At 40.8% G+C, this 144179-nt stretch overlaps 1 protein-coding gene and 1 long non-coding RNA gene across 4 annotated transcripts in view; both read left to right on the top strand.

Moving 5' to 3' along the window:
* The first annotated feature begins 7540 nt into the window (after positions 1-7540).
* On the top strand, positions 7541-108829 carry anapc1 (anaphase promoting complex subunit 1). Its single transcript, XM_034184626.1, is given in 54 exon segments — positions 7541-7707; positions 11207-11446; positions 14131-14295; positions 16725-16765; positions 16881-16963; positions 16966-16979; positions 20169-20251; positions 20470-20543; positions 20626-20771; positions 22293-22432; positions 32077-32199; positions 33820-34038; positions 34962-35057; positions 35346-35436; positions 37063-37128; positions 37242-37391; positions 45498-45641; positions 47582-47642; positions 48881-48936; positions 50541-50672; positions 50742-50816; positions 51453-51569; positions 52020-52189; positions 55928-56019; positions 56492-56640; positions 57323-57401; positions 58005-58041; positions 60549-60622; positions 61026-61204; positions 62071-62157; positions 62241-62380; positions 62728-62846; positions 65572-65702; positions 67256-67396; positions 69485-69637; positions 69741-69822; positions 70069-70160; positions 71078-71212; positions 73500-73582; positions 74023-74101; positions 74218-74292; positions 76181-76233; positions 76379-76526; positions 77934-78127; positions 85204-85290; positions 85577-85694; positions 87155-87232; positions 88304-88371; positions 88634-88772; positions 97917-97997; positions 103085-103180; positions 105139-105328; positions 107166-107297; positions 108270-108829. Coding segments are annotated over 53 exon segments (5916 nt in total). The 5' UTR covers positions 7541-7707; positions 11207-11230; the 3' UTR covers positions 108413-108829.
* Positions 108830-125815: 16986 nt separating this feature from the next.
* LOC117523094 overlaps positions 125816-144179 on the top strand; it is a 171006-nt gene continuing 152642 nt past the window's right edge. For all 3 annotated transcript variants that reach the window (XR_004564416.1, XR_004564417.1, XR_004564415.1), the window contains exon 1: positions 125816-126035. This is a non-coding gene — a long non-coding RNA (uncharacterized LOC117523094). The remainder of the gene's footprint in view (positions 126036-144179) is intronic.

Below are 144179 nucleotides of genomic sequence, written 5' to 3' on the forward strand. Positions count from 1 at the left end.
AACATGATAATGCATGGGGAGTGACAAGGCTGTTTAGGAAGACACTTACACTGTAGTACTTGTAGACATAGCGTAGCGTAGCATGTGTCTGTATTTGTGTCTGCGTGTAGCAGTGTGGTGAATAGAAAACAATGCATTCAAGTACTGCTCGGATAGACCATTGTATTTGTGAAGTTACTGTGACTGGTGCTTTTTTGTTTGGTGGGAAGTGAACAGTGCGAAAATTAAGTAAAAAACAAGTGGCCTCGAATGATCTCAGCTTATTCTTTATGGCTGGACAACTCAGAGGCCAAGGCCAAGACTGAGTCATTACACAGTGAGGCAGAGGCCAAGACTGAGTCGTACACAGTGAGACAGAGGTCAAGACTGAGTTATTACACAGTGAGACAGAGGCCAAGACTGAGTCGTACACAGTGAGACAGAGGTCAAAACTGAGTCATTACACAGTGAGACAGAGGCCAAGACTGAGTCATTACACAGTGAGGCAGAGGTCAAGACTGAGTCATTACACAGTGAGACAGAGGTCAAGACTGAGTCATTACACAGTGAGACAGAGGTCAAGACTGAGTCATTACACAGTGAGGCAGAGGTCAAGACTGAGTCATTATACAGTGAGACAGAGGCCAAGACTGAGTCGTACACAGTGAGACAGAGGTCAAGACTGACTTATTACACAGTGAGACAGAGGCCAAGACTGAGTCGTACACAGTGAGACAGAGGTCAAGACTGAGTCATTACACAGTGAGACAGAGGCCAAGACCGAGTCATTACACAGTGAGGCCGAGGCCAAGACTGAGTCGTACACAGTGAGACAGAGGTCAAGACTGAGTCATTACACAGTGAGACAGAGGCCAAGACTGAGTCGTACACAGTGAGACAGAGGTCAAGACTGAGTTATTACACAGTGAGACAGAGGCCAAGACTGAGTCGTACACAGTGAGACAGAGGTCAAGACTGAGTTATTACACAGTGAGACAGAGGCCAAGACTGAGTCGTACACAGTGAGACAGAGGTCAAGACTGAGTCATTACACAGTGAGACAGAGGCCAAGACCGAGTCATTACACAGTGAGGCCGAGGCCAAGACTGAGTCGTACACAGTGAGACAGAGGTCAAGACTGAGTCATTACACAGTGAGACAGAGGCCAAGACTGAGTCATACACAGTGAGACAGAGGTCAAGACTGAGTTATTACACAGTGCGACAGAGGCCAAGACCGAGTCATTACACAGTGAGGCCGAGGCCAAGACTGAGTCGTACACAGTGAGACAGAGGTCAAGACTGAGTCATTACACAGTGAGACAGAGGCCAAGACTGAGTCGTACACAGTGAGACAGAGGTCAAGACTGAGTTATTACACAGTGAGACAGAGGCCAAGACTGAGTCGTACACAGTGAGACAGAGGTCAAGACTGAGTTATTACACAGTGAGACAGAGGCCAAGACTGAGTCGTACACAGTGAGACAGAGGTCAAGACTGAGTCATTACACAGTGAGACAGAGGCCAAGACCGAGTCATTACACAGTGAGGCCGAGGCCAAGACTGAGTCGTACACAGTGAGACAGAGGTCAAGACTGAGTCATTACACAGTGAGACAGAGGCCAAGACTGAGTCGTACACAGTGAGACAGAGGTCAAGACTGAGTTATTACACAGTGAGACAGAGGCCAAGACTGAGTCGTACACAGTGAGACAGAGGTCAAGACTGAGTTATTACACAGTGAGACAGAGGCCAAGACTGAGTCGTACACAGTGAGACAGAGGTCAAGACTGAGTCATTACACAGTGAGACAGAGGCCAAGACCGAGTCATTACACAGTGAGGCCGAGGCCAAGACTGAGTCGTACACAGTGAGACAGAGGCCAAGACTGAGTCATACACAGTGAGACAGAGGTCAAGACTGAGTTATTACACAGTGAGACAGAGGCCAAGACTGAGTCGTACACAGTGAGACAGAGGTCAAGACCGAGTCATTACACAGTGAGGCAGAGGCCAAGACTGAGTCATTACACAGTGAGGCAGAGGCCAAGACTGAGTCATTACACAGTGAGACAGAGGCCAAGACTGAGTCATTACACAGTGAGGCCGAGGCCAAGACTGAGTCATTACACAGTGAGGCAGAGGCCAAGACTGAGTCATACACAGTGAGACAGAGGCCAAGACTGAGTCATACACAGTGAGACAGAGGCCAAGACTGAGTCATTACACAGTGAGGATGAGGCCAAGATTGAGTCATTACATAGTGAGACAGAGGCCAAGACTGAGTCATACACAGTGAGGCCAAGGCCAAGACTGAGTCATTACACAGTGAGGCCGAGGTCAAGATTGAGTCATTACACAGTGAGACAGAGGCCAAGACTGAGTCGTACACAGTGAGACAGAGGTCAAGACTGAGTTATTACACAGTGAGACAGAGGCCAAGACTGAGTCGTACACAGTGAGACAGAGGCCAAGACTGAGTCATTACACAGTGTGGTCAAGGCCAAGACTGAGTCATTACATAGTGAGGTCGAGGCCAAGACTGAGTCATTATACAGTGAGGCTTTGGCCAAGACTGAGTCATTACACAGCAAGGCAGAGGCCAAGACTGAGTCATTACACAGTGAGCCCGAGGCCAAGATTGAGTCATTACACAGTGAGGCCGCGGCCAAGACTGAGTCATTACACAGTGAGGTCAAGGCCAAGACTGAGTCATTACATAGTGAGGTCGAGGCCAAGACTGAGTCATTACACAGTGAGGCTGTGGCCAAGACTGAGTCATTACACAGTGAGGCTGTGGCCAAGACTGAGTCATTACACAGTGAGGCCGCGGCCAAGACTGAGTCATTACACAGTGAGGTCAAGGCCAAGACTGAGTCATTACATAGTGAGGTCGAGGCCAAGACTGAGTCATTACACAGTGAGGCTGTGGCCAAGACTAAGTCATTACACAGTGAGGCTGAGGCCAAGGCACCAAAAACAGGCCTTGAGACCACTAACACTGGTTTAGGAAGAAAGTAGATATTTTTTTAAGAAATGACAGTGTCCAAGTCTGAGTGTCTCCTTTATAGTCTGTTATGACTGATTTTTTATTTACATATTCTGAAGTTATGTCATTATGTTTGTGTAAGGATCACTGAAACCAGTGATTTTTGTTTCTTAAAAACTTTGTGCAGTCACGACAGTGTTTGGCATTTTGGTCACTGTTGTGGATGTTTCTTAATTGTTATTAAGATCAAGTTGGGATTTACGACCTTCTTCAGAGGAACACTGGGAAGCCAGTCGGACATCAGAAGAAACCTTTGCCTGACCCAGCCATCAGAACCTGGTGATGATGGTGTAGGTCTGGTATTGTCATGACGCCACTGGACAACCAGAACATCTCGAAAGCCGGCATAACTCAATTACTCTTGCGAGCAGGTTATCCAATGTAATGCACAAGTTATAACACCTGCAGATGATTTTCATTTGGTCCGTGTCAGTATTTAGCTGTATGGTTTGTTTGTTTTTTTCCACATACATGTCCTCGTGTCTTGGCTGATTCAAGCCTTTGCAATATTTTTTCATCCTCATCTCCTGTCTAAACACACACGGTCATTGGAGCGCGGTCCCTCAGGGCTCCTGTAATGGAGGCCGTGGTTTGGGTGTGCAGCCTCCTGTACAGATCAATTAGACCACCAGAGCTCTTCATTGCATCCTGAATTAACTAAATGCATAAATACGTTTGTCCTGGATTCAGCCCCGTGGCAGACATTACGCACAGCAATGCCATCTTCAGGCTTCAATTAGTGCAACATACCCGCGTACACACACACATCACATTTTCATCGTTAGCTTTCATTAACCAGCAAAATCCTACCCACAGTGCACTTGGGTCTGGCTTTCAGGAGGACCAATCAGATTACACTGCTTTCACTGTTTAGGAAGATGACGTAATCTGACATAATGAGTTATAGCCTCACATATTTAACAGTTACCCTTCTATCTATCTATCTATCTATCTATCTATCTATCTATCTATCTATCTATCTATCTATCTATCTATCTATCTATCTATCTATCTATCTATCTATCTATCTATCTATCTATCTATCTATCTATCTATCTATCTATCTATCTATCTATCTATCTATCTATCTATCTATCTATCTATCTATCTATCTATCTATCTATCTATCTATCTATCTATCTATCTATCTATCTATCTATCCATCCATCCATCCATCCTCCCACATGCACTACCTTGGGACAGAAACTGTTATTGTCTAGGTGCGCTAACTCTCTCAGATTGTTATTGCGCGGCATCCATCACATGAATCAGCTTCCGTATCATCCAGAGTCTCGACTGTCAGACAGGTGTTTGTTTTTCACCACCACGTTTTGCCTAAATACATTTTTAAAAAGTGAATCTAGAAGAGCATGGTGGCTCACTGGCCTCATGTCTAGGTTGGAGTGGTCCTGATGCTTCGCCCCCGCTCATCCTGCTTCAAAAGGGGTACCTGATTTATTTTGGTTTCGCAGGGGTGGGGGGTGGGGGATAAGTGTGGTGAGGAAAGGAACTGACCTCACTCTCACATTATACTATTTCAGTCCAAGAAAAACTGTGTTCATTCAACATCGGGTAGAGCAGGTAGCTCAGTGGGCTCCCAATATATAGGCCTGGGTTTGATTCCCAGTTATGCGACTTGTCTGTGTCTTTGGATAGGATGCTTCATCCACATTGTCCCAGTTCACGCATCTGTAAATGGGTGCTGGCTGTGGCTGGTGAAGTAACCTGTGATGGACTGGTGTCCTATCCAGGGGAAGTTGTAGACCAGGACCTATATATAGAACTTACACAACAAAATGTACTTCAAGATTCAAGATTCTTTTATTTGTCACCAAGGGGAAATTTGTCTTGTATTAAAGAAGCCCAGTTGAATCAACCAGACACACCTTCTGACTTTGTAGTATCTTCATTCTTTTATAGACTTTCACTGATTTTTGTCACCATGCATTTTGGTAGACGAAGTGATGTAGCTGCATACTATTCACCCCTTCACACAGCAGCACACAGCACAATGCTAGTGCCAGTTGTAGTTTCCACCCAACACATGCCCAATCATGCCCACTGCCCATGTTATTTAAACTGCAAGTAGAATTGTACCCATCTGGGTGCCCAACCCATGGGCATTTTGTACTTTAAACATGAGATGTGGTCAAGCACAGTGATGGTGCGTTGATATTATGTGGATGTGGAAAGTTAGTGTACCATAGATCATCAAAAACCTGGTCTAAAGTCCAGCACATTGTATTTGTGGTACATGCAAAACAAAAATAGTGCCAAACAGTACAATGAGCAGTTCATTGGCCTGTAATCATAGAGGAACCACTTTTGGTGCTTCATTAGCATCCAAAGCTGCAATATGGACCATTTGTTTATTGTGTGTAAGAAAAAAGGAAGCTGTTACCATCCTCTATAAAATGTCACAAACTGTCCTGATATCATCATGTCTCTAGTTTTTGTTTTATATAATATTAGAATAGCTGTTATACATGAATTAATTAGAGAGTAAACTGTATGCAATCCATAAATGAATAGCACAAACACAATGTAAATAAATTTCATGAAAAATAAACACAAAATACCGTTCAATTGTTACCTAAGTCTGAGTCTAGGAACAGTCTTCTACAATATTTGTTAATTACCAACCACCTCCACGCGTAAATATCATCTTATTTATTCTTAATTACAGTGGAAATGACTCTGTTCAACATTTATTAATGACCTCCACATTTCACCATGCTGCAAAGTCTGAATATCATCTAAACATCACTGATAAAAAAAAAAAATCTGTTATTTTTGTAATCTGACCACTTATGAGGCCATCATCACATTATTTATTTTTGCTTTACAATATTCCTTGATATTACTTGGAGTGACTGCACAGCACAGCACTCACAGGCCAGCTATGAAGTCTAAGGTTCTGCTTATTCTCAGGAGGTCCCAAAGAGGAACCAGATCAACCAAATCAAATGTTTTTTGAAAATTTTGAGGGAAAAATGAATTTCATACATTTGGGAATAACGCTGTAACATAAAATGTGTAGCGCAGTGAATACTTTCTGGAAGCACTGTATCTCTGGATTAGCATAAAGCATATGAGAGTCTATGAATAATTCAGGGAAGGGACACCAGTCTGACACAGGTTACTTCCCCTGCCGAGGATGGTACCCATTTACAGCTGTGGGGACTGAGACAATGTAGATTAAGCCTCTTGTCGACACAAACAGGTAGCATGAATTGGATTCAAACCCTCAGCAACCTGCTCTGTTATAACCAGCTGTTTCTGTGCCTGTAGTTGCAATCACATCAGCTGTTATTCATTGAATCTTGCTATGGTTAAAAATTCTCACTGAAGGAGATGTCTCCAAGCTCCATTGACAGCAGGGGAACATGATTCTCCCTACGGAAAAAAAAAGGATGCTCCACCTGTTTAGACCTGTGGGCCATTGTGGAGTGAAAACCTCTCAGTCCTGCACCAGTTAACACCTTCAGGAGAGAAGAACCCTGGTGCTTGGATATGCACTGCCCTGACCTACCAGAAAATTGGCAAGACGGCTGCTACCAAAACCACAACCCCACATCTGTCCGTCATGATTAATAAGGTGGGCAAGGCGGACTGTGTTAACTTTTGAACAAAAACACAAGTGGAAACCATCTTGGAACAATTGTCTGCACTACAAAGGAATTGATGTTGGAGACCAGTGAATATTCAAAATTGGATTTGGATGGTTAAAGAGAGGCCATATTGGAATTCTGTGTCTCTCTGCCTAACCCAAACATGGCAGCCTTACCAGCTACCGAAGGTCAAAATGCCCTGCTGTTTTCCTCCAGTAGGACTTCAATGGCCTTAGTGAAGCATTTGGCTCCCTCCTCATTTGCCCTCCCCTACAGCCACTCCAGACTCTATGCACACACTGACAGAGACTGATATGAACTTTATATATATATATATTACATTGGAATACCAATAAAATAAGTACAAATTGTATAGACAACAATAAAATGTTAATACATTAAAATAAATAGCAACTGTATACCTATAGATATGCAATCGACAACAAATTTAGCACCAAGATTTGGACAAGTAAACGATGGACTAGAAGATAAGATAGTATTTTGGACTAAAAATCACATTAAATACAAATAAATAGCCATAATAATATGCAGATGTTCATAGGATAAAATCTACAATTTTTTTTTACCACCCATTTAGTGATACAATAAAAAGGGGGTGGTGGCCAAGTGGTTAGTGAGCTTGGCTCCTGTTTCAAATCCACCCCTGCCCATTTCTCCCTATAATGTAGATTTGTGTCAGGAAGGGCATCCAGTGTAAAACTTGTGCCAAATAATCATGCAGATCCACCTTGGATCTGATGTGGCGACCCCGAGCGGATAAACAAGGGAGCAGCCAAAGGGACTTAACGCAACAAGGGATTTTACGCTTTGTGATGGGAGCTGTGATCGAACCACGCCCCTCTCTTTCTCCTCGCTGCTGATTGGTTGAGTTACTGAGGAAGCGGGTGTCGGGAGTCGGCCATCAAACATGTCCGCGTTCGTTTGAAAAGCTGCTGTCGTGACCACGTTTTGGTTCTTTTGCATGTCGGCGCTGGTGGTGACGAGTTGCTCAAGCAGGACTTATACAAACGAAAGACACGGACAAGAGTCAGATCATTCCTTATTATCAGGTTAGCTGTTAAACATGTCACTTTGCGGGCGCACAGCTAGCTGACGCTAGCATTAGCTAATCTGCTAAGCGAGCCGGTTAAAGCTGCAAGTTTTAACTTTTTATTAGTTTAGTAATGTTAACCTGACATGGTTTATAGAACCTATGGTGCATATACCTGTTGTCATTAGCAAAGTTTTTATTTATTAGTACTTTTTGTTTTTAAGTTGAGCACTTCTAGCTAGCTGTTAGCTTGTACTGTCAGTGTTGAGGGGTTGCAAGTTTGTTTTGTTTATTCGGCCAGTAATTAATTATGCTAACAAAACATGTAAATATTGACAACATTAAAATACAAAACCCTATTTCCAGTGTGGTCCTTTAGTAAAACATAAAAGAACCTCAAACATAGAGTAAATATGTATGTAGTTTATATATAATTTATGTATATATAAATATATGCAGAAATCACAGTTTTTTAAAAAACAAAAATTACATAAGTGTTTGATTCTTGATGTATAAGATTGTGATTCTGTAGCTGTTTGTTTGTGTGTGTGTGTATATATGTATATATATATATATATATATATATATATATATATATATATATATATATACACGTATATATATATAAAGCGGAAGAAGATGGATGGATGGATGTTTGGCTGCAAACCGGGTGATGTGTTACCTGATTTAGGTTATCTTGCGCATTACCGTCAGTCTTCTGTAAGGAACCTGGGTGTCAAATTTGATGAGTTTTTAAAATTTGACAAGCAAATTGACTGTGTAGTGAAAGCCAGCTTTTTAAACCTTTTCTTTCACAGACAGACCTTGAAAAGGCTTTGCATGCTTTTATTAGCTCCTGGATTGACTACTGTAATGCATTGTATGTGCGTGTCAACCAGAGCATTCTTCAGCGTCTGCAGAGGGTTCAAAACGCTGCAGCTCACCTTCTGACAAACACTCGCAAACATAGTCATATCACTCTGGTTTTGTCCACTCTCCACTGGCTTCCAGTCCGTTTTAAGATTGATTTTAAACTCTTAATATTTGTTTTTAAAGCTATACATGGTCTTGCACCTTCTTATCTTTGTGAACTGTTAACTACATACACACCCACCAGATCTTTGCAGTAAGCTGGTCAGCATCAGCTGGAGGTCCCTAGGACCAAAAGCAGGCAGTGGGGTGACCGCTCTTTTGTTGTGGCTGGGTCTAGACTTTGGAATTCTTTGCCCATTGAGTTGCGCTCGATCAGTAACTTGTCTCTGTTCAGAGTTAAGCTAAAAACGTATTTGTTCAGAATTGCTTTTAGCACATAGAGTCTTATTATGATGGTTGTGTTGTTTTAATGTTGTTGTTTTTATGTATTCATGTAAAGCACTTTGGTTCAGTGGTTACTGTTGTAAAGTGCTATACAAATAAAGTTTGATTTGATATATATTATAATAGAATCAGAATAGACTTTATTCGCCAAGTATCCACAGAATACAAGGATTTTGGCTATATATATATATATATATATATATATATATATATATATATATTAATTTAACCTGTATCTCAATATATACATATGCAGATACATCTGTGGAGCGCTTTGTGAACTGGCACTTCAGTATAGGTTTTACAAAAAAGGACATACTTCATCTTTTAGCCCATCTGCACCACATTATCATTAGTGTCAGAATTTTGAAAGAATATACAAGAAAATATGTCTATTCTGAAGGAGGAACTACATGGGCTTGGAGGAAATCGCCTCTTTCGTGGAGGAGGAGATGGCTGGTACTGGCAGTCTGCAGGGCTATCTCTGGATGCATCAGTGTAATATTACAAGTTTGTTCGCGTAATATTACAAGTATATTCTCGTACTGGACTTTATACTCAAAGTGTAAAAAAACAAACAAAAAACCTCAATGTTGTGCTAAAACGCTGTAATACTTTTGTGACCAAAAAAACTCTCACAAGGTAGCCGTTTTAATTACTACACCTGTGTGGATCAACAGATCACATGACTTCATAATCACATGAAAGAAAAAACAAACTGAAAAATATCACAAGATTTACGAACATAAAATTATTCCATTTATAACGATTTAAGAGCACATGATATGTTTTTTTCCATACATTTTAACGTTTGCAACATGGTACATGTGTGTATAATATATATACCCCAATATTCATATGGATAGTCTGGTATTACATCTTGTTAACTGCTGTAAGTATTGGCATATATATTTGATTGCTGTTTAATGTTATTATTTTGATTAAGATATAATGTAAAATATACATTAAATTGGGTTTTCAGTGTTAAATTTAAATGGCCACAAAAGCTGGATCAGATCTGGATCAAACTTTCAGTCAATAAAGGATGCCATCTTACATAACTGATCTTTTGAATATTCATTCAGTGTTAAAGATATGGATTTTTCCAATTTTACAAGATTTTTCCTGATTTTTGTCCTTCAATCTATGACATTGCCTATCAGGATATGAATCTATATTTTATTTAATCTTTATTTAACCAGGTTAGTCCCATTGAGATCAAGTTCTGTTTTGCAAGGGAGACCTGGACAATTATAAAGTTTTCAATTCACCAAACCTGCATGTCTTTAAATGTGTGAGGAAACCGGAGCACCCAGAGGAAACCCAGACAAACAAACGGGCTGAAACATAAAAATTAATAATATACATACATGTAGTATATCTTAATCAGCACCAATATGATCACTGAATATATGTTCTTTTAACTAGATTTTTGAATGTTTAGAGTAGATCTTCTAATTGACCATGGGAGACAAGTCCATTGAGAATGAAGATAGACCATAACTTGTCACAAGGTACAAGTTGCATAATACTAGTTGCATAATTGGAACTGCTACAAAAGAAACTACATTTTATGTATTCATTATTTATACTATACATAATTGTAGACTAGTAGTAGATTGATGTGATTAAAACAAATTTAATTGGACAAAATACTTCATCTGCATAGTCCCACCTGCAGGATCGCGCTGATGAGCATTGGAACGAAACTTTTAGCCGACTTGGCGTCACTGTCCTTTATTATACTGCAGCAATAAAACTGAATGTGGTGCAGCAGGGTTTAATTGTGCGCGTCAGAGAAGAACGCTGTTACGCTCTATTAATTACGAAATCACGAATATCCCACACCAACATACACTGTTAAGAAACCTGTTCAGATGTGTTAAGTCACATTAAGAATGTCAGGATTGTGCCAAGAATGATGCAAATATGACATTTGTAGCGTGTCCTGCCTATGTGTAAACACAGCATAACCCTCTCCTAACCCTAACTCTAACCCTAACTGTGATAATCCAAGGATCTGTATAGACCACGACATTTGTTGTTATGCTGCCACAAAGATAATTAATTAATTCATTTTTAATTTGCCAGTGACCTCATTAACATTAAACACTGGAATAGTTTTGTAGGAGAAAAACATTTTCTTTCTGTGCTGTAATTTGTTTTTTATTTTTGGGCTTCATCAAACTTTTAAATTTCAGAAATAATGCTGATATCTGGAACTCATGTCGGAAGTCGTGTATGAAGAGACAGCCACGATGATTGCCGCAGGGGAATTGCAGTCGTTTGTCCCGTTTGGTCGTGAACACTGCAGAAATCATCCAAACGCTTTCAATCTGCAGCTCAGAGAGCTCCAACCTGCCTCCGAACTCTGGTCTTCAGATGGAACCGCTGGCCTGGTGGGCTCCCTGCAGGAAGTCAGTCTGCAGGAGAGAGACCGGGTGAGAGAGCATCTGTTTTTCTTATATACTCTTAATATGACAGCTGAACTAAACATTATTTTGTTCTTTTTCATCATTAAAATATAACAACACTAATATCTACAGAGTAATTTAATTAGACCCAAAAATTGAGTCTTTGAAACCAAACTGATTAATGTTGTATTTGACTGTTTGATGTTTTATTACTTTGAAATGTGCTTGTCATGTGGTCTTGAAGTTTTGTTGGTTTTAAACTAACACGAGTTGGCATAGAGCAGCAGTTTCATTACTTTTTAAGTCACCCACCGCGTGTACATTCTGGCTTTAGTGCACCTCTTGCCTCCTTTGACCCCCTCCCACCCTATAACAATAACCAGTGCTGTGCAAGTTCACACTTCACAAGAACGAGCTTAAAACTCTTAATGAATTCACATTCATCGTTCACTATTTCAATTTTTAACTAATGTACCGTCAGTTTATTTAAAATGTGGTCAGACCAGAAGAGGCGGTCTTGATACACATCAAACTGAACCATGGTCCGGCACGTTTGAAAACACTTTTTAGGTAGTTCAGCATTTCGGAGGCAGGTTATCATCACCCATCAAACAATAGAAGGAGAAAAGAAAGGGCAATAATTTAATTTAATGAATCTGATTTCAAACTGGGTGACTCTCTGTGCCGCTGTCTGGCTTTAGTCTTTGTCAACGTTAAAATAATGTCCCTTTTGTGTGTTACTGCAGCAGTTGAAAATAATTCCTTTTTGAGCAAAAGAGCTGTGAAATTGCTCCCCACTCGCTAGAAAAAAGTAAAGAAAATATCAGATATATGATTGTTGTGTCAGCCATAAAAACAAACACCACAAAAAGTAAAAAAATAAATGTTGAGCTCATTGACTGGACTCGACCTAAAAGTATGGAGGCTCATAGCAGACAAATGCAAATAGTGATTTATCCAAAATCTGTTCATTATTTTCAACTTTCAACTTTCTTTGTGTATGCTCACAGGAAACTATACATCAAGCTGACAAAAAGCCAACGTCAGACGAATGTATGTGTACAAGTTAATCAGTGTCAAGTATGGGGACATGTAGTCTACAAAAGTTTAGTCGAACTGCAACATTGCAACATGAAACCAAACTCATCAGATCAAATGTATATAAACATAAACCTTGTTCCAAACTTTCATGGGTGAAAGCACTATAAGATTTTTTTATTTTACATATAGGGCAGCGCAGTTTGAACCCTGCATGATATTGCAGGATTTGATCACTTATGGGGACAGCCACTCACTGCACTATACACAGCATAACTTCACACTGGAAAATGGTGTTCTGTTTTGTTTTTTGCTGCAATCACCGAAGCAGTCGCGAAAAGGGCAGTTTGTTTTTTTTTTTTTTTTTGTTAAGTGTAGAAGGGAAGACGAGGTAAATGTGAGAGGTCGTGTCGCTAAGTGTTAGCCTACACAGCTAACCAGAGTAGCTGGAGTCTCTCGCCTGCACATCCGTCTCGACACGTTTGAGCTTCCGGGTCATAAACAAACCGCAACACGTGTCCACTTTCCACTGCAGCGTCACTTTTTCTTTACATTTTCACTTTGCTTGTGTGTGATTTGCCCAAATATCTGTCCCCGGAAGTAGAGAAATTGCATCATATGTGTCGTATTTTACCCCTTTAGGGCCCGCCCTCAAATGAGACTGCGCTGCCCAATTTTCCACCGTTACAACTTTTCTCTTGTGCCCTCTAGCAACAGTCCAGGCACGCCCAGGTCTGCACGCACCACAGCTTGGGCATAGAGTACCTGGGCATAGAGTATAGCCATTCTGCACTGTGTGCACCTGATCCTGTCAGATCTCAAAAGTGATGTAGAGTAGGTCTTGATTAAAAGTTGGGTGGCAGAAAGGTGTCGCTGACTGAATGGTCCCCATAAAAATGATGACACGGTTCACAGATTAAAACACCTCGTTTCTGCTTCAAACTGCACACCAGTCATCATCTATCTCAATGGCAGATATCTGAAGCTTTTGTAGACAATCATTTCCACATAAATTCAGCATTATTTCATCATAAAGGTGACAGAAACAATCAGAGCGCCGCTGCTAGCTGATGTGTTCACTGCGGGTCGGACATTTTAAAGCGTCACGGAATTTCGCCTAGTTTCTGCTTAAAACAGCCTCGTTTCTGCTTAAAACTGACTTTAGAATGATTTAAGAGGTTTTACCTTTATCATCTGATGGTTAATAATCCCATTAATCCATTTGATTGCTTTGGTTGAAGAGACTCCATCTCAGACGTGCTGCTGTGGTCTGAAATGATGCATACGCGGATGCAAAAGGCGGACCGATTTTTAGTGGCGCACCGTTCAGTCTGCTACACCGGTTCAGAAGACCAGGGGCTGCTTGTGTTTCTCTCTGTGTAGGCTAGGAGTTGCCTCAGAAAGGGCATCCAGGGTAAAGGTTGTACCAATTTCCAGTGTGACTCTCTAATAGATGCACTGTGGTGACCCTGAACAGCCGGGGTAGCGGAGGACAAACAACATGAGTTGACATCGTAACTTGAAAATTTCACCATGTTTGTAAATGTGTGTGCATTTTTATTAAATACCCTTTGACTCTTGGTAACAGGAACATGAATAATTCATGTTCTTGATTCAGACCTCTTTGTTTTCATGCAGTACATGTTTTATTTATGTATGTAATGTTTTAGCAGGAATGCTGGCAGCTTCGAAAGGGCTGTGTCGGAGTCAGGGAGGAGGATGTGGAGTTTGAAGAGGAGCTCTACACAGCAGGAAACGTGGTTGTCTGGAGCCATGGCAGTCGATTCCAGGCCTCCAGTGTATATAAGGCCTTCACTGTCGATAGCCTGGTGCAACAGGTCGGTCACTAAACCTTGATTTCTACAGATTGTGATTTCAGAAACAGAATACTATTTCAAAACCTTTGTTTTTTGCTGTTTTACTGCAGTTCTTACAGGCAGGAGCTTTTATTGCAGTTATTATGAATGAAATCATGTAACTCATGGTTTGAAATGCAGATGCAGAGCCTGTATTGAGCTTTGATCTACAGTACAGTTCGCTGCTATGAGTCGGTCACATGTCGATAATCGGGTGTGGACATATGATGGAGGTAGTGGATGTGGGACAAATGGGAATAAATGAAAACCATTCCATAATTAATTAAAAAGGTATGAAATAATTTACTGGAAGTGCAGCTATGAGTTGTTTTCTGTGTACACTAGACACAAAACAGCATGATGGATCTATGTACTTCCATGTTTAATATATTGCTCATTTCCCATGATAGTCTAAATATTTTGGCCTGTATCATGCTGCACTATATTGTGAAACTGACCAGTTGGTCTTGTCGATGTGTTTGCTGTTTCTGTTGTATTAAAGTAGACCTGCATTGAAATAAATGTGGTCAGATCTCAGAAAGAAATAGCTGATATGTTTTATAAGACCCTTATGAATGCAGTAAAGTAAATCTGCAAGCCCAGATTTGTAATTCAGCTGAAAAATCTTTGTTTAAAAATGACAAATTTGCAGCTAAAATTTGGCCCTCAGCGAAAACTGTTTGTACATCCGGGTCATTGCAGTGACGTTCGGCAGAAGACGGAGCGCTCGCGCCGTCAGTCCGATCCCGTATTGAAATTAATTTTATCTGTTAGTAATGTTACTGTTATACACATCCTGGTTTCAGCATCCAAAAGTAAGCTGCAATGAATGTGAGATACAGCTGTGCATGCTCAGATCAGCGGCAACATTGACAACGGGCGATGTTCTTCACCGACGCCTCGCTTTCTGCCTCCGCTGCGCTTACCAAGTCGTGCTCGGTAACCGCCGAAGCGGGCCACTCACATCGCCCGTGTCTGTTGTGCAGCCGGCACCACGTCCCTGTCTACTGAATGTAGGTGCAGCCAACTTGGCAAAAGTCCAGAGAATACGCTCGCTGTTTTGATGCGAGCGGCCAGTAACACCTGTTGATGCAAGGACAGACTTTCCGCAGCACCGCACGTCTCAGTAATCGGAGCCGCAGAGCTCCGTGGCCGCTGAGAGAGGTTTATATCTTTTTAATGACTTGAATTCTTTGCGGGTCTCGCCTCCGTACCCCGCAACGGTAACACCGGAGGTGAAAGACAGTAGATTTTCATTGCGACGCCACTCAATCAAACAGGCGTATGAAAAAGTCCCCCAAAATAATTTTCAAGCACAAATAAAACAAATGTGTACTCACCAAACATGCTGCAAGACAATATGAAGTTTTAAAAAAGTACATCCTTCCGTATAAGACAAGAAAAGGTGCAGATGCAAACTGACGTAAATCCACAAATTACAGTTGGCACGCGCAATGCATGCTGGGATAGGGTCTTCTCCCTGACGTCTCGGCAGCGTCCTGGATGTGATGACAGTTTTGCGGAGGGCTAAATTTAGCTGTAAATTTGTCATTTTTAAATGAAGATTTCTCCGTTGAATGACAGATCTGGGCTTGCAGATTTACTTTACTACATTCAGAAGGATCTTATGTGTAAATGTAAGTCATTTCTTGGTCCAAAGATCTGACTGCATTTATTTCAGTGCAGGTCTACTTTAAAGAAAAAGGCTGCCATTATGCTAGCTGAGTATTCTGATATATGACAGTTTGATTCTTTTTTTAATGTACTATATACATTTTCTTTTCTGATGTTTCAACAAAATAAATAATTGTTGTGCAGATTTCAAATGCAATCATTTGAGTGGCAATATTTTGTATGCATATTGTTGTTTTTATTATTGTATATAATAATTACATTGTTGTACACAACAACTATTCTTGTAGGCATTGTTTGGACTCTGCCAGGGCTGTCTCTTGTCACCAATCCTGTTTGTGATGTTCAGGGACAGGATTTCTAGGCACAGTCAGGTACTGGAGGGTATCCAGTTTGGTGACCTCAGAATAACATCTCTGCTGTCTGCAGATGATGTGGTTTTGTAGGCTTCATCAGGTGGTCACTGCCGGTGTTCATTGGGCAGGTTTGAGGCTGAGTGGGAGGTGACTGGGATGTGGGTCAGCACCTCCAAAGCTGAAACCACTGTCCTCTATAGGAGAAGGGTGAATTGTTCCCTCTGGTTCAGGAGAGTGTGTTATCCCAAGTGGAGGAGTTGAAATAAATTTAGCAGATGGGTTGAGTTGGTTCAGTGAACTTGGAAAATGGCAGATATTGAAGATGCAGGAACTGCGTGTGTGTGCTGTTTTGACAAAGACCTTGTGTATGAACATGAAATGTGGTACCAAAGGTCACTAAATCTGCTTTTCTTCAATCTACAGGCCTTATGGTGTAACTTTGCAGTTCCTCAGGAGAAGAAAAAAAGGTGCAGTTTTGTTAAAATCAACCTTTTTTTGACCAGCAATTCTTGTTTCAACTTGTCTCTTGGTTTAGTTGAAGTTTATACCGGATATAAAATATCTGCAATACTGTTTTTCAGACGAGGAAGTGGAACAGACTGTGTGCATTGTCCAGAGTAGCTGTGTCAACGTTCACACTGTGACTGGGAAGGATTTCATCTCCCACTGCCTTTCCAGGTGAGGCACAGAGGCATTGGAGGGAGTTGAGACAGAACAATACTTAATTGATAGAGTTGATGACAGCAGTCATTGAAATGACACAGTCAAGATGTAATGGCTCACTAGAATGCTGCCAAAGAAGCCTGTAGCTCCTTCAGGGTTGTCATCATTGACTATCGTCTTCCTTCACTCCCCTCGTTCTTGCACAGTTACTCAGATTTTTTTTTAAACTGCCTACTCCAGACATATTTGTGTTCAATAGTTAACATTTTCAAATGCAATTTAACTGTTTTTTATTGCTGTTTGACATTACTAGTGAATAAAAATGACCTAAAGTGACTTTGGGGTGACTTATGTTGTGATTTGGCACTGTATAAATAAATTGAATTGAATTAAGTTCCCTAAAAAGCCTTCAGTCGGTTCAGAATGCTGCAGCTAGAGTACTGACGGGGACTAGCAGGAGAGAGCATATCTCACCCGTGTTGGCCTCTCTTCATTGGCTTCCTGTTAATTCTAGAATAGAATTTAAAATTCTTCTTCTTACTTATAAGGTTTTGAATAATCAGTCCCATCTTATCTTAGGGACCTCGCAGTACCATATTACCCCATTAGAGCGCTTCGTTCTCAGACTGCGGGCTTACTTGTAGTTCCTAGGGTTTGTAAGAGTAGAATGGGAGGCAGAGCCTTCAGCTTTCAGGCTCCTCTCCTGTGGAACCAGCTCCCAGTTCAGAGCAGGGAGACAGATACCCTCTCTACTTTTAAGATTAGGCTTAAAACTTTCCTTTTCGCTAAGGCTTATAGTTAGGGCTGGATCGGGTGACCCTGGACCATCCCTTGGTTATGCTGCTTTAGACGTAGATTGTGGGGGGGGGGTTCCCATGATGCACTGTTTCTTTCTCTTTTTGCTCCGTATGCATCACTCTGCATTTATCATTAGTGATCGATCTCTGCCCCCCTTCACGGCATGTCTTTTTCCTGTTTTTTTCCCTCAGCCCCAACCAGTCTCAGCAGAAGACTGCCCCTCCCTGAGCCTGTTCTGCTGGAGGTTTCTTCCTGTTAAAGGGGCGTTTTCCTCCCACTGTTGCCAAGTGCTTGCTCATAGGGGGTCGTTTTGACCGTTGGGGTTTTTCATAATTATTGTATGGCCTTGCCTTACAATATGGAGCGCCTTGGGGCAACTGTTTTGGTTGTGATTGGCGCTATATAAGAAAAAAGTTGATTGATTGATTGAATTACCTTTGTCAACATCATAAAAAGTAGTTAAAAAAGAATGCAAAACAAGCTTGATTTTTATAACTTCAAATTGTTTTTCAAAAAATGAGGATGTCTGTTTTATCTTGTGGGAGGGGAGTAATGATAACTTTGTCATAGCGCATTCAGGATAAACATCACTCAGAAGAATTCTGGAAAAGTCTTTTTTTTAATGAAATACATTCTAAACCTTCCATTTGTATGTTTTGAAAGCAGAGCAATATTTACCCAAATGGCTCTGTGGCATTGTAGTGCTCTAATCAGGGGTGTTGGTCATAGTTTCTGATGTACAGATGTAGCTCCAGCATAGCAGGCTTGTGGATAAGTGGTACAGTAGTGTTCAGAATAATAGTAGTGCTATTTGACCAAAAAGATTAATCCAGGTTTTGATTATATTTATTATTGTTACATGGGAAACAAGGTACCAGTAGATTCAGTAGATTCACACAAATCCAACAAGACCAATCATTCATGATATGTACACTCTTAAGGCTATGAAATTGGGCTATTAGTAAAAAAAAAAAGTAGAAAAGGGGGTGTTCACAATAATAGTAGCATCTGCTGTTGACGCTACAAACTCAACTATTATGTTCAAACTGCTTTTATAGCAATCCTGTGAATCACTAAACTAGTATTTAGTTGTATAACCACAGTTTTTCATGATTTCTTCACATCTGCGAGGCATTAATTTTGTTGGTTTGGAACCAAGATTTTGCTCGTTTACTAGTGTGCTTGGGGTCATTGTCTTGTTGAAACACCCATTTCAAGGGCATGTCATCTTCAGCATAAGGAAACATGACCGCTTCAAGTATTTTGACATATCCAAACTGATCCATGATACCTGGTATGCGATATATAGGCCCAACACCATAGTAGGAGAAACATGCCCATATCATGATGCTTGCACCACCATGCTTCACTGTCTTCACTGTGAACTGTGGCTTGAATTCAGAGTTTGGGGGTCGTCTCACAAACTGTCTGTGGCCCTTGGACCTAAAAAGAACAAATTTACTCTCAGTCCACAAAATATTCCTCCATTTCTCTTTAGGCCAGTTGATGTGTTTTTTTGGCAAATTGTAACCTCTTCTGCACATCTTTTATTTAACAGAGGGACTTTGCGGGGGATTCTTGCAAATAAATTAGCTTCACACAAGCGTCTTCTAACTGTCACAGCACTTACAGGTAACTCCTGACTGTCTTTGATCATCCTGGAGCTGATCAATGGGTGAGCCTTTGCCATTCTGGTTATTCTTCTAGCCATTTTGATTGTTGTTTTCCATTTTCTTCTACGCGTCTGTTTTTTTTTTGTCCATTTTAAAACATTGGAGATCATTGTAGATGAACAGCCTATAATCTTTTACACCTGCATATAAGTTTTCCCCTCTCCAATCAACTTTTTAATCAAACTATGCTGTTCTTCTGAACAATGTCTTGAACGTCCCATTTTCCTCAGGCTTTCAAAGAGAAAAGCATGTTCAACAGGTGCTAGGCTTCATCCTTAAATAGAGGACACCTGATTCAAACCTGTTTGTTCCACAAAATTGACGAACTCTCTGACTGAATGCCACACTACTATTATTGTGAACACCCCCTTTTCTACTTTTTTTACTAATAGCCCAATTTCATAGCCTTAGAGTGTGCATATCATGAATGCTTGGTCTTGTTGGATTTGTGAGAATCTACTGAATCTACTGGTACCTTGTTTCCCATGTAACAATAAGAAATATACTCAAAACCTGGATTAATCTTTTTAGTCACATAGCACTACTACTATTCTGAACATTACTGTATGTCATCTCGATGGTGGTTTGTCAATTTTTAGTGATGTGACCTTTTGTTTCTTTACTTTCTTCAGTCGTTGATAAACTTATAATGAACATGTTTAATACCATTTCACTATGTTGGTACATCTTAAAAATATAATTCTGTTATTTCCTTCTTTTTTTTATCCCACAGGTGTCAAATCTCTGGGAAACGAAGTTTGGACTGTTGTTGGAACGAAAACACACAGTCACTGATGCGCAACTTGGCCTCCCAGGGTACATTTTCATAACAAACACTTGCATGCGCATTCATGACCATGTTGTTAGCAAAAATAAACAGTATGACCTTTCATATATATACACACATACACACACACATATATATATATATATATATATATATATATATATATATATATATATATATATATATCTCAGTTGTTTCCATTGAACAAAATATTGATATATTGATACACTGAGCTGATTCTCTACAGGGAGTCTCTGCCCACAGTGTTCAGCATGATGCACCCCCTTGATGAGATCGCACCAGTAGTGTGTAAACCTCCAGGTACAATGCTCACTCATGGTCTCTGCTGTTGTCTCTGTGTAATGGATATTAACATATTGTGTCTTGTGTCTGTGTTTTCCAGGCATCTTTGAAGGCTCTCGTGTGCAGTATGTGTCGGACCCCTCTGTAAAGATGATCTTCAGCTGTTGTCAGCCTTCTATTGTTGTGTCTTATGACACTGTACATGGAATACATTCTGTCTGGACGCTGCGTAAAGTCACACAAGATGTGAGCTTTAACACAAAAAAGACAGAAGTATACTCTGTTTCCATCAATGCCGTCAGACTGTCAGTGTGCTATTCAAGCAGTGATCAGCTTGGGTCGTGTAACGAGATCCACTCCCCCTCCCCTCCCCATTTTGATTGAAAGCTGGACAGGTTTGAATTCAGCTTTCAACTTTATTTGACTTTATTTTCTAAATGTGTTTAAGTAACTCATGACTATTTATTGACCTGCTGTGTGCATCTCGCCAGCTTTCTCTACTTCACCTCTGGGTTTTCATTGTTTCCCATAGAAATGTTTTTCAGGCTGAGTGGCACTCCTCGGAGGGGGTGGCGTCACCTCGAATTGCGTGGTGTATTGTGTGGAAAAAAGTGGGCTTAGAAACACAAAAGCTAAAGTTAAGTGATGTGGTCATTATTTTATATATATATATATGAAGGTTTACCATAGTCCTGCAAAGCCTGATCCTTGATTTAAAGATAAAACACAGAACAAAACCATCCATCCATCCATCCAAACGACAAATGTTTCAAATATATTCACCAAACATTGGGTATATCCCATAGAAAAATCATGAGTATTTAAAAAAATACCCAAAGACTAGGACCACAGAGCTTCATTGTCTCTAACCTCTCTGCTGCCAACTGCAGGGTTGCAAACAGTATATTTGGTTAAATGCAAAATTGAATGTGCATATTTATTGCCAGAATCCCTGCATTCCTCACTTAGTTCACATGGAGCATGTGAACTTGCTATTTACTTGACTGTTTGACTCCAGACCCTCATATGAAGCGTTTGACAAGTATCCAGGTTAGAAGTGGCCCACAGGCTGCAGATTAGCAGTCCTGATTCAGGTGCTGCACAGCATCCACCTTAAACTGCTCTCGGACAGAACCTTCACACAGACCATCAGAGTTTTGTACCTTTTTTAAAAAAAAATTCACTTTGCCTTTGCCAGTGCAGATGTTTGGTGTAAAACAGGAGATATTGAGGAATTTTAATGGCAAAACTGCTAACTTGAATTGATGCTGGACAGCAGTTTTTAATGGGAGTTTTCAACATTGCACTGCTGTCAGGTGACCTCTGGTAAGATTAAAACATAAGTAAATTATTAACATCACTTCCAAAAGAAGTTGCTCTGCGGAAGATAGTCCGTGTTAAGGAAAGCCACAATCAAACCGCTTCAGATACAGCAAAAGGATCAACATCCAAATTAATTAATATTTGGCATTAAAAAAAAAACTTTTTTGGCTTTGCGGGTGTTCTCTTTGGCCTGGTAGCCCACCACGCCAAGAACATGGTAGGGAAACACTGTCTTTTCTTTGGAGTTTGTTACAAAGTTTACAACTTCTCCAAAATTTCTCTCAGCATCTTCTATCTTGTCCAGAAACAATTGGCACATGAACCAATTTTTATGTGGCCAAGCATGGTGGTTTTTGTAGTAGAAACATTTTGTCAGTTGGCTGCAGCACAGACTCCCATCTGTCCACTCATCTCTACCCTCTTTTGTTGTCTGTTGCTCCTCAGGAGCGTTCTACAGTGCTACATTACCCCACTGAACCAGCCAGCATGCAGTTCGGTCTGATGCCTTCAGGGTTGCTGACTTCTCACCTCCGTAATGTTTCCCGATTGGACTCTCCTGGTGGTGCTCCTGGAATGGGAACAAGGTAATGAGTGATAAAGTCCAGACATCACTTCAGAAGTGGAGCTCCTCATGGTGTTTATGGTTCTTGTGGCCCAGGTGGTGTCAGGTTTTTGAAACTGTTTTGCGATTTATTGAACAGTACAACCAAACTATTTCCTTGTTTAAATAAAAAAAAGTACAATTGTAAAAGGTAACAAAACCTTCTGGGTTCTTTTCTTTTGAGATAGGTAAAGAGGTTTGTGGTGTTTCCATCTGATGTGGTTTCTACTTGTGGACCATGTTCTGCTGCTTATAAAACAGGGAATGTGGCATTCCTCATATATATATATATGAGGTCTGTCCAAAAAGTAACGGACCTTTTTATTTTTTTCAAAAACTATATGGATTTGAATCACGTGTGATTGCATCAGCCAAGCTTGAACCTTCGTGCGCATGTGTGAGTTTTTTCACGCCTGTCGGTTGCGTCATTCTCCTGTGGGCAGGCTTTGAGTGAGCACTGGTCCACCCCCCTTGTCGGATTTCTTTTGTCTGGGAAATGGCTGAGAGACTGCTGCTTTGCTCCATGAAATTTTTTTCAGAAACTGTTAGAGACAGCCAGTTGGAAACCATTCGAAAGATTCAGATGGATATCGGTGAAGATTCTGTCGGCGTCACGCGGATTAAGGACTGTTAAAACCTTTTTAAAGACGGCCCACAACGGCGGAGGGCACACGGCGCACCGAGCGGCCATCGACAGGCTGGAACGACCAGATCATTTCTAAACTGAACGCTGTGTTGATCCGGGACATCGTGTGACTACCACAGAAATGGCAAGAGAGCTGGACATAGCACTTGCGGCACATTCCACTGTTACAGGAGATTTTGTAATGAAAGACGTGTGGAGGATTTCGCGCGTCGGCACGGAGCCGCTCATGGCGCACAACAAAAAAACACCTCCCTGTTGGAAGTCTCACAGAACATGTTGTGGCATGTCCAGCTTTTACACAATTTCTTGGATACTCATTCGACTGAAAGCCATCGAAAGCCGTCTGAATCTTCTGAATGGTTTCCAACATGGAGGTGTTTTTCGCGCATGCGCACGAAGGTTCAAGCTTGGCTGATGCAATCACACGTGATTCAAACCCATATAGTTTTTGAAAAAAATAAAAAGGTCCGTTACTTTTTGGACAGACCTCGTGTGTGTATGTGTGTATACATATATATATCAAATCAATTTTATTTATATAGCTCCAAATCACCACAAACAGTTGCCCCAAGGCGCTTTATATTGTAAGGCAAAAGCCATACAAAAATAAAACCCCAACGGTCAAAACGACCCCCTATGAGCAAGCATTTGGCGACAGTGGGAAGGAAAAACTCCCTTTTAACAGGAAGAAACCTCCAGCAGAACCAGGCTCAGGGAGGGGCAGTCTTCTGCTGGGACTGGTTGGGGCTGAGGGGAGAGAATCAGGAAAAAGACATGCTGTGGAAGAGAGCAGAGATCAATCACTAATGATTAAATGCAGAGTGGTGCATACAGAGCAAAAAGAGGTAAATAAAAAGAAACACTCAGTGCATCATGGGAACCCCCCAGCAGTCTAAGTCTATAGCAGCATAACTACGGGATGGTTCAGGGTCACTTGATCCAGCCCTAACTATAAGCTTTAGCAAAAAGGAAAGTTTTAAGCCTAATCTTAAAAGTAGAGAGGGTGTCTGTCTCCCTGATTTGAATTGGGAGCTGGTTCCACAGGAGAGGAGCCTGAAAGCTGAAGGCTCTGCCTCCCATTCTACTCTTACAAACCCTAGGAACTACAAGTAAGCCTGCAGTCTGAGAGCGAAGGGCTCTATTGGGGTGATATGGTACTATGAGGTCCCTAAGATAAGATGGGACCTGATTATTCAAAACCTTATAAGTAAGAAGAATTTTAAATTCTATTCTGGAATTAACAGGGAGCCAATGAAGAGAGGCCAATATGGGTAAAATATGCTCTCTCCTTATAGTCCCTGTCAGTACTCTAGCTGCAGCATTTTGAATTACAAGTTACAAACTTTTTATATCAAAAAGGTGTTGTCATCCATCAAGATACAATATCAGACTGTTATACTATTCCAACTAAAGATAGAAAAAATAAACTATCTAACATTGTTATACGATTTACAAGCAGAAAATATAAATATGAGTTATTAAGACAGGCAAAGAATTTGAAAGGAACGAGTGTCTATATAAATGAGCATCTAACAAAAAAAAATGCAGATATTGCTAGGGAAGCAAGACTACTAAGAAAACAAACATATTGTTGCTACATGGGTCTGGAATTGTAGGGTGTGGATTAGAGTGAAAGAAGGAACAAACGGTATACAAATCAAAAACATGGAGGACCTTACGAAATACAGACCTGAATAGACAATCAAATATAACATCTGTTGGTAATTGGACCAACAAAAAATCAGATCAAACATGGAAACAGAGGATAAAATATATGACATAGACACTAATATTGATGAAAGTATATTTGACTTAAAAACGATTGGTTGTGAGTATTATACAGTAGAACAGCTGAATAGTGAAAAAATTGCAGAAGATACCCTGTCACTCATACATATAAACAGTCGAAGCTTGTATTGTAAAATGTCACAAATAAAAGATTATTTAAATCAGTTTAAAAATAGATTTAGTATTGTTGCAATCACTGAATCTTGGCTTAAAGATGATCTCATGGATGAAGTTCAAATGGAGGGATATGAGCTGTATTTTGTAAACAGAAGATATAAAAAGGCGGTGGTATTGCTCTGTATACAAAAACAGATCTGATGTGTACAATTGTTGAAGAAATGACAATTATGAATGATGTCATAGAAATTGTAACAGTGGAACTTGTACATGAAACATCTAAGAATATTTTAGTTAGTTGTGTATACAGAGCACCAGATTCTTGTGTTGTGAAATTTACAGATAAAATAATTGAATTATTCCATCAAATTAAAAACAAAACGCTTTTTATGTGTGGGGACTTTAATATTAACATAGAAAGCTCCAGCTGCCAAAGATCAAGTGATTTTGTGAATACAATGTATAGTTTGGGGTTATTCCCCTTGATAACAAAACCAACCAGAATTACATCGCAAAGTGCAACGGTAATTGATAATATATTTACAAACAGAACAGATGAAATTATCAAGAATGGGATCTTCATGACCGATATTAGCGACCATTTACCAATTTTTTCAATATTTAAATATAAAAATAGGTACAACAAAAAAACTGATATAAACTTTAAAAGAGATAAGTCAGTAAAAGCCTTAGAGGCATTAAATATGACCTTAAAAATCAAAACTGGGAAGAAAGTTTGTCAGTGATGTTAATGTAGCATATAACTCATTTATGAAAATATTGATGAAATCATACAATAAAATTGTAAATTAATTGAAATTAGTAAGAAAAGAGTAAATAAACCATGGCTGACAAAGGGAATAAAAAATGCTTGTGCAAAGAAAAACTATTTATACAGGTGCTTTTTAAAATTGCAAACAAAGGAATCAGAACATAAATACAAAAAATATAAAAATAAACTATTAACAATAATTAGGAAACAAAAAAAAGATTATTACAGTGAAAAACTAAATAAGAGTAAAGATATATGAGGGTAACATGGGGAATTATAAAAAGTGTGATTGATAGTGATGGAACGAAAGAAACTATTCCAAATTACTTTGTTAAGGAAAATAAAGAGATATATGATATAAAGAAGTTGCAAATGGGTTAATGATTATTTTTCAAATGTAGGTCAAGTCTGGTGGGAAATAAACCAATAATAGAAGATAAATTATGTACATTGGTAAATACGGTCAATAGTATTTTCCTGGACAATGTGGAAAAAGATGAAATAAGAAATATTGTAAAAAACTGTGTAAGCAAAAGATCAACTGACCATGAAGATTTAGACATGATGACTGTAAAAAGTATAATAGAAATTGTTATTGAACCATTTACTTATATTTGTAATCTGTCTCTGTCAACTGGGGTTTTTCCAGATGAAATGAAAATTGCTAAGGTAGTCCCATTATATAAAAAATGGAGACAAACATAATTTTTCTAATTACAGGCCAGTATCATTGCTTCCACAGTTTTCTAAAATTATGGAAAAAGTTTTTGTAACAAGATTGGATAAATGTATTGAGAAACATCATATTTTAAATAATGCTCAGTATGGATTCAGAACAAAACATTCGACAGCTATGGCAATTATGGAACTAATAGAGAAAATATCAACAACAATAGATAATAAGGATTATTTTGTAAGTATTTTTATTGACCTGAAAAAGGCTTTTGATGTTATAGACCACTCAAGATTGCTCCACAAGTTACAACAATATGGAATAAGAGGTGTTGCACATCAGTGGGTAAAAAGCTACTTAGAAAATAGAAAACAGTTTGTTCAGATAAATAATACCAAATCAGAATTGTGTAACATTATTTATGGAGTACCACAAGGATCGGTACTTGGACCCAAACTGTTTATTTTGTATATCAATGATTTTGTGAATGTATCCAATGTGCTTGGCAGCATTTTATTTGCTGATGATACAACGCTGTTTTACTCTGGATCAGATATACAGGAAGTAGCACAAGTGATAAATACAGAGTTGGAAAAAGTTAAACATTGGTTTGATATAAACAGATTGTCACTAAATATTAATAAGACAAATTTCATATTGTTTAATGATAGAGCGAAAGAAAATAATGTGTCATTACAAATAGATGGAATGGATATACAAAGGGTAAAAGAAATGAAATTTTTAGGAGTCATGATTGATGAAGATCTTACATGGAAGTCACACATAAATTACATAAAAGGAAAAATAGCGAAAGCCATTGCTGTTTTGCATAAAGTAAAATATTCATTAAATAGTTATGGTTTATTAACATTGTACAATTCATTGATTGTCCCATATTTAACTTACTGTGTAGAAATCTGGGGATCAACATATACAACCTATATACAACCTTTATTTATTTTGCAGAAAAGAGCTTTAAAAGTGATTAGTAACAGTGGTTTTAGAGATTCATCTAATCCATTGTTTATTAAGTATAGGGTACTTAAATTTCATGATTTAGTTGATTTGAAAATATTACAAACGATGTACCAAGTTAATAAAAATACTTTACCAACAAACATTCAAAATATGTTTGAAAAAAGAGTAAGTAGTTATAAATTGAAAGGAATAGAAGTCTTTAAAAAACCAAGATTTAGAACCAAAGTAAAGGAAAGGAGTATTGCAGTAAATGGTGTCAAATTATGGAACAATCTTAATAAAGAAATTAAAGAATTAAGGTCGCTTAAATTATTTAAAAAACATATTAAATTAGATGTATTAAGTAAGTATGAAACTATGAAGTAAGTCAGTGGGCTGCAAGTAAGTCAAAAAAAAAAAAAAAGTAAACTGTTAATAATGTTTGGAGTGTCTTAAGTTTAAATGTAACCTGTCAGTGATGTAATCTATTAATTAATGGTCATAATTATGAAATGGGTCAGTGGTATGTGACAAGTTAAAGAAATGCAATCTGTTAAATAATGTTGACTATGATGCTGTATATTGAAAGATTGTATTGTTAAAAGGGGCAGAAATCATAAGACTTGTTCTTCTTTCTGCTCCTTTTCATTCTGGTATTGTGGTGCTTTTGTTTTTTGCTTTTCTGTTTTTCTTTTAAATGAATGAAATAAATATTAAAGAAAAAAAAAAAATAATTAACTGAAGGCTTTTCAGGGAACTTTTAGGACAACCTGATAATAATGAATTACAATAGTCCAGCCTAAAAGAAATAAATGCATGAATTAGCTTTTCAGCGTCACTCTGAGACAAGACCTTTCTAATTTTAGAGATATTGCGCTAATGCAAAAAAGCAGTCCTACATATTTGCTTAATATGCGCATTGAAGGACATATCCTGATCAAAAATGACTCCAAGATTTCTCACAGTATTACTGGAGGTCAGGGTAATGCCATCCAGAGTAAGCATCTGGTTAGACACCATGTTTCTAAGATTTGTGGGGCCAAGTACAATAACTTCAGTTTTATCTGAATTTAAAAGCAGGAAATTAGAGGTCATTCATGTCTTTATGTCTGAAAGACATTCCTGCAGTTTAACTAATTGGTGTGTGTCCTCTGGCTTCATGGATAGATAAAGCTGGGTATCATCTGCGTAACAATGGAAAATTTAAGCAATGCTTTCTAATAATACTGCCTAAGGGAAGCATGTATAAAGTGAATAAAATCGGTCCTAGCACAGAACCTTGTGGAACTCCATAATTAACCTTAGTCTGTGAAGAAGACTCCCCATTTACATGAACAAATTGTAATCTATTAGATAAATATGATTCAAACCACTGCAGCGCAGTGCCTTTAATACCTATGGCATGCTCTAATCTCCGTAATAAAATTTTATGGTCAACAGTATCAAAAGCTGCACTGAGGTCTAACAGGACGAGCACAGAGATGAGTCCACTCTCTGAGGCCATAAGAAGATCATTTGTAAGCTTCACTAATGCGGTTTCTGTACTGTGATGAATTCTGAAACCAGACTGAAACTCTTCAAATTGACCATTAGCTGTTTTACAACTACCCTTTCAAGAATTTTTGAGAGAAAAGGAAGGTTGGAGATTGGCCTATAATTAGCTAAGATAGCTGGGTCAAGTGATGGCTTTTTAAGTAATGGTTTAATTACTGCCACCTTAAAAGCCTGTGGTACATAGCCAACTAATAAAGATAGATTGATCATATTTAAGATCGAAGCATTAATGGTAGGGCTTCCTTGAGCAGCCTGGTAGGAATGAGGTCTAATAGACATGTTGATGGTTTGAAGGAAGTGACTAATGAAAATAACTCAGACAGAACAATCGGAGAGAAAGAGTCTAACCAAATACCAGCATTACTGAAAGCAGCCGAACATAAAGATATGTCTTTGGGATGGTATGTCACGGGATGGACCCGTGTTGGCCTCTCTTCATTGGCTTCCTGTTAATTCTAGAATAGAATTTAAAATTCTTCTTCTTACTTATAAGGTTTTGAATAATCAGGTCCCATCTTATCTTAGGGACCTCGTAGTACCATATTACCCCATTAGAGCGCTTCGCTCTCAGACTGCGGGCTTACTTGTAGTTCCTAGGGTTTGTAAGAGTAGAATGGGAGGCAGAGCCTTCAGCTTTCAGGCTCCTCTCCTGTGGAACCAGCTCCCAATTCAGATCAGGGAGACAGATACCCTCTCTACTTTTAAGATTAGGCTTAAAACTTTCCTTTTCGCTAAGGCTTATAGTTAGGGCTGGATCGGGTGACCCTGGACCATCCCTTGGTTATGCTGCTTTAGATGTAGATTGTGGGGGGGGTTCCCATGATGCACTGTTTCTTTCTCTTTTTGCTCCGTATGCATCACTCTGCATTTAATCATTAGTGATCGATCTCTGCCCCCCTTCACAGCATGTCTTTTTCCTGTTTTTTTCCCTCAGCCCCAACCAGTCTCAGCAGAAGACTGCCCCTCCCTGAGCCTGGTTCTGCTGGAGGTTTCTTCCTGTTAAAAGGGAGTTTTTCCTTCCCACTGTTGCCAAGTGCTTGCTCATAGGGGGTCGTTTTGACCGTTGGGGTTTTTCATAATTATTGTATGGCCTTGCCTTACAATATGGAGCGCCTTGGGGCAACTGTTTGTTGTGATTTGGCGCTATATAAGAAAAAAGTTGATTGATTGATTGATGGTTATGAATAATTTTTTCTCTAATAGTTAAAATTTTATTTGCAAAGAAAGTCATGAGGTCATTACTAGTTAAAGGAATACTCAGCTCAATAGAGCTCTGACTCTGTCAGCCTGGCTACAGTGCTGAAAAGAAACCTGGGGTTGTTCTTATTTTCTTCAATTAGTGATGAGTAGTAAGATGTCCTAGCTTTACGGAGGGCTTTTTTATAGAGCAACAGACTCTTTTTCCAGGCTAAGTGAAGATCTTCTAAATTAGTGAGATGCCATTTCCTCTCCAGCTTACGGGTTATCTGCTTTAAGCTGCGAGTTTGTGAGTTATACCACAGAGTCAGGCACTTCTGATTTAAAGCTCTCTTTTTCAGAGGAGCTACAGCATCCAAAGTTGTCTTCAATGAGGATGTAAAACTAATGACGAGATACTCTATCTCACTTACAGAGTTTAGGTAGCTACTCTGCACTGTGTTGGTATATGGCATTAGAGAACATAAAGAAGGAATCATATCCTTTTTCTTCCATCCATTTTCTTCAAATAGTGATGAATAGTAAAATGTCCTAGCTTTACGGAGGGCTTTTTTATAGAGCAACAGACTCTTTTTCCAGGCTAAAGGAAGATCTTCTAAATTAGAGAGACGCCATTTCCTCTCCAGCTTATGGGTTATCTGCTTTAAGCGCATATGTATATACATGTATATGTATATGTATATACATGTATATGTATATACATGTATATGTATATACATGTATGTATATGTATATACATGTATATGTATATACATGTATATGTATATACATGTATATGTATATACATGTATATGTATATACATGTATATGTATATACATGTATATGTATATACATGTATATGTATATACATGTATATGTATATACATGTATATGTGTGTATATACATGTATATGTGTGTATATACGTGTATATGTGTGTATATACGTGTATATGTGTGTATATGCGTGTATATGTGTGTATATGCGTGTATATGTGTGTATATGCGTGTATATGTGTGTATATACGTGTATATGTGTGTATATACGTGTATATACGTGTATATGCGTGTATATACGTGTATATGTATATACGTGTATATGTATGTGTGTATATGTGTGTGTGTATATGTGTGTATATGTGTGTGTGTATATGTGTGTGTTTATTTGAAATAGGACAGTGCATTTTAATGAACATAGTTACATGTAAATATGCCAGATTATAGCAAAATGCTAATTTCCATCCGTAGTCTGAGTAACATAGAAACAGACTAAGACCACACAACATACCAAAATAAATTAATCATGACAGAAAAACAATTAGAACAGAATACACAGACAAATATTTACAATTGAAAGTAACAATAAATGATGGATCATAAGTACCCGACAGGTGGAGGAACCAAAGAGTTTCATGATGGTTGTTGAGGTGCAAAAGTAAAAATTTGCAAAAATTTGATTTAAGCACCAGAGGAATAAATAAAAGGTTGAGCCATAGAAGTGTACGTGATAGAATGTGTACTGCCGCTTTATTCTGGTAATCTCTCCCTGAGGGCAGATAATGTGGACTATTTTAATCTTTGGCGATTTAATATTGTCAAATTTCACACCCTTACTTCCACTAAAATCTCACAAAGACCAAACCTGCTTTATATGCAGAACTAGGCTAAGCATCAATATCAGTGAATGTAAATTTTGTGGGCAGAATATAAACGGGCTAGACTGTTTTAATCTTACAAACTCTGAAACCCAGATTTGACGCAAACAATGAATCACAAACACCGTGAAATGACTGACTGTACTGTCGCACACCTGCCACTATGGTGGTTTCAAAAAATGTGCTAGATTAAAAAAAATAGAAAAAAATTCTGCTAGCTTGTGAACCATTTCCGCTGGTCATACTAAAATGTTCACTCTTAATCTGCTTCTTTGGTTTTCTCTTCCTAGTTGTAGTGGGTCTCCTCTCCACTACAGTGCTCTGCACAGTCACCAGAGCAGGATCATAACATCTTCACCAGCATTTCACTCCCGTGTTCATTCCCCAAGTATCTCCAACATGGCTGCCCTCAGGTGAGTATGAAATTTTGGGAATTTCTGAAGAGGTGATGCAAATATTAGCAGTCTACATGTCAGATTGTTTTTTTTTATTTTTTTATAAAGACCTGTGTTATGGGATGAGAATTGGCTCTGCGGAGCTACGGATTTCAGACTTTTTCTGGATTTGTGGGCCATTTCTGAGACCAGCGTAAATCTGTTGAGAAAAATTGGGGTGAGGTGGTGGAGGTGTAGCAGGGCCAGCCGTGCTTGTTAAACCTTTCCTCGTGCACAGAAACCGCATTGCTGAAACTCCAAGCTAAAAAGGCGCAATGTCATTGGTTACTTTTTCTACAACAGCGAACTTTCACCCAATCAGAATGTAATATCGAAAGTCACTGAAAGTACCCGGACATGGACATTTTTGATTTTCTGCAAGTTTTGTTCTGTTGAGCGGCATCTTTAACATGTCCAAAATTATGGATAGAGAGGATGAAGACCGTGTTATAAAGACATCAATCGTGGTGTAAAGATAGGTTTAAGTGGACATGTTTGGAGTGGGACGTAGATGTTTGTGGAACAAAGGCAAGACTCGATGAATTCGTCCCTGGTAAAGCTCTCTGCATGTCAGGGTCGGATTTCATCAACAAAACCTTGCAAGAACACTGCAAGACGAAGAAATATGTCACCAAAGTTAATGTTAAACTGACTAATTTGCCCGGGTGCAGAAGAGCGGGGAAGAGGCACAGTGAGCCCCAAAGACCACTCCACTTGTCCCGATAAGGGGGAGTGCTGAGCTCCTGACACCGGTCAGCAACCGAACATCCAGTGCTGAGGTGCATGTCAAATAATTCTATTCATGCAATTGAAATGTGTTTACAATGACTGAAATTTTTAAGTGTGGTGCAGTATTTAAGTAAAATTCAGGGCTGCAGAACCTCTGTTTGGACACGGATTTTCACCAAATTTGTTTCCGTTTATTTCATCATATAAAACCACTAACTTAGAAATGTGTGTATTTTATGGCTTTATTTTGACACGAAACACACTTCTTCTCAAAACGTCACGTGCCCGTGTGGAATAAAACAACTGAACCCTTCTGGATCTCCACTCCAAAAGTTAATGGTTTCTTCCTTGGTCCATACTCCAGCCTTTCACCACGTTTCCATAAAATTAGTGTAGTAGGTTTTGTGTAATTCTGTTGAAATTTTATATCTAATAGTTACAGAGATGTAAGTGGTGGTTGAGAAGTTTTGAACCTGACCCAGAAAATGTAGGCTGTGGTTCTCCATCTTTTGCATTCTTAGAAACCAAGCTTTCTCAAGAATGTGTAAAGGTTTTGCTCACTGGGTGCAATGTTGACAAATGTTGGTTTGTCAGAATGCAAAGGAATGAGAACCATGACCTACTTTTTCTGGGTCAGGCTCAAAACTTCTCAATTACTCCTTGTATGTATGAAGTGTTGGGGAAGGCATGAGCTCTCAGAGCACTCAGGTTTTTCAAAGAATTATATTTAAAAAGGAAAAATGACTAATTTTCAGTTTTGCTTTTCCCCCCTCACATCCAGGTTTAATTTATCTGATTTAACTCTTTTCACAGCTATTACAGAATATTTGACAGCGTTTTTACCCCCCTGTGATCTGACTTCTGTTTCAGTCGCGCCCACTCTCCAGGAATGGCAGCCCCATCCTTTTCAAGTGCTGCTCGTTTCAGCACGTCTTTCCACAGTCCCTCCTCTAGGGGGCACCATGGCTTGTTACCCTCTCCCAATGTCACAGTAAACGAGTCTGTGCTGGTGCCAGAGATGGAGCCCATCATACCTGATCTCTGCATGGAGCACCTGTGGAGTGAGACAGCCACCGCTGGCTGTCACAGGTAATTCTACCTGTACCAGGACTCTACCCTGTAAAAGCACAGACGCAGCATCACTTGAGTTCTGTTTTTTATTAGTATCAATGACAGCCAATTACTGAGACTGAATTATTGATCACTTGAGTTGACCACCCAGAATCAAGATTGTATTTATTGAGGAAAAAAGTGTGTCCCCACTACGCCACATTTTAGGGAATTGCTAGCATTGATTTTTGCCAGGACAAAATTTCAGTCAGATGAAAATTTATCGCTTTAACCCATGGTTTAATGTAATTTCAGTTCTGCTTTTCTGTAAACGACTGACTGCCTGCATCTTTCGCCTGGTAGTGAGAATAATGTTGGCTTGACCTAAAATGATTATAGCACCTGAACTGTTATGATGCACAGCTTTTCAGCATAGAATGCATAAATCACCTATTAGTATAACAGTGGAATTTAATAATACCACAACAATCCATATAACACTCAGTCATAACTAAGAGGTCGCGATGCATGCAAAACGCACAGGTAGAGAGGTGCTAGTTATTTGAAAAGCTGAGAATATAGAAGGGAACAAGTCCAAAATTAATGACCTGTGAAGAACTCCAATATGTAAATAGAGAGTATTCAGTGTTTCACATCTTGGCCAATAAATAAATAAAGTGCAAATTATTTGATTGAGAAGATTTTGTACACGTACACTACCAGTCAGACATTTGGACACACTTTCCCATTCAACTGAATGGGAAAGTGTGTCATCTCATATGACCTTGTGGCTGATGGCTCGAACTAATGGTAGAAAATTGAGTTTGATGTGCCAGGTTTTTGATAAAACCTGTGCTAAACCAGAACATCGCAAATATCCATCAACTTGAAGATTACAGAGAAATGCTACATCGTTGGTAAGTACCTGCTGATCTTTCACTTTTTTTTAAACTTGTTTACAGAGAGATAAGCAGCCAGGCGTCCAAAGTCTTCCTGACATCTGACCTCTGTGAGAACCACTACCTGTGTTTTCTAGTGGAGTCTCACCAACATCTCAGGCCAGTGCTTTCATACTTAATGAATATTCTGTACAGAGTCGAGTCACTCTAAGAGTCCATACTAGTGCTTGGATAAACTACTGTAGAAGTTAGTGTTTCATATAAAGCTGTTGCACAATCTGTCAGTAATCTATCAATTCACCTTTTGGCCTCAGTGTACAGTCCTGTTTGTATTATTTATACTTTTAAAATCACACTCATCCTGGTTTTATTATTTTTCTCTTTTGTCATTTGGGCACTATAGTCTTATTTACAAGTGTCTGTCTATCTTTGTTGATGTTTCCACAGGTGTGTGAAGTATATGGTGAGCAACAATCCCTCTCAGTTCATCTTTGCCTCTGTCACTACCATCCCTGCCAAAGATGCAGAACCTTTGCAGGTATTCTGTTGTGGGGATAAGTTAAACGCAGTAAATATTAGACTCGGAATCAACACACACATGCTCTAAGACTTTATCGAGTCAGTAAAAGTTTAAAAGATTGTTTACAGCTCCAGGCTTTCTTTGTTGTTGATTTCTCTGTCCATTTTTGTTGACCAAAGTATTACAACACCAAAGTATATGTAAAGGCCAGTTTTTACGTCTGCAACTGCTGTACGTCATTCTGTTCTTGTCCAGAGATGGTTACATGGTTGCTTGATTTCACAATTTATGTCCCCACAGGAGCAGCACTACCCGATGATAAAAGAAAATGGCCACAAAATATGTATAGCAGAAATAACCCAAAGTGTAAACAATTTGAACGTGCTGCTAGCATACCTTGTTATTCCTCAATATCAGGTCAGGTCTGGGAGCATGTGGTGTTTTCTCACTTCACCGCGTCTACAACATTACGAAACCGCCTTGGATCATGTCCAAAATTGCCCAGGTAGCCAACCAGTTGAATCCTCCTAAGACACTTAGTACCAAAGACATCCAGTTGTTGCCTTCGGCCACTAATTCGCGTTCAAGCCTCATAACCATCCAGCAAGATGAGAAGCGCCAGGACCCTTAAGACTTAGATCTTCGTTATCTTACACAAATATCAGCATGTCCAAACATTTCTGTCCAGCGACCTCATGACTCTAAGCCAGTGGTCTCCAAACTATTCCAGAAAGGGCAGAGAGGGTGCAGGTTTTCTTTGCAGCCACTGACTGCAGCAGGTGATTTCACTGATTAACATCCCTTTGAACAGGTGGATGAGTTCATCAGTGAAATCACCTGCTGAAGTCAGTGGCTGCAAAGAAAACCTTCACCCTCTCGGCCCTTTCTGGAATAGTTTGGAGACCACTGCTCTAAGCCCTTCCCAGAAGTCTTTTGATCTCAGGAACCAAGGACCCAGAGGCAAAAACATCACTGTTGAGATAAGTGAATGTCTCTACAGGTTTGACACTTTCACCACATGTATATACACTTCTGATGGCCGCGTTCAGGAAGTCATTGGAAGCCTGGATCTTAGGCTTGATGTGGGACAATCATAAACTGAGACACTGATTCCTCACTCAGCTTCTCAAATACTGCAGTGAGAGTGTCCATTGATTCTACAAAGATCACGGCTTCGTCTGCAAAGTCAAGGTCTATAATCCTTTCCTCCCTGCTGGTCTCCACAACTCCATCCGACCCAGAGTCCATGTAAGCGCTTGAACAGTAGGACCATACATCATAAAGGAAAGCAATTACCTGAGCTTCCTGTGTGCTGAAATATGTCTGTGTTTTTAATGTTTGAGATAAACATCAAGCCCCTCCATTTGCTGTTGGGTTTTTATTTGTGATTGAAGCCTCTCAGTCGAAGCAGTAAATTTGACCAATCAGCTGCTTTCGATGTGCAACAGAGATAAAATGCTGATGAGAGTTGGCAGGGATGCTCGTCAGCGCATCAGAAAGCCATCTTTCTTGATTACAGATATTTATCTCGTCAGCTAGATGCGATGCGGATGCTGCAGAAGCAAAAACCGGCCTCAGTCTGACTATAGCGATTATTACAGAAATGAGTGTCACAGGTTTCGATTTCAGTGCTTTGCTCCTTAGACTATAGATGCCATGCTGGTCCTGGAGGCATGTGGCAGTCTGGTCCTCTACACGGGAATCACCAGGGTAACGACAGTTTGTATTGATCAATCTGTTTACTGAGATGACTTCTTGTAAAATAAAGACCTGATTGTCACCTTGAGTTCTTGTGCTTTAATTAACTAATTTATTTATTTTAGGTGAGTAAGGTGTTTGTCCCTGGCCTCCTGTCTCCCACCTTCACCCTTTCCAACAACATCCCTCACTTCAGCACCCCGGTGGACAGTGTTAGCACACCAGCTAGCACACCAGCTAACGTCGGAAATAGGCATATCCAAAGACTGAACGAGGTACTCCCACACATGCTCCTCAGACTTTCCTCTAAGGGCCAAAACATCTTGCCTCACATTGTCAACGATTTTTCTGTCCATTTATTTGGATGAGCCCCAAATTAATGGCATCCTTTCAATTCATTCTCTTCTTAAAAATTCATTGTTAACATTTCAGATGACACAAAACATTCTTGGTGTAGGGATGTCCGGATTGGTTTTCACCCCAATTCAAATGAATCTTTTAATAAGCTGTCTATGTAAAAATCAGGCAGCTGCCTATGGAGCTGTCCACATGGCCCGACTCAGATTTTGATCAAATTTTCACCAGTTACACTTCAAATAGATTGATTAGGCATGGTAAAGTTTGTTTTTCCATCAGGCAAAATTTTACTTGAGTTTTGATCAGTTCAAAATTTGATGTCGAAACAGTCTGAAATCTCGTTACATTAAAATAGATAGTAAAAATGTCCAAATTTGAGGCACCACTGCCCATCTAGAAGCGCGTGGTTTGAAAAACTGGCTATGGGGCATCATCAGCTATCATCCAGATATCAAAGATTCATTGTCCGTCAGATATTCAAACTTTTCAAAATTCATATGTTGCCCTCCTAGGGTCAAATTGTGGAGGAGTAGGGAAATTGAGAAATGCTTATGAAATGAGCAATATTTGACATATCTTAGCAAATGAGTTATCATTTTGTGTTTTTGGGTTTGTGAAGTTCATTTATGGGGTTGTTTGTGTAATCCAAGGTCAGGGTCACTGAGAAATGTCAATGTGTCATTTTCCTATATTTTCATCTATGTCAAACATTTTACCACATCCTACAGTCAAGGAAGTGTCCAAATATCATCCTATCAATATTTAAAGAGATACTATCATTAGCTTTATAACAATACATGACCTAAATTAAGCAGTATGCTAGCTCCAAAACGCGTGAAATATAGATAAATAAGAATTCTCTTCAAAGACAGTTATTCCCAAAGTATCACATTAAAGACATATACAGTGGTCCCTCGTTTATCGCGGGAGTTACATTTTAAAAATAGCCCACAATAGGTGAAATCCACAAAGTAGTCAGCGTTATTTTTTACAATTATTATAGATGTTTTAAGGCTGTAAAACCCCTCACTACACACATTTTCTCACTTTTCTTTTCACTTTCTTTGTGTAAACACTCTCAAAGTTCAAACCTTAGTAGAAAAATAAGACCAGTATTATAGAATGAAACCAAAGATCAAAACGAGTGTTACGAATGTAACTACGGTTCTATGAATTCCGGATGACCGCCAGAGGGCGGTGCTTTAGCACCTGGATAACTACATGTGCGCAGTACAGAGGTCGAGAATATATACCAACAAAGTCACGCCATTGAATGTGACCTGGGTGACGTCACTGGTTGTCTTTATATACCAGATGCACCCAGCGCTCGCTTCTTTTCGGAATGAACTTGCAAGACTCTGAGTGACAAGCAACTCTGGCGGTCAACCGGAATTCATAAAACCGTAGTTACATTCGTAACTCTCGTTCTATTTCATTCCTCCTGACCGCCAGAGGGCGGTGCTTTAGCACCTGGATGACTTAATACCAACAAGGTCACGAAGAGTCACACTCATCTCGCGTCAGCAGTGGGGAGTGGAGGCAGACAACACCGCCGAAGTCACCGCAGTAGGAGCAGCCACATTCAGTCTGTAATAGCGGGCGAAGGTACAGGACGAAGCCCACGTAGCAGCAGCACAAATATCACTCAAAGGGACACCTCTCAGTGCAGCCCAGGAGGTGGACACCCCTATGGTGGAATGGGACGTAACCTTAGGAGGCTGAAGACCTCTGGACCTGTATACTTGTAAAATGGCATCCACGACCCAATGCGAGAGTCACTGCTTTGAGACAGCACTGCCTCTTTTGTGATCACCGTAACACACAAACAGGGCATCCGTTTTCCGGATCCCGGCAGTTGCACTAATGTACTGCTTCAACATTCGGACAGGACACAGGGAACCTGAAACAGATAATCCTGGATCAGAATGCAGGACATACACAGCCAAGGAAACTGGCTGGTTAACATGAAAAGTTGAAATTCTCTTGGGTAAAAAGGACAGATTAGGCCACAGCGTAACCCCAGATCCGTCAGAATTCTATCGCAAACAGTCCCCAGCGACTGATAGGGCATGGAGCTCTCCCACCCGCTTAGCCGAAGACAGTGCAAGTAGAAAGGCAGTCTTCACTGACACCCATTTAAGATCAGCACTTTCAGCTGGTTCGAAAGGGGATAAGCTTAAACCCTCCAGGACTAGAAGAAAGTCCCATGAAGGTACGCGTGCAAGCCTTGGAGGCCGCAAACGTAGAGCACCTTTCAAAAAACGACACACTAAGAGGTGTGAACCCGCTGACCGGCCATCAACGTAGACGTGCCGTGCAGAGATTGCAGCAACATAAACCTTCAAGGTAGCAACAGAAAGTCCTTTCTCCAGCAGTTCTTGTAAATATTTGAGGAGAATAGGCACAGGGCAATGCTCTGGGTCTAACTTTTGTTTCTCACACCACCGCTCACACAGCTTCTATCTGTTGTCATACAAAGCCCTGGTAGAAGCAGCACGTGAATTAAGGATAGTCTGAACAACAGCCTGGTCACAAGAACTTAACAAGGAGTCTGGCCCCTCAACGGCCACACATACAGTTGAAGGCATTCTGGGTGAGGGTGCCAAATCCCCCCCTGTAGCTGTGACAACAAATCCTTCCTCTCCGGGAGAGCCCAAGGTTCTCCCTCGAGGAGTTTGTAAATCATGGGAAACCAAATCCTCCCAGGCCAGAATGGAGCAACCAGCAGCACCCTGTGGCTGCTCTGATCTATCCTGTGCAGTGTCAACATCAGCAGCGGGAGAGGAGGGAAGGCATAAAGGAGGCAATCCGGCCACGGGTGAGCCAATGCATCCTGCCCCAGCGGGCTGTCTGGTTCCAAGAGGGAGTACCATTGTGGGCAATGTATCGAGGTACTTGAAGCGAAAAGGTCCACTTCCGCTGCACCATATTTCTGCCAGATCATTTGGACCACAATCGGGTTCAGTCTCCACTCTCCCGGTGGTGGTTTCTGTCTGGAGAGTAAATTCACTGCGCTGTTCTGTACACCAGGCAGATGAACTGCTCTGACACTCTGAAGGCGAGGCAACGCCCATAAGAGAAGCTTCCGAGTTTCTGCCAATGAGTGATTGGACCTGGTGCCCCCCTGATGGTTTATGTGATAGACTATTGACGTGTTGTCCGACCGGACAAGAACATGTCTTCCTCTCAGGGCTGGGAGGAAATGCTTGAGAGCCAGTCCCACAGCGCGAAGCTCCAGCACGTTTGTGTTGGAGTCTCTCCTGGGGACTCCAGACACCCCTCACCATCCTGTGATTCCACACGGCCCCCCAACCTTTGAGTGATGCATCTGTAACAACCACCTCTCGGCGAGAAGGAACAGAGCCTACAGGGACACCCTTGCAGATGAAGTCCACGTTCCCCCAGGGTTTGAGGTGCAGGAGGCACTGGTTGCAGAGTCTTACAAGCCTGTGCTGATGCAACTTTGAGTTGAGGCCTAGGTTGTTGATCCAAATCTGTAGGGGACGTAAAAGCAGAAGTCCCAAAGGTACCACTAGCTACATTGCAGTCAATTTGCCCATCAACCGGAGCAGCAAACCAAAAGGCAGCGTCACAGCCCGTTGAATGTGTGAGACGAGACGAATTACATCGTCCACTCTCTGTGGGGATGGCGATGCAGTCATAGTCAGGGAGTTGATGGCAGTGCCGATGAAGGTCGTTTGTTGACTGGGAACAAGAGAACTCTTTGCAAAGTTCACTGTGAGTCCTAAATGAGAGACATGGTTCAGTAGAAGAGCTGTGTCGTTGTGCGCCTGCTCCTGAGTCGGAGCGCAGAAAAGCCAATCGTCTAAGTAGGGTAGGATTCTTAATCCAAGAGCTTGCAGTGGGGCTAGTGCTGCAGCCATACATCTGGTAAATGTACGAGGGGCGAGAGAGAGGCCGAAAGGAAGCACCCTGAACTGGTATGCCTGACCTTCGAAAGCAAAGCGGAGAAACTGCCTGTGATGAGGCGCCACTGGCACATGGAAATAGGCGTCTTTTAAGTCGACACTTGTGAACCAGTCTCCTGGTGTGATAGTTTGAAGGACGTCTACTGTGCGGAGCATGTGAAACTGCAGCACTTTGATATAATGATTCAGACGTCGGAGATCGAGGATAGGACGAAAGCCGCCATCCTTCTTTGGAACAAGGAAGTAAATTGAATAGAACACCCTGAGCTGGTCTGAACTGTGAACTGGCTCTATGGCCCCCTTCTCCAGGAGTTCCAAAATCTCCCGTTGTAGGGCAGCAGACTGCACCGAGTCGGAAACAACAGTCATCCTCACCCCATTGAACTTTGAAGGATGACACCTGAACTGAATTCTGTAACCTTCGAACAAGGTTGAAATGACCCATGGGTCTTGAACTTGAGCCTCCCAGTGGCTGAGTTGATTTCGTGAAAAACGGCTGGGGGCCAAACATTGGCAGTCAGACCCGACCACCTCTGCCTCGCATCCCTGAGGACCTCTGGGCGCGATTACTGGAAGCTCTGTGAAACCGTTCAGTTCTCGGGGGTCTGCCTGTAGGCTCACGAAAGGCAGGCTGCTGGGAGAGCTGGCCCTCAACTGCAAAAGCACGTGCAGCTCTGGGAGTCGGCGGAAGCCTGGATGTAGAGTGAAAAGCTGTAGCACGTCTGACTGGCTGAGGTCTGGAAGACCGGTGTAGGTCAACAAACTGTTGCCGAGATTTACTAGCCTCAACAGCACGCTCCAAAGTTTGTTGGGCCGCAGGTCCAAATACTTGGCCTGGAAGAACCGGCAGCGAACGGAGTGTGCCTCTGCAGGATTCTGATAGGGGGGACTGCGCAAGCCACACCTGGCGTCTAGTGATGGTAAGGGTTGACATCAGTCTGCCAAGCTCTCTGGACATATAAGCAAAGGTTTGGAGTGAGGCATCACTAAGACTTTGCGTAGCATCATCAACCTCTGCCTCCCTCAAAGACTTTGAGAGAGCAAGGGCTAAATAGGACAGTGAGTTGCCTAGGCGACCGATGTGAGCAGCTGTGTCATAGCTTTTGGTGAGGAGGTCATCAGTGACCCTACACTGAGGACGTGGGCAGCGGGCATCCATACGAGTAGCATCAGCTGGAGCCACAACCAGGTTCGCAATAATGCTGTCAACGGCGGGCATACGGTTCAGACCATACTGTGCCGAATCACACACAGAGCTAAGGGCTCTGCAGTCCTGTGATAGATGGGTCAATGATTTGGGGTCCGCCCAGCATCGGTGGAGCTCCTCGATATATGGTTGTGAAACTGGAACATTGAACTCGGGCTTCTGAGTGACTTTGAAAAAGACACTTGAAGCGGTGGTTTCCGCAGGGGGATTGTCAACCCCAAGCCTGGATAAAGCCAACTGAACAGCTTGCTTGACAAAGGATAGTCCAGGTCCGGTTTGCGGCATGGACTCTGCCTCAGAGGTATGAGAGCCCACTAATGAATGGCTTGGAGAAAGACCCCTCTCATCCTCATCCTCCACACAGTTTATGTCACTTGTCATGTTCAAAGAATCAGTTGCAGCAATAGACACGACATCTTCCTCCTGCTGAGTAACTACATTGGTCTGATCAGCCTCATTAGGGACAACAGGAACTGTCACTGCTTCCCTAGGCTGTAGATTCAGAAGCAAGGACTTAATCTGAGCAAACTCAGAAGTCAACGTTTTGACCTTTTCAGCCAAAGCATGGTCATGAGTAACCTTCTTAGCAGAAGGGGCTCCTGCATGTGGGCGTTTACGGCGCTTTGGTTCCTTCCTGGGGCTGGAGGCCAAAGTCGCACTAGATATTCCACTTTCCAATGCCACAAGTCTAGCAGATCTCTGCCAGTGGCAGGCTGGCACAATTAAGGCAGGCATCGCCAGTCAGGTCTTCCCTCAGGTGTCCGATCCCAAGACACGAGGGGCAAAACATATGTCCGTCATCTGGGCTCAAGGGAGCCAAACAGGTAATACAGCCATGCAACAAAGGCCCTGTCAACATTGTGGACTGCGTGCAGATGGCTAACGCAAGCCCTGATGGTTACAAATGGAAAGACAAAGCGTGAATCACACGCAGTGTAAATAGTAACACGAGGCACGGAGCGTGAAGCACTCACAGCCGTCGACTTGACACGAGGCACGGAGCGTGAAGCGCTCCAGCCGCAGACTCGACACGAGGCACGGAGCGTGAAGCGCTCCAGCCGCAGACTCAGCACGAGGCACGGAGCGTGAAGCACTCCAGCCGCAGACTCGACACGAGGCACGGAGCGTGAAGCACTCCAGCCGCAGACTCGACACGAGGCACGGAGCGTGAAGCACTCCAGCCGCAGACTCGACACGAGGCACGGAGCGTGAAGCACTCCAGCCGCAGACTCGACACGAGGCACGGAGCGTGAAGCACTCCAGCCGCAGACTCGACACGAGGCACGGAGCGTGAAGCACTCACAGCCGCAGACTCGACACGAGGCACGGAGCGTGAAGCACTCACAGTGTAAAAGCTAATACAAGGCCTGGAGCGTGAAACACTCACAGCCACAGTAATAACACGATGCACACAGCCGAAAAACTCACAGCCCAAGTGCTAAGTCAGAGCAATGACGACAACACTAGCTGCTAGCGGAGCTGTTAAACTTAGCAAATGGCGGCAGTGCAGATGAAGTACTTCAAGGAGTGGAAAATGCTCACGGCAAGCCCAACACAGTACACTATACTGGTTCTGATACACACACTACCACGTAGTTAACGGGGTTAGTGACACAACTAAACAAATAGCCAGCTTTCATCGAAGCAACACAGCTAATGTGCACAGAGGAAAATACCCAGCAGGGCAGTGGCAAAGGCGCGCACCCGGCGTTTAGGAAGGTGTACTCGCGACAGGCGTCAAAGAATACAAAAAAGGTGAAGCTGCGTCTCGCAGCCTCTGGAGGACGTGTGCAGTGCACGTAGCTCCAACCGAAGGTGGGTTGCGAGGCTACAAGCGAGAGCGGCAATCGCAGCTAAATGCGTTCTCAACCTCTAAGAATGCGAGAATGTAGAAAAGAAGCGAGCGCTGGGTGCGTCTGGTATATAAAGACAACCAGTGACGTCACCCAGGTCACATTCAATGGCGTGACTTTGTTGGTATATATTCTCGACCTCTGTGCTGCGCACATGTAGTTATCCAGGTGCTAAAGCACCGCCCTCTGGCGGTCAGGAGGAATGAAATAGAACCTGTTTTCAGGCCCAAACATTTGTTTGAGAAATAAAAATAGAACGTTTTCCTATAAATAATTATGATGGCTTTTAGAACTAACAAATTTAATTTTAACGATCAACCTACGAGGTTGGACACATAAATTATTAATAGTGACTGACCAGTATTTCACAGATCCTCTGATCACGCCTCTTCGTCCTGGTGCCGCTCTGCGGCATGTTTTTCCACTGAGAGACACCTCAGTGCAGGTGTCTTTTTCCGAGTGAAGAACACAGTTATGGGTAGTTGTTGGCGCTCTTTTTGTCCTCTGGGCGAGAAGATTCTTATAAACAGACACACACAGAACACAATGCGCGTGCTCTCCCTTTGCTCACTGCCTCCGGTGTTACCGCTGCGGGACGGATGCGGGACTCACAAAGAGTCCAAGTCATTAAAAAGATACAAACTTCATAGGAGGAAAAAAAAAAAAAACCCATGATACAAAGTGAGAACTGCTACATCACACAGCCACACCACCTTAATTGAGATGATTAAAAAAAATATTGCATTCACTGTGCTCATGATTTGCCATATTTTCAAATTTTGGCAGTTGCACAGTTTATTATTTAATGATGAAATATTTCTATAGGTGTTTTGGGTATTTGTCATTTCCACGTATAAACAGACTTGTTGGACTCTTCAATATGGAGGTTGCTTGTTAATTCAGGTATTTTATCTCAAAAGATTTTTTGCCGTCTGTATAATACATGAAAGCAGCTGGAATGTCAGAGTGGAGGCTGTCATTTTGTGAGCTCGGTCACAGATCTATTGTTTGTTTCCTTTTATATTTCTTTAACAGAGTGTGATGCCTTCTCCACTGTCAGAGGTGAAGGGTCTCAACTTTAAACCCCAGGAAGCTTCATTTTTAGAGGATTGTTCGTTCCAACAGGTCACGCCCTGTGTCCTTGCCTTGAGGGACCCTGTGTGCAACCGGATCACTCTGGTGGGTTACATTTCATCCATCATCAATCCTTTAATCAACAGAAATGAATCAAGTCAACAATTCTGACAAACCGTGATTATTTAAGTCATTTACTAACAGGGTGTTCCACAGATTAAATTATTTGTATTAAGAATTTGCATTTGTATGCCCATTATTGTAGTCTGTCTAAAATGAAGTTTCAGCACAAAAGTCACTTATATTAAATTAGCATAACAATTTATTAATTTTAGAGAACCTGTCAGTTTCCAAGGTGGGCTAAACAAATTGGGCAGTCCCAAGGAATCAGCTTTTTTTTTTTTTTTGCTGTTATGTGTCCATGTTTATTTGCGTTTTATGGTTTAACCACTGTGAAATGATCACAGAATGTTTCCTGATTCACACTTTTGTTGAAGTTCAACACAGTCACACCCTCTTTTGTGTGGGCCATGATCGCTGCTGTCCATCTCTCACATTTTCACTCACTTTAAAATATCCTGCTGTTAGAGCAGCGGGTTGCGTGCTGGAGCTGAAAGCTCCACGTGCTGCTCTTGCAGTGACGACTAAACAGAATCCACATCTGTGGTTTTTATATACTGTTCATCCCGTTCAACCTCAGCTTTGTCGATAACCTGCACATATATCTGGAGAGATTTCGCATATCGTAAAGATATACAAGGACAGTGTCTAAATCAAATCCTGGATAGAATATCTGCTGGCTTTTTGTGGTGTAGATTGCCGCTCCACTGGCTGCCGCTTTGGAACATAGTGCCTAAGATCAAATGCTATACAACTGTAGAAAATGATCATAGCCACACTGAAATTTAATAGCAAATCACTGAACATGTCAGTTTTCTTGTCAACCTGTTCAGTCGGCTCTGAATGCTGCAGAACCTCCAGTCAGAACTGCAGTTTGTCAGTGCAACCTCCAGTCAGAACTGCAGTTTGTCAGTGCACGTTTAGTGGCCAGTTATCTTCTCTTCTACCCTGTATTTTATAATTTGAGTAGCATGTTTACAAATCCAAAAAGCCCAAAGTGTTCATCGTTTGATTCAGTATGGAAGGTGAAAATAATAACCGTGCAGGACAGAAATAGGAAGTAGTCTGCAGGTGGTTGTTCCAGGTTGTCATCTCAGTAGGTGTTTCACTGATGAGCCTGGCTTTGAGTTTATGGGAGGATTTACCAGTGCATTTTTTCCCCTACTTCAAGTGTTGAATGGAAATAGAATTTATACAGATGACTAATGTTCACTGTGTTCAGGGTTAATGCAGCAGCATGTTAACAGTTATTCACAGAAAACAAAGCAGACTTTCCCTGAAGCCATTTCCTCTCTTGATGTTTCTCATTCATCTATATTTGTGAATGGAGATCTGAAAAACCTGCATGTTTGTAAATGTGTGTTTCTGCTTCCCAGGGGAGTTCTGTCAGATTGTGTAACGGCACTCTTGTCATTAGTGGGATTCTCATACACAAAAATGTCAAAATGTAATTTTTTTTTTCTCCCACCTACTAAAGTCACCTTGTTTAAGAGTCTCCTGGATGCTGCATTGATCCTTTGATGCATCATTCTTTAGATAATTTTTTTGCTAATGCTCATTGCTGGAGTTTAACACACTAATTTTTCTGTTTGTTAGTGTGTAAATTGTTTATGTTCTGATTAAGGTTTCTCTCTGTTGGTCCAGTTGTGGTGTGAAATAAAAGTGGACTGGGAAGTAACTGAATGACAGTTTGTGTTTATGATACAACAAAGTGTAGTTTTGTGTTGCACAGAAAAGTTGCACATTTACAGCTGATACGGTAAAGTTAACACCATCACCTCCTCCAGGAAAATAGCAGATGGATATTTAACACAATAGCTACTTGTTGACACAGATAGAGCTGATGAAGCTCTATTTGTGCATAAATATGGCTGATAAATGTTGTGAATTGAATTTAATTAATCTCTTCATCTCACTTACTGTAGGAACTGAGTAATGGTACAATGCTGAGAATCGCCGTCCCAGAGATTGCTACCTCTGAACTTGGTGAGGCTCACACATTGTTTTCAACGGAGGCTATTTGACTGGTAAAATTGACAGTTGGAAATGTTTGGAAAGTCTTCGCCACAGTGCAAAAAAAGACTCAAGTAATTTGTTTCATAAGCAGACTTTCTGACAATCACAAAACGCTTGTAGACAGTCACAGACTACAGTGTAATAGTGTGAAGAGCACTAAAAATAATATAATGTTGTGTCTAAGTTGTAGCACTGTGGAGGTTTAAAAAAATAATAATGGTATTTAGAGAGTTGTAAAGTTTGAATCATTGTGTGGCTAATCAACTTCTCATTGAAATTACCACCAGTTAGCCACAGTGGCTAACACTTTTTGAACACCATGAGGCCCCTGCTGGTTATATGTTTTACTTTCCACATTTACCCATTTATCTTTGATTTGCTCTTTTATTATTTGTAATTATTGATATTCCATTCTCAAGATCAGTAATGAGAAAAAAAATATCTTGAGTCTTGCCTGCGTTTTGAGAACAGGGCTCTTTTGTGTTTTTTTTTTGTTTTTTTTTTAAAGCCTTCAGTGTCATTAAGGTGTGTGTATGGTTTTGTTTTTCACTGTGGTACAACTCATTATTTCATAATTGATTCCACAGAAGAGTCATTGTCTCTCTAATGAAATGACATTTATCCACCTCTTTCCTGACCTTTCCCACTCTGGACGGCCAAATAAGTTTGCCCGGTGAAGGTGAATGAGGATCTGATTGGACAGAGATGTTTGAAGACACAGAACATGAATTATATGGCATTGCAAATTAGAATTCATATGTTGGGGGTCATGTAGTTGGTTTGTGTGACTTCTTCTTTATGCATTTGAAGGCACTTGACTGAGATTTTTCCTAACTAACATTTGTAATCTGTATGACTTCCTTAATGGTAGTAACCAAGTCAGTGAGCAAAAAAAAGACAAAACCCTTGTTTGTCTATTTATTTATTTATTGGTTTTCAGATTAACGGATGATATTCAGAATGAGCAATCCCCCCAAGCTGTTTTATTACTTACAAATTAACATTTTCTGCTAATTATGTAATCCAATTTAAGATAAAAAATACTTTTTGTACTTATCTACCTCCTAAAATTAGTGCCTTACTAAATGTACGTCATCATTTCGGTTAAATTCATCATCTGTGTGTCCTTCACTATGTCTTAAAATTGTATTGCTTATATTTGCCATCATCTGTTTAACCCTTAGCTTCTTACTGATGCTTTCTTTCAGTGAGGAAATGTCTTCAGGTGATCCGCTTCATCCTCCCCAAGGAAACTGCTATGAAGGTTTGTAGAAGTGACTGTTAAATAGACTTGGTGAATATGGAAACTTTGTCCAAAAATCTTAACTAAGTGTTGTCTCCCATTGTCTATTTATGACTCTGATTTTAAAATTGATCAAATCTGGCTTGATTATATATATATATATATATATATATATATATATATATATATATATATTTTTTAGGTGATAGCCAAAATTCTCATGTAATGGCAGTTCTTACTATTATTTTAGAATGAAGATCCGGTTACATACAATTAAGCAGTGATTCATTATTGTCATTCCACCCAAGGAAAAACACTGAAAAAAACAAAGTTGTATACTCAGATCTTAACGGGCCTAATAATCATTAATAATAAATAGAATAAATACCTATAGATAGAATAGTAACATAAAACTAGAGACATTCATCACGAAATGCCCTGCGCGCAGTACTATTTTCCATGTAAAGTGCAGTAATATGTACATGTGTGGGGTAGGTATTTGTTTGAACCCTTATGTGTTTGATGTAAACTGGGATACACAGTGGAAAAATTGGAGACTGACATTATATTTATTTAGAGGATGTGGCCAACAGTGACCATAAAAAGTCGGTAGTCTTCGAACAAATGCAACTATTGGTAATTTTTTAAAAGTAGGTCAAGGTCACTAGCCTTCGAACCCAGGCGAAGTACTCCTCCAAGGCATGTACCCACCAAATATGAAGTTTCTGCGAGCAGTACGTGCCGAGGTACATTGCGACAAACAAATTGCAGGTGAAGTATTTGACAGTTGTGACTATTGGTGACCCTGAAAAGTAGGTCAAGGTCACCGGCCTTCGAACCCATGCGAAGTACTTCTCCAAGGCATGTACCCACCAAATATGAAGTTTCTGTGAGCAAAAGGTGCCGAGCTATGTTGCGGTGAAGGATTTGACAGTTGTGACCACTGATGACCTTTAAAAGTAGGTCAAGGTCACTGGCCTTTGAACCCATGTGAAGTACTCCTCTCAAGGCATGTACCCACCAAATATGAAGTTTGTGCAAGCAGTCGGTGCGAAGCTACGTTGCGGCGAAGGATTTGACAGTTGTGACCTTGAAAAGTAGGTCAACGTCACCGGCTTTCGAACCCATGCAAAGTACTCCTCTCAAGGCATGTACCCACCAAATACGAAGTTTTTGTGAGCAATAGATGCCGAGCTACGTTGCGGCGGACAAATTGCGGAAGGACGGACGGACGGACAACCTGGATGCTATATGCCTCGCGGCGCAAGTGCCACGCGGGGCATAATAAAGACTAAATCTGATATATAATAATAGAAGATCCAGTAAAACCTTATAAGAGCATATAGAATACATAAAAAATAAGATCTTCCAAAGCTAAAACTGTGTGTGTGTGTGTGTGTATATAATATAGTAAAACTCAACAAAACCGGCATCATATAAACCGGATATTTGCACTAACCGAACAAAGACAACAGGCCCAATGTTTTTGTATGATTTTTTTTTTCCCATGTAATAAACACCGTATATAAGAGATTTTGTATTTACGTCTTCTCACTCACGTCGGACAAAATGTCCCGTCTGACCGCAGTACATTTCCTGTTACATGAGCACTGTTTTCTGTGCAGGTTTTAGTGAAGTGGTATAATGTCTACAATGCTCCTGGTGGTCCCAGCGCCCACGCAGAGTGGAACCTGTTTGTTACCTGTTTCATGACATTGATGGGCTACAATACTGAGCGCCTAGCATGGACACGTAATGTGAGTCAGCTCTCCTTTCTATTAACAACCTACAGAGCATCATTTTAACTTGAGCGTCTTTTCCCACAGCTCCATTTTGAAGTGCCTCACTCTCCGGTGATTGCAGCCAAGAAGGCTCGTCCCTCTGATGGCGGCTCGGAAGAGGTTTGTGGAACCGTCTTGAGCCATGCTCTGTAGAACTTATACCATCACATACAGACTGCACTAAAAACTTTAATTGCCTTTAATTGCCCATGTGCAATAATCTCCGGTGTGCAGTGTACGTGCAATGCTGGTTTTCACTTAATTCCCAGTGCAATATTATAATCTACTTGCTGTTCACACTTACATTTGATATTAAACATCGCAAATTTTGGCTTTTATTTTATTTTAATAGTTTATATTTATATCTATAGTTTTTGGAAGGTTTATTTTAAAAATAACCAGGACCTGAGTACTAATTTCGTACCATTAACATGTAAATGTGAGTTGGCACGACAAATAAAGTTCCTTGATGTCCTTATAATGGCTAGATTTGATATCTGGAATTTTTTCTAATTTTATGTCATGACGTGTGATGTTATTGAGTTGAAATAAAGTTTAAACACAACAGATGGATACGCATTGCTGAAAACAACCACAAAAGTCCTCATTCATTAGAATTCATGATGTAACTTAGTTTATTCATTTAGTTGTGATTTTTACTCGTGACTTAAATATTTTGTTCTGAGAGATTTTATGCAGGTTGTTGCTTGGTCTGCTTGGTGAGATTTTTATTTTTTCCACCGACTGTCTTTGCAGGACTGGGACTACTTGTTGGGGTCTCATTACCACCGTCAAATGAGTTTTTTGCCTGCTTGCTTTTTAGTGGATTCAACTGACTCCAGCATCGCTGCAGATACTGAAGGCCTGTCCTCCGTATGTAGTTAACCTTTTACTTTTGTCCTCTCTATGTGTTCAGACTCTGTGGACCAATATGTTGGATGCAGTATGTTGATTAATAATATTCCCTTGGAGGAGCAGAACCTTTGCAGGGTGAACATGGGTGATATGAGGGGGCTTATTTCTGCATGGTGATATTTAATGTAAAACATATTGTGCATTGAAGAAAGAAAGTATATTTGTCATTCCATTCAATTCAGATAAAATGTTCAGGTTTTTTTGCTCATTAACATATTACTAGAATTTGATGAATTTTGTATTTTTGCTTCACTTTGATTAATATTGACAAGCTTTTGGTTGCATGTCTTCATCTGCCTCTGCTTCAAATTTTTCTTCTTTTCTTTTGAAACCTTTAAATTGGCCGTTGAACACAAATTTGGCCTTTTTGACTCATGAAGCTTCTTCCATCACGCTCTTTCCTTTCAGGATTCTCCTCACTTCAGTGCAGCTGTGAAGTTGGACAGTTCAGCTCCTCTCTTCCTTCACATTCCTGCTCTTTTCTACATTCTCCACCTGCTCTATCAGGAGCTGCAGCTAGATGAGCTGCAGAGAGCCAGAGCTTCATCACTCGTCTGCCTCTTGCAACAACTGGCCAGGTAACCGCCGTGCCTGTGCATTCAGCCATTGCATTTTGGTTTGTAAATTTCCATGCTGCTGAAAGAATCTAAAGCAGGACAAACTGAAGGAGTTTTTTGCATTAGTGCTATAAGGGTTCATTCTATGGTTGCAGCACAGTCAACCTCTATTTATCCAAACAAAGAAAACCTGACTAGCTTTCCAGCCACTAAACTAAACTCTCGACCTCTGAGGACAAGGGCTCTTCAGTGATTAGTGTTGAGACATAAACTTCAACAGGTTGTCAAGTGACTGCTGTGATTGGTAACAGTGATGACAACAGAATGGGTAGAGGGGGCGGCTAAGTGCTTTTCAACATAATTGGCCTGTGTTGGTTCATGTGTGGGTTGTTGTGAAGTGTGTTTGTCACATCTTTACTTCACTAACTGCTTACAACTAAACGATGAATTGGCATGTAAAACGTTTGTAGAATGAAAGTGGGATGAAGAGGTACCTGAACACCAGCGGAAGTTATCAGCATGTGGTTCTTCAGTGTAACACCAGAAGAGAAGCGTGACAATTTGCACTGATTGATTATTGCACAAACTGATTTTTAAGTGTATATCTTAATGATGGGAAATTTCTGCACACAGGAGAAAAACTAAGTGAAAGCTGAATCTTTCTTCCAAATAGTAATAAATTCCATTAATTGCAACAGCCTATTAGATACATGAACTAGAACCTCAAAAATTGGTGGCCTGATGTTATTTATTTTCCAGTTAAGTCCCCATTAAAGTGATTTCTTTGTCTTAGAAATAAAAACGATGTGTTCTTTAAGAAAAGTCTTCACTTAACATTTCATATAACTAACTTCTAGAGGGTGTTGCTATATATCATACATCAGAGTTGGAATAGTTTTTCTGTGTTAGAATGTGTGAAAGAAAGCAGTTTTTCTTGGTGTGATTCCATCAAATGAACAGATAATGGTAAATATGATAACGACATTCAAGCCAGAGGCGTTGAAAGGGAATCTGTGTATTAAAGCAATTGTTTTTGGTGCAATTCCACCAAACTGCTGTAGGGTGGCACTAAACACAAAAATGATTGTAATGATCCCTTGTGGTGTTCTTACAATAAGCACAACAAAATAACAAAAAAAAAATGATTAAATGTTTTATTGTTATGAATTGACAGTGTGCCCACTTTGCACATACTTATATTGTAGCATTCTCTTTGTTTTGCCAAATTTTGCTAGGTCAGGCATCATGGCAGATTTCAATACAGATGTCATACTAGGCCTCTGCACAAACACTTATAATATCCTCAATGTGGGTTTTTTGTTAAGTGGAGGATAATTATTTAACATTGCAAAATTAGAAATCGAGATTTGAGGTCTTCTCTTCAGCAAAAGGTTCTCTGTGAAACTCTACCATGAAATGTGACGTGCGAGGCAAAAGGCACAAACTGTTACATGCAGCGTAGTCTCTCCAGTCATAGCCACCAAGTCAAGATGGTTACCTGGTGGCGTTGTTTATTAGTCTCTAGGGGTTGGTAATTTTTGGACGTTACTTGTGTGAAGCACCTTGAGGCAGTTTTGTTGTGATTTGGCACTATATAAATTAAATAAATTTAATGAAATAGAATTGTCTCCTTCATACATGGTCTCCTGGTCTTTGAGGATGGTCTGCTATAAGCACATTTACCTTACAATGTCCTTTTCTTTCCATTTCTTAATGATTGAGTTTACTAAATTCTAGTGGATGTGTAACACTTGAAATATGTGCAAGGAATTTTCATTGCAGAGTTATTTGTCAGTGAAATAAAGTAGGAATGAGGGCACCTAGCTATAAAATAGCTTTTGGTTCCCTAATATTGGAACAGCACATGAGTATAGTTGTTCTTAAGGCTTTCACCTAATTTTCTCTAAATATTGAATGGCTTAATGACGTCCTGTGCAGAGAATGAAGAAGCAACTTCTTCTGTGCGCTGAGCTTTTCTGCCGAAATGAGCACTTGTGAACATTTAGTGCATGTGAGTGCTGCCCTATCAAAGCGTTGCCCCTCCCCATGTTTCTAAAGAGACAGCGGTACTCGCTAGTAGGCATGGGCCAGTATGAGATTTGGACGGTATGATAACGGGGCAAAAATGATGTATTATGTATAGCTTTAAAATGTGCTTTAACAACATTATGGCTATTTGCATATGAAGCTCGCGTGATTCAGGTGCACTAATTGACGCGATGTCTACCACTATGAGCACTATACCACTGATAACTTTAGAGAAAATACCAAAATAATAGTCATTCTTTTAGACATGTAGCATCTGCCCCGTGGGAAACATGACTTACTTGCTTAGGGAGAAGCGTGGCTGGAATAAGGTCCGGAACTCCGGATGTTCAATACTTGCCCAGCTTCACCAACAACGTGCTTGGAATAGATGTATTTGTCCTTCTTGACATGTCTATGGGAGAAATTTGGTCGACAACAAGCACGACTCGAGTCCACCGCTTGTAATTCTCAGTGGTTTCAAAGATGGGATAAAGTTTACTCCTTCCATGTAATCTTTTGCGGGTATCTTGAATCGCTCCGCGTCCGACACAGGCCATAGATACGGTGCTTTGTTGCCACTGTTTTTTGGCTTGAAGGGCAATTCCGCAGAAAATAAAATGAAAAAGCTGACTTCCTTTTTAGATGGATGGAAAAGTTCAGTGCAGACTTCGCCTCCTTCAGCCATGATGCAGAGCTAGCTAACGTTAGCTGCCTGTTTACAAACAGAGACAGAGATGTGCGCCAGGGGGAAGGGCGGCAGCGGCTGCCTCTGCTCTGCCTGCCAAGAATTCTCATAACCCGCTCATAGCATAAGGATGGTATAAAGGAAAATTTTAGTGGTGTTGATACTGTGGCTTTTTCATACCGCGGTATACCGTGAAACTGGTCATCGGCCCATGTCTACTCACTAGTCACTAAATGGCTGTTGAACTTTTGCAACGTGGTGGATGGCTGGGTCATTCCAGAAACATGTCCAGGGTCATTCCAGAAACACATCCAAGAACGTGGTTGGCCTAGAATACACCTGTGTCTGGCTTTAAAGTTGACAATTTAAAGTTGACAATCTGTGGTACACAAAAGTAGCAATAATGATGCACAGTGTCTGTGCCATCAACTCTGTTTTAGTCTATGACAAGATGGCTAATAAAAAACCTTATGTCCACATACGATACATATGTCTGCACATACAGACTGCACTGTGGTGTTCCTTTATATTACAATTGCTCATCTATTCACAAATTACCAAAAACTGGTAAAGAACACAGCATTACAATTGCTTGCCATTAGGGGGGAAAAAAGGAGTGCTTGGTCGTGGGATTAAAAACGATTGATTATCTGATTTTTGAAGAGAACGATAATGAGTTTCAGCTACACATTGCTCAATGTATGTTTTTAATTACCACTTAAAAACAAGGAAAATGCCACAGATGCACTTTGCAATTCAAGTTTAATTAATTTCCTGTATTTTTGTGCCCGGCTGTACAGAAATAGCAACATGTAGATGACTTCTTTCTCGTCTGTATTTTAGAACTAAAAGAAATTAAAAGAAAGTTTGACGATGCAGACTGTTTGATATTATGAAATGAAACAAGTACTTTATCTTTTTGGTGTCCATAACTGTCTAATTAATTTCTGTATTCGAGTTTATTGCAGTGTTGATGCTGTATTATAATGGAATATATGCATATCCACACAGGAATGTTGATTTATTTGATTTGATTTTATTTGCAGAGACCTTCAGTTGCAGGAATATGTTGATCTGTACTGGAGAGACTACCCGTCATTAATTAGTGGCTTCACTGAGAGCTGCCTCATAGACCAGGGTAAGAGCCATTAAATGCACTAATAAGAGCCTCGGCCAGGAAATGGTCAAAGCACGTCTCAGTGGAATATAGAGGGCAGGATTATCTGCTGACAAAAATCAGCTCTGTGTTGTTTGTCTGCCATGTTATTAAAGTTCCTGTTTTCAAGATAAGACTGCTTGTTTGATACCCCCCCCCCCAGGAAAAAAAAAATTTGTTAGAAATGATTGGTAGGATTATATGATTCATAAAATTCATGCCTAGGATTTGTCAGTACAGTCTTGAAAGAGAGAGAGTTTGAATAAAATATGAGGAACAGGGTACAGTATTTAGTTTGGCATTGAAATAAATTATTTTAAGATCATAGTTTTAATATATTTACATGGTTAGTGTTTATCTTCCTTCCCTGTGAGTGTTCCTTTACTGCTCCCTTACCTGTAATTCTTCCATCGCTTCTTCTGCCTCCTTGTTTTTTTTTTTTTCCTCTCTACAGCTCAGATTGATCAGATGCAACGTCCATCTTTCCTGAGGGAGGAGCCTCCTAATATTTTCGGCTGGCTCAGTAGCTGTTTGAGAGGCGAGGAGGTCCCGCCCTTCCCCATCCTCCCTGGAATCTGTCAGAGGACCAGGCTACTGGTTCTGGTATGACCAGGCACCTGTATTTTTTTTTAAATATTATTTTAGTAGTCGTGGTTTTTAGTAAATTGAGGACACAGGAATGAAAGTTCAAGTTTTAATTCTGCTTGGAACCCTTACCCTAAAACTGAAGCTCTGTTCCCACGTACATGATTTTAGACTAAAACACCACCCCAACTACAAAAATGTAGCAAGTCCTGGAGTCAGTCTTAGTAGTTACCATTGTGAGTGTTGGGCACTCCTGGTAAGACTTCATGCTCCAAGATGTTGGCCATGATGGTCTTAAACTATTTAAACTGTTGTGCAACGTACAAATAGTAAAAAAAACATGTGATACAAGATGTGATCAAGATTCACGACAAATTTGACATGGTGTGTTGGACATTTGTGGTGAAAATCTTTTATGTGGGAACAGGGAAGCCTGTGAGATTTTAAATTAATTGTGAATCAGAGATAGTTGCCATAAAGCAAAGGTTTGGGCAAATTATACAGGTTTTAAGACATTTGATCCTCATAAATAGCTAAAAAAACAAACTCTCTGACATAATTGAAATCAAAAGAAAATGTAAAACAAAACAAAAAAAACAGTAATTACAAAAAACAAAACAAAAAAACATTATTGTTCCACAACTTAAAGCTTCACTTTTCCATTCAGCTGCTTTAGACAGGTTCTGTTTATTTCTTTCAGAGTTATGCTCTGTACATTGTGGGGGATGAAAATGCACTTTCGTCAGATGTGTCGAAGTACCTGGTCAAGCTCTCTGCAGGTCAGTGTGTGTCTGATTATGAGATAATTGCATCCTGGGTTTGTGTATGCTTGTGACTCAACCTCTTTCACATATGAACATTATTGACAACCAGCCCTTGTTACCTTCCAGTCCCAGCTTTTTTTCCCCTCCTTTCTGGACCTGTAACAGTTTTCGTCATGGGAATGGAGATAAACAGCTGATGTACAAACCCGCTTCACTTATCTTTGTTTTTTTCTCCATTTGGTCGACAAAAACTCAATTCAGTGCTGATGTGGCCACAGCATTGGCTGTTTGTATTTGAATTATATCATTTTCCACAGACACAGACTTGACTTTGTGGACAACATAACAGTATTCACACTGACTTTTTTCTGTTATACAATGGCATTTTTTTGTAAGGGTGGGGAGGATAATATATTGTCTTCATTTCAGTGCTGAAATATTGTAGTTGCCAATTTTAACAGCCATTCAATAGTGCTAAACAGTTTCTGGAGCATAATACACAAATTGTTTTTTCATGATTTATGACAAATTTATGACATAGCAAAAATGTGAAGAGTTGGAGAACACAGTACACTCCTTGAATGTTTTGTCTTTCTATCTCAACATCTCGTTTCTTAGGCCAGAAGTCCTGTGTAAGAGAACCACAATACAGAAGGTAACAACAACAAGGGAATGAGCTTTACAAGTATTTAATTGTCACTGTAGCCTTGCTTACCTGATGTAATCACACCAATAACATAATTTTTTTACCTTGATGATAGGTCTCCACCATTTACTTTAAAAGAAATAGCAAGGACGTCTTGTTGTCAGTCTTTTGGCACATCACACTGCTATAACTGCAAAAAATAAAATAATGTGGACCTACAAAAATGAAATAATGAGGAGTCATTGGTCAAAATGTTTGCATTCTGATTGGAATCCTTCTTACAGCTAATGTACGAGGATGTTGCCAGATTCCTGCTGGATCTACTTTGGGATCCAGCGTCATATTTTATTTTTCAAAGAGTCTTTCTTATTGAAAGATTTTAAATAGAATAACAACCTCCATTTCCAGCTCTGTACCTTCAACTCACTTGAAAATTTTATGGAACTTAAGGTGTCACTAGGACCTGGTCTTTCTCAGAAATCTGCTGGATCCTGGACATCAGCTTCTGGAATACTTTCACACAAGTTCTTTTTAAAGAACCGATCATAATCTTTGTCATTATACAAATAGTATAACAAAATTGCTTGCGGTGCCATTCAGTGCAAAGGAGCCATCTGTGTACAAATGTTAAAAGGAACAAAGGTAAATAGAATCAGTATAAAATATAAATATAATTGTGTATGTGTGTGTATTTTTGTGTGTCTAAAATTTTGATTGCACAGTTATTCCCAGCTGGAGAGGATTTATTGCACTGGGTGGGATATTGCACAAATTGGAGAACGGGTCATACTCTTCAGCGTTCATTTATTACTGCAACAGCTCTGGGATATGTGCTGTTTTTCAGTCTGTCTGTCTTTGCTTTGATTGTCCTATACCGCCTCCTTGAGGGTAGTAGCTGGAACAGGTGATGTGCTGGGTGGGATGTGTCCTTCAGGATGCTTCAGGCTTTTCTATTGCAGTGGGACCTGTACAGCCCCTCTAAGTAGAGGAGAGCACAGCCGCTGATCTTCTGGGCTGTGATGCTGTGATGATGACCCTCTGGAGTACTGTCTTTTCCTGACCTGTGCAGCTGGCAAACCACACTGGGATGCAGTACGCCAGTACACTTTCAATCAAGCATCTGTAGAATTACACCAGCAGCTCCTTGGCTAGGGTGTTGTTTTTCAGAACCCTCAGGAAGTGGAGACACTGCTGTGGCTTCTTGATCAGCGCAGTGGTGTTGATTTTCCAGGGTAGGTCATCGTTCAGGTGCAGTCCCAGAAACTTGAAGTCAGAGACCCTCTCCACACATTTTCCATTGATATGCAGGGCCTGATGGTCGGATCTTTTCCTCCCGAAGTCCACTATAACTTTTCATTTTTGTGGTGTTGAGGACCAGGTTGTTATTTCTGCACCATGATGGCAGTTTTTCTGCCTCATCTTTGTATGCAGACTCATCTTCCCCTGTGATGAGCCCGACCACTGTCATGTCAGTGGGGACGCAGTCATGTGTAGAGTGTACAGTAGTGGGTTCGGTACACATCCCTGTGAGGAGCTGGAGTTATGGCTGAGTGCAGGGGAGAGGTGGGGGCCCTACTTTGACTTTCTGTGGGCGGTGGCTGAGGAACTCCTTGATCCAGAGGCAGATGGATGTGCGAGGCTGAGACTGTTTAATTTTGTAACCAGTCTCTTTGGGATGATTGTGTTAAATGCAGAGCTAAAGTCAATGAAAAGAAGCATGGCATAGCTGTCCTTCTGTTCCAGGAGGGTCAGGTTTATGTGGAGGGCTAAGGCTGTGGCATCATCGTCAATCTGTTGTCCTTGTATGCAAACTGGTGGGAGTCAGATGTGGGTGGAAGCCCTTGAATGATTTGACTTTTGAACAATTTCCCAAACACTTCATAATTACTGGATTGAGAGCCACTGGCTAGAAGTCATTTAGGTTGCTGTTGGTCGTCTTTTTGGGACATGGAAACAGGACAGGTTTCCTTCTTCTGATTTGCATACTTGAATAAGCACTATGATCAGTGTTTTTGGTTTCATATTTTTGTCTGACCATGACATTTAGATGTAGGGACCTCGTGTTAGTGGGGTAAGGGGTAAAACGTCTTACTCCTGTTTTCAATATGAATTTAAGCATATTTTATTTGGGTTTTCCATTGGTCCATTTCCTCGTAGATGCCAAACTTTGATCCTGTGAAAAAATTTAATGAGTGAATGGGCCTCATCCTGTAATTAACATTTAAACTGTTCATCAACTTTTTTTTAATTGTGTGAAAGAAATTTGTATTAGGTCATATTAACATATATGTACAGTATTGTGTCAAAATGATTTTTTTAATCATTGACAAAATATTGTGCCATTGAGGAATAAAACCTTTATAGTTCAAGTGCTTTATAATTTATATACATATTTTTAAAACCATATACCTATACTGATGTCTTTCTGCCATGTTCCAGTATGAATAGATTGTTTTCCGTTATATTTTGATGAGCCATTTTTCCATCAATCCATGATGTCTTTGTGTTCATTATAGACAGAGCAGTGTGAAGGTGGAGTTTTCAAGTAAGAGTTTGGCTGAGCAGCTGGTGGTCTGGCTCACCTCAGAAGGTAAGAAAGGCAGTTTTACCATTTTGTCTTTTGTCTGCGTCATGGTGATTCATATTTAATGCAGTCACAGCTGGTCAGAAACCAAAAGAAACCACACTGGAGTGTCCACGTTACTAAAGTTCTTGTTTGTGATCAGTGTTTTTTTTTTTTAACTCTACAGCAGGTAAACTGTATGTTACATAAAGTGAGTAAATTGCTACAGCCGTCTCTGTACTCATTAACATTTCAAAACAGCTAAACACACAGAGGAGGCTAAAACATGTAGGCTAAAAGAAACCATGTTTGCAGAGGGCACATTTGGTTTCCAAATTTAGGTTTCGCCACAAACCCTGATTTATAATGTACAATGGCACATTGTTTAACCAGAGAAGCCACTCATCCATCTGTTCACTGCTTTGCGTAGGTTTCACTCTGAAGGACTTGGAGTCGGTCCCCTTTGGTGTGGCTCTGCCCATCAGAGAAGCCATTTACCGGTGCCGAGAGCAGCCGTGTTCTGATTGGTCAGAGGAGGTCTGTCTGCTTATTGGGCGCCAGGACCTGACAAGACAAGCTCATAAGATGACCCTGGCAAAGAGCAAAAGTGTGAGTGGAATACGTTGGTATTGAAGCACCGGCAAGTACAGCAAGTCATTCCTGTCTATAAACCTGCAACACCATTGAAATGTCAATAATTTATTGGTATTCTCACCTCTACTGAGAAGTTTCAGATTAAAATGATTGTACAAACTATAGTTACCCCTCAAACTTAGAAATCAGAAACAAGGTTATGTTTTTGTTGGGTTGTTTTTCACATCACTATCTCCTAGAATTGGGAATACATTTTCTTGTTAGCAGAATAACTAATTATAATAAGCCACATTTTACAAAACTTGGTGAAAGTTTTGGGTTTGAATTGGAATATTATGAACCATATCTGCGTGTGGGAATGCCCTCGGCATTCTGTGAAAATTTCTGCCTGAAGAGGGGGTGGGCAGATGCATGAGCATGGCTGATATTATGTCCAACAGAATGCAAGCCCCTCCATATATTTCAATAAAATGTCAGATTTCACCACTAATAAAAAAGGACACAAGGCAGAACAGATGTGGCACTTGTACTGCAAACTCTCAAATTGACTTCATTGTCATGTGACTACTACCAGCACAAATTAATGACGTTGTCATAGGTATGATGAGGAAGTGACGTGAAAAATTTTGTGAAAACTAATTTTGTTTGCTTTTTATGAAGTGTTGGGGTCACAAAATTAATTTATTTTAGGGTGAGCGCTTAATCAACTTTAATAAATTAATTTAGGATAGACATTTATCCAACTTTGTTTCCAGAGCATGGCTGTGGTATTATATTTTGGGTTGCGTACAGAGCCAAGACAAAAGCTATTTGCAAGATGTGGCATGTTTAGCCTTGTGCACTGTAATGAGTGAGCTTCTAGTTTGCTTGTGTTTGTCCAGTCTGTAGGTTCGGGTCTGTCATTGGAGCCTCCCGCCACTACAGAGGCGGATGAGGAGGAAGATGGGATGTCTGATATAATTCAGGAGGTAAAACACTAAGTTCTTTGTGTCTACAGGAGTTGCTGACAGATAACAGAAAATTTAAATTTCCTTCTCCCTCTCCTGTGCAGGTCACGGGGCTGATCTGGAGTCAGGATCTGAGGGTCCAGGAGGTCAGAAGGCTCCTGCAGAGCTCCAGGCCGGTCCGAGTTAATGTTGTCCAGCTGCCTGAGGTTTCTGACCACGAATACATAGAGGAAAAAGAGAACAAGTGAGTGGACTGTGTAAGAGTGTTTACTAAGTTTTTGTGCCATAGATTGCAAATCATCAATCAGCCAATAATGTCTTGAATATTCCTTCTGCTGGACAATCCTCTGTAAAGCGTCTCGAAAACTATGCTTTCCAAGCAGTGTACTTTTAATTCTGTTTTCTCTCCACAGTCATTCTCTTCTGCGTTGCCTGTCCATGCCCTTAGCATGTCCTTAACCTGTCACAATGCCAGCTGTCAGTCACCTGTAGCTTAGACCTCTTCCACACTTGAGGTTTTGACTTTGAGCCCGTGGCTTTGTGTAGTTTTAGTTCTCTGTTCTGTGTCTATGAATGTCATGTCTTTCACAGACTGTTGCAGTTGTGTCAGAGGACGATGGCTCTCCCTGTTGGTCGAGGCTTGTTCACTCTTTTCTCCTATCAACCTGTGCCCACAGAGCCGTTACCTGTCCCCAAACTCAACCTGACAGGTAACGTGGTGATGTTGGAGCTTGCACACTATTAGCTTTACTTTACAGCTTTGGAATTTAGACCAGAGGATCCTCAGTTCAAAAACCAGCCAGACTGGTAAAATCACTAAGGGCCCTTGAGCAAGATCCTTAATCCCTGGTTGCTCCCAGTGTGTAGTGAGTGCCTTGTATGGCAGCACCCTGACATCAGTGTTTGTATGAATGGGTGGATGTGAGGCATCATTGTAAAGCACTTTGAGCTTCTGATGCAGATGGAAAAAAGCTATATAAATGCAGTCCATTTACCATTTACTGTCTCAGCTAAAGTGCATTTACATGCACACTAGGGGTGTGCATCCCTCCCTTATAAAACAATATACAGTTGTCTTGAAAATAATAGCAGTGTTTAAAAAAAAAGTAAGGCTCAAAATCCTTATACAGTAATAACTTTTATTTCCATACATGCAAATGCATTGGGAACACTGCACATTCGATTCCAAATCAAAACATGAAGAAATTTTTTTTAATCTAATTTATTACTTTACAGGAAGTGAAGAAAAAGGAATATTCAGCCGTTCAGACAAATAGCAATGTCTGCATTTTTCTTTCTGTGACCCTTATTACATCCTTATTTAGGTGGTTCTTATTTAAGGGTGAAGGCAGCAAATGTTGCACATGCTGGTTGTAGTGTATTAGTCTCTGTAAATCTGAGCAAAATGAGCCATTCCAGACATTGTTCAGAAGAACAGCCTACTTTCGAAAGCCTGACACGGACTTTTGAACTTTTAAAGGAGTTTGAAAACATGGAAGTACGAGCAAAACAACTTAACTCGGTCGATTTATGACGTTAAAACGGGCCATCAACTTGTTCATAGTACATTTATTTAGATTCAGGGGTCCATGTAGCAATACAGTTATATCTATGACTTTGTATTACATTTTTGATTGATTTTAGTTCTTTGTAACACCAATGCACATACATAATACTACTCTGACCTGGTTCTAGCAAAGTAGCATGTGTGTAACCAAATAACTGATTATTAAGGTATCTGATTTTTATTTCTGACCTCTCAGGCATTGTCTTGTTTGTGTAAAATTCTTGAACAACCACCGAGATTTCTGCTGTTTCTTGGTGTTTCCACTTCATTTGAAACTTGATGATGTTAAAAGTAAGTTTATTACATTACACTTGAAAGCTTTTAAACTTTACATTCACACTTGAGAGAGTCACACCGGAAACCACAGTTTTCCACTTAAAACCACGAATGTCACTTTCAGGCCAACACAATTTGGTCCAGATTTGAGTCTGTGGTTGACCTGCAAAGGTCAACATGCATCAAACAATTCTACGTCACCACCATCTTCCTAATGTGGATCAGACCTGTGCTTGATCCCCATTGACGGCTTCAATCAGTTACTTGATGCAGGTTATCATAAAGCGTTAAACATATTCATGACTGGCACTTCTCAGATAGCGTCAGAGCACTATCTCCCTAAACAACACTACTGTCATTGACAAGCATATTTACAGGTGGAGAACTTGAGGATAAGCAAGACTGTATTATCAGAGAGATTATTGCCATTTAGACAACAGAGATGGAAAAAGTGGATAACTACAGAGAATTAGTGATATGATGGACTCCACAGTGCAGGGAACATCACACAACTGCTCGTGTATGTTGGTAGTAGTTGCATGTAGAAGCAGTTGTTGAACTAATAAAGACTTCTAAGCAGCAGAGCATTAATATTCAGGATCGAACATGAACAGAAGTGGAGTTTGTCACAGGAAATGGCTGCATTTTAAACTGTATAGTGCTTTTTTTTGGGGGGGGGGGGGGGGGGGATTCTCCCCTTGCCAATTCAGTGCCAGCATTTTTGAGATCAGTAAGCCTGCCAGGAGTAGCAAGTCCTTTTTCTAAATACAGCAGAGGAATGGTTAGATAGTTATGATAAAATGTCTATTTTTTGGGTTGACAAGTATATAGAACATTAAAGGTGTTCTGAATAATTATTGTTATTGTGTATTGTTTTTTTTGTTTTTTTTGCCACAAGATGTTGGACTTGAACCATAATTCAGGACATAAACAGCTTCTCCCCCTGAGCTCTCCCTCTTCTGCATCGAGCAGAAGGAATGGTAGTTGGAGCCTTTGAACAGGTTTAACAGCACTCTTGGTGGGAGAAGCCAGACATATGGGGGTTCTACTCCTGACACATTTATATTCAAAGGCATTTTTAGCCTTTAATGGTCTATTATTGATGTTTTTCTGGAAAGTCGGTGTCCACCATTCCTTTTTACATGTGGAGAATAGCAATGGTTTAAGAGGTCAGGACTCAGGTGCGCTAAATGTGCTGCACACCTAGTCCAAGAATGGAAACAGAATGGAAAATAGTTGTTAGCTGCTATCTTAATGTTTAAAATACATTTCATAGCATCTTAAAGGAGTCCAGCAATATTCAATGAAGAAGGTAATAGCGTTATTTAGACATCATCAATGTTAGCCTCATTGCTTGTTATCCTCTGAATAGTTGTTAGTGGATAGGACAATGTCCTGTATTTTTTTAAATGTGTTTCTGTTTTCTGTTGCAGGCCGTGCGACATGTCCTGTATTTTTTTAAATGTGTTTCTGTTTTCTGTCGCAGGCCGTGCGACATGTCCTGTATTTTTTTTAATGTGTTTCTGTTTTCTGTCGCAGGCCGTGCGACATGTCCTGTATTTTTTTTAATGTGTTTCTGTTTTCTGTTGCAGGCCGTGCCCCTCCGAGAAACGCCATGGTAGATCTTAACAGTGGGAACATTGATGTTCCACCAAACATGACTAGCTGGCCTAGCTTTCATAACGGAGTAGCTGCTGGTCTTAAAATAGCGCCTGCTTCACAGGTAAAAGATGACAGTTCATTCTGTGTTGGCATGTTGCTGACCAATAATCCCGTTTTATGTGTAGCTACATGCTCAAAGTGTTGCCAGTGTTCTTCCAAATCCCAAAGTCTTATTGTGTGTCTTGCATGCTAGCACAACTGTCAAAGCAATGATTGTTGTTTCACATGAACTGACCTGTAGTGTCCCTTTGTTTGTTTTTGTATTATCCATGATTGCAGCAATCACTCAGTGGTCTTTAGAATTGTTCCATCACACGACTCCCTTTGTAGAAGTTCTTATCTGTTCAGATCATAGAAAGAAATGGCTAACTTCACCAGGGAAGCCTCTGGTCAGTTGGACACACATTGTTGGTGAAGCTGCAACAATGGGCTTTTTCACTTTACTTCAGAAATATTACTTGGTGTTATTCTGTTTTTAAAAATGTGCTTCAAGTAGTAATGATTGTCTGGGACATTTAGAAATGAAAAATTGTGCATGGCAAAGATTATTTTGAGATTTAATTGAGTGTAAATCATAAATTTGGACCCAGATACACTGCAAAGAAAATTACAAAGGTAAATCTATTTACAATAATATGCATGAAGAAAAAAGACAAGACAGACACGGTGATATGTCCGAATAAATGAAAGACAACCATTTACAGATTATACTGTAGCTGAAAGGGAATGGAGTATATCCCTGTCGAAGAGAACTCTGGAGACACACATCATTCTCACATCCACAGCAAGTTGAATAGTACTTCCTAGATAGAACAAAAATATTTGTAAATCAACAATCTTTAGGAAACATGTGTATGTAGTGTGTGAGTTTGTTTATTTTTTGGCAGAAATGCACCGGCAGGGTGCAGAGGATCACTTCATCATGGCCTATTCACAAAAAAAAAAGTGTGTGATTTATTTCTCTGACAGCAATAAAGTGCTAATAACAGGCTTACAGTGTGCATTGTGACAAAAACACTCACCAACATATAGAATCTGTCCAATCTGCTACCACAGTGAGCTTTTGGTCTCTGTTGTGATTGATTTTCTTTAAGTCAGCTGACTGCAGGTGGACACAGCAAAAACAAACTTCTCCCATTGTCAGTGACAGTGGCAGCACCTTTCAAAAAAGTTGACATATTTTCAGTTTGTAGCGCTCAGAGCATTCACCTAATTGCATAGCATTCTGAAAATATACGATGCTTATGGAACATTTTTGCTGCTGCATACACTCTAGTCTCATTTGGAGCAATTGAACAAAGAAGTTTTATGGACACAGGGCACTTTTCATGCAGACATTATTTTATTTGGGGTTCTTTTGTGCAGTGCCTATGTTTCTAATTTCTAATCTGCTTGAGACTTTATATCGTTACAGTGTTACTATGACCAAGAGGATTGTATTTTATTATCAGTGTTCTCATGTTGATGTTAACTCATCCATTATGAGGCATGCTGCTGCCTTTATTGGTCAGGTCACCCTTGTAAAAGAAGTTTAAGTCTCAATGGGTTTTCTCCTGTTTAAATAAAGGTTATATTTATATATTTTTAATATATATTTTTTTTTTTATATTTTAGGTGGACTCTGCCTGGATAGCCTATAACAAGCCAAAAAGCCCAGAGTTGGCTAATGAGTATGCAGGTTTCTTGATGGCTCTGGGCCTAAATGGACACCTGACCAAGCTGGCCACACTCAACATACACGACTACCTCACCAAGGTACGCACACACGCACGGACAGAGGTGTACATGTGAAGCAGTTTCTCATGTGCCACAGTTTAAAAATAAACCAAACATACAAACTCAAACTTTATATGTGTAGAAATATCTATATGAACACTTTGTAGATAATCTTCATGTTAATGTTCAAGATTACAGCTGGAGATGCTTGTGGCTCTACTGTGGGTGGAAAATCTCTTTTTACGTACACTGCAAAAACACCTGGGAGACTGCACCAAATAACATAAATAGAGAACGTGAATTGAGTTTACATGAAGGTCGATATCTTTCTTGCTTATTAAGTTGCACACACGCTCACTTAAACACTTTTGTGTGGATGAGTGAAAATGAGAGCTGTGAATTTGTCAAAGTGAAACTCTGGTCTGCGAGAACTTTGAAATGAGGTGAGATCTTTCCCACTTTCAGATGTGAAAAACAGGATGCTACATACAAGCTGATATCTCTGTCAAGATAAAGGTCAGCCAATACATCACTCCATATTTAGGAAGTACACCCTGAGGGCAAAAGTGAATTATTTTCAGACCACATTATGATATAAATGTGAATTGAAGCTGAATTTCATGAAATTGCCTTCCCCCTCAGTCCTCAAATAACTTGATAGAAGAATATTCATATTCATGACATCTTTTAAAATAGTACGATTTTGAGATTCCACATTAGGAATTGTTTGAATTGGAATAAGTGCCTGTCTTTTGATTAGAATAAACATCCTTCAAGTTGGCCATTTATACATGTACGATGATGCGACTCAGTGTATGTACAAAATTACTTCAGAATACAAGTAAAGAAAACATAACGTGTGATGGATTTAAATTACTAAATAAATATTGAACAGCAACATATTCGACAGTACAGCATGACAGCAAAATTAGAACATTAGTCAATAAATTGAAAAACATGTTTCTCTTTGCTGATTATCTTTATTTTAATGAAGCACATGAACATGATGAGCACAGTTAACAGCAAGGCTTGTAAGTTGCAAGGTTTTGCTCAGTTTCTGTTCATGCTGTGAAAGAATTTACACTGACGTACCTTAGATCAGTTCATCAGAATCATGTGCACTTGTGGTTTAGAAATGGAGAGTTGCATTTTGACATTTCTGTACTATTGCTGCAGGTTTTTATAGAGCACCTATGAGTCAGTGTTTGTTTTATTTTTGTTAGGCAGTAAGCAAATGTCATTAAATTTGTCTCTTCAAAGAAAATTTGTATTAAAGGTGCATTATGAAGATTTTTACATTTGTTAATCACTTTTTTATGCCCATGTGTCGATGTTTAAACATGTTGTAACCCCCCACCCAAAGAAAAGAGCCATTAACCGACTTTCTTGGTTGCCTTTATTGGCCTGTGTACTGTTCTTTCTGTAAACTAAAGGAATGGAGTTGGATTTTGTGGGGAAATCCATTTGCTTATATAGGCTGTGACGTTTATGCCAATCCCAGGGTGTCATCTACCATGTAGCTGGAGAGGATTACAATTTGTATTCTGGAATCTGTTGTCCAGCCAACAACATGGAGTCAGCTAACTCCTTCAGTGGCAATAAAAGCTTGAACATTTAAATAATGTAAAGTAACAGTTTACATGTAGAAAGTGGCACTGTAGTACTTGTAGTTCAACAATCCAACCTGCTCTTTGTGTTAGCTGAGAATGGAATTGTTATTTATGACAGAATAATGTGTATTCCCAATGGATTCCAAATACAAATATGTTCATAAAGAACCATCTGCCATTACTGAGTCATTTCTTTACCCTAAATGTAATCCGTTTCATTTGAGGAAGTAGATTGTTTTAATCGACTGATCGTAAACTTTTAAGGAAGCTTGTGTTATCATTCTGAACATCATTAGTTAAAACTACAGTCTAGATGTTTACATGTGGATACAACACCAAATGTGTGTCCATGTGCATCAAAATAATTGTATTATACGTGACTGTAATTTTCAAAAATATCTTTTTCAGTTTATTTATTTATTTTGCATGCTCAAAATGTATTAATCATTTGTAGCTCTCTGGCCAAAATAGCAAAACCTGTCACTTATGAACTGCTGGTTGTGTGTTCCTCTGTCAGGGCCATGAGATGACCAGTATTGGTCTTGTCCTGGGTGTTTCTTCTGCAAAACTGGGCACTATGGATATGTCCATCACCCGCCTGCTGAGTATCCACATCCCTGCTCTGCTCCCGCCCACATCTACCGAGCTGGACGTGCCGCACAATGTGCAGGTGAATGTCAGCCTCTACATAAGAATGGATCTGTGTGTTTAATGTAATTAGAGGTTTAAAAAAAAATGTTTAGCAGCTCTAAACTTCCTGCTCTGTTGTGCAGGTTGCTGCTGTAATTGGAATTGGGCTGGTGTACCAGGGTACCGGCCACAGGCACAATGCTGAAGTCTTGCTCTCCGAGATAGGTAGGTCGGTGTGTAAGAGACAGACAGACACTCTGACATTTTTTCAAGCAAGACCTGTCGTAAGAATAGGATTAAAGTCGAGTCACGCCCTATTTGTGAAAGGTTTTGTTTCATTGGCAGGTACTTGACTGACTTGCTTTGTAGTGACATTTGTCATGACAGTTGACTTCATCTTTGTCTTTTGTTTTTCCTGAGGTCAGATAAAGTTCAGTTGGTAAATTCATTGTCTGGATACGTGTCTTTCAGGAAGACCTCCTGGTCCAGAGATGGAGTACTGTACAGACAGAGAATCTTATTCGCTAGCTGCTGGACTCGCTCTGGGCATGGTCTGCCTGGGTGTAAGCAGGACAGCAACGCACACACACCATTGGTCAAACAAATATTTACACCTAAAAAGCCATAGTATTTGTTGATGTGAAATAGGAATTCCCCAAGAAAGCACAACTTGTATTTAAAAAAAAAACAAAACAAAAAACTGTTATTACTGTTCGAACACTTACATGTTTTCTGCTTTTTAATTCTTTAAACCTCACAATTCTTTGGCAGGTTTGAAAGGCCCGTTTGGTGTGTGTTTAAATTAAGCATATCTCCAGAACAGTGCCATTTATCATAATGTGAACCTGTAAAAATAATTTCATAAAATAACAATAGTTGGTCATTGAAGCAGTCTTGTGCACCGAATGCTTCTATCATCAAAAATAACTAAATCTAAGCTTAAAAGAGTGAAATCTGTCTGTTTCTATGGACAAGTCATTTCATCTGCATTGTGGATTTTCACACACAGCTCAAATCATGAGGAGCCACATTGGATCAGCAGTAATGACACTGAACCAAAAAAAAAGCTAAAAGAAATGACTTGTAAACTGTTTGCAGTACTGTGAATCTACCAGTTATGTTTTGTTGTTGCTTTAAACTCTCTGACTCATTTAATTTCTTCACCTGTTTCTTTCCCCTTATTTATTTTTAAGTAAAATTTCAGTATGTTCACTTTTTCTCTTTTCTGTTTAGTTTGTTACTTCTTTTTCTTTGCTACATGCCTCTGCTCCCCAGCATGTCTGTCCCGTATTCCCGTCTCTTCTCTTTTCACTCTACCATTGACATCATTAGTCCTTAATTCTTTGTTTTATCTTCTGGTTCTTCATTGTGGCCATACGTTTTATTTTTTCTTTTGCTTCCTGCATGTTCCTGTTTTTCTTCTCCTCTCTTGTATTGTTGCCTTAACCCTTTTCTGTGGCTTTGCTTCCTTCCTCGGCAGCATGGCAGCAACCTGATTGGGATGACGGATCTGAATGTTCCTGAGCAGTTGTATCAGTACATGGTGGGGGGCCACCGCAGAGCTCAGACTGGGGCCAGCCGAGAGAGGCACAAGTCCCCCAGCTACCAAATTAAGGTCAGTGGATAAGTCTTTATAGTAAGTCCCTTCAGATGCACCCTTGTTTTTCACTCGGGGTCACCACAGCAAATCCAGTGTGGATCTGCATGTTGAATTGGTACACCTTTTACGCCAGATGCCCTTCCTGACGCAATTCCACATTACATGGAGAAATGTGTCAGGGGAAAAAACAAACTGAGGCTTCAGTGCTCTCCCATTTCACTTATTCAGGATGACAGTGTTGAAACAGAAGCTGACAATGTAACTTTTATTATGTGTAAAATCTAGGGTTGGGATGACTAATAAAAATCTTTTGTTTACTAGTCAGGTACCATTAATCATTAACTGGTTGACTAGTCCGTTAATCTTGACAATAAATTACTAAAGTAAAATCTAAGCAGTGAAATTTCAAATTGATTTTAATTTGTAAAACAACTACACTGCTGCAAATTGAAATCATACTAACACTGAACTACTGTGTTTTCTGGAATATACATTGCATTTTTATTTATTTATTCATTTATTTACTAGTTCGGAAGGGGTGTAACAATATGCAAAAATCATAGTTCAGTATGTTTTCAGGACAGGGGGAACACAGTAATATTTAGGCTAGTGTGTGAAGGACACGTCTTTCCAGATTATTACAAAATGCTTTCTCTTTAATTCTTGTAAAATATGTTTAAAAAATAGATGGAACTTGTAGTCTGGATATTATGGTACTACATATATAAGCTATATTTGTGGTTCTATTAGATACAAGATATTTGTTCCAAACTCTTGAGACTTGAGTGCTGGCTGCTGGTGGATGTTGGCCAGTGTGGGTTAAAATATTCTCTGCGATAGAACTGGGGATGTGATGGGCAGAAAATTTAATGAGTACTTGAAAATGATTTACATCATATTATTTTTTGTTAATGACTTACTCTTAAATTGTAGGAAAGTCATGCTATCTTCATTATCCACCTGGTCTACTAGAAGAAAATGAGTTGACTAGTTGTGTACTAGTTTGTCATAGTCAACTATTATGACTAGTTGTCCCAACCCTAGTAAAATCTGCCATTAGATGTATACTACAGTCTGAAACCTAATTTTATAAAGAATTATTTTTATTTATGCCACTTTTAATTGCATATTTATTAGGAGTCAACTGATTATCGTCCGGGCCTATTATTGGTGCAGATATTCAGCATTTTTGCGGCTATCGGTATTGGCCATTTATGCCGACTGAAATGACAGTTTATCTTTTCAGCACTGCTCACTGGTTGCCAAGTTTCGCCTTCCCGTCTACATTTTTTAAAAAAGGAACGCGAGTCAGTGACTTTATCATTCCATGAGGCCACGGCGCTGTGTAACAGCAGTTTAGAGAGGTTTGAGCACAGCTGAAAGCAGCATCTCTGCATCTGAGCGAAGAAGCAAAACTCTATAGAAAGTCTTCAGTAAATAATTCAGAGTTCCTCCTGTGTTCGTAGCTGCTGTTAGATTCAGAAATTAACAATTTATTTTAGTTTAATGGCTTTGCCTTTTTCTTTTCTTTTTTTTTTTGCCATTTTAACATGAAAACAAAAACAAGTAGTTTTCATTGCAGTTGCTTACAAAGTGTTTATTGTTCACACAAACAATCACGATCCTTTTTGTGAACTGTGTACTTTAGCACTACGTGCTCGTTAAAGCAGCAACTTAATGATCATAACTGATCATCTTCAGCACACAGCATCACTTAGTGAAACGGGAAAGTGTAAAAAACTGATTCAGAAAGATTTTCATCCAGGTTTTATCTTTTACAATAAAATCAATCCAGGTTCAGCTCTTGTTCAAATAAGACAATTAGTAAAGGGGTTATATTGTTTAACAAAATCCAAAAAGAGGTAATTCAATCCAACTCAAATATGTTGAAATGAAAAAATAAGAAAAACTGCCTGACAAAACTCACTGGGTTAAAGTTACTGTGTGTGTCATTTTTGAAGAAGAGAGCAAATGCTATGTCCAACAAATATTAATGTTTTTAACCATTTAAACATTAACATGAAATGACATGAAATAGAACAGAAATATGAAATGTTGCCTCAAGTTGTGTCTTTTACAATAGATTACATATCTTTTATTGCTTTTGTTCTGGCTGCTGATGTGTGAGAAAGGCCCATCATATGGAGCCAATGGCCCCTGACTTCAGGCACTGATTGGCTGTTAGCCCATATCACTCTTAAAATATGAATTGCTGCTTTCTGGTTTTATGACAGATGTACTCTGTTGGTAGCAGTGTGCTGACTGACTAACAGCTCATGAATCCTGTCCATGATTGTTCCAGGAGGGTGATACCATTAATGTGGACATCACGTGTCCGGGAGCCACACTCGCTCTTGCTATGATCTACCTCAAGACCAACAACAGGTGAAACACCAAACAGTTACCCTATTACTAACCAACTCTTCTTAACACATCCCTCAGGATTTTTTATAATAAAATGTCATTGCCTATTACGTCTATGCTGCGGTTATTAGAAACATGTGCTGCATTTTCTTTGCAGAGAGACAGGAATCATCATCTACCCCAAGGTTGTTTTTTTAAAAATCAATTTCTCTTCCATATGAATATCCAGCAGAACATCCTAACCTGTCTGACTTAAATAAAATAAATGAATTGAAATGTCTCACCGGTTATTAGGTTCTGTTATCACATTATGCTGCTGCCATCTCCCAGTCGACTATTACTGGTCAAGAGGTTTTCTCCATTATTCAAGGCTGGTCTGGTGCTGTCAGTCTGTTGGTTGGTTGACAGTTTTGGATGAAGGTAGCAACACTTCTTTGTCTCCTTTTTGGTTTTTCCTTTAGATCCATTGCTAATTGGCTGAAGGCTCCAGACACTCTGTTTCTGCTGGACTTCATCAAACCTGAGTTTCTGCTGCTGAGGGTGAGTGTGGCACTGCCTGTGTTTGTGTGCACGAGATCACTTTTCTCACCTTTTTTTTTTTTTTTTCTTCTCCAATCTGACATCCATGCCCGCATTTCCAATATCTTACCCCTCAGACTCTTGCTCGGTGTATCATTATGTGGGATGAAATCCTCCCCACTACAGAGTGGGTGAAGAGTAACCTACCTCAGGTGAGAAAATACACACTGGGCATGATTTAGTTGACATTAGTTGCTCGGATTCTGCTGCCCTAGACAGAAGTCACTATGACCTGTACGAGGTCTGTCCGTAAAGTATTGTACCTTTTTATTTTTTTCAAAAACTATATGGATTTCATTCATATGTTTTTACGTCAGACATGCTTGAACCCTCGTGCGCATGCGTGAGTTTTTCCACGCCTGTCGGTGACGTCATTCGCCTGTGAGCACGCCTTGTGGAAGGAGTGGTCTCGCCCCCTCGTCGGATTTTCATTGTCTGGAAATGGCGGAATGAAAAGGACTTTTTTTCCATCAGAATTTTTTCAGAAGCTGTTAGAGACTGGCACCTGGAAACCATTCGAAAAATTTATCTGGCTTTCAGTGAAAATTTTACGGGCTTCACAGAGAATAAGGACTTTAACTACAGGTTTAAGGACCCCTTTAAAGGACGGTCGGTGCGCCGCGCTGCAAGCTGCGACGATGCGGCACAAACCACTGGATCATTTCTAAGCTGATGGCTCTGTGGATACGAGACCGTCGTGTGCTCTTTCTCTGGTTATCACAAGACCTGGACATCAGCCATTTTCCGGCAGATTTCACTTTTAACAAGAGATTTTGTCATGGAAAGCCGCGCGGAGGCTTCGCGCGTCACGACCGATTCGCTGATGAAGCGAGACAAAGGAACACCTCCGTTTCGGCGTGTTAGAGGACAAGTTTGGACATGTCCAGCTCTCCACGAGTTCTTTTATACTCACTCGACTGGTAAGCACTGAAAGCCGAGATAGACATGTCCCAACTTATCCTCTAACACGTCGAAACGGAGGTGTTCCTTTGTCTCGCTTCATCAGCGAATCGGTCGTGACGCGCGAAGCCTCCGCGCGGCTTTCCATGACAAAATCTCTTGTTAAATGTGAAATCTGCCGTAAAATGGCTGATGTCCAGCTCTTGTGATAACCAGAGAAAGAGCACACGACGGTCTCGTATCCACAGAGCCATCAGCTTAGAAATGATCCAGTGGTTTGTGCCGCATCGTCGCAGCTCGCAGCGCGGCGCACCGACCGTCCTTTAAAGGAGTCCTTAAACCTGTAGTTAAAGTCCTTATTCTCTGTGAAGCCCGTAAAACTTTGACTGAAAGCCAGATAAATTTTTCGAATGGTTTCCAGGTGCCAGTCTCTAACAGCTTCTGAAAAAATTCTGATGGAAAAAAAGTCCTTTTCATTCCGCCATTTCCAGACAATGAAAATCCGACGAGGGGGCGGGACCACTCCTTCCACAAGGCGTGCTCACAGGCGAATGACGTCACCGACAGGCGTGGAAAAACTCACGCATGCGCACGAGGGTTCAAGCATGTCTGACGTAAAAACATATGAATGAAATCCACATAGTTTTTGAAAAAAATAAAAAGGTACGATACTTTACGGACAGACCTCGTATGTGAAGCAAATGCTATTCCTGTAAATTCTGGATCAGGTTTCTCTTGGAGTGACCCAGCACACAGGTGCCTCAGTGCTGAGAACCACAGAAACTGGTTGTACCTACGGTTTAGCTGGCTGGTGGACCGCTTATTTGCCTGGGTGGGCAGCCAGGCAAAGAAAGCTTGATTTTTGAGAGTTCAGTTTTGTTAAAGGTTCCGACAGAAGGCCGCAGTTGTTAGGTGATTGGTTTGGTAAGTCTGCAGAGACAAGATCACCAAAAAGTGCAGAGATGTTTCCTAGGTCGTAATGGGTCCATCACAGTTGCTTGCTGATATAATCAGAGCTTTATTATTTTGTGCTTTATTATTTTGTGTTCACATTTGGAACGTCCTGGCTGGCGTTTTCTGGGTGTTATTGTCTCAACCACTAAATAGCTAAACACTACATTCTGTTTGTTTTGTTTTTAGATAATGAGGGATAATGTTGCTGCTTCTGAAGACATGAACATGGAGACACTGACGTGAGTATTTACATTAGAAATGAACAATTTATATGAAAGAATCTCTGTTAAACTTTGAAATGTATGTTTTCTGTAGTTATGGTAGATGCTTTGCAACAATCATTTGTAATTGACAAGCTTGTGCTTGTTTTGTTGTTTCTCTCAGCCAAGCCCATGACTACATTATCGCCGGGGCCTGCATGGCGGTGGGCTTCCGCTTCGCCGGCTCTGCTAACTCCGACGCCTTTGATTGCCTTTACGCTTTCGCAACGACCTTCATGAATATTATGGCCATCTCCACTACAGTTGCTGTGGTGAGCACGTGAAGTGTGTGCAGCTTTGTACTCTTGTCCTCACAGGAATGGCGATATGAGCAGGATTATCACCCAACAAAAGACACATGGTTTATAAATATTGCAACTTTTAAAGCTGCAAGGCCTTTCACATTTCACAAAACTGCCAAAATTTAGTTTCTACTGAAATCCAAGCATTATAATGTTATAATAATCAGGAGCTCAAAGGGCTTTACAGTGATGAATCACATTCACCCATACACACACCGATGTTAGGGTGCTGTCATGCAAGGCGCTCACTACACACCGGGAGCAACTCTGGGATTAAGAACCTTGCCAAAGGGCACTTAGTGAATGTATGGTCTGGCTGGGTTTTGAACTGAGAATCTTCTGGTCTCGAACCCAACGCTTAACCACTAGACCATCACCTCCCAAATGAATATAATGAATGAAGAGAACATATTTACCTGGGGTGACTTCCATAACAAATATTTTCTTTTTTTTAATGCTGTCTGTAAGAGGAAGTGAGTGTGCACATGTATGAGGTTTTGAAATTGCCGGAAGTTGCCTTTGACCTTGTGTAATACACATACACAAGAACGTGCACGCTAACATCCCTAAGATGCTTTGAGAACCACTTCAGAGGTGTTAGATTGTTAGTGTTGTTAGATTTAGAGGTGTTTATTTTTCACTAACTGTTACAAAATATATGAGAAACATATTGGGTTTGTACAAAAATAAAATTTCGGAGCATTTTCCACCATTTTGTATTATTTTGTTTGAGCAAACAGCCAGCTGACCTCACCATGCCTTTCTCTGCTCTGATTAGCTGTCACCATGTGCTTCTCAGAATTCCTCATACAAGCCAGAGGAAGCCCCCATGTGATCTATGACATTGCTATGATCACTGTCATAGACTGTAGGGGTCACTACAAAACGTAGTTCAAGGGCATCTGTGCTTTTGACTTTTTTTTCCCCCTTGAGGGGAGCTATTTATAATTTTTCTCCAGACAGCACAGATTTTGATCATATTGGCAGTGTCACATTACAAATAACCCATTTAAAGACTAATAAATAAAATTATGGCTTTGTCAAAGAAAATTCTTTTTATGGCTTAAATATTAAAAAAACCCAGAGGCAGTATACTTTAAAAAACAAAAGAGTGAGTAAAATGAGCATGAAGAGAGCAGAAATTATAGCAAATAAGAACTGATGAACTGATTTGGACCCACCTTGTCTTCCATTTCAGATGGACAGTGATGTGCACATATTTTAGGCACCTTAGAATGTTGAGCAACCCCCACTTCATTAACAGACAGTCTCATTTGTAATAATGTCGAAACTTTATTTCCACAAAAATCAGACCTGATATACAAGTAGATGTTTCCTATGCTGATTTGTGGGTATCTGCTGGTTTCACTCGTATAGACTGGTCACTACAACCTGCAAACGGGCCTGTCCATGGTTCTCCTGGCTCTGTCCATGGTGATGTCTGGTACGGGAAACTTGAAAGTCCTGCAACTCTGTCGCTTCCTCCATAAGAGAACCAGTGGTGAGATGAACTATGGCTTCCATATGGCGCATCACATGGCACTGGGTCTGCTCTTCCTGGGAGGGGGCAGGTGAGATGCCATCATAACGAAACATGCTGCAAACATTAGAGATATACTGTAATTGACCATTTTAGCAGTCTAAACTTTCTGAAAACATGTACGATTTATTGTGTGTTAAATTTGCCATGCTTCAAACACTACCTACATAAGAAAAATCTATTAATGATGTTATTTCTGCATTTTTAAACTGTGTTGCAGGAAAGTAAATGGAAGCAGTCACTTAGCATTTCAAGTGGTTATTCTGCCATCACTTAAAGATAAAATGAATAATAAAAAAAAGCCTGGCGTTGCACCTCCCCATCGTAGTTCTTTTTGGTTTTCATGCTTGTATCAACTTGCATTTTTCTAAATTGTGTTGTAGGTGGAAATTCTTTATACATGGAAGTATTCATTTTGTTCACAATACATTGACAGAAGACCCGGGTGGCTAAAGGGTTTAACTAAAGCATTGCAGTGGCAAGCTGTAATGTCAATCCAATTAAGTATTGTTTTGAAGGACAAGTTCACTTTTTACAACTGTAATCATATTCAAACGTGCCAAATCAACATGCAGATCCACCTTGGATCTGCTGTGGCTTCCCCGGTTGAAAACAAGGGAACAGCCAAAGGGTCTTACTATTATAATAACAGTTTTATTAGAGTAATTAATACCACAACAACATTGGACAACCCTGCTGAGGGACTGTTTACTAAGCCTCGCATTTGTGGTAGAGAAACTGACCTGAAATTAATTCTAATGCCTTGGTCACATGGAAGCATGTAGTGCATAGAATGTTAATGCGACCCTTCAATGCTAATGAAGAATTGTGCACAAGACGTATACAGTACCACGCAGTTGACATAAAATCAGCAAATCAAATCAATTTTATTTATATAGCCCCAAATCACAACAAACAGTTGCCCCAATGCGCTTTATATTGTAAGGCAAAGCCATAGAATAATTACGGAAAAACCCCAACGGTCAAAACCACCCCCTGTGAGCAAGCACTTGGCGACAGTGGGAAGGAAAAACTCCCTTTTAACAGGAAGAAACCTCCAGCAGAATCAGGCTCAGGGAGGGGCAGTCTTCTGCTGGGACTGGTTGGGGCTGAGGGAGAGAACCAGGAAAAAGACATGCTGTGGAGGGGAAAAGAGATCAATCACCAATGATTAAAAGCAGAGTGGTGCATACACAGCAAAAAGAGAAAGAAACACTCAGTGCATCATGGGTACCCCCAGCAGTCTAAGTCTATAGCAGCATAACTAAGGGATGGTTCAGGGTCACCTGATCCAGCCCTAACTATAAGCTTTAGCAAAAAGGAAAGTTGTAAGCTTAATCTTAAAAGTAGAGAGGGTGTCTGTCTCCCTGATCCGAATTGGGAGCTGGTTCCAGAGGAGAGGAGCCTGAAAGCTGAAGGCTCTGCCTCCCATTCTACTCTTACAAACCCTAGGAACTACAAATAAGCCTGCAGTCTGAGAGCGAAGCGCTCTATTGGCGTGATATGGTACTATTAGGTCCCTAAGATAAGATGGGACCTGATTATTCAAAACCTTATAAGAAGAAGAATTTTAAATTCTATTCTATAAATTCTATTAACAGGAAGCCAATGAAGAGAGGCCAATATGGGTGAAATATGCTCTCTCCTTCTAGTCCCCGTTAGTACTCTAGCTGCAGCATTTTGAATTAACTGAAGGCTTTTCAGGGAACTTTTAGGACAACCTGATAATAATGAATTACAATAGTCCAGCCTAGAGGAAATAAATGCATGAATTAGTTTTTCAGCATCACTCTGAGACAAGACCTTTCTAATTTTAGAGATACTGCGCAAATGCAAAAAAGCAGTCCTACATATTTGTTTAATATGAGCATTGAATGACATATCCTGATCAAAAATGACACCAAGATTTCTCACAGTATTAATAGAGGTCAGGGTAACAACCCTGTCTCTGTTACAGGAGTTTTTGTCATGGAAAGAAGAGCGGAATTCCGCGCGTCGCGGTGGAGCCGCATGGCGCAAAGCAACGCCGTGATGAAGCCTCACAGGACATGTTGGGGCAGGTCCAGCTCATGCTCAATTGCTCGGATAATCACACGACTGAAAAGCAACCGACAGCCGTCTGAAATCCACCTGAAAGCCGTCCTGTGAGACCAACATGGAGGTGGTTTTGTGCCGCGTTATGAACGGCTCTGTGGTGCGTCCCTCCGCTTTTCTTTCCATGAAAAAAACTCCTGTAACAGTGGAATGTGCCGAAAAAGTGCTGCTATCCACGCCTTCTGCCTTTTTGTGAAAGTCAGACGACGTCCCAGATCAACAAAGCCTTCACGTTGGAAATGATCTGGTTGTTTCAGCGGGGTTTGAGCCTGTCGCTTGGAGCGCAGTGCGCTCTCAGCAGTTGTGGGCGGTCTTTAAACCATCTGGATCACTCCTTAATCGTCCCTGAAAGCCATATTAATTTTCCGAATGGTGTCCACCTGGAGGTCTCTCACAGTTTCTGGAAAAAAATTGATGCAGCAAAGCTCCAAATCTTTCAGACTTTTGATCGCAATAAAGAAACGATGAGAGGGGTGGACCAGTGCTCACACAAAGCCTGCTCACAGGCGAATGACGCAACCGACAGGCATGAAAAAACTCACGCATGTGCACGAAAGTTCAAGCTTTGCTGATGCAATCACACGTGATTCAAATCCATATGGTTTTTGGAAAAAAAAAAAAAAGGTCGGATACTTTTCTAACAGACCTCGTATTTGAAAATGTACACACTAACGTGTTGACGACTTAACAAAAGTAGCGTTACTCGGAAGCCGTTTTGAGTGCACAGTTGATTTTTAATTTGGGGTTTGGCTGCTCTGTTCACTCTCATGGATTAACTTCTTAAACTAATTTTTCAGACGTTTTTCTTGCAAATCTAAGATGAGTCAATCATACAGGAGCTTGATCGATAACATTGTTTTGGAGGCTTATGAGCATCAATAAAACACAGCTTTTTCTTAATTTGTCTGAAGTACAGTATAATACTGAAAAAAAAAATTAAGTGCACATATGTAGTCTTTGCCTTGTGACACTGATGAGTGCCGTCCAGAGTTTATTTCAGTTCCACAGAGTTGAGACTTGTTTGTTAGCAGATTGAGCCATGGAAGAAACATTGTGCACATACACAGATACACACGATGCATGAGTTTTATACTTGCACACACCCAGACCAGGTTCCCCCACACACTGACCTTGCATGCTTTCACAAGAAAAAAACTGCTTCCACTGTGTTGTTACACGTTGCAACTATCTGGCCATCAGATGGACCTTTTGATTCAGTTCAGATCATGTTTTGTTTGAAAACTGCTGGCTCGACTGTAAAGCTGTCACTTGTGTCACACACACTGGAGGAGTGCCATTTATGCTGAGAGAGTGTGTAACCATAAGGTTTATAGAGGTTAAAAGGTTGAGATAGAGCTGATGTGCCGTTTCATTGTTGTGTTTTTACACTCATTCGTACTTTCTGGCGGTCATTCAGTCATTACACCAGTTGTTATACTGTTGTATTTTCTGTTCTGTCATTCATTCTCATGTCAGTTTATGATTCCCTCTCAGTTCCTCCTTCACTTTCTCTCTAAATGTGTATGCTCAGTTAGTTTCTCTTCCTATTTATTCAGCTTTTTAGCAGGAACATGAAATGAAAGTGTTTTTTTTTAAGCCAGTAACGGCCTGTTCAGTCTACATATGCCTGCATTGTACTGTAAGACATATCTGCATATACCAGAGAGGCTAGAGCTTTTATTTTGGAACGTTGGTGTTCTCATTTTGTTTCTGTGAATAGTAAGAACTGGTTTGGAGCTGGACCAGAGTTGGTCTGATTCTGTGGCAATTCCCAGTTGTTAAATAAATTTGTGTCAAATACAGATAAAATAACACGAGTACTGAATTTTCACTGTATTTGTCACCCGTCGCCCTGGGGGACATAGAAATGCAATGTATGCCTCCGGGTAAACAGTACTTGCAAAAACATTCCACAAGTTGGGACACCAAATTTGCACCATATGAGTATGCACCTCTTGAGGATCATTGAGTTTAAAACCTTGATTGAGTTTTCAAGGTCACGGGGGGGGCGCAGTTCTCAGCATAACTTTCCGTAGGTTGGGTACAGGGACACGACATTTGCTTTGCTTATGAACCTTGCTGAGTAACCTTGACCTGCTTTTGAAGGTCACCGCAAAAAAAAAAATAAAACGTGGAAAATACAGTATTCACAATAACTTTCCACAGGTTGAGAGTAGGGGCCCTAAATGTGCACCACATATGCAGACAGTAATTTAATTAATTTAATTAGCTTACAATGCGCCAAATCACAGCAAAAGCCCTCTCAAGGTGCCTTACATAAAACATGTCCACATAAAATTTAATAAATAATTAAAAATGAATAAGAAAAATTCAAATACATAAATAAAAACAGAAGTAAAACAATAAAACACATAAAAATAAAAACTATTCATAAGAAAGAGAATTAAAAATAGGTTTTGATTCTTGACTTAAAAATGTCCACGGACTCAGACTGCCTCACGGTCGCAGGAAGACTGTTCCACAGGGTGGGTGCACGATACAAAAAGGCTCTTTGACCTGCTGACTACTTCTTCACCCTTGGAATACAGAGAATTTCCGCATCCTGCGACCGCGCAGCCCGGGCCGGTACGTAGAGTTCCACTAGATCAGCCAGATAAGATGGCGCCAGTCCGTGAACAACTTTATAAGTCAATAGCAAAACCTTAAAATCTGCTCTTACGGAGACAGGGAGCCAGTAAAAAGATGCCAGAATGGGTGTGATATGTTCAGACCTTCTGCTACGTGTCAGAAGTCTGGCAGCAGCGTTCTGGACTGTGGTAACCCTGAAAATAGAACATTACAGTAATCTAGTCTAGAAGAAACAAAAGCATGAATCAGGGTCTCAGCATCACCCATATACAGGATGGGGCAGATCCTTGCTATATTTCTCAGATGGAAAAAAGCAGTCCTAGTAACATCCCTGATGTGGAGGTCAAAAGACAACGTGGGATCAAAAATTACCCCAAGGTTCCTCATTTTGTCCGTATGATGTATGACACACGAACCCAGGCTGAGCGCCAGCTGGTCAAACTGATGCCGATGTCTCGCTGGACCAAGAACCATCATTTCAGTCTTATCAAAGTTTAAAAGTAGGAAGTTACTAGACATCCAACTTTTCACTGATAGAAGACAGTCCTCCAGGGATTTTATGGGAGTGAGATTTCCCGCAGTTATCGGCATGTACAACTGAGTATCATCAGCATAACAATGAAAGGCAATCCCAAAATTCCGCAGCATATGCCCAAGGGGTGCCACATACAGGAAGACAAGCAAGGGGCCTAAAACAGATCCCTGTAGAACCCCAAATCTCATGTCAGCAAGGTCAGAGGTAGTGCCATTATACAAGACACATTGAGAATGACTGTACAGATATGACGTCAACCAGGCAAGGGCACTTCCAGTAATCCCCAAAAAATTCTCCAACCTATCGAGCAAAATATGATGATCCACGGTATCAAACGCAACACTGAGATCTAACAATACCAAAACCGTAGTGGTGTCTGAATCCATTGCTTGCAGAAGATCATTCCCTACTTTAGTGAGCGCTGTCTCTGTGGAGTGATATTTCCTAAAAGCAGACTGCAGCGGCTCAAAAAGATCGTTCTCAGTGAGGTGGTCTATAAGCTCCCATGAAACCACCTTTTCTAAAATTTTGGAACAGAATGATAGATTTGATATCGGCCTGTAATTTTTCAATACACTAGGGTCAAGATTAGATTTCTTAAGTAATGGTTTAATCACTGCTGATTTAAAACATTTCGGAACAGATCCGGAGGTTAATGACAGATTAATAATTTCCAGCACAGTCGGCCCAAGAGTGGGCCACAGGTCCTTAAACAATTTTGTTGGTATGGGATCAAATAAACAGGTTGTGCTTTTTGTTGACGCCACAAGTTTCGTCAGCACGCCTAATGAAATACTATTAAATTCTGTCAGTCTAGGTAACACCTCAGTGGTAGCGCCCACCTCCATAGCAGGTTTTAATGGCTGGGCTGAGGCGTGCTGAGATATGCTCAGCCTAATATCTTCTAATTTCTTCTCTAAATAAACCAAGAAATCCTGTGCTGAAAAGGGAGAACGACTAACAGGTGGCTGCCCGTGAATAAGAAATGCGACTGTGTCAAACAAAAACTTTGAGTAGAGGTCTTTGAGTTTGATGAAATGACCTTGAACTATTTTCCAAGGTCAAGAAATGGGAAAAGACATTACATACATTACTTTTACCACCAAGTTTGCACCACTTATGCATTGATTTAGGTCTTGTTCTTGGAGGTGACATCAACATGGCGAACATTCCATTCCTGCAGGGTATCACAAAGCCAATTCACCACCATGACAACCCCCCAAAAAAAATGAAATGTTAAGTTTTGTAAAAATCACTAATTTCATTGCCCCACGAGCAATTTGAATTTCACTGTGCCATAACGTTTCCTTTCTTGCCATCATACTTGAAGGCTGCACGCATCTCTCTTGGTGTGCGTTGCATGAATGTCAAAGGTGGGGTGTGGCTGACATTCCCACAGCCGTCATGTAATTGGAGAGCAGCAGCCTGTGCCTTGGTTGACCGCTGTTAAATGTTCTAAATTGGAACATTCCAGGTTCAAACAGCTTTTGTCTGCCTCAGCTCATTATAATGGCTCCAGTTCGGACAAGTACACACTCAGCTGCCGCTGTTTCTTGGTGTTTAAGAGGCTCTGTTGTGGCTTGTCATGATGATCAGTTACACACACCTGGTTTTACCAACAGAGAGCAGAGACGCATTTTTAATTTGCATGATATACTTAAGTAAAATGTGTCGGTTTTGCTGTTTGTTGGAAATTTTTTGCTTTCATGATGTTCTTGTGTTTAGACTGTAATTTTCTTATTTTTCATGTGCTGTTTTGGAAGTGTTCTGTGATTTGTTTAATTATAGGTAAATTCTGCACTTTGTTGGTTATGGCAGTGGTTTATTGTGTATTACATTTACATGTATAATGTGTGTGTTTTTTTGTTTTTTTTGTATTGTCTTGTTAGGTACACTCTTAGCACTTCAAACTTGGCCATCGCTGCACTGCTGTGTGCACTTTACCCACATTTTCCTGCTCACAGTACCGACAACCGGTGAGACAGAGAAACACACACCCCATGGTATTTTGTAACTACAGTATATTATAAAAGAAAAAATTATTAAAGCAGTACTCTGTCAAGACTGCACCCCCCCCCCCCCCCCCCCAACCCAACCTTTGGCGTGTCAGATTGTGATGCAGTCTGATCAGAGTTCTACAGGGTAATGGTGGTTAAAGAAGATGCAGTATTGCCAAATTTAAGATAAAACTATGATGCTGTGTCTTTCTGGCTCATTTCATGTTCTGCCGTGTGTCATTATGTTTTCATATTCATGTTATAGCTACCACCTGCAGGCACTACGTCACCTCACTGTGTTGGCTGCAGAGCCTCGTCTGCTGGTACCTGTGGATGTGGACTCCTTGAAACCTTGCTACGCCCTGTTAGAGATCACATTCAAGGTTTGCTCCCAAAGGCTAATCAGACTAAACAGAAAATTGCGAAGGAAAGACTGTCTTGCTTTTCTCATCAGTTCCTTGGACAGGGCAGTTATTTCAACCTTTCTTCAATTAGATATTATCTCCTGTATATAAAGATGTGAATCTTGTACTTATGGATCAACCATAATTGATCAGATTAATCCAGAGATTAACTGATAATGAAAATAATTTAGTTGGTGCTAACACCACCCTCCACCATATTGCTTTTTTAATTTTTCATCCTTTGTATCCTTTATATGTTGAGATAAAATATATGCATATGAATTACATAATTTTTATGACAAAATATTTGAAAGTTCATTTATAACCTCACTCACTTTCTGTACCCGTTTACTCCAGTCAAGGGTCATGGGGGCTGAAGCCTATCCCAGCAGTCATAGGGTGTGAGGCAGACAGGTTGAAAGTTACTGGTAGAATTTATGGTTATGATTTACTAGTATATTAACCATAAGATAATCAACTAATCCGAAAATATTTATTAGAGTAATTGATTAATGAAAAACAATTGAAAAATGAATTGATTATAAAAATAATCATGAGTTATGCCTAGGGATGGGTACCGAAGCCTGGTGGCTCTAGTACGAAATTATTAAAGACCGGAATATCAGTAGGCTCTGCCCCTTAACCATGCTGCTTTCAGTACTGGAGAAATTATGAAAATAAATTTAAAGCTATCTGTTGTTTGTCCTTGTGTGCAGAGCTGAAGGGAGGTTTTCCGTTTCACACATCAGGCCTTGTCTCTGTCTGTGTTACCTTGTGTGCATTTATCTTTGTGTTTGCACATTTTCCTTCAGAGTGTCTCTGAACCAGCTTGCTTGGTTCTCTCTGTTAATTCAGAGAGCGATAGAAATGGCTGATCATTGCTTTCTTTTCATGTATGAAAGATAAAACCAAAAGATAAATGATCAGCCATATTTTCTCTCACTCACTCACTCACTCACTCACTCAGGGGCTCACACAGAACCGATGATGGTAGAGAGAATTAAGCCCTTAAAAGTATGGTTACACTTGACTATCTGTGAAATGGTGTAAGAAATTAAAAAGTACCAATGAGAATTCTGTTAAAGCACCAGACTGATAAGCAGTACTACCAAGAGTAGTACTGTGAAAGTCTTAACAATACACATCCCTAGTTGCGCCCCTATTGGCCATCACCATGAGGTAAATTGGTTAGTGTGACGACTCCAGTCATACGACAGCAGATGTGAACTGTTTTCCCAGCAGTAATCACCTGCAGGAACAAGAGTGTCCTCAGACATAGCAGGCTGAACTTGCTGCTTTTGTGACTTTGTCATCTGAATTTTAGCATTAAAAATGTTTTTGTTGTTGTTGTTAATGTGCTATGTGCTTTACTATGAATGTATTGTGTTAAAATAATACACCAAAAGAATAGCGTAAATATTTGCTTCTTTTTTTTTTAGGAAACCCAGTGGTATGAGGCGACAACAGTGGAACTGATGGCTCCCACAATGCTTCCAGAACTAAATCTTCTCAAACAGGTAGATTTTGGGGACGAAAGATGTTTTACTGTCTGCACTTAAAATCAGGATATGTATTTGAAAAACTATCCAAATAGTTATAATGTGCATTACTAATAGAAGTGAGGTGAAGCTATAGGCTTTAGAGAATTTTTGAATTATATGTTGCACCAGTGTCTTGGTTGCATCTGTCCAAAAATGCATAATGTAGAGGACAAAACATAGTCACATTATTCTGTGTGACATTTATTTTTTGAAATGTGGCAGTACTGCTTCATGCAACAAGAAGCAAAATTAATTTAATTGGTACATTATTTATAAGCCCAGCATTGCAGAAGCTAACAGACTAATTCATGTTATTGTATGAGGCACAAAGAAATCGAGGTTAAACAGCTTTTTGTTCACACTGACCATATACAAACATCAAGAAGGAGATAAACATGAACAATTTTACCTCAGTAAATGGAAATAAACTTTTTAAAGCTATAGATTTTTGAAAAATTACAGTTAGTCTTACCTTAACCTGACTGTCTTCCTTGTTGTTCTGGCCATCCCACAAAGTGCAAACAAGAAAACTTCTGAGTTTATTTGTGAACATAGGAATGTTAATTTTTTCTCTTAATTTAAGAGCGAGATCTTTCAGTTTGAGAGCATGAGTTATTAATATCACTACCCCAGCACCTACTCCTCATTCAGATCTGTTTCTTCTTCCTGTTTTACGATGTTTGGCATCCAGCTTAGTGGTGCATTACTGCCATCTTCTGCTCCAGAATGTGGATCAGACAGTACCTCATTCAGATCAGTATACAGGTCAGCTTGCTACCTGTGTTGATGTTTGATTTTTGTGGCCAAAAATGACAATGCAGTATTTTTTGGCATATAATCCTTTTTCAAATATGTTGCAGGACCAGCCAGACAAGTAAAAAGAAATAAAACATGACTTATAGTCTGGTCATTTAAGACCATTTGTCAGAGAAATACACCTATGTTTTAGTAAAAGCAAACCGAATTCAGGTCTAAAAGTTTTTGTTGAAATGGAGAATGTTTAGGCAGAGGGATTTTTTTTTTTCTCAATTCTTAAATTTTTGGCAGGTAAAAGTGAAGGGACCACGATACTGGGAACTCTCCATAGACCTCAGCAAGGAAACCCAGTATCTGAAGTGAGTATTAACTAAATAAAACCCAAGCCAGATTCATAAAGTAAATTTGAACCATTAACTATAGTGTTAAAGAAAAGGTCACCTCCTTTTCATTGCTAAAAATAGAATAGATTAATGGCTTCCAAATTTGGTCCTCGGAGACCAGTGTACTGCATGTTTTCCATTTCTCTCTGATTGTCCCAGAGGACCAAGATTGAGAACCACTCGGTTAGTGGAGTGCATTCATTGATTTCCATAGTGATCATCTGTAACTCCTGCTCAGGTCAATCCTTTCTCAAGATGGAGTGTTGTATGTGAAATTGAGAGCTGGGCAGCTGCCCTACAAAGACGACCCTCAGGGCTGGAAGAGCCTGTTGTCCTCCACCGTCAACCACCACAGCTCCGGAATCAGGTCCTTCAAGGTAAATGTTTAAAGACACCTCCTGTGTACAGTGAAAACTAACAAATTGTAGAAGTGTACGCAACATATCATGGAAACTATGGTTGCAAGGTTTCCATCATGGTGCAAGGTGCAAGGTTTCCATCATGGCTGCACCATGATGGAAACCTTGCACCATCATCTGTGCAGTTATTACTCATCCCACCCCCTGTTGTGCTTCATATGTCAGTCAAAATACTGTTAAACACTTTTTCTATTGATGTAAAGGGCTATAAAGTCATTTTCATTAGAAGACATAACTTCATAACTGATTGTGTTATGTGAACCAGTGGACATTTGCCCTGTGTGAGTGCTCATTTATGATTCAATAAGCATTATTTGAACACCACCTTGCATTTGTTAAATATATACAGTAGTGTTCAGAATAATAGTAGTGCTATGTGACTAAAAAGATTAATCCAGGTTTTGAGTATATTTCTTATTGTTACATGGAGCTTGGTGATATGATGGAGAAGAGAAAGGTAGATATATTGTGTGTGCAAGAGACCACGTGGAAGGAAATTAAAGCTAAGAGGATAGGTGGTAGGTTGTAGTTATTGTATCATGGTGTGGAATAAGTATGATTTTTTTCTACTTCTCTAACTCTCTTTGCATAGCTTTGCATGAATTTATATGTTCTGTTAGCTGTTTTTCAGTTAGCTTTATATATATTTAACTGTTTTCATAGCGATAAATACATTTTTAGATTCAGGTAGTGTTATTTTAAGTAAATTTTAGATTGATATCTTTATATTCATTTAGCTATTTGCATAACTTTGCGTGAATTTATATGTTCAGTTAGCTTTATATACATTTAACTGTTTTCATAGTGATACATTTTTAGATTCATATAGTGTTAAGCAGTGTTGCCACAGTTACTTTGAAAAAGTAATCCAATTACTGATTACTCCTTGAAAAAGTAACAGTTACTTTACTGATTACTCAATTGGAAAAGTAACTAAGTTAGATTACTAGTTACTTTTTTAGTTACTTTTCCCAGCTGCTGACAACAACCCTCTGCCACCTCAACATGACAATGATACCTGTTTTGCCAAAACTCACTTTATAGTCACCCTTTCTTGACTTCAATGAAAATAAATACTTGTTTTATAAAAAGTAAAATAAAGACGTCTTTCTTGACCTCATATTTAACTGTTGACAGCACTGTAACAGTAAAACTTGCCATTTCTAACCTACATTGTTTATAAATGTAACTATTGAATTTTTTTCTAACATTTTTCTAACATTTAAATTCTCTCTAAATATTTTACTTGTCCAAATTATTATTATAAGTAGTATTAGTAGTTGTAGTAAACAAAAAAGGCTTCAAAACTGGACCTTTAATCTAGGGGTGTTGGGGGGGGGGGGCACATCCCTCCCCCACGCCCCCATTCCATCTGGACTCGCCCCTGCTTTGGCGTTTGAGCACAAAGAATGGATAACATTTATTTATGCAGAAAACATGACCAGATTTACAGGTAAGAAAGTTTTATTGCGTTTTCACATCATGTGGTCCTCAGAAAGAGAGTTTAGGTGCATTTGAGTGGAAAATAGTGTTAGTTGTTGACGTGTCGCGGAGGATCAGCTGTTTTTAACGAGACGATACAGAGCGGCTCAGCTCAGAATTCTAAATAAAGGAGGAAAAAAAGTATAAAAATGTCTTTGTAAAGCTCAGTGCAGGTGTGCTGTTATCACTGCGCTTTAAGAGGTGAGGACGAGTTGTAGCTGCTGTAGAAAACCGCGGATTAAAAGCTCACAGCTCGTTTAAAGTGGGCAGTTCAGTCGAACCCCGACCTCCTGCCCACAGACCAAGTTTAATGCTGCTATCGACCCACAATGCAAAAATAATAGTAACGCACAGTGACATGGAGAAGTAACTTTAATCTGATTACTGATTTGGAAAGATTAACGCGTTAGATTACTCGTTACTAAAAAAAGTGGTGAGATTAGACTAACGCGTTACTAAGTAACGCGTTACCGGCATCACTGGTGTTAAGTAAATTTTTAGATTGCTAGCTTTATATTCATTTAGCTAGTCACATAGCTTTGCATGAATTTATGTTCAGTTAGCTGTTTTTCAGTTAGCTTTATATACACTTAACTGTTTTCATAGTAATAAATACATTTTTAGATTCAGATAGTGTTATTTTACGTTAATTTTACAATTTTACTTTGTTAGCTTTATATCCATTTAGCTATTGCTTTGCATGAAATTATGTTCATAGTGATAAATACATTTTTAGATTCAGATAGTGTGATTTTAAGTACATTTTAGATTGCTAGCTTTATATTTATTTAACAATTTGCATATCTTTGCATTAATTTATGTTTAGTTACCTGTTTTTCAGTTACTTTCAGATTCAGTTAGCTTTATACTCACTTAGCTGTTTTCATAGTGATAAAGGTTTCGACTGTGATTGTTTTAAATGCATTTAGATTTGGTTAGCTTTATATTCCCTCAGCCCCAGCCAGTCCCAGCAGAAGACTGCCCCTCCCTGAGCCTGGTTCTGCTGGAGGTTTCTTCCTATTAAAAGGGAGTTTTTTCCTTCCCACTGTCGCCAAGTGCTTGCTCACAGGGGGGTCATTTTGACCGTTGGGGTTTTTCTGTAATTGTTGTATGGCTCTTGCCTTACAATATAAAGTGCCTTGGGGCGACTGTTTGTTGTGACTTGGCGCTATATAAATAAATAAATGAATTTGATTTGATATTCTGTTTGTTAGCTTACAAGCTATAGTTACGTTGCGCTAGATGAATTTTTTCGGTTTAGATTGAGTCAGATTTATTTTCAATCAGTTTTAGATTGTTTCAGGTAGGTTTTCCTGGAGCTGCACTCACTTTGGTTTTGACTAGGTTGGCTTTGTGTTTTTGTTGTTGTTTTACAACACAGATATTGTTTATTCAAGTATGGCAGTGGTAGGTCCATGACCTATACGGGATCTAGGCGCTCCCGCCATCACGAGCCTCCCAGCTGACTGGGTTATAGCAGTGGGTAGATGGAACTCATTAGCCCTGTTAAGGCGGTCCACCTAGGGGAAGGAAAACCCTGATGTTAAACCCCCAGCCTGGGTTACTGCCCCCGTGCCTCCGAGGACGGTTCTTTAGCCAGAGGCTAGGAGAAGGTCACTCTGATGTAAAACCTACAGCCTGGTGGTCGCCACAGCCATCTCAGCTTGTCTGTGCCACTGTGGAGTGCCACCTTGCCTAAAGAGTGGAATTGGTGTGCGCGAGCTGATCCCCACTTTAAGCAACGAGCGCAGCCGGGAAGGAAAGCCCTGCAGCGATGGGAAGAGGCGAAAACAGCAGGTGCATGATGGCACTGTCTCGATCTTGCATGCAGGCGACTCAGGAGCTATGGTTGTTTGATTGCTGACCCGAGACAACATCATCATCCGGCAGGGCACTGGGTGACCAAGCAGCCCTGTTTAGGGATAGCCCTGCTTGCTCCACATGGAGACAGACCTAGAAAAGGTGGTCTAAACATGGCTTGTCTCGCTAGACCCGGTTGGCTCACCGCTGCCAACGGGCATCACTACACGCAGTGCGAAAAGAAAAACAAAGAACCTAAAAATTGCGTGCTGGAATGTACGCACAATGATGGACTCAGACAGTAGCGGTCGAAGATGCTCAGCCTTAGTCCCCAAAGAGCTAGCAAGGCTTGATATAGACATTGCTGCACTCAGCAAGGTGCGCTTTGCAGACCAAGGGTCACTCACCGAGGAAGGCACAGGCTACACACTGTTCTGGTCAGGGAAGGCTAAAGAAGATCGACTCTCAGGGGTCGGGTTCATGATTAAGAGCGCCATAGCACATAGGTTACACAGTTTGCCAGTTGGACATTCTGACCGACTCATGTCACTCCGGCTCCCCATCAACAACAAGGATTTTGCCACTATTGTTAGTGTGTATGCCCCAACTATGCAGGCTGACATCGGAGTTAAGGAGGCTTTCTGTAGCGATCTGCACAACCTTCTACAGTGCGTCGACACCCAGGACAAGCTCCTCATCATGGGAGATTTCAACGCCAGAGTGGGCCGCGACTCTGATGTATGGAAGGATGTGCTAGGGAAACATGGCATAGGCAACTGTAACGACAATGGCCGCCTGCTGCTGGAGTTCTGCTCTGCACATGACTTGATGATCACCAACAGCCTGTTCCAACAGAAAGAGAGATTCAAAGCAACCCGGAGACACCCATGCTCCAAACACTGGCACCTTCTGGACTACGTTCTGACGCGACAGCGTGATAGAAGAGACGTACTACATACCAGGGTGATGCGTAGCGCCGATTGCCATACGGATCATCGCTTGGTCCGTTCCAAGATTGCTTTCACTTTCAAGCCCCCTCCTAAGAAGAAAGGCCCACAGTTTAAGAAGCTACAAGTCCACAAGCTGCAAGACATAGACACAAAAATGGAGTTTCAGGCCAAATTAGAGGAGAGACTGGGTCGAGAAGAAGGCCTGCCTGACGACCCTGAACAACAGTGGATGAGATTAAAGACCATCCTTCAGGAGACGGCAGCAGAAGTAGTGGGCTTCTCAGCCAGGAAAAATAAAGACCCGTTTGATGAGTCTGATGCACAGATCCAGGAACTACTAGAAAAGAAATGTGCATGCCACAATACTCTTTTAGCTAAACCTGATGACCACTCTGCCAAGACAGCTTACAGAAATCCCTGCTCCACACTGCAAAGCAAGCTCCGCATACTGCAGAATGACTGGTGGCTAGCTTTTGCGGAGAAGACACAACAACATGCCGATGCCGGAGACATGCGCTCCTTTTATGAAGCCCTTAAGACCATCCATGGGCCAGCACATCAAGTGCAAGCACCCCTGTGCTCCTCAGATGGCTCCACCCTTCTGACGGACAAGGAAACCATTATGCAGCATTGGTCAGAACACTTTGAAAACCTCTTCAGTGACAAGCGCACTGTACAAGAGTCATCAATCGAGAAGATTCCCCAGGTGGAGGTGAAATGGGAACTTGATGACTCCCCAACACTTGAAGAGATCTGAAAGGCCACCACGCAGCTGAATCCAGGGAAGTCTCCTGGCTTAGATGGCATCCCAGCAGAGGTGTACCAAAATGGAGGTGAGGCAGTCCTCGACAAGCTTCAGATTCTCTTCTCCAGTTGCTGGGGAAAGGAAATGGTTCCACATGACCTTTGGGATGCGGTCATTGTCTCCCTGTACAAGAACAAGGCCGACAAGTCCGACTGTTCTAATTACCGGGACATCACTCTCCTCTCAATAGCAGGTAAGATTTTGGCTCGAGTGCTGCTCAACAGGCTTACCCCTACCATAGCGCATGAAAATACTCCCGAGAGTCAGTGCGGATTTCGGACCAACAGGGGAACCACTGACATGATCTTTGTCCTGAGACAGATCCAGGAGAAGTGCAGAGAACAGAACATGGCCCTTTATGCAGCCTTCATAGACCTAACCAAGGCTTTTGACACGGTCAGTCGTGAGGGTTTGTGGAAGATTCTTGCACGCCTTGGCTGCCCTCCAAAGCTCCTCACCATCATCGGCCAGCTGCATGAAGGCCAGATGGGACAAGTGAAGTACAATGGGACTCTGTCCGGCAGCTTCCCCATCTCAAATGGCGTCAAACAAGGTTGCATCCTCGCATCCACTCTGTTCTCCATCTTTTTCAGCATGATGCTTCGTGAGGCCAAAGAAGACTTGACAGACGGCATCTATATCCGCTTCAGAACCGACGGAAGTCTGTTTAACTTGCGGCGCCTTCTGTCCCACACTAAGATCACAGAACAGCTAATCATGGAGCTGCTCTTCGCAGATGACTGCTCCCTCGTCGCCCATACGGAGCAAGCCTTGCAGCACATTAACTGTTTTGCTGAAGCAGCAAGAGCCTTCGGCCTCACCATCAGCCTTGAGAAAGACAGAAGTGCTATATCAACCGGTCCCCCATACAGCATATACCCCACCCCAAATCAACATCAAGGGTACCAGCCTGAATGCAGTAGAGCACGTCACGTATCTCGGTAGTGTTATCTCAAACGACGCATCTGTTGCCAAGGCCAGCAGTTCCTTTGGTCAACTCTCAAAGAAAGTCTGGCAGAATCATGCACTGCGCCTTTCCACAAAAGTGCAGGTCTACAGAGCCATTGTGGTCCCTACCCTCCTGTATGGAGCTGAAACCTGGGTTCTGTATCGCCAGCAGATCAGATTACTGGAACGCTTTCATCAGCGTTGTCTCCGACACATCTTCGGGATCAAGTAGCAGGACTACGTCTCAAATGAGGACATCCTTACCAGAGCCAAATTGCCCAGCATGGAGTCTATTATACTCAAACAACAGCTTCGTTGGGCAGGTCACGTAGCCAGGATGGATGATACACGCATGCTGAAATTAATTCTCTTTGGCGAGCTCAAGGAAGGGAGACGAAACCAAGGGGCCCCCAAAAAGCGCTATAAGGACCAGCTGAAGAAACAGCTCTCCCTTGCAGGCATTCAGCATCAGTCATGGCAGCATCTAGTTATAGATAGACTCAGCTGGCATTCCAGCATCAAATCTGCCAGCCTGAAGTTTGAGACATAAAGAAGTGAGGCCTCATGCCAGAAGCGTCAAAGACAGAAAGAGTGGGCAGCAGCACAAGCCCAGCCTACTCAAGTGTTCATTTGCCCCAAGTGTAACAGGTCTTATGCATTCCGCATCAGACTTTTCAGCCACCAGAGGGCTTGTAGAAAATAAGCTTAAAAAAAAAAAAAAAAAAAGGCCTTCCCACTATCCTCGCAAGCGAGGAAACTGCCAACAACAACTATGGGAAACAAGGTACCAGTAGATTCAGTAGATTCTCACAAATCCAACACGACCAAACATTCATGATATGCACACTCTTAAGGCTATGAAATTGGGCTATTAGTAAAAAAAAAATAGTAGAAAAGGGGGTGTTCACAATAATAGTAGCATCTGCTGTTGACGCTACAAACTCAAAACTATTATGTTCAAACTGCTTTTTCAGAAATCCTGTGAATCACTAAACTAGTATTTAGTTGTATAACCACAGTTTTTCATGATTTCTTCACATCTGCGAGGCATTAATTTTGTTGGTTTGGAACCAAGATTTTGTTCGTTTACTAGTGTGCTTGGGGTCATTGTCTTGTTGAAACACCCATTTCAAGGGCATGTTCTCTTCAGCATAAGGCAACATGACCTCTTCAAGTATTTTGACATATCCAAAGTGATCCATGATACCTGGTATGCGATATATAGGCCCAACACCATAGTAGGAGAAACATGCCCATATCATGATGCTTGCACCACCATGCTTCACTGTCTTCACTGTGAACTGTGGCTTGAATTCAGAGTTTGGGGGTCGTCTCACAAACTGTCTGCGGCCCTTGGACCCAAAAAGAACAATTTTACTCTCATCAGTCCACAAAATATTCCTCCATTTCTCTTTAGGCCAGTTGATGTGTTCTTTGGCAAATTATAACCTCTTCTGCACGTCTTTTATTTAACAGAGGAACTTTGTGGGGGATTCTTGCAAATAAATTAGCTTCACACAGGCGTCTTCTAACTGTTACAGCACTTACAGGTAACTCCAGACTGTCATTGATCATCCTGGAGCTGATCAATGGGTGAGCCTTTGCCATTCTGGTTATTCTTCTATCCATTTTGATGGTTGTTTTCTGTTTTCTTCCACGCGTCTCTGTTTTTTTGTCCATTTTAAAGCATTGGAGATCATTGTAGATGAACAGCCTATAATTTTTTGCACCTGCGTATAAGTTTTCCCCTCTCCAATCAACTTTTTAATCAAACTACGCTGTTCTTCTGAACAATGTCTTAAAGGTCCCATTTTCCTCAGGCTTTAACAGAGAAAAGCATGTTCAACAGTTGCTGGCTTCATCCTTAAATAGGGGACACCTGATTCACACCTGTTTGTTTCACAAAATTGACGAACTCACTGACTGAATGCCACACTACTATTATTGTGAACACCCCCTTTTCTACTTTTTTTACTAATAGCCCAATTTCATAGCCTTAAGAGTGTGCATATCATGAATGCTTGGTCTTGTTGGATTTGTGAGAATCTACTGAATCTGCTGGTACCTTGTTTCCCATGTAACAATAAGAAATATACTCAAAACCTGGATTAATCTTTTTAGTCACATAGCACTACTATTATTCTGAACACTACTGTAACTACACTACTGTAGTTTTTGAGACGACCTCCACTACTGTAAAAACCTTTGATACATGAAATGCTTTTATCCAGATTTTATCTTTGAAGGAGCGGATTTGAAAATAAAGATAATCCTGTTTATTAAAGGGGTGAAAACTAGTAATATAGTGATATAATACCGTCACTGTCCAGAAAATGTAAAAATGCTGTGATATTAGTTTTAGGTCATATCTTATGCTGTAGTTACACTCTAAGTGTTCTTCTAGTTTCTCTTATTTTCTTTTTAGCCATGTCTCTTTTCATTCAGGAAGTGGATTATACAGATTTGGAATCAAGTCTTAATCTACTAACACCTGGTATTTGTTCCATTTTATTTTTGGCAGAGTGAAGTATTGTGTGCTGACAGGCCTCATTGCAGGTGTTGGAAATGTCAAAATAAATGCGTCATACCAGTAATATATCTGTTTTAGGTTGTGTTTTTCATTGATTTTGAACCATACACACATGTAAAAAATGGATGTACCAAAGACACAGGGAAGATGGAACAGAATGTAACTGAGCCACTCCCTTGTGTTGGATTGTGTCAGATCTTGGCAGGTTGTTACTTGGACAGTTGTGTGGCTCAAATACTATTGCTGCTTTTCTCGTGGATTCTGTGCACGCTGTTGATGTGCATTCCTGGAGAGTCAGGAGGAGAAAAAGTTCACTTTTTTTATTTTTCTGTTTTTCTGCCTTATCCTAACCTCATCCTTACTTTTACCTCATACAGGACCACCATTCTTACGTTTCTGCTCTTTTTCTTTACTCCTTTAATTCTCTTTCCTAGTCTTTTCTTTCTTTTTCCTCTCTCACTTTGTGTCTTTTTGCTGTTGTTTTTCAATGTTCCCTTATACTGACTGTAGGTGGTTTTTGAATTCAGTAATGTAACTAATGTGAACGAATGCTCTGGGCTTCATTGTCCGTTTCTGCATTTCCACAGCCTATCTCCACATATACCTCAGAACCTGCTTTGGTCTCCTTTGCCGAGTTGTTCTGCAAATCCTCTGATGGAATGAAACATGTGAGTTTAACATATAATGCGAAGGTATAAATCCCAGTGCACCACATAAATTCCTCTTCAGTGTCATAAATGTTATCGGGTTAAATGTCTAAAATTGAAGTTGGTGTAAAACTCCATTTGTAGAAGTAATTTATAGCTGCAGCATCATGCTTTTTAATACGCAGAACATACGTGATAACATACATCCAAAGATGCAATTCTTCGAGTCATCTTTGAGTCATCTCAGATTTTTTTTTCAGTTCCTAATCTAAATCACAATCAACACTCAGTGCAAATGGAATGCTTTAAAAAAAGATGTTGAATTGGTTTGGTATCGCCTGATACTTTAATTTTGTGTACCTGCATGAAAAAAATTAGATGTGTGCATGCTTAAAAATGATCAAATTATGGCAGAGGACCCACCTGACAGACAGACACACTTTGCTGGTGGGGTGAGACACCTACATAGTTGGATTGTGTAATTTCACAGCGTGAAGTGATATGGGGGGCACAAACCATACCTCTGACTGTGGACTTCTTCATATTAAATAAATGGAGGATAAAGCCTTTTATTGTGATTGTACAATGGAATTTGTCTACATTTAATCCATCCTAATTACAGTTATACACAATCCAACCACTAGAAGCAGTGGGCAGCCACAGTCCGGTGCCCGGGGACCAACTTCAGATGTAGAGACACTGCATTGGCCAGGGGCAGAGAAAGGAGCAGACCCTAAATATGCACAGTGTCGCACTATTTTTTTTTTTTTTTTTTTTTTTACTGAATGTTTATTACACCTGTTGTTGTGTGAAGTATCTTTCATGTTTGATTATTGACATTTCCCATTTCCAAGGGTGATTTTTGCAGTGGATGATATACAAATAATGAATGTTTGAGTTCAATGGTACGAATGAGGTGAAAGCTGGAACAAACCATTGAACAAGGCGAAGCAGAGTTCAAGGGTTTGTTCCAGCTTTGTTCCATTGAAAGAATGTAAAAACATTCATTATTTGTTTGTATATAAAACGGCTAAAATAGATCCTTGTTATTTTATATTTTATTAATTTATTAACAACAGAAAAGGGACTTACATTTTGGTGTTCCACTGCTGCTAAAGTCCAAATTGTGACGTGTAGTCCGGTGATGCTGTGCACTGACTGCGGACTTCCATGATAAAAAAAAGACTGTGTAGCTCCTCAGTCCAACCAAAATTCACATCAGCTTTTCATCTGAACAGCCCTTCATGCATCCAGACGGCTTACGGCAGAGTGGATTTTGTGTGTGTTAGCACACAGCAAGAATTAGCACTGTCAGTTAGCTCACTCAAATCGTCGTGTCACTTGTGTCATTGTCCCGCGTGTGTGTGCGTTCACACAACCAGGTCGCCGCTTGTGCATGTGTGTACATCCTCAGTGTAGCAAAAAAAAAAAAAAAATCACTTCAGAAATTAGTCCAGGTTTTCACTGTTTTGTGTGTGAGTGTGCGCGCGCTGTGTGTAGGTGTGTGTAGAGTGCAATGGTACCAAACATATGGAACCAAATTTGCATTCTAAATGCAATGAAACAAATGGGATGAATAATCCATGTCATGTGACATACAAAGCACCAAACAAATGACAAGGATCCACTCAGCCATTATATAATGTCAAACATTGCATTTGTCATGAAAATTCAGTAAGATATATCTTACGAGTATATATTATATTCCAGTTGTGAGGTGGAACTATAGTAGTATATAAAGGTATATCTAAATATCTAAAAAGGAAGAGTAAAATAGGAGAGTAGAAAGGAGTAGAGTAGGGCCACTTAGGTGCCTGGTCTTGAGAACCAGGGATGGTAGGTCAAAAAGCTTTTTTATCCCATGGGAACTCTCCCTACCCACCCAAGTGGCTCAATAAAAAAGTATATATAATATAATAAGTAATAAGACATAAGAAGGATAAGACATCACAGGAGAAGATTGTAGTATAGGTAATTTAGTATGTAGACTAGTAGTAAAATTAAATATAGTTAGTAGGCTAAGCTATAAATCTGGTATTTTATTATAGAAACAGACGCTATGAGTGTATTGGTATCTATCTAAAGTAACTCTGTTAGTTTATATTTAAAATATTTTGCTAGTAACGCCATGCATTATTGTCCCCTGTCACTCCGGCAGGGGACATCAAAACGCTGTTCGTCCATCCGTCTGTCCTGGCCAAAACATACTTGCAATAATTTCCCACGGGTTACACTTTAGTTTGCGAGTAACCTGTGATAGATGAGTGTCCCTTTGAGAGGGAGTCGTAGACTCTTATCCTATTCACACTACGGAAACCAGTGATGAGCGTTCAGCCGATGAGCCTGTCTCCATCCTGCAACGACTCGACTCCGTGTCTGTTCCCAACACCTGTTCTATGTTAGTACTGAAGATGATAGGGCCCAGAACACATCCCTGATGGACCCTGTAATTCACTGAGAAGAAGTGTATGTAACAGGTTCACTAACAGGACCCAGATGGAAAAGAACACAGGGCTAATCTGGAGACAAACCATGGCTTATTAACAAAATAAATCCAGTGAAGACCCCGCTTTTTGTTTTTCCAGTCTTTATCTAAGACAAACTTGCTTTCAAGCACTCAAGATGTTGTGCATCCATCCACAGGAGAGCATTCACCCAAAGCTTTTCTCTACTTGCTGATTGAGGTACATGAAACAGTCACTTCAGCAGTCATCCGCTTTGTCAGAAAATGGCTGGTATGCAGTCAAGTGAGCAGACTGCAGATATTGTGGTTATGTCCATCTATGTTGGTAGCAGACATTCCCATCATTAATGGTGCTTCATTACACAATTGATTCTCAACCATATGATAAGCATCTACACATGACTACTAACTAACTAACTACCAGGAAAGTAGTCAGGAGGATATGATATTTAGGGAATAACCATAAATATATCTGTAAAGCTCAATTTGTGATCGTATAACCAGCATGAACGCCTGCAAATCATCAGACACAAGGGGGGTCATTCCAATTGTAATCCATTTCCATCATTTGCATGGTTTATTTTTCTGTAGGTAATTTGATCGGCGAGGTTTACCGTTGAGGCAGTGTCGCTCAGCAGTCAGAGTGCAGACTAATCCATCAAATGTGAAACAATTGTTCTGTATCAGAATATACTCAATACTTTTGTATGGTAGCTTAAATTCACCCATTTTGGCATTATCATTGGTATGCGATTTTCTCTCGCTCTCAGCTAACAGCACCATTATTGACATCTGCATAGCAGCGTGCGGCTGCTCAGGGCGCGGAGTAATACATTAAACTTGAAACGGTTGAATATTTTGCGACCTTATACCCGATATTATACGGTCTGAAATCTCACACAATTAACCAATCAGATTTGCGGAAAAATCATTAGTGGATTAGAATGCTGTTTTAGTCAGGAATTACAGTAAGTTCTACTTGGAAAATAATGGAAGCCAGATCTTGGAGAGGATCAGGAAGCTTTACTATTCAAATATGACCTTCCTTTATTTATGGAGAAATGTGCAGTGTCACAGTTGTGATAATAGAATTGTGGGGCAGTAGGACAAAGTAAAGTGCAAATCGAAAGAAACACAAATACCTATGTTTGGCAGATGGAAAAATAATAGAAATACTGTGTACATTGTGAGACACATACAGTATATTCAGTGGGAAGAGTGAGTCCAGTGTGCATACAGTAAGACAGATTTAAAAAAGTATTACATGATTTTTAACCTGAGATGTACATAAGTAAATTCACTCACTTCTGCATTCCAGAATGACACTAACCTACCAAATTTTTGTTATGCAGGTTTTCTGTCTTTATCTCAGCCGTAGTGTGTGCAGATTCTGAGCAGCTGTTTGCTTATTTAATGCCTTTTACATCAAGTTAAAATCGATTGTCGACATCGTCGTGAGTGGTGCTTTTTCTGCTTGTGAGTCACTTGATGCCATTTTCTGAACTAACAGGCTCCTTTGCAGCAGCTCCACATTAATTTGTGTGGTTGCACACAGCTCATTGGTTTCAGTTTGCACAGTGAAATGGAAGAAAATTTGTAATTTTTACCATAATATTAATGTTGCTGCCATTTATCAGTAGAGTCACTCCTCGTCTAAAACAACTTCTCACATTTCTTTCTCTATCGGATCCATTTTCTGTATTGAAATTGTTGAGGAAGTTGGAGTTCTTGATAATTGAGACAAGTTGTGTTTCCTGTCACAGTTGATAATTGTTGCTGTGTCACAGTTGATTTGGTGTGAAATTATTTGAATAAGGTTGCATCTTACACATCAGTCGTTTGGGGGGGGGGGGGATTTGTTGTCTAAGTGGGAAAGACATGGATGCTGTATTTTTTTTGTGTGTGTGTGTGCGTCTCTTATGGATACCTGATCAGTCTTCTCTGTGGACATATGTGGGCCTACATGTGTTTACAGGACCGTTTTACTTGTTGCTGGAAACAGAGTTTCCGACAACGTGACATCAGACGTGGCCTCGAACATGTGCTTGCAACATTGAACTGTGAGGAAAACATGCAGGCATTAATAAGAGGAATTGATATAATCTGAGGCACCCAAATAAACTCCACTGCTTCAGTTTAAATTGTTTGATTGTATGAGCAAGAAATGCAGAATGCACCGATTTAGTATTACTGTAAGTCAGTCAGGAGTAATGGTAAATGGACTGCATTTATATAGCGCTTTTCCATCTGCATCAGACGCTCAAAGCGCTTTACAATTATGCCTTGCATTCTCCCCGATGTCAGGGTGCTGCCATACAAGGCGCTCACTACACACCAGGAGCAATAGGGGATTAAAGGCCTTGCCCAAGGGCCCTGAGTGATTTTCCAGTCAGGCGGGGATTTGAACCCATGATCTTCTGGACTCAAGCCCAACACCTTAACCACTAGACCAAAAGGCATGTTTAACCATTTAGAATGTTCATTATAATAACAAAATATAAACTAGTTTATCATAAATTATTTTGGATTGAGAGGTGAGCTTTCATCAGGGTCTGGACACATTTATAGTAGGTGGAGCTGTCAGATTGCAAAGAATGAATGTAATTCACACATCAACCCGTCTCTGTGTGTCTGTGTTGTGTAGAGAGAGGACACCCTGCTGTTGTTCTTAGCCATGTTGTACGAGTGCGTCACTCAGGAATGTCCAGAGATGTTACCCACATACATCGCCATTGAGCAGGTAACATACACACACAACTATTTCCATAATATCTGCAGTGTTAATATAAATTTTAGATTATCCACCTCACAAATGTTTTGGTTTAATGAGATTTATGACATGAGAAGAGCTAATGGGTGAATTAGGCCATGTGTCTATAAAGCAGCCACCTCCAGACAAAACACCTTTTTTTGTCTTTTCTTTTTCTTCAGAGCAGATCTTTTTTTTTTTCTTTTTTCCACCCACTGTTCAAGCGCTTTTAAATTGAAAATCCCACAACTTTTCAGAAAGATGCTGCAGTGTCACCCCAGCACCTTTGAAGCAAACTATTTTTGTTGATTTAAACATTAAAGACAAAAAAAAAACCCTTATCTGTGGTAGCAGATTGGACAGATGCATGGTTCTTTGCTGAGGGTGAGTACTTTTTATTATGAGTTAGTTGTTAGCTGGTTATTGTTGTTCTACAAGCACATGTCATGATGAGCATCTTCCCCGTTTGCTCAATACTTTGTTGATGCACTTTTGGCAGTAATTACAGCCTCAGGTCTTCTTGAATATGATGACACAAGCTTGGTGCACCTATCTTTGAGCAGTTTTGTCCATTCCTCTTTGCAGCACCTCTCAAGCTCCATCAGGTTAGATGGGGAGCGTCAGTGCACAGCCATTTTCAGATCTCTCTAGGGATGTTCAATCAGATTCAGGTCTGGGCTCTGGTTGGACCACTCAAGGACATTCACAGAGTTGTCCTGAAGCCATGCCTTTGATATCTTGGCTTTGTCATTGTCCTGCTGAAAGATGAACCGTCACCCCAGTCTGAGGTCATGAGTTCAGTGGAGCAGGTTTTCATCCAGGATGTCTCTGTACTTTGCTGTATTCATCTTTCCCTCAATCCTGACTAGTCTCCCAGTTCCTGCCACTGAAAAACATCCCCGCAGCATGATGCTGCCACCACCATGCTTCACTGTAGGGATGTTGCCTGGTTTCCTCCAAACATGAAGCCTGCCTTTCATGCCAAAGAGGTCAGCCTTTGTCTCATTAGACTGGAGAATTTTGTTTTTCATGGTCTGAGAGTCCTTCAGGTGCCTTTTGACAAACTCCAGGTGGGCTGCCATGTGCCTTTTACTGAGGAGTGGCTTCCATTTGGCCACTCTACCATACAGGCCTGATTGGTGGATTGCTGCAGAGATGGTTGTCCTTCTGGAAGGTTCTCATCTCTCCACAGAGGAATGCTGGAGCTCTAACAGAGTGACCATCGGGTTCTTGGTTACCTCCCTGATTAAGATCCTTCTCCCCCTATTGCTCAGTTTAGACGGGTAGCCAGCTCTAACAAGAGTCCTGGTGGATCTGAATGTCTTGCATTTTACAGATGATGGAGGCCAGTGTTCTCATTGAGACCTTCAAAACAGCAGAAATGTTTTTGTACCCTTCCCCAGATTTGTGTCTTGAGGCAATCCTGTCTCAGAGGTCTACAGACACTTCCTTTGACTTCATGCTTGGTATGTGCTCAGACATGTACTGTCAACTGTGGGAGCTTATATGTAGACAGGTGTGTGTCTTTCCAAATCATTTCCAAGTAACTGAATTTACACCAGGTGGACTCCAATTAAGCTGTAGAAACATCTCAAAGATGATCAGTGAAAACAGGTTGCACCTGCGCTCAATTTTGAGCTTTGTGGCAAAGGCTGTGAATACTTGTGTACATGTGATTTCTGAGTTTTTTATTATTATTATTTTCTTTTTTTTTTTAATTTGCAAAAGTCTAAAAACACAAAACAGAACTTTTGTCACATTACCATTATGGGGTATTGTGTGTAGAATTTTGAGGAAAATAATGAATTTCATTCATTTTGGAATAATGTTGTAACATAATAATATGTGGAAAAAGTGCAGTGCTGTGAATACTTTCCAGATGCCTTAAGCATCCATATTGGACGCAGTATCGCTGATGATGTCTTCATGATGTTGCTGGTGGTTTCCAGGCTGTGGCTGCTCTGCAGACAGGAGACGTGCTCCAGACCTTCACCCTGTGGCAGTTGCGCCTCGTGGTTGAACTTTGGGACAGCAGGATGCTTCGGGGACCCTCCAGCCGCCACGGTGCCCTGCTCACCTCAGAGTTTCTGCCTGTCATGAAGAACAAAGTGGATGTAGTGCTGGACAGGTGGCTGACAGGTTAGGAGGGGCAGGGGGTCAGCAGTGGACATATTGCTCCTTCACTGGAGTTGAAGCATGTCCAGATATGTTAAACAGCACAATATATTAATTAGTTAAACATTCATCTTAATTATTCTGGCTTGGATGTCTTCTTCCAGCTTCTCCCATTAGGGGTTGTTATCGCAGATCATCTGTCTCATCACACCTTGTCTTCTGTGTCTTCCTCTGTCTTCCCAGCGTCCTATATTCCCTTTCTCACCACATCCATTAACCTGGTCTGGTCTTTGGCCTCCTTTTCCCACCTGCATGCCTCAGCATCCTTCTCACTCACTCCATCCCTCCTCTGCACATACTCAAACATCTGTCTCTTCTTCTCTCTGACTTTGCCTCCAAACAATTCTACCTACGTTGTCCCTCTAATGTGCATGTTCCTAAACCTGTACCTGGCATCCTCTAGCTAAAATGTTGGTGACATTATTATGTAAACAATTGCACATGCAAATGCAAAGGGAAGTATCGGAACTCGATAAAAATGACTGAAGTTGTGTCCGTATATTGTACAATAAGTTATTATCGGTGTAGTTACTACCTCTGAAAAAGCTAAATTAAATAAAATGCAGTCGTACATATGCTTTTTTTCCACAGCGCAGCCAGTGGCCTCGATGTTACTATGTGCCAACAGTCGTGAGTCAGTCAGTGCAACGTCACTTGCACTCACTGAGCAAGATTTCTTCAGTTGTACTTTGCCTGATTGTCACCAAACCTGGTGAATACATTATGTGTAGTGATCCCATGAAGCCTGTAGATTTTGGGGGTCAAAGGTCAATGTCACTGGCGTGTACTTTGTTAAAAGAAAAATCTTCTGACCGCAGTAATTTATTTCCTAGTTGCCTGGTTGTTACCAAACTTGGTATGTGTGTTATGCATGATGACCCCAAAAAGCCTCTTGATTTTGGGGTCCAAAGGTCAGAATTATTGAACTGTCCTTTTGTTAAAAGCCTTCTGGAGAACAACTTCATATGTTGACAAACTTGTGGACATTTGTCCAGGTTTGCCGTGGGTTAGTGCAGACTGTGTGCTTGTTGTGCTGCTGGGTTCCTAACGAGCAGCTGCCCCACACATTTAATTTAGAATGACAGATTTAATGTAGGATTCTACTGCTTAGTTTTGTGCTTGTTTGCAGTTTATTTTATTTTCCAGGATGATTCTTCATGCATAAATTTCACTGTGTGGATTTTGATCTCAGAGCGTGGATGTGTTTTAACATGTTTGTAGGACAGGGCGTGGCACAGTCACATTGTCGTGTGTACATTCCATCGGTGGCTCACACACTGAGGTGTGGGAACACACAATGTGGATCGTTCAGGTTAGGAATTTATAAACCGCTCAAACAAACCAGTGCTTTCACAAAGCCAGTTTAAATCATTTATTTAAAAAAAAAAAAGAATCTATGAAACGGAGTCTTTTTGCCTTTGTGGAAAAACAGACATAGTCCTGCTTATTTTGCAAATATTTTGATTTTGAAGTCTAATTTTTTTTTTTATTGTGATACAGTTCTGACACTTTACTGTTGAGCATAATTATGCACTTTGATTTGTAAAAGGAGCCACTTCAGTTACGGTTTCTTATATCTTCAATTAAACGCTGACGTTTGTTCACACAGACAAGCGTCTTTAACCGATCAGCTGCTTCACTTCACAACGTGACATTTTGTATGAAATTAATACACGTATAATTTGGGCTTCTATTTAAGTCATTTTTCTTACAATTGCTCCAGTGATGACTGCAGGTATTTCGCACCAAACATATATGGAAAAAAAAAACACATTCAGCCTGTTTTTATTTCCTCCTGCAGACAACAGCTCAGTGTTGCGCTCCTACATGATGGGGGAGCCCCTTTCTAAGGATGCCCAGTCTGTCATGTTGGCCTGTTTCCTGGTGTACCGCTCCATCCCCTGCCTCAGGAATGTGAACACACAACTGGACGGTGAGACAAACGCATGCACCTGACAGCGCCACCTATCTGCAGCCACTTAAACTCCACGTCATGGTGGACTGGAGCAGAGAAAGATTTGAATACAGGCTACAGTCTCCTGTATAGGAGTATGTGCCATTTCTCCACGTGCAGCCACAGGAGCCTGTAACATCTTCAGAACTGTCATATGTGTCTTGGTGGCTTTTCTCACAGATTTTGTTTCTTAATGATAGTTGTAAATGAATTCGGAGACTTGTATTTTCCAGACTGTATATCGCACCAAAGTATGACTGTACGGTCACATTAGTTACAAACGACAGCGGCAAAGTGACGGCTTGACATTCATTTTCAATCAGAGTGGCCGTTTTACATCGGCAAGAGACAAAATAATCAAGATGGCGGAAAATGCTCTGAAACAGCTGTATTTCTTTATAAATCTCATATTTTTGGCATTTTTTCTCATATATTTTGTTAAAGTTAGTGAGAAATAGATTTCTAACTCTAAATAAATGCTTTTTGTAACCAGGTAACACCTCTGAAGTGATTTACAAGACCTTTTATGGAGACGTCAGCATGCTAACTGGCAGTACAGGAACGTTACTGTCACGTGGCTAAACTTTGGTTTCGTTAAGCAGTCACGCATGAAGTTAAAAACGTATAGCGGCAGTGTTGGGTTTTTCTGTGCTTTATAATCTATCATTAAACATTCTGCACAGTAACATCAAGTAAGTACAAGTTGGCCACGCCCCCAGAACGCCCATCAAGCGATAGAGGCCAAATGCTTCTCGCCCTTATTTCTAGCTAATGTGACTATAGGGTAAGTCACATCTGTCCAAATACTTTTGGATCAGACTGTTTGAACCATGAATACAGCCACACAGTCTCAAAACCACATGAAATAGCTTTTGAAGTGTTTGCCTTTCATTTATGAACCCTTTCCTGTTGCTTTCAGCTCTGAAACGTTCTCTGCACTCTCTCCTGCAGGTTGCACTTCACTCGGGGATTTATTGTCACGTAGCAGCCAGCTGGGCATCCCTCTCAGAGACCTGCTGAGGCTGGTACCCGTCTTTCTGGGTTCTGCATCTGGAGCACAGACACTACACAGCCTCCCGCAGCATGTATGCTGAACCTGATGCTAAGTACTTGTCACAGATGCAGTATTTAGTCCTGTGCTCCCACTGCGAGCACATTCAGGGCAGATTGTGTCTGAATGGTACCTGCAGCACCCAGAGGTGTGCACAGTGAGACAGATACAGGACCGAGGTGGTCCTTAGAGACAGTTTGTGTCTTACTTCATCCTGTGCTGCATTAGTGCAGCAGGACTACCGTGTGTTTGAAGGATTCAAACGTTGAACCTGAAGGAACATTTTGTAATATAACACCGGAGTTCTTCCAGTTGTTTCGGCTGCACGGAGGTTATAAAGGCTGCAGGGTGAATGCGGTATAACTGCAGTTTTTATTTAGTACATTAAATAGAGCACTATTTGTTGCCCAAAACTATTAGCTGTGTCCAAACTTTTTGTTACAACGGCCACAGGAGCTGGTCAGCGTGAGCTGGAACAAAATAAATGCATAAATTAAAAAAAAAATGGAATGAGGAAGAATCTCTCAGAACAATTCTGGACAGAAACACGTGGTAGGATCATTGTGTGAGATTGTACAAGCCCGCAGTGTTCTCTCCTGAAATCAAGTGACTGGTTTACTTCTGTTGTAATAGCAGTGACGATGTGGTGGTTCCTTATGTTGAGGCGAGACACTGCGTGAATTATGTCATTTATTCTGTTTTAAGTAAACAACCTGTGCAAATTATCAGCAATGAAAAATACAAATTGGCTGAGCTCATCACTGGAACAGTTCACCTTTCAGTGGGTGATCGTATTTGTCAGACGCTCACATGCTATCAGCAGTGACTTGAGACAGAACGTAACATCTTATGATTAATATCTGCCATGACAAAAAAAATTATATGCATGTTAGAATTTGTGGGTGCTAAAAAGTGGTTGTGTAACGATGACGACAGCGTTTTATCTGTGATCATTGACAGGAGACGCCCTGAATGTCTGGCCAGTATAAAACCTGTGCCTAATTTTATGGCAGTCTGCCCTCGATTGATGTTCCTCAGTAAAAGTGAACTGAATTTAAAGTGTTTAATGTGGAATTAAAAATGTAAAGGTATTGCTCATTTTCACAATATCATATTGAGGATTTGATCTTGAGTGACATTGAAGGTTAAAAATCAGACTTAATGTTTGATCACTTACATGTCTTAAGGCTTCTCGATGGACCCATAATTACATGAACATGATGGACCCATTACATCATACATGAATGCTTTCAAAATATGTTGTTGTATTTGACCCTGATGGGTGAAATCAGTCACTTCATGTTTCAACCTTTATGGTGGCTTAACAGTGTTAAATAGACCCAAAATTACTGTCATACATGAACTGAAAGTCATACGTGGGCTTTTAAAATGTGCCAGTGCATATAAACTTCAGTAGCTTTGAAGACGACTGTCAAGATATGATTATGAAATCGTGCAAATTTTCCAAACTAGCAGGAATACCCATAGGTTAGAATTCCTAATGCAAAAGATAGATAGATGGATGGATAGATAAATGAATGAATAAATACAGTGACCATATTGTATTAGTCGAGAATGAACTGTTTGAAAAAGACTCGGTAATTATTGGCCACAGGTGCGGTCATTGATTGTGGGAAAACAGTGATTATTGTCATAATCATTGAATGTACTGTTGCACAAGACTCTGCTGAAGCAAGTTGAAGAAATGAAAACGTATCCAAGCCAGTGGTATAACTTCAACGTGTGTTTATTGTCTTGTAGACACCATCATCGTGTTCGTCATCACGTTCACTGTGCATCAAAGCCCCGTTATCCTAACACACTACGAGCGTGGCCCTCGAGCTTTGGATATTTTATTACAGATACCAGTAAGAATATGGTAGTTGTCTAGTTAAATCTCAGAACGAATCATCAAAGATGTGCATGTGTGCGTCAGTATTTGCGTCATGTGAAATTATTTTATGATGTAATTTTGTCTGCTTATGGCATTAGCGTTTGTAGTAGCTATATCAGTAGGTTGATGACGTTAGGCCATGTTAATCCATCGTTAGCGAGGAAATAAGCGGGTCGTAATTTTGAATGGCCGCACCAAAGCAAACTTATCGGAAGCACCACTTAACCCCCCAAAAGATTTAATAATCACCTGAACTGAGGTTAGCGTGTTAGCTAAGCTCTTCGATGCAGTTCAAATGACTTAATTTCTGCCGTTAGTCGTAAAATGTTTGGATGTGGGTTTTGGTTTTATCGTCCAATGATTTCAATTTTCTCACCTGTATTCTGTATAACGGAGTTCATAAAGGCTAAAGAGACCAACATTTAAGAGTTGCTTCCAACATTTCTAGCTGAGATGTAGTTTCAAACACCCTCAGTGTCGGGACTTTAGGCCGCCACATTGACCCACGGGACTGATGATGATGTGACGATAATTTGAACAGAGCTGATTTGACTGGTTTGCCTCAAACAAGGAAGAGGGATATTTCTGATTATGTGTACTCATATGTTAATGTGGTTTGTTCACTGATCCACATTCTGTCATAATACTAGCTTTGTTTGTGAAACTTTTTTGGCCATTTAATGTTTTAATAAAGACTTCATGTATGTTACATATGAATGCAAAAGTGTCAGAAATGTAATAACAACCTCCCTCCCAAAAAAAATAGTGTCACATGGTTTCTATAACACAGCTGATCTTTATTTGCTGAATTTGAAGCCCAGGATTGCAGAACTCCTACTGCATAATCTGGATAGATAAAATTCCAGCTCATCAACAAATTCTTTAGAATTTTTTTTTGTTGTTGTGACATTTAAAGCTCCTGAATGTCTTAATGTGCCTAACTGGGGGGATAACTGGGAACTTTGTGTTTTAAAGCCTCACTCTAGAACCAGAGCCTTATAGCAATTTAGAGCAGGAACAAAGGTCCAAAGACCTTTGACCCTTGAAAAGACATACTGGAAAACTTGTTTCCCTGCTTTGTCATGTTGTCTTGTCTCTGGATTTTAGCTCACGTTGGTCAAAATCCAGAATTGTTTTCAGACAAGATGGATTTTGAGCATATCACCGATGTAGGATTTTGAAGTCTTTAGTTGAATATTAAAGCTATCGTGCCTTTCAAATTTCACAAAAACTGAGAAGATTTAGTTTCTACCAAAATTGGAGCATTAATAATGTTGGTTTATTTTTGTAACATGTTACAAAGTTACAGCTCATTTTAATGAAGAGGACATTTATCTGGTTGGAATTCCATAGTGAATATTGTCTTTTCCTTCATTGCCATGCAGACTGATTGCAGGAGCAAGTGCGTGTGCATGTGTGATGTTGTGATATTACCTGTGACCCATCTTAGGTTAACATCCATCACATTTCTTGTAAATTACTTCTAAACCTACCAAATGTTGGTCATAGTATCTGATCATTTGAATTTCCCCCCCTCGGGGGTTGAAATTCTAAATTGTTTCTCGACAGCATGAATTTTGATCATATTGGCAATGGTGACACTATACCTTTAAGGAATAAAATTGTTACCAAAGAAAATCTTTTTTAAAAATTTATTTTAATTGTTAAAAAAATCCAAAGGGATTATACCTTTAATCCAAGTATTCTGAGGAAAAATCCTGGATCACCACCATTCAGGTTCCTCCTTAGCAGCCATCTCAGAGTGCTGCCAGTATATAGACCTGGGTTTCAAATCCCAGTCACGCTACCTATCTGTGACCTTGGATGAGATACTTCACTGCATTGTCTCAGTTCACCCAGCTGTAAATGTGTATTGGACATGTCTGGAGAAATAACCTGTCTCAGATTGGTATCCTGTCCAGGAAGAGTGATAGACTCTGTTGCTTCACACTACGGTATCCGGGAGAAATTCAGGTAAGACTTGTATTGTCCTAGTGATGAAATTTAAACCTTTGTCTCACTTTTTTATGTTTAGCAACAAAACAAAGACCTAATCTCAATTAGACGACTTCTGTCAAAATTTTCCCAAATGGGTCCTCTACAATACCAGTTAAATCCTGCTTCATGATGTCCTATCTGGTACGAAAACCTTGATGAGTTGTTCATGTGTGGGAACGTACCAGGGAGGATGTGGAGCGTGTTTGCTCAAAGTCTCAGTACATTTCCAAGTGATGGTTGCTAACCAACAGCTGTGGGAACATTCCAAAGTAAATGAGAAACATCCAGACAAACAGGCGGTCCGCACCCTTGACATAGAGCTGCAACACGCACGCAGAGCAGCTGACCTCCTCACGTCTGGTTCTCTAAGTCGTACGAGACGTTTCTTACAATATCGTATGCGCCTTTGCACAGATGTTTATCTGCCTGCAAACTGCAGTGATGTTTGTGGTTGCCTGAGATAATGTTCTGTGTAGATGCAGTCACAGAGGCTGGATTGTGTCCTTTCTGTGTGTGTTTGAAGTCTCGTACTCGTTCTCGTACCGCTGGTTAATTCCTCTGGTTTACACAGACAAAACACAGGATTTGTAGCATCTGTTAATCTTTGATGTTTGTCGCACACCCAAATTCAAACACTCGTGTGTTTACTGATGAAGAAACTGTCTCAAAGGTGTTTCTCAGCATTTTGAGCTGGAAAACCCCTAATGTAGCAAACAGATGTGTTCAATGGCTCCAGGAAAAAAGGCCTTTTTATTTTATAACCCATGACTGTCTGGACTTGTCTGCCTGCACTAAAATAAAAATACATTTGTAGTTATTTTTATCTGTTCTAAGTTCTTCCTGTTCTCCTCAAGCACTAGAGGTAGTTATGTGAATGCCAAAGATTCTTGTCGGTTTCTGTAGATGTACATAAGGCTGCTTTGCTTGATAAACGCTCATGACGTACCAAGATAACCACTTGCTGCCGAGGCATTTGTTCCAACTTACTCGCATCTGTCTACCACAATCGCACTATTCCAAACACTGAACACTGAGGAAGAGATTCCTGACTGTACCAGAACAGACGAGGTACCACAGAAGGTCGTCATCTCCAGCTCACCCTGTCCTCTACAGTTTCTACCTAAACCTCAAAATTCTACATACAGTACCCCATAATGACTATGTAAGATTGAGATTTTTGCAAATTTATTTAAAAAAAACCTTAATAAATCACATTTACATAAGTATTCACAGCCTTTGCCATTAAGCTCAAAACTGAGCTCAGGTGTATCCTGTTTCCACTGAATTTCATCCATTTTGGAATAAGGCTGTAACATTAGAAAAAATGTGGAAAAAGTGCAGCGCTGTGAATATTTCCTGGATGCACTGTACCCCTCACTTCCGTCTTTTTCTCTCTAAGCCATCCCTGTGACTTGCTTGTTCCTAATTCTGTCTATCATCACTCGTAAAGTGAGAAAAGCGTCTTTGGCTATAACTCACTATCTCAAATTTCTATTAATCCAGCACCATATTTAAGTTTTTCTTCAAGCGCCGGTATTTATCTAGGGGTCATTTTGCTTGTTGTGTATTTGTCATCTGATTATTTGAATGGTTTCCTGGAAACGTGCTGCTTCAGCCAACACCTCTTAACAAACATTCCAGAGAAACATCACATGACCTTAACCAGTAAAGTAGGCGTCCAGGGCCAACAGGATCTCTGACAGCGTGTGGGCGTCTTGATGATCATAGGTTAGTGTTTTTTAAAAGGCCAAGTCCTGTTTAAAGGCTGTAGTCTTTTACTGAAGCTGCATTATGTAACCTTTATGGCGTCCCTGCTGCTATGCTGCCTCTTTCTCTGTTATTTTTCCAGTGTTTGAAATGCTAAAGGAACCTTTTTTTTTTTTTAAATAAAGGTCCGTAAATGCTTCTGTTTTAAGATATAGTTGGTTGCTGGTTTAAAAAGAATATGTAGCCAGTCATTTTTTCATAATATTGCTGTTGCTTAGATTCAGTCATCTAGCTTCTTTTCTAACTCCACCCTTTCAAACAAAGGCTTTGATCCAAGCATATGTATTGATCGTGAGGCATCAGACGACCTATTGATTTTGTTTTAACCTGAACACCAGGTGCTGATTGGCACAGCACCTCAGTGGCATACATGGCTACATCCACCGCACCACAGAACCACCCTGGGTCCTGGATGGCAACCACCCAGACAGACAATGGATCCATCCAGCCATCAACATTGGAGGTGGCAATAATTTTAGCTGCGGGTAAAACTTGACTCCATGACAAAGTACCGTATGTTTTCAAACAAAAACGTGAATGGTCGTAGCTTTTAGTGCGTAATAACTGCATCACCTTGTCTGCAGCACCCTCTGATGGCCACACTTGAAAGGTGTGGGTGTCACTATGCTGTGTCGACCAAGCATCCAACCTCCAGTGCTGAAAAATGAAGCCAACACGAAAGTGAAAAATCTGTCAGTTCTTTAAATGGCCACTTGAGGCTGGCTTCAAAAGAGTTCACTCACACTCATCTTCAACCACTTAGTGTAATTAAGAGTCATGGGGTGGGGGCGCTGGAGCCTATCCCTGCAGTCATGGGACGTGAGGCGGGGTACACCCTGGACAGGACACCAGTCTGTCGCAGAGCCACATAGAAAAACACATTCACACCCGCACGCACACCTACGGACAGTTTAAGTTTCTAATCCACGTAACCTGCATGTCTTTGGATGAGGGATCCCACACAAACACGGGAAAACATGCCAACTCCACACAAAAAGGCCACAGGTAGGAATCAATCCTATGACCTTCTTGCTGTGACGCAACAATGCTAACCACTAAGCCACCATGCTGCCCTCCAAAGGAGAGTTCCCCAAGTTAAAATGTCTAACTTTACAGCAGAAATAAACATGATTACAGCCTGGTACAAAAAAGCAGTTTTGTTTCCATATGTAGTTTCCCCTTTCATGAGATCTGTACGGGGTGGTCATTAGTGTATTTTAATCCATAAACTAGTTTGAGGCTTGGTGGTCACTAGCGACTGCTAGCCTGTGCCGGTGAGGTGTGTCCACAGCCCCGCTAGTAGTGGCTGCTAGCTGCTGTGGTCCAACTGTGTCTGTCCTTTCTGACCATTTTATTTCAAATTGTTGATGTAATATGGGTTGCTGTGCACTTGAAACGGATCATTTCAGAAGTCTGTGCTCCGGTTTCGCAGACCGAACAGTACCCCCCTAAAAATTGGTCCGCCCTGCTTCCACTGCCTGCGCATGTGTCATTTCGGACCACAGCAGCAGGTCTGAGACGGAGTCTTTTCACCCTAAGCGATTAAATGGATTAATGTGATTACACTATGTAACACAATTTTTGTTCCTGGCTTCTAAGTGTTATATTTCAGCTGCTTATGTCTAAAGTCTGACTACATTCAGCACAAACATTGATTTTATTTTTTTTAACGTTCTAGAAAGTTCTAAAAGTTTCTTGAAACTTCTAGATAATTCTGGAAACTTCTAGAAAATTCTGGACAGTTCTAGCAGTTAAAGAATATTCTAGAAGACTACTCAGTAGTAGTGAAGGCGAATCGAGAATATTCTTGAAAACAGACAAATTTCAAAATATCACTGTCCTGATCACAGAAGCAAAGTTTCTGTGGAATAACAGCTATTTTCTATCTATTTAAGGCATAACAGGTTAGGAAAACACACTGTGTACCCAGGAACAAAATAAAAATTTGTTACATAGTGTTATTAACCATCAGATGATAAAGGTAAAACCTCTTACATCATTCTAAAGTCAGTTTTAAGCAGAAACGAGGCCATTTTATGCAGAAACAAGGCAATATTACGTGACTCTTTGAAATGACAGACACCCAGTGAATGCAACAGCTAGCAGCCCGCGTAGCTGTGTCGCTTGATCGCTTCCTCCGTCTTTTATGATGAAGTAATGCTGAATTTATGTGGAATGTTGTACTAAAGCTTCAGATATCTGTTGCTGAGACAGATGATGACTGGAGTGCAGTTTGAAGCAGAAACGAGGTGATAATCCGTGAACCGCGGCTAATGATGCATGCGCAGTGACGGCAGGGTGGACCAATTTTTTGGGGGGGACTGTTAGGTCGGCGACACCGGTATTTCCGGGTCAAATTTTCATATCATTTAACTTACATTAGCATGTATCAGTAGCTCCGCTGTTACGCCATGATTACTGAAGCACTATGCAGTCATAATTTTTAATACCTGCACACAAGCCACCGAAACACAGCCCACAATAAGTATGCTTTAGTAAAATATCTGAAACAATGTTGGTCTGTTAGCTTGAACGCGTTTGGTAATTCTGAAAGGGGGGCTGCTTTCGAGCTTCCTTCCTCCCGCCCAGGTCATGCCGGTCTTGCCCACGCTTTGCCTTTTTACCCGCTGAAGGCTTGGCCAGCAGTTAGGCAGAGTTCTAATGCTATAGATTAACTATAACTGTTTCCTGTCATTCCTGAGCCCAGACTGGGACAAAAACATGTTTTACCATCCAGCTCTTATCCACAGTCTAGTGACTGTTTTGTGTGTTGGTGGGAAAAAGTTCTGTCATATTTGTTTCCACAATAAACATGTGTCTAAGCGTGTCACAGGGAACGCGCCCTCTGACTGGTTCTCACATCTTAACGTAACCCACAGAAGGGGGGGAAAGCATAAAAAAAGATTTGCAGCAGACATTCCTGCTTTGCAGCGCTGTTGAGGGGAAATCTGGCATTTCTTAAACATTTGTATCCACGGTTTATCATGCTGATGCAAAAAGTGATCATCGTGCACAAGTGTAAATGAAAAAAGTATAAATTTAACAAAGGAACCGCTTCAGAAAGTGAGTTTTGAAACTGCTTTTCTTCATGTTTTAAAAATGTTCAGCAGTTTTTATTTGCTTACACAGCAATATCCACATTTACAGACGTTCCTCCTTTTAGGTTACTTCATCAACCAAATGGGGAAACCAGAATGAATAACAGGCAATCAAAGGCCGAGGCACCTTAACAATGCAATGACTGAGTTCATCACATTTAGATTAACATGATAAAAAGCAGTAATTGCTATCATCGTCTACAGCCGGGCTCACATTGTCAATATTACAAACGCATTTATGTACATTTTGAGCGCACATACACACAAAATTGGATACCCATGTGGCGCCCAAAGATGGGTGTAATATGTGGTAAAAGTAGTGTTGTAGAACATTGTGTACAATCGGGAAAGTTTTAAACATATTTAACAATTTTGTGACATTGGGACATGTGCAGTAACACGATGTAATAATATTTAGCAAACGTCTGAACGCCTGAGCAGAGTGGAGAGTGCGGATTTTGGATGGAGCATGAGGTCGCATATTAGGTGAAACAAATGTCGAGCTTGAAACATGTCTCTACTTTCTGATATCCGAGTGGTACAGGACCTGCTCACACTGTATGTTTTGCTTAAATTTTACAGATGCCTTTAAATTTTTGTTGGTGCATTTTGAAATAAATCATGTCTGCTTGAATGTGGATTTGGCTGCTCGATTATTTTGATGCCAAGCTACAAATTTAAGCTAAAAAAAAAACCTAGCAGATTGTTTTCTGTTTTGGAGTGACTGGTGAGCAAGTAAATGGGAGCAGGGTGGAAATGAACTAGAGTGGGGAGTGAACATAAGCGCAGTGGTCTGCAGTGGCTGTGCAAGAGGAACGGAGGGACGTGTGCAGCTCTGTGAGTGATCCGCACCATTCGGATATATTTTAGCTTTGTGGAAACGTGTGGGAATAACCATAGCAGCACCGTACATCCTGTATGGGATTAGTGTCTTGTGGTGCATGTGCACAAGCACACGTTTTGTGCAGCTCATCAGTATTTTCTGGATAATGAGCCCCAAAATAGGCAATGAGAGCCTGGTTTAAGTCTCCAAATTATAAGGGCATAAAACGAGGATCCACTGATTAAAATGTGTATGTTTACTCCACCCGGTCAATTGTTTTGATGTACCTCTTGCCTAAAGCCTCATTGCTGTATTTTAGTGCCACACGTTTGCAGAGATCACTAAACCCAAATTTGCATGTTTTTTTTTTTTTTTTATTTAAACTTTTTAAATCTCACCGTAAGTTCTCATTTAGTACTTACAAGCAGAGGAGGGTTCACTTCGGGTTTGTCCACTTTTTTTTTTTTAAACACAGAAACGTGCGTCCACACGAGGGAAGTCCTTGCTGCCAACCCGCTGAGACGTCAGTAACATTTACCATCAGAAGGTGCCCCTTTCAAACTCACGGCGTCTTTGAGCAGAACTGAAAGAGGATCCAGATTTTCTCCTCTACTTCGATCTATGGTCTTGGCACCTTGGAGCAAGGCATTAATATACAAATGACACAATCTGTAGGGAATTCACCCCAGTTCGTGTCACTTCTGCTTTTGCTTCCTGTGCATGTAATCATTAAAATGTGACCGTTTGCATCTTTCAGCGAGCTTTCCTGTATTGTTCTTACAGAAACAGCAGCACTATTCATAGTACCGTATCTACAGTGTAGTATTCCTGTGTGCAGTTTAACAGCAGGACTTTATACCACTCTGCTTGCTTACAGTGCATATTAACAAAAAATGCCTGCTAGCTGTTTGCATCAACATTAGCATCGGGCACAGTTGGTAGTTTTGTTAAAATGGCTCCTCGACAAACCTATCATTAGGTTAGTAAATGTTGTTAGTAAAATAGCAGACTGCTTAGTTTGATGAGAATTGTTCAAATGATGGTACAAGCATGAAACCTGGTGAGAACATTATTAGCATATTCAAAATTAGCAAATGAGCCAAGCAAAAATCCAAGATGGCGTGGCTACCATTTTTAAGCTGCATAGCAATGGCACCAATCAAAATTTGACATATCGTGAATAAAACAACATAATTGAATGATTACAATTTTTTAAGTATTTTGAAACATGTTACCCATAAAAAGTTTTTTTAGTTATGTATGTAACTTGTCAGTGGTTGAACAGTGCAACTGTCCAAATGGCATAAGTTGAAATGTATAAACTTGTTATAACTTTTTTTTTTTTTTTACATTGTATCCCAGCAGTCATAGAACGTGAGTCAGGGTACAACTTGAACATTCCGACAGTCTGCCACAGGGGCTATGATATTGATTTGGACTTTTAATTTGGTGCAATTTGATCCAATCTGATAAAAAAAATTTTGTTTGATGTACATGTAGCAAGGTGAAGTCCGGATTGAAAAGCTGTTTCTGCTAGCTTGCTAACGGGGAATTCCCCTTTGGCTGACCTGGTAGAGTTCTGGTCTTCAGTTCAAGCAGTAAGGGGGTTCGATCCCACCACCGTCCTGGCCACAAAGGTCCTCCGGTCACAATTGGCGTTGTCGGCAGGATGTGGGTAGTCACAGAACATGCTTAAATGCACCTGTGACTTCGGGACAAAGTCAAAAATGGTGGGGAGGTCCAGATTGAAAAGATGTTCCTGCTAGCTTGGCTAACGGGAAATTCCCCTTTGGTTGACCTGGTAGAGTTCTGGTCTACCGCCGTCCCGGCCACAAAGGTCCTCCTGTCACATACACATTGTATTTTCCATAATAAATTAGAATAAGTCAAAAGTGACACTGAATAGCTTAAAATGTAAATGTATAGAAGACCAGTGACCTTGGTGATGCACATGGGGGTTGCTCACAGACCCCAGAGCAGAGAACTGGATTGAAACAGAAAACTGGATTTATTTACAGCCATCTGAGCAAAACAGTACACAGGACTCTGGTGGAACACTCTGGACAGTATTATCGTCCAGGTGGAAATGGTGATCAAGGCTAACCATGGTTGATAGCTAAAGGCCTGTCAACAGAGAGACAGTTCAGAGAACGACAGTGTCCATGAAGGAGTCAGCAATCAGGTTAACCAGGAAAATGGTGGCTGCTAATTTAACAGCATAGAACTGTAGGTTCCCCATGTTGTAGTTGGATTTTGCTGAAGACAATGTTTTGGAGAGAAAAGGTGCAGGGATGCATCTTCTCATCCTTGGAAGAACACTGAGGCAACATAGGGCCGCCCCCACTGCCACTTCAGAACCATCTACGTCTACAATAATCTGTTGGAAAGGGTAGGGCATGGTCAGGATGGTGAGCTATGGACAAGTGAAGTTTTACCTGATAAAAGTTGATTTTTCAATAATCTCTAGCACTTACAGACATTGACACGGTCTTCAAGACTTTGGAAAAAATATCTAAATACACAAAAACAAAGACCTTTTTCATTTCTCTTAAGATATTAACCAGACCTTGCTAAATGTCTGGTTCATTAGGCAGGCCAAAGGACATTATCAGATAATCATTATGTGTCCAATTGGAGTGTTGGCCTGTTTGCTACTTGTTGCTCTCCTCAAGGTGAACCAGATGGTGTGCATTTCAAAGATCCAATTTACTGAAGGTATTGGTGTCCTGTAAGAGTTCAAAAGCAGAGGATAATAATAGAAAGGCTCATAATTTTTAACTGTAATTTAATTTAAACTTCAGTGGTCAATTCAGGGGCAATGAGTTTGGTCTTTCTTCTCCACAAAGAAGAAGCCCACCCCTGCCAGAGCAGATGGTCCCAGCGACTTGCCCTTCCTCAATGTATTTAGTCATAGCTTATGTCTGGGCCAGGTAGAATATGTCATGTCTGATGACGTTCCACCTGAATACAATGAACTTCAATAAGTATTTTGTGAATGTCGTGCTGACGCTCTCCCTCCTTGCGGCATCAAGCGTCTCCCTAGTGTTTTACATCCCAAAGGACTTCACAAATGATTCTGTCATCTTTGGGGAATCGATAAGTACCATGATTGCAACACTTGAGAAGTAGAGTCAGGAAGCAAAATGTCTGGTTTTTTAATAGTCCTGGATCAAGACCAAGATCCAGGCTCTCATGGACTTCATTGATTTGGCCATGAGAAATGTATCTGCAGATACATTTCACATGGCCGAAGTTCAACACTTTCATCACATACATGTATGTGATGAAAGTGTTGAACTTGTAGAGACACTCGATTATCTCGGCAGTGACATTCATAGCTTTGGATCCTCGACCTTTGAGATTCAGAGACACCTATGAAGAGCTGATGTTCTGAGGTCAAGAGGAAGAGGCCTGTGGCGATGCCAATACCTTTGTAAGAGAACGAAGGTCCATGTCTTTAGGGTTCTGGTGCTTCATTTATGGTTGTGAGACTTGGAAAGTAACCACTGACCTCAGGCGATGACTGGATGTCTTTGGTAACAGGTCTCTTGGGAGGATCCTTTGGTACCACTGGAATGATTCAGATGAGTGTTACTTGCATTGTGAAGGAACATCAGCTATGAGATTTTGACCATGTAGTGCATTTCTCTGTGCATGATCCACCACACAGGTGCATCTTGTGTTGAGAACGCCATTGGTTGGAGAAGAACAATGGGAAGCCCACATTTCGCTCAACTGTGGCAGATAGATCCCTATTTTTGAAAGGTGTAGATGGATCAGTTGTCTGCCTGGATGGCTGCTGTCCAGGACCAGAGGTGGCGTGGTGGACATGTTGATGCATGGCGCAAATGTGTGTTCTCCATAATTTAAGGACAAGCATTACATTTGCTGTTTGAATTGGCGTGACCGCAGTCCTCTCCTACGGCTTGGTCACATTAGCTACGTATGAGGGCAAGAAACAGTTGCTCTTTGTTGCTTAATGGGCATTCCTGGGTGTGCCTAGCTTGTGGTTACTTTGTTACAAAAGTAAACATTTTGTTATCAGGTTGCCACCTTGAAAAATGCCCCCTTCTGGAGTTACGTGGTTGTTACTTTACATTTCCTGCTGTGCATCAGTCATGACAGGGTCTCTAGAGGTTTCCAAGAACCAATAACACCACCACAGAGCATGTTCATTATCTGTTGTAAAACTGGCAGAATTAAAATATTCTGCTGTCAACCAATCAGGTGTACTGACACTAAAAATGGCGACTCTGGGGTGCAAATATCCTGTCTATAAAAGGACTGCTGTTGCATAATCAGTCTGAAGGTACTACTGAGTGCTGCGGTAGTAAAACATTGCGGTGATTTTCTGTCAATACTCTGTATCAACAGTTAGCTTGGTACTCTCTGGTTAGCAGTATAATGTCTTGGAAAATGCTTCAGAGGTATAATCTTGTTACAAAAACAGTCGTATTAAGATTTAAAAGTGTTATGTTTAACAAAATAGAAAAAACATACAGCTGTTAGGGCACGTAGTCCGCCATCTTGGATAACTTTTTTGAGGTGAGCAACCAACCAATGTACGCCACGCTGCCATCATGCTTCCTTTAAAGCTAGAGTTGGTAGTTGTAGAGAGCAAGCAGGAGAGCTATGAAGATTTGAAAGTAGCACCTCCTCTAGGTTCCACCCCCTACCCTGTCAGTGCTCCGGCCAAAGCCACACCCCCACAAACTTGAACGCGCATCTGACTGTGGGACTCAGCGGGGCAGAGAAGAGCTGACTGTTGCACACAGAGAATTTTGAAATGTTCCAAAAAATCTTTCATGCATAAATGTCATGCTATGTGGCGCCATCTAATCACCAACACGACGTGCAGCTCGTCAAGTGGAGTAAAGAATTGAACAGAGCGAGTGGTGACGTCAGCGGATCACATCAGAGCGTAGCTCATCTGAACATTATAACAAGAAGTTAAATCTGTTATGAACATACTTTAACAGCTGCACACAAGAAGGAAACAACACACAACTGTTTAATCAAGCCATGACAATGTAAACATGACAAATAATTACCTTTTTACACGACGCAAATAGTGCAGCAGATAACAGAATATTTGCAGAGGAATCCTTCAAATCTGGTTAACTAACGTTAGCCATTTGAATTTTCAATAGGGGGCCATATAGGGGTCAATTTAAGAACTGCATAGGGGTAAAAAAAAGTTCCAATCATATTGAAAGCTATATCACATTATGTGTCTGATCACCATTCTTGCTGTTTTTACCCCATAACTCCAGAACATTCAGCCACAGATAGTCCAAACTATATCTTTTTGGAATCTTTGTCATCAGATACATAATGTGGTATCGCTTTCAATATGATAGGAACATTTTTTTAAATTTTGACCCCTGTGCAATTCTTCAGTTGACCCCTACTTGGCCCCCTATTGAAAATTCAAATGGCTGAAGTCATTTTTCTACAATATGTACCAAAAGGTGGGCAGCGCAGTGGCTTAGTGATTAGCACTGTTGCCTCACAGCGAGAAGGTTGTGGGTTCAATTCCCGTGGCCTTTCTGTGTGGAGTTTGCATGTTCTCCCTGTGTGTACCTGGGTTTCCTCTAGGTGCTCCGGCTTCCTCCCACATCCAAAGACTTATTGGATATTGGGCCCAACTTTATTTAGCATTTATGTTAATAACATTGCCCTTGCCGCAGGAAATGCTAATATTCACCTGTATGCCGATGACACTATCTTATACACATCTAGTTCCCGTCTTAACACTGCCTTGTCCTCACTCCAAACCAGCTTCAACAATATTCAACTGGCCTTTGCTCACCTTAACACTGAATAGTAATAAAACAAAATGCATGCTCTTTAGCAGATCTCTTCCACATTCTAGCTGCCCTCTAACCATCACTTCAAACAACGGCTCTGTAATTGATTTTGTCAACTCATAAGTATCTCGGTATCTGGTTAGACAGTTCACTCACATTTGAATCACGCATCAATACAGTTATAACAAAAGTCAAATCCTGTATAAGCTTTCTTTATCACAATAAATACTCACTCACTCACTCTGCCAAACACCTCCTGGTTAAGATGACAGTTCTCCCCATCTTTGATTATGGAGATGTCATCTACAGGTCTGCTGCTAAAACCCTTCTTCACAAATTAGATATTATTTACCATTCTGCTATCCGTTTTGTTACTGGTGCGCCATTTCACACTCATCATTGTAACCTGTATTCATTAGTCAACTGGCCCTCCCTTCACTGGTCCACTGGTACCTTCTCATCTACAAAACTCTAATTGGTAAAACTCCACTATATCTTTGTTCTCTTCTTCTGATCCATAATTCTGCCCGTACATTGCGCTCAAGAAGTTTACTTAATCTAGTCCCTAAAGCCTGTACTTCCTTTGGTCGCTTCTCGTTCCAGTTTTCCGTCGCAAATGACTGGAATCAGTACCTTTAAAATTCATTGCATTCTCTGGTCAGTGTACCTGTTTTTAACCTGTTTGGTTTGATGTAAACTAGTGATTCTGTTTATTTTGCATTGTCTTTTTATATGAATATTTGTGTTATATTTTTGTGCTGTCTGCTTACGCTGCCTCTTGGCCAGGTTGCGATTGCAAATGAGAACTGGTTCTCAATTGGCTTACCTGGTAAAATAAAGGTTAAATTAAAAAAAAACATGCGGGTTAGGTGGATTGGAGTCTTTAAATTGTCCGTAGGTGTGTGTGTGGCTGTGTCTGTGCTTTTTTGTCTATTTGTGGCCCTGCGACAGACTGGCATCCTGTCTTGGGTGTACCCCGCCTCGCGCTCTGTCTGCTGGGATAGCCTCCAGCCCCCTGTGACCCTTAATTGGACTAAGCGGTAGAAGATGAATGAATGAATGTACCAAAAGGTATACACAATCAAATTTTGGTGCTTGTAACTGGATTTGAACTATTCTTACAGTTATCTGCTGTACTAAAAATGCTTTCTGCAGCTTGTTAGGTGTGCGCGAACGCCTGAAGCTGGAGCGGTCCTCTGTGATTCAGGAAGTGATTACAGCTGTTTTCAACGGCCAATTTGCAGAGAAAATGATTAATCTGACATGACACATTTCGGTGGAAGTGGTAGTTTCGGCTGTATTCCCTCTGCCTTTGTACCGAAGCGAACTTTGGTGAAATGAGATGCATGTGCACGCGCGGAGGAGGGAGGGACAGAGGGGGGCGTTGAGCCTGGTGACGTGAGCAGGAAGAACTAGACATGAAAGCATCTGATTGGTTTTTTGAGAATGGACCGCGGGGCTTATATTCGTTGGAGTTTTATCGATCCTACAGCTGCTACAGACATTTGATTTTTTTCCATTCCTTTTTCTGAATACATAATGTACTGACTACTGTCAGGTTAGACGGACCATTTCACCCAATATAACAAAAAGTGTTTCTGAACAGTTACCTACCCTAGCTTTAATTGCATTAGCAGTCACCCTGTGGCGTTGTTCAGCATTTGCATAAAATAGACTTCTTGTCTATTATGGCGGCATAGAGACCACGTCTCTTATTGCTGTAAAATGCTAAATTTGACTGAAATTTAGTGCAAGCTGCTTCCTTTTCCTCTCTGTTGTTGCAAAAGTGAGTATGGGTTTAGCTTTTTGGTGGTCACGTGATTGGACACCCTTGGGTCAGCATGCCTGGTCTCCCCTAATGCACCTGCAGCCATTCTCCCTAAAGGCTAACTCTGTCTGTCTGCCTGTCTGTGTGTGTGTTATTTTAGTTTGACACAGATGGGAAACCGACTGCTCGCTGGGGAGGCGTGGCAGAGAGGGGAAGGACTGACAGGAGGTGGGCGTGACCTAAAAATACGAAAAAGTATTGCGCTGCAACTCTGACAGTAGTCAGTATGAATGGTGGAGCTGCAGAGGAGAGTGAGCAGAGAGGGGGGATCCGGTGTGCTTGTTCAGGATGACTTTTATTGTGAAGTGCAAAGTTATGTCAGTGTCAGGGCAAAGTGGGGGAAAAGCGCGCAACGCGCAAATGCACGCTGATTTTTTTTTTTTTTTTAAAAACAACAAAAAAATAAAAAAGACGTGCAAAGTTTGCGCCTCACCGCAACTGATGTTGGGTAAGTGGGTCACTTCATTCTCTTTCATGAATTCAACTCCTAAAAGTCGAATTGTGCGCAGCTGCGCGCTCTTCAAAGTCCAAACGAGGAAGCGCGCACGACGGTGCGTTAAACTCAGGAACGAGCGCAGGAAAATTACGCAACATTATAGCTGTGTTTTTAATAATTGGGCAGCACAAACGAGGGCTGCAGAGCTGTAAAACCTACATGAGATGTGCACAGAAAAAAACTTGTGTGGCCGCGCAGAGCGCAGCGGCGCGTCCCGAGCGGTTTGCGCTCAGTGCGCGCTGTCAGACACAGATAGTAACCCGCTCTTCCTCTTCCTTTTTATACATATATATATATATATATATATATATATATATATATATATATATATATATATATATATATATTTAAAGCTGCTTAATGACTTTGACCTAAAACGACTTTTTGACTCTGCTGCACCCCCCCCCCCCCCCAACATCTTTTTTCTTTTTTTTTCTCCCTGCACTCAATTTTAACCATGAATGCGCAGCAGGTAAACAACTAACTTCAGGTCATCTGGTGACGTGTGGTGTGCGAACTTCACTCAACTCTTTTAAATAATCTTATCAGTGCGATGTTTGGCTCGTGAGCGCCACCGTTTGGCGACCATCACAACTTCTTGGGTGTCAAATCGCCAGGAGATGTGATGCGTTCAGGAGCAACTGAACGGCTGCGAATTTTTCAACTTTAAAGGCGGTGATGCCTACATGGTCTACTTCAAATATCCGGGTTACACAGATTGAAAACCTTCAAATCCAAACAAGATGAAAGCAGAATAATTAGGGTTTATTTAAATAAAAAATACAGGACAACTGGAAATGATTTACAATCACATGCCATCAATTTCAAAAGCAATAAAGTTAATGTTATAATTACTTTTTTTTTTTTTTTTTTTTTTTTTGCTTTTACTTGAAATTAAACTGAAACTTCCAGTTGTAGCTCTTTTTTGGTACATTCTACATTTTATTTCTGAATTGGGCAGTTCTACGGTAACAGAATTACAATGACAGCAAAAATCTGTATTTTATCTCATCAATAAAAAATTTGCTCCAATTGTAATTCTCATCATAGAATTAATCAATTGTGAACATGATATAAGAGTCTGTGATGCATCAGATGATGACCCAACTCTGGATATCCTTAAACATTTACTGCATTCTGACTTTGCTACATTGCTGATAAGAAATTTCCTACAGTATTTTAATGCACCTTCTCTGCACTGTAAATGTTTGCCTCATTTTCTCCTCACAGTAAGGTAAATGGTAAAATGGTAAATGGACTGCATTTATATATTTATATAGCGCTTTTCCATCTGCATCAGACGCTCAAAGCACTTTACAATTATGCCTCACATTCACCCCGATGTCAGGGTGCTGCCATACAAGGCACTCACTACACACCGGGAGCAATAGGGGATTAAAGGCCTTGCACAAGGGCCCTTAGTGATTTTCCAGTCAGGCGGGGATTTGAACCCATGATCTTCTGGACTCAAGCCCAACACCTTAACCACTAGACCATCACCTCCCCTAAGGCAGCTAAACAAAACTTTTTGCTCAAAATATTTTATGGGAAACATCTTAAGTTTTCTCCATTTGTAAGAGCTGTAATAGTTTCAGATGTTAAACATAGTGTCCTCGTCATCGTCCCATCCAGGGGGGTGTATTGGACTCTCATCTACTTCATGCTGCAGAATCCAGGAATAAGCACCGGCCTGATGGACCTCAGAGCCTCTGTAGGATTTATGTGATAGACTGTGAGTGAGGATGCATGCATGCATGCATGTGTGAGAAAATAGGTATTTGAAAGTGAGGATGTGCACGTGTGACAATGCATACATGTGTGTGAGAGCACGCACCTGCTAGTAAACTTCAAGTATGTGAAAATGGGGAATGTATGTGACATAATATATAGGAAATCAGTCATGCTATTTTGTCACGGTTTATAATCCTCCCAGCCCATATTCTGAATTCTTAAATGAATTTGGTGCGTTCATCTCCAGCCTGTCGGCTAGTGTGGACAACATTTTGATTACTGGTGACTTTAACATTCATATAAATAAGCCCTCTGATCCCCTCTTCAAATCATTTATGGAACTTGTGGATGCGTTAGGATTCCAGCAATGCATTCAGGACTCGACGCGCATTAGTGGAAATCCCCTTGATTTGGTTCTCGCATGTGGCCTTGCTGTAACGAACATCGAAATTTTGCCTCTTGCCTCGGTGGTCTCTGTCCACTCATTTAATAGGTTTACATTTACGTTGCCACGTTTAGTGGAGCGAAAGCCTTGTCTACATCTGCGGCGACGCGTTAATCCCTCAACTATGACTGAACTCGAAGCTAGACTGCCTGAAATTTTGGCTTCAGGGTTGGAGAATGTTCAGTCAGTGGATAGTCTTGCGGATGGCTTGAATTCAGCGCTCAAGGCTACACTGGATAAGGTTGCACCTCCTCTTTTAAGGCCACGCCTTGGTTCAGTGGTTACTTGCGTGACCTTAGGCAGAAGGCTAGAGGTTTGGAACGGAAATGGCATAGTTCCAAATTAGAGGTGTTCCACCTTGCATGGCGTGACGCTATCTTAGATTATAAGCATACACTCCTGGCCACAAAGCAGGCCTATTATTCTGATTTGATCAATAAAAACAAGCATAACTCAGAGTTTTTGTTTGAAACTGTGACTTTTCTCATTCATGAATGGCCACCTGTTATTCATGCTTCCTTTTCAGCACAGGACTTCTTGGACTATTTCGAGAAGAAAATTGTGGATATTAAGTTGAGCATATCTCAGCAGGCCTTGGTCCAACCACTGCATACTGCTAGGGAGGTGGATGGTCTCACTGAGGTGTTACCCAGATTTACAGATTTTGATGGTATCTCGCTAGGCGTGCTGACGAAGCTCGTGACGTCTACAAAAAGCACAACCTGCTTATTTGATCCTATACCAACAAAACTGTTTAAGGACCTGTGGCCCACTCTTGGCCCGACTATGCTGGAAATGATTAATCTCTCATTAACTTCTGGATCTGTTCCTAAATGTTTCAAGCCTGCAGTGATTAAACTATTGCTTAAGAAATCCAATCTCGACCCTAGCGTATTGAAAAATTATAGACCGATACAAATCTATAATTTTGTTCTAAAATCCTGGAAAAAGTGGTTTCGCGGCAGCTCGTGGACTACCTCACTGAGAATAATCTTTTTGAGCCATTGCAGTCTGCTCTTAGAAAATATTACTCCACAGAGACAGCATTTACTAAAGTTGTGAATGACCTTTTGTGAGCAATGGACTCGGATACCACTACAGTCTTGGTGCTGTTGGATCTTAGTGCTGCATTTGATATTGTGGATCATCATATTTTACTTGACAGGCTGGAGAATCATTTTGGGATTACGGGAACTGCCCTTGCATGGTTGACGTCATACCTGTCCAGTCGTTCTTACTGTGTGTTGTGCAATGGCACTTCTTCTGATCTTAGGGATCTGAAGTTTGGACTTCCGCAGGGATCCAGTTTAGGCCCCCTGCTTTTTTTCCCTTTATGTAGCACCCTTTGGGAATATACTGCAGCATTTTGGGATCGGCTTTCATTGCTGTGCTGATGACACCCAATTGTACATGCCAATAACTGCTGGTAGTCTCATTCACATAAAATCTTTGGAAGATTGCCTTGCATCAGTGAGAAGTTGGATGTCTAGTAACTTCCTACTTTTAAATTCTGATAAGACTGAAGTGATGGTTCTTGGTCCAACGAGGTATCGGCATCAATTTGATCAGCTTGCACTTAGCTTAGGTCCGTGTGTTACACATCATACGGATAAAGTGAGGAATCTTGGGGTAATTTTTGATCCTGTGTTGTCTTTTGACCTCCACATTATAGATATTATGAGGACTGCTTTCTTCCATTTGCGAAATATAGCGAAGATTCATCCCATCCTGTCTATGGCTGATGCTGAGACTTTGATTCATGCATTTGTCTCTTCTAGACTGGACTATTGTAATGCTCCATGTTCTGGTTTACCGCAGTCCAGGATTAGGGGTCTTCAACTGGTTCAAAATGCTGCTGCCAGTCTTTTAACACTAAGCAGAAATTTTGACCACATTACGCCTGTTTTGGCGTCCTGCACTGGCTTCCAGTCGCTGCAAAATTGGATTTTAAGGTACTGTTATTAGTTTATAAGATTTTTCATGGACTTGCACCTCCCTGTCTGGCTGACCTGGTATGCCCCTATGTACCAGCTCGGGCCCTGTGTTCTCAGGGTGCAGGACTTTTATGTGTTCTCAAGGTGAATAAGAAGTCTGCCGGTCACAGAGCTTTCTCCTACCATGCCCCAGCTCTGTGGAACGATCTCCCGGCATACGTACGGCAGTCGGATACTGTGGAGACTTTTAAATCATGTTTAAAGACTCATTTGTTTTCCTTGTTTTGTCATTAGTGTTATGTGTATTCTTTTATGGTTTTGTCTTTTTATTGTGTTTTTAAATTTTTTAGTTTTTTCTGTTTTTATTTTGTTGTGTGATGTGCCTTGAGACGATCTCATCGTGAATTGGTGCTATATAAACTACATAATACATTTGAATTCCTGTATTTGCACTTGTGACTGTGTATAAATGGGTGAATGAGAATCCAGCCTTATGCAAATGTGAGGCTACGAATTCTATCTCTCATTGTGTCCTTTGACTGTCATTAAGTCACCGCCACACTTCTGCACCGTTCAGAACTGTAGGTGACATGTGCACGGTGGCTGATTGACTTTCGTACTGAGTGCTGTGGGGTTTCCCTGTACCCTTTTCTCCATTCATGTGGCTGCAAACTGAGAACTATAAATCCGTCAACCAGGATATGAGCTGAGTATTGATATTGAGCGACTGTGAGAGAGAGGAAGACTGTACGTGTGACAGAGAAAAGGGAACAAAGTGTGTGTGTGTGAAAGTCAGACAGGGAAGCAGAATGTTTGCAGGTTTTATTTCTTTAACCTTTATTTCGGAGGCTGGTTTTGTTGCACTTCAGTATTATATTTCATGTCGCCGACAGGACAAAATGCGCAGCCCAGTCGGTTCATTATTCTACTTCCCAGTCAGCAGAGGTGATGCCAGAAAGAGACACTTCCTCTTGTGTCTTGCACCATTTTGCTTCCTCAGAAATTCTAATACTATCTGTGGGTGTGAAGATACTAAAGGCCTCACCGATAGGTCAGCGACATGAGCTCGTCGAGGACAGAACTTTCTGGTAAATGACACAGTTCACTGAATAGTAGAATTCTGACTTTTGACCCTAATGACCTTGACCTTCACTTGAATCATTGATAACACACTGACCTTTCTTAGAAATTGGCCAAAGAACCTGGGAGGCCAATACACAGCAAGCAGACATGACCTTGACCCCAATGACTGGCCTTTTGCAAATTTGACCTCTTCTAGGCAATTCTGGAATCCACCTACGTATATGAAGTTTGTTGGAAATTTGGATTTGAAACCCAGTAACCTTGACCTTCACTCGATTTGACATGTGCAGACCTTTCACAACAACTTCCAGGAAAATGTTGGATAACCCCAACGTTTTTCAACATGACTGAAGCTTACTGATTGGGTTGAAAATACTATTATTTGAACAGGCAGCTCATTCAGTCACACAGTTCCAGACCACATTCTAAATTAGACACAACAATAACAAATGGATTACAATGATGAGAGGATAGACAAAAAAACAATAACAAAAAAAAAAACACCCCCAACAAAACATGCATTTCTTACATTTAGAAATGTTTTTTTTTTTAAAGCTGCGTTTTGGGTTTCAAGTAGGAAATGTTCCAGAAGCCCTGAAATGCTCACATCAACCACTAGATGGTGACAAAAGCTGCTCAAATGTGCAGTGAGGTCTCTCCTGTTCATTCATTTGAGAAGGTAACATTTGGTAAAAATAAGGCAGGCTGACAGCCAAAAATCAACTTACAGTTGTGTCCCTGACCTTATGGGCAATTTGTTTGTTTTTAATAAACAGTCTTTATTTTAAATGGTGGAAATCTTCTAATTCTGCATGTAGAATTAGAAGCTCATCAATCAGCTTTTGTTATGCAGCAGGCTGTGGGGGGGGGGGGTCAAACCCTCTAAACCCTCCCTCTGGAGCTGGAGTGACATTTTGGATATGTGGCGTGTCGCTCTACGTAGGATCCGGCACACAGGTTCCTGAGTGTTGAGGACCTCGGGGGCTGGAGAAGGATGGACACACGCCCACATTTCACCTGCTGTGACAGATGGGTGTTTATGTCTGAGTGTTGGGGTGAACTGGTTCTTTACCTTGGTGCTTGGTGGTTCCACAGTGTTGTGATGCTTCCAGACCTGCCTGGATTTTTCTGCCGTGGTGCCGTGCCCATCATCCAGAATTTGAAAGAAAACAACTTCTCCTGCTGCAGTTATGGTCTTATTTGGATCAAATTTGCCTGCAGTGTTCATTTGGTAGCCAAAGTTGTGCTCCGTGTCATCTTCAAACTCAGATTCTCGAGTTGGCAGAATGGGCCTTCAAGAACGACAGCATTGCTGATGATGTGTTGATTTTATTTGCAGAGAAGGAGGGAACTAAGCTGCATGTTTTGAGCTGATTGTGCACAAATATTCATGCAAAGTTGCACCAGTCATCAAAAGCCAATAAACCCTCTTTTTTATTCTCTCTTGCATCTGTGTTCAAAAAATTAGAAAACTTGAAAGGTTTTTGTTTAATGCATTATAAAGACACCATCAGCAGTGTTTGCAGGTTATTTTCAGCATTCTAAATAAATGGACAGGACAGGGTGACTTCCTGTTCGTCACCCTCATACCTCAGCTGCTGCAAACACCTCAGTCATGCAGTAACATTCAGCTTTCCAGGAACTAAGAATGAGAACGTCAGCCTTGTTGAGTGGTGACACATTTTATTTGTTGCAGGATAAACTGAAATTGTTCATTTCAAATGGGAAAGAAACAATCTCCTCCCATTGAGGTGAAAACCTGAAAAATATCCAGAAGTGGCAAAAATGTGTGGAATGAATAATTTGTGAATCGTGAGGATGGATGGATTGTTTTGTACGATGGTGTTTCACAGTTTGTAAGTTTAAAGTCGAGGCGCTCGTCTGTAAGCGCAGGAAGCCTTTCTGTCTTATCACAGTGCGTTTCTCACTGTAAGCATCTGGAATCTTATCACTTAATAACTTGCACAACATTTAGTTGACTTGGCTGCTTGTCCTATCTGTTTATTCCTTATAAAAAGGTCTCTGAATCTCTCAGACCAGGCTGCAGGTCACGCCTTCACTCAGAGACTGATTAAAAAAAAAAAAAAAAAACTTATACAAATAGTTAAAAAATAATAAAAAGACAAAATGCACATAACAACCTGATTGAAAATCTTTTGCTGCTGCCTCAAACCCCGCCCACTCGAGCCGAGCTCACCTGCTGCATTCAGGACAAAGTTCTCCAAAATATGCACAATATTTGGTCAACGTCCCAAAGTCTATCATGCTTATTTATTGTGAGACTATCCATGAAAGTGTAGGATTTAATGCAGATCCAAATAAAACTTTGGAACCACTGGACTTAAATGCAGTTTTTATAGTGGAGTGATTTTTGTACTATAGTAGGAAATAGGGCTGCAAATGTACATCACAACTCTCAATGTGCCATTCTCATTCATTCTTTGCAAGCAACAGCTTTGTATAAATGAATAAAACCATAATCTTTCACTGAGTTACGCACATAATGACTTAACAAATGTGAATTACAACTTTTCCTGTAACGGAGGCCAGCAGGTGTCGCTGTGCAGATGTACTGTAGTTAGTAAACCTCACTCCCAACAGCTCAAAAGGATTCTCTGGTCACAAGGCCAGAGTCCTGGGTTTTAGCCTTCTGGTTAGAGAGTCCGACTCCCATGCCGGAGATTGTGAGTTTGTGTCCCGAGCGGAGCGAATGGGCGAAGTCATAACACAATGCAGAGTGCAGCCGCTACATAAACACAATTTTTTTTTTTTTTTTTTTTGAGATCGCTTAGAATGTCAAAGAGAAAAGCCTCACCATGAGGTCTGACACTTTTCAAATATTTCAGAGCAGCAGCAAGAGGATGGAGGTGCGAGGCTGCTGCATGGTGCAGCTGAACCGCTGCAGGTTCGAGGCTGCTGCAGCAATGGTGTGAATCCCTCCTCAGGTTGATCACACTGTTGACACAGAGTGTCTTTGGTAGAGTCACAGTGCACCTGATGACACTTGTTGGTTTGTGCAGGCAGGTTTTTCTGACCCGTTTCCAGTAAGGTGCTACCACTGGTTGGAGCCAGCAGGATGTGTGCTGGTGTTACAGTCAAGTCAACCGTTTCACACTGTTCAACATTTGTGTTGCCACAAGTGCACCATATCTTGCTGCTGTGAGGTTTTTAGTCACAGCCACTGGTTTCCAGTAGAGATGTGCGCCTAGTGGCGGCACAGCAGAGGAAGTGGTGGCAGCCACGCCTGAAACTATGAGGAGGAGGAGGGACAAAGGTTTTTAATGCAACAACTGACTGTCGGAGCAAGCAAAACTTAAAAAGGAAAAAAAAATCTTGTGTAGAAAACCTCAGGAGTGAACTTGGTTTAAAGAGTCAGAGCCACATTTGACTGCTGGCTGATGAATGTCGCACCAACAGAGATTATAAGAATGCTTAGAGCACCACTTGGTGGAATAAAACAGACATTACACTTGTAGACTACACATTTGATTTCTTTCCACCTCGCACTCTGTGTAGTTCAGGGGTCACATCCCTGCTCCTGGAGGTCACCTTTTCTGCATGATTTCCAGCACTCTCTCTGGTGTGCTCAGCCAATCAAGCGCTAGGAAACACCTGCCCTGACCAATCAGATCTGGCTGCACCTGGAAAATGCAGGGTTAGTGACCCCTGCTGGAGTTAGTTGCAACAGAACATTTGCTCTTTAACTTACGTGTAGGACTGTACAGTAGATTTTGTGTCAAGTGCCTCAGTGTTTCAACATTTATTGTGTGTGTGTGTGTGTGTGTGTGTGTGTGTGTGTGTGTGTGTGTGTGTGTGTGTGTGTGTGTGTGTGTGTGGTGTGTGTATATGAGGGGGGTATATCTCGTCAGTGACAGAAATATAATTAGTTACGTGTTGTTTCTCTTTTTGTGCAAAATGTTCCAGTCCAGAAAATATATCCAATACAAATAAATAAATGAATATTTTTTTTGTAAGTTGCAGGGAGATTTGTCAGATCTGTCCGGTGCAGCTGCTTCTCACAGAGAATTCTGCACCTTTGGGCATTGCTCACACACGCTGCAGCAACATTTGCAGAAACGCAAAGTGTCAGGGACCAGGGTGGTGCAATCAGCAGGGCTGACCTCTGACCTTTCAATGATCTGGACACTTCTTGAATAAAATCACTTAAGGGTCAATTCATGAATATTTTTGATGATGACCTAAAATGTAGGAGTGTGCAGTCCTACACCAAGGTACAAAGCACCCATCATTAACTACAATTCAGACTTTTTTAAAATTTAGGTCTATGAATATTTTTTGTAAGAAATTAACAAAAATGTGCAAAAGGCACATCTTGCTAATTTCTATGATGATAATAGTGCCCCCCCCACCATCTTCCTGAAATAGTTCTGGGTGTTTTCAAGTAGTTATAGTCCATAAGATAGTAGACAATTTTAACCTAAACAGTACCACTAAAGACGACTAAACAACACTGAGAATCCAGGCTCAGAGTACTACGGCCTACAGAAATGTCTGGCGGTCATCCCAGGGTCTGTAGGAGATTACACAGGGGTCAAAATAAAAAAAAAATGTTCCAATCATATTGAAAAGTTTACCACTTATTTGTTTGGCCATAAAGATTCTACAAAGGTACAGTTTGGATTATCTATGACTGAAATGTTATGGGGTAAAAACAGCAAAAAAAGTGGAAAAAGGTCCATTTCAGTTTGTACAGGGGGCAAAAGTTGCTCCAATTCTGGTTTAAAAAAAGATGATGCAAATGATTGGTTAATAAATAGAATAGTTTTGACTGTGTTGAATGTTTGGTCTCCAAAGTAAAGTTCAAACAAGGTTTAATGTCCACTGGATCCTATATGACACGTCACACGTTACCCTATAACTTCATAACCAAACAAGACAGATGGTGCAAACTATTCCTTCTTAAAACCTTATTAGAGCAACAAATAATTTGCATTTGGCCCATTAGTCCATGGGCCAAATAAACCCTACAGAGGGATAAAAAGGCTTTGTTTTCCACCAGAAGAGGGCAGTGTTTTCCACACCAGCGGTTCAGTGAGCCTTCTCATCTTTTTGCCCTCCAGCACACCATCAATAAATTCTTTCACACTTCATGCCTAAAAGGTGAAGGCGCCTCCTCTAAAACCCCGCCCCTGGGAAGCTGGAATGTATTGATTGGTTGGCGGGTGTCAGCTGGCGGTATTGATTGGAGTCTGTAAAGTAACAATGGAGGAGAGCAGTGAGAAGGGCTTAGAGTTTGGTTCACACCGTCGCTCAGCACAGCCGTGGAAATGCGTTTGGTTAATTCCATTTGCATTTGTTAACTGTGCACGTGCAGCTGCTGTGGTTTTTTTTCCTGCAGTGTGAGACAGTCAGATATTGTCTGCATAGAGGTTTTTGTTTGTGCATCATGGTGATCTTTTCCACTCGTACATTTCCTCTATTGCACAGTTTCATATTTTTTAAAACCAGGATTACTCAAACTTGATGGAGCAATTTTCGTGTAACTTGGTGAAAGGGGCGTCGGCCAAGTAAGGTTATTTAAAATTTTGGTGTGGGTACAAGGATCCAAACACGCACACTTTGACAACATTGTGTGAAAAGTTATTCTCATGAAACACTGCGTGCAGCTCCTTGTTGTACTTTGGCAGGAGTATGTGCTCGTCTGAGTGCCCCATTGTGACAGTTAATGTAATAATTACTACAATAAGGTTTTGCACTAAGAACTTTCACAGATGTGCTGCAGCTGATTCTCTACATGCACAGACAGAGAAATAGATTAGATAGAACTTTATTAATCCCTTGGTAAAACTCCCTCAGGGAAATTGAGGTTCCAGCAGCATTGTATAGCTGCACACAGGGTAAGAAGCACACAGTGTCAAAAGTGGGGAAAAAAGAAAAACAGTTTGCAAATATAAATACAAATACACAATATAAATATCAGACATACTGGTTTACTGGCTACTACTGCTCCTCTACTTCCCGTCCTCTGTCTTCCTGTTACTCCTCCTCTCCCAGAGTGAGGAGTTATGCAGTCTGATGTCCTGAGGGACAAAGGACTTTTTCAGTCTGTTGGTCCTGTACTTGCAATTGTGGGACTTTGAGAATGTAGAAAAAAATTACCAATCACACGTAACTGTCAAAATGAGATTAAAACAGGTTTTAACTGATTTTAAAAATATGTTTGTCATGTAGTAGTAGCAGTAGTAATTTCCCATCTGTTGTGCAGTTGGATGGACTTTAAGTTGGACTGGGTTGACTAACGGTCCCTTCCATTGTAACTGGAAACGCACGTATGATGTTTCCACTTACTCCCAGGCAGAAAGAGGAGGTTGTAGGTAAAATTGAGCTTTAGTTTCCATCAGACTACAGACCCAAACGTGATATTTGGTTTTTGTTTTGCTCTGACTGGCCTGTGATCGATTGACTGTTCTTCTGCAAGATGCAAAAGTCAAATACAGAAAGAACTGAAAAATGTTTCCAATTAGAAAGTAGAACTCGGGCACCTACTTGGGTTTTATTAGTCGTCTTTCCGACTTTCTGATGTTGGAGTTATCGCTCACCCACAGAGATGGTGAACTTTACTCACTGAATTAGGAACGTGCACTTTGTGTGCTGTTTGGCGTTAAGAGCACTGCAAAAACTGTCCTTCTCAAAATAAGACAAATAATCCCAAATTGAGCCAAACTGTCTTGTATTAAGCAAAAAAAAAAAAAAAAAATCTGCCAATGGGGTAAGAAAAATTTACTTGGTTAGAATTCTCAAAACTGGGCAGCACAGTGGCTTAGTGGTTAGCACTGTTGCCTCACAGCGAGAAGGTCATGGGTTAGATTCCCACCTGTGGCCTTTCTGTGTGGAGTTGGTATGTTCTGCCCGTGTTTGCGTGGGTTCCCTCCGGGTGCTCAGGCTTCCTCCCACATCCAAAGAAAATTGTCCGTGGGTGTGAATGTGTTTGTTTGTCGATATGTGGCCCTGTGACAGACTGGCGTTCTGTCCAGGGTGAACCCTGCCTTGCACCCTGACTGCTGGGATAGACTCCCACGACCCTTAATTGGACTAAGCGGTTGTAGATGAGTGAGTGGGTGAGTGAATTCTCAAAAGTAGCAAAATGTCTAGGTACTGAATAATCAAAATGTGCCTTAAAACAAGACAGAATTCTTATTTTAAGTTTAGCCTCTGTCATAAAATAAGGAAAACAATCTTATTCCTTTGATTGGTTGATTTGAAATCCATTGACTTTCCTTATTACTGGTTAAATACAGCTTGATATTAGCTGGAAAAACTTAAGAAAACGTGAAATAACATTTTCCCAAAATAAGACATTTTTTCAAATGTAAAATATGCTTGACAAGATTATTTTTCTATTCAGACAAAAATTAAGTCAAATTTTCTTGAAACAAGTCTCTTTATACTTTCTTAGATATCAGTTTTTCCAGTGAGACGTTTGAGAGAATTAATTAAAAATTATTTTTGAAGGAGCAGAAAAGTGTAATGGACTGGCATCTTGTCCAAACGGACTCATAGACTCTCATCCGCTTCACATCAAAATATCTGGGGATAATACACCAACACGACGGACCGCAGGACTTTTATAGGTCGACTTCTTGGCTGTCACTCACTTACAGTTTTTTTTTTTTTTTTTTGTCCTCTATTTAAAAAAAATAAAGAAATAACAATGGTGCAACTTTTATAATGTTGTGAGCCCACTGGTACACGGCAGTAGTACCCATGTATGGTCAGGAAGTTTTAAAGGACATGGCAGGTCAGTAGAGTAAGTACAGTGTCAATAATAATATAGTCACCTTGTTTAGAATTTCCCTGTTAACACAATGCACTACCTGGTGGAAACCTGACCTTTGACCCCAATGACTTTGACCATCATCTTATCTTGCTTTGGATGACCTTGCCAGGGTAATTCCAGAACCCCCATATAGGTGTCGTTAAATCCACACTGGATAGAAAATCGTATATCTTGACCTCAATGACTTTAATCTTTGGCCAAATTAGCAATTCCAGAGTTGACCTTAATCCACACACTGAGTTTGGGGCAAATTTTCCAAAGGAGCTGGAAGGAGTAGGACAACAAACAGGCATGATTTCTACCTGATTTACCTTTGACTATTTGACCAAGTGTAACTACCAATATAGGGTTGATTCCTGGTCATGCTACTTGTCTGTGTCCTAGGGAAAGACACTTCATCTGCATTGTACTGGCCTTCCCAGCTGCAAATGTATACCAGCCTTGGCCGTGGAAGTACCTGTGATGGACTGGTGTCCCATCCCAGAGTTGCAGAGTTTCATCCATTTTACTCTACGGTATTCAGAGATTAACCTCAACATGCAAGACAAGACCCTTGATTTATAGTCCTATCTTCACCTGTGGTGATAACCTATGGGTAATGACCGAAAGAACAAGGTCATGGATACAAGCGGTGGAAATTAGATTCCTCCATTTGGTGTCTCTGGGCTTAACACTCTGGGACAGGGTGAGAAGCATGAATATCCGGGAGGGACTCTGAGTAGAGCTGCTTCTTCACATTGAAAGGAACCAGCTGACGGGGTCCAGGCTTCTGGTAAGGATACCCCCTGGTTGTCTCCTGAGCAAGGCCTTCCAGACAGGTCCAACTGGGAAGAGAACCTGTGGAAGACCCAGAACAAGCTGGAGGGATGATATTTCCCAGCTGGCTTGGGAACACCCCGGGTTGCCCCAGAAAGCTTTGGGGGACTTGATTTACTGCCAGCGCGACCCAGACCCAGATAAGTGACAAAAAGTAAGAAGTGTCTTCTGTACAGGCCATGACACCCACTGGTGCTGGTGCTTATCGCTGGATTTGGTAACATCATGTAAATGTAGTTTACAACTCCCCTTGGACAAGATGCCAGTCTGACAGAGATTATTTCCCCAGCCAAGGCTGGTACCCGCTTACAGCTTGGTGGACTGAAACAAGGCAGAAGAAGTATCTTGTCCAAGGACAAAGACGAGTAGTGTTAGGGTAATCAAACCCAGATCTACATATTGGGAGCCTAATTTCTATCCCCATGAATGAAAATGAAAGATTTTGATCTTTGAACCCACTGACCTCGACTTTTTCCAAATCAAACCCTTTTAAGGCAATTTCGGGGTTTACCTTCATCCACGTACCAAGTTCGGTGAAAGTTGTCCAAAGGATGGTGGAGGAGTCAGAGAATGGGCAGTGGCATATTTATATGTTGAACCACCCTACTTTTCCTCCACTGGTGTTAATTTTATGACATTTTTAAGATTCTTTGAATTGAAGTTTGACTTAGATATGTTTAATATGTGATCTCTTAGCGCTGATAATCCACTTTTATCAGTCTGGTGGATCAAAGAATGGAGATACGTGAGTCATAACTAGACACTCAGCAGGGAAAAGAAGCGTGATGGTGGTCTCCAATCATCGCGGCACAAACACACACAGAATATTAATGCACACGACCACACACAGATTTTCCCACAATGCCACACATGCAGTCATAGGATGACAACATGTATAGGCACACACACACAGTGATACGCCATCTATTGTCTTTCCTCTGGGAAACTGTGTGAAGCGGGGCCTGGATTCTCTCCCGTGTGGTCCGTGTGTCGTGGCTGACCTCAGTCTGCCACCTGGGAACTGAGGGTGTTGAGGCTGATCACGAGGTGACTCAGTTCCTCTGACTCACAAACCAGACTGACCAGGTTCTCCTCCCGGGCAGGGTGGAGGAAGACGAGTTAAGGGGGAGACATAGGGAGGTGGGTGTGAGTCTGATGGGGGTGAGGGTGTGTGTGTGCTTGCAGCTGTGGACAAAATAACATCCATCCATCAATTTTCGTCTCTTATTCCAGTAAAACAGGCACTGTTCCAGAGGCGGGTCACGCCCTGGACAGGCCGCCAGTAGACAAAGTAACACCAGAGCAGTATTTTACAGTTTTTGTCTTCTTTTATTGTGGAAGAGCTCAAATTTGATGTTTGTTTCCGTCCTTTGTTGTAACCACACAGATGATCTTAACCGTATCAGTGACATTAACCAGGTGGCTTTGGGCGTTTTTAAATATCATCAGATATGATGAACGGACGGATGAATAGTCATTTTTGAGATGTTTTTATGCTTCATTTTTAAACAATAACTCACTGCAACTACAACAAATACAATATTTATTGTTATAAATAATATAATATATGCTTATTGATTAACTTAGAGTTGATCACTTGATGTTTGATCTGTAAAGTAACTTTCAGTAATTTCCGTCCATTGCCAGTGTACGTACTTGGGGGTGTTTTTTTTTTTCTGTGTGAACACAATTTTGAGTTTTGATCCAATTTGGACAAAACTTGGTCCAATATGTGAAACAATTGTGCATTTTTAGGGTAAAAGCAGCAAATTTTGCACAGATATTGATAGATCATAAAAAAAACTACACATCATACCAAGATTTTTTTTTTTTTCAAAACAGAAAATTTTGCAAAAATTGTTTGTTTAAATTATTCTGATAATATGTCAAGATTTTTTTTATTTTTTTTTATTTATGTACCTAATTGTGGTTGGAAGCTCCATCAGGTTGAATGGGGAACGTCGGTGCACAGCTATTTTCAGATCTCTCCAGAGATGTTCAATCAGATTCAGGTCTGGGCTCTGGTTGGGCCACTTGAGGACATTCACAGAGTTGTCCTGAAGCCACTCTTTTGATATCTTGGCTGTGTGTTTAGGGTCATTGTCCTGCTGAAAGATGCACCGTCGCCCCAGTCTGAGGTCAAGGGCGCTCTGGAGCAGGTTTTCATCCAGGATGTATCTGTACATTGCTGCATTCATCTTTCCCTCAATCCTGACTAGTCTCCCAGTTACTGCTGCTGAAAAACATCCCCACAGCATGATCCTGCCACCACCATGCTTCACTGTAGGGATGGTGCCTGGTTTCCTCCAAACATGACACCTGGCATTCACACCAAAGAGTTCAATCTTTCTCTCATCAGTCCAGAGAATTTTGTTTCTCATGGTCTGAGAGTCCTTCAGGTGCCTTTTGTCAAACTCCAGGTGGGCTGCCATGTGCCTTTTACTAAGGAGTGGCTTCCGTCTGGCCACTCTACCATATAGGCCTGATTGGTGGATTGCTGTAGAGATGGTTGTCCTTCTGGAATGTTCTCATCTGTACACAGAGGAATGCTGGAGCTCTGACAGATGACCATTAGGTTGGTCACCTCCCTGACTAAGGCCTTCTACCCTGATCGTTCACTTTAGATGGGTGGCCATCTCTAGGAAGAGTCCTGGTGGATCCAAACGTCTTCCATTTACGGATGATGGAGGCCACTGTGCTCACTGGGACCTTCAAAACAGCATAAATGTTTCTGTACCCTTCCCCAGATTTGTGCCTCGAGACAATCCTGTCTCAGAGGTTTGGTTTGTGCTCTGACATGCACTGTCAACTGTGGGACCATTAAATGTAGACATGTAAGGTCCAAATCATGTCCAGTCAAATTAATTTACCTCAGGTGGACTCCAATTAAGCTGTAGAAACATCTCGAGTATGATCAATGGAATCAGGATGCACCTGAGCTCAATTCTGAGCTTCATAGCAAAGGCTGTGAATACTTATGTACTTATGGGATATTTAGAATTACACTATTTTAATTTGTGCGATCTGATGGGAATGGTTGGCTAAACATTCACGTAGTAATGTTTTGATATTTGTATAATTAGATATTTTTTGTTTTGTCATGTTTTATGTTTATCTGTGTCTGAGACTGTGCTGTTTCTGCTGCCGCCCGTTTTGACACTCATCAAAAAGAAATTTTTAATCTCGGTGAGTATTTTACTTCTGGCGATGTTACAATAAGTTATTACAATAATTTATTTGATTTGTATTCAGAATTAAAATAGGCCAAATTGTGCGACATCCCTTCTTAGCGTTGCTGTGACTACCGTCCATCAGACTTGCATCAGCTCCTACTAAAGGAGTTTGCCTTATTTTGTCCATAGTTGAAGATGAACACAAAGAATGAGTTCTTGTGAGAATCTTCCTGGTCGATATGTTTCCATGGCAAAACATCAGCAGCCTAATTGTTCCATTTAAGACTTATCACTCTGAACATTTCATAGGACAGTGTGTGCACAGTTTTACAGACCTGGGTACACAGACCAAGGCCGCTTGCCTTCTCCAGAACCCTGGTTCCATGGCAGAACATAAGTTGAGACGACGGAGGTGCTGGAGAGTTGCAGAGTGGCAGATGGTCGTTGGCTCAATAAGAGCTCATCTGCACTTTGCAAATACTGTTTTCGTTCTGCTGGGTGTCTGCCAACCCAAAACCACACTGCCTGTAAACAAACAGGTGGGGTGAGCCAGTTTAGTTGCCGGTCACCTGACCATGAACAGGTAGTACCAGATTACATGTTTACTGGTACTTTTTTGCTTCACTCTTGCTTGCCTCTACTGGTGGTTGGCTCTCACTGCGGTATTGTATCACTTCCTGTTCCGGAGCACAGCGGTGTTTTGCTGTATCTGTTAGCTGTTTAATCTGCGCAGTTAGATTGATCTAGATAACTAGATAACGATTTGTTTCACAGTGTAATCTTCACGTGCCTTAACTAAAGCACTCCCTCTGCTGAATCACCTCTAAATTATTTACACATTATTCACTTTGTGTGTTTTTAGGAATCCGCTAGCTTAGCGCAGCTACTAGCTCTTAGCCGATTTAGCATGGCGGCTTCTCCTGTCTCTCCCGCACTTTTCTGCTCTGGGTGTGAAATGTTTAGTTATTCCTCAGCCTCCTTTAGCAGTAATGGTACTTGTAGTGTAGTAGTAGTGTACTTGTGTACTTGTAGTGTAGCTTATTCGTAGCTTTGGAGGCCAGGCTGGGTGAATTGGAGACTCGGCTCCACACCGTGGAAAATCCTACAGCTAGCCAG

The sequence above is a fragment of the Thalassophryne amazonica genome, chromosome 13 (genome assembly GCF_902500255.1).
Source record: "Thalassophryne amazonica chromosome 13, fThaAma1.1, whole genome shotgun sequence".
NCBI classification, from domain to species: domain Eukaryota; kingdom Metazoa; phylum Chordata; class Actinopteri; order Batrachoidiformes; family Batrachoididae; genus Thalassophryne; species Thalassophryne amazonica.